Below are 144,179 nucleotides of genomic sequence, written 5' to 3'. Positions count from 1 at the left end.
GTGGAATTTATACCAGTCGAGTCCTAGTGTTTTATCTAGCGGATGTTGCATGTACAGTGGTGTTGTGTAGTATCAGTCTCCAAGTGAGAGATTGTTTGGTGTGGAGCCTGATCAGTCTCCAAGTGGGAGATTATTGAAATGTGGTGACTGATCAGCAAAGTAATGTACACTCAACATGTATCCTTGTTGGGGTATTTTTTTTTATGAAAACCGACATTGTAATAAAACTCTAAAAAGGTCGACTTTGTTTTTGCCCTAAAAATGCATGTTATAAGCGGCTGGGATGTTTAAGGCATTGTAAGGTTGATGTACTATTTTTGTTGGATAATAAGAAAGATTGGACGACTGTGTATGGTGGACATAACCCATTCTGGGTGAACCACATTAAATCTCTGTGTTATCTGTGTCTTGTTTTATTCCTTTATCTTTTGTATTTAAATCTGCATATAATTGTTAGTTCATATTTGCTTCAGATCTGCTTGAAACCCTAACACTGATAAGTGTTGACATCAATGACAAAACCAATCCAACACATTCATAATACCAACAATCTCCCCCTTTGGCATTGATGGCAACACAAGATGAAAAAACCATCTAAGTGCCAAAGTAGAAATGCCAAAAACCAAAAACCAATAATCTCCCGAAGAGATCAATTACCAAAAATCAAAATACAGAATATCTCTCACCCAATGAGTAATCTCTCTTGAAAAGATAATGTGTTTTTCCATAGATATCTCTCCCCTTTGACATAAAATTCCAAAGCAATACAAATACCAGATAGAACCGGTTCATAGAACTAATTAAAAATACCAACTTAACCAACTACTCCCCCTGAGAAGTAGCTCTCCTCCATCAAAGCCAGAAAAAAAGGTTTCTCCATTAATTTCTGTCGGTCTGATGCCAATCTCAAATTATCCAAGTCTCTACTGGTGAGGGTACTACCCCAAGCTTCTCTTTGAGATATTCAAAGGCTTCTTTAGGCAAAGGCTTTGTAAAGATATCTGCAATATGCTCTTTAGTATTCACATAAACCAATTTCACTTCCTTTTCTTCAAGATTCTCTTTCAGAAAATTGTATTTGATAGAAACATGTTTAGTTTTAGAGTGAAACAACGGATTGTTTGATATATCAATTGCTGCTGAATTATCATAATAAATGATTATAAGCTCTTTGCATTTTACCTTTATGTCCTTCAATATTTTCTTAATCCATAATACTTGAGTACAATTAGTTGGTGTTGCAACATATTCTGATTCTGCTGTTGATAATGATGTACAACTCTGTTTCTTGCTCAACCATGAAATCAATCTGCTACCAAGAAAGAATGCTCTGTTAGTGGTTCTATTTCTATCATCTACATCTCCTACAAAATTTGCATCGATGTATGCACATAAATCAAAATTTTCATCTTTAGGATACCATAAGCCAAGATTTGTTGTGCCTTGTAGATACTGAAAAATCCTTTTTAGTACTGATTCTTGATTTTCTTTAGGATTACTCTGAAATATTGAAACAATACATACTACATTCATATTATTAGGTCTTATTTGTGTCAAATATAGTAAACCTCCAATCATAGATTTATATCTTGTTAGATTAACAGGGGCTGAATCATCCTTCAATGATAGTTTATTAGTTGTAGTCATAAGAGTACTTACTATTAGGATTTCCATAGATACTGAGAGGGGGGCGTGAATTAGTATCTGATTAGTTGTAAGATTTTCTAAACTTAAAACATGTAGAGCATATTAATACTATGTACCGATAAATAGAAAGTGATGCAATAAATAGAGACAAAAGCAACCACATGAAAAACACACCATAACACAATATTTAACGAGGAAACCCAGTGTGGGAAAAACCTTGGTGGGATTTGTAACCCATAATATTCACTTACTGGCCAATAAGAGAATATTACTGCTACAAGAGGGGCCTGCACATGCAGGAAGGCCAAGTGCCTAGAGTTCGCTGCTCAATTACAAAATGGGAAGTCTCACTGACTTACAAAATGGATTATATAAATCCACTATCTTGTACTGCTTCAAAATAGCATCTATAATGTTAGATCCGGTACCACTTTCTTCTCTTCTTCTTACATAAACCCTTAACCTATAATTCGCATAATAGGTCTGCCTTATTTCGCCTAATTACATTCCTCTTTCTATTACAAAATGTTCTACAATGATCTCTCTTATATAAGAGTCATTCTACAACTTGCCAAGTCGGCTTACAATGATTTTACAATAATAAACAAAATATATTAACAACAAAATTCCTGTCGGCTTCTATGTCGGTATGCTTCCTTTCACTGTCGGTGCCGGTGATCTTTGTGCCAGTGTAGAATCTAACTTTGCTCGTGCGGGTGGATTGCCTTGCCGGTGTCATAGGATTGTAAGGTTGCCATCAATGACAAAACCTTCAATCACCTACAATGTCTCATTGGAGTGTGCATTTGCCAACAATCTCCCCCTTTGGCATTGATGGCAACACTCATGAGAAAAATTTAGAAGTGTATCCAAGAATTGAAGTCCAGTAATGGTTACCAAAAATGTGTGCTCCCCCTGAGCAGATGATCCCTAAGTTATTAGATTTTTCTCATACCACTACTCCCCCTTTGGCATCAATGACAAAGGTTGTCAAAGTGTCAATAGAGTGTAGTTTCCTATCTCAGCCTTGTAACCAAATGGTTACAACTTGAAAAAGTTTTGCCAGAACCAAATTCAAGTTCTCAATGAACTTTTTACTATCTTTTATTGCGGCCTCTGTCCTCTGTACTGTACTGGTGAGGTGTTGCATTTGCTCTGCTGGTGTTTTCTTTCCTTGTACTAATGCATCAGATATTTCTTTCCTTAAACATGCGAGGTAGTCCAACTTTGGACTTAATCTCCATTTCAGATCCTTAGCCTTACTTTTTATTTTCTCCTTTTCTCTTTCTAGCTTTAGTAACTCTTCCTCAAGACCTGTTATCTTTTGCTCAACAATTGATAATGAATCAGATGAACTAATAAAATTGTTAGCTAGCTTATTAATTTTCTCCTATATCTTTCTCATTTTCTTGTCTATGTCAACTGTCAAAAAGTTTGTCTTACAAGTGTCTCTATACAAAGTTTTGAACTCCTTAAGTGTGCTACACAGTTTTGGTAGAAGTGTGTCAAGCTGCCTTGTACACTTCTTTATTTGTTCCTCAAAGAATTTCTGTTTTTCTTTTTCTAACATCTCTTTGAATTCTTCCTCCTTTATTTGTTCAACTGTCACTGTGTTGTCAGTAATATACTTAGACAAAGTGTCAAGTTGACTCAAATAATCCTTATTATCTACATTGCATTTTGGAGCTATCATTTTCAAAATTGGAATTGTGTCATCTATAGCTTTATATGCCTATGAACTACAATCTATTATTTTCTTTAAAGAATCTAAAAGAACTTCAGTTACATTTGTTGATTTAAATCCTGCAGTTGAAGAGTCAACACTCTGAATTTCGCCAATGGGAGCAATATCCTTGCTTGTAGTGACCTTTGGTAGGCTAGTCTCTGTTTCCATTTCTTTAAACAAGGGTTTGTCTTGCTCGGTAGTTTCCGGTGGCACTGATCCTATTTCTCTACTTGATGTTTTGTTTGATGTTCTGCTTGTTGTTTTGTTTTCCCATCTACCGATTTACCTTCAGTGTTATCTATGTTATCAGTTACTGGTGGCTCACTAGCCTTATCTATCTTTCTAGTTGTGTCCTTATCTACCACAATGTTGACCTTCTGAGTATCAACATTTACTGTATATAGTACCTCAAAATTAGGATTTGTATCCTCCTATGATATATCCATACTCTTATCAGCCGGTTGATCTTCAGTTGTTGTTACTGGTGGAGTAACCAGAGGTGGTGGGGATAAGTTATCTCTTATTTTGATGCTTGGAGGTCCACCAACCTTTCCTTTTCCCTTATCCTTGTCTTTCTAATATACCTTAATTGGTTTAGGGTTTCTATACTCTTCTTGTTTTTCCTTCTCAACAAGGAATATATCCCATGCATTTTCAGTTTCTTCTGTAACCTCATTTACTCTTCCAACCATTAGTGCAATATGTCGGTGTGCAGTAGAGAATACTGATCGGTTAACCTCTGCATTTAGATCATCTATTTCTTTTGGAGAGTTAACTAGGTAGACAACAAGTAATTTTTCAATTTTTATTTTCTTGTCAAGCTCTACAACAGATTGTCTTCTTGCTTCCAATCTCTTGAATATTTCATTTGGTATTTCATCTACAATTTGCATGAAAAATTTCTTGTAGATATCCAAGTGTAAGATAACACTATTTTCAACCTTTTCTTTATCATCAACTGATAGTGAGTCATATAGTTTGTTGATGTTTTTCAGTTGTCCTTCCTCTGTTATTTCATCTAGCAGTTTGTCAATCAGAGCAATATTTTGTTGAGTCCTTTTCTTTGGTGTCAACTTTTTCTTCTTAGGAGTAGACTTCTTGACCGGGGGCCTCACTGCCTGTTGTTTTTGTCTAGTTCTTCTAGGCAAAGGTGTGGATACCGGTGAAGGTTGTCTTTTCCTCACAACTCTTTTAAATGCAGCTGGCATGTCACTCTCTGAAGAAGTTGCTACCAGTGAAAGGTGAGTTTCTGGTTGTTGTGCCTGTAACTCATCTTCAGTGATACCAGTTTGTTTTAGTACATGTTCTTTGATAGCCTTAGCTTGCCTTGAACCTCTCCTCACTGTTGCCTCTACTTTCTTCACTCTCTTCTTGGATTGAATTTGATTCTCAATGGTTTTAGCATTATCGAATACCTCTTCCTTAGGTTCATTGGGTGCTTCTAGAAGGGCTTTTGCATATGTTTCAATGATGTGATCATCTGTCTCATAACCCATTTCAGTAACCCAAATTGTTCTTGGGATAACTGCTTCCATCTAGATCTCATCCTTCTTAATCACAAAGCATATGTCATCTTTATATTTATCTACAATTGTTTGTGATAATCTTACTCTAGAATTCTAGCCTTTAATGCTTGAAAGTATTCATTAATATTCTCTTCTCTGTTTTCACCCATGTTGTTCAATAAGTCAGATAGTTGTTTGCCTACTAGTATGTCAAAATCCAAGGTTCTTATTACCTATACTAGGCACCTGTTTGGTTATATGTAGCATTCAGCATACAAGTAAGTTACCAAATCTGAATGTCCCTTTCTTATCTTTCTTGATCTTTCCTAGATTTTCAATAAGTTCATCCTTTAACCATTCACATACATCAATTTTCACATTATCTTTAACCTTATCATGAGCACTTTTTATGCATAAGATGGAAACTGAGTTAAGTCTATTTGCATGTGTTGTTTTATAACCCAAAATCATGCTAATGAATCTCACATTTATGTCAGTTACATCATTCACCCTTAAAGACCTTTTGTCGGATGTTGCATCGGTTAGGTTCATTACCAGGTCATTTGAGACCTTCTTTGTCTTGTCTGGTCTATTACCGGTGGAAGGTAACCCTGTTACAGCTTTCATAGCTTCCTTGGTAATTTTATGAATTGAATCTAGCAAGAAAAATTCACCATGAACCCTGCTTAATACTATCCTTATCACTTCCTTGGGGAATTCTGGAATGCAAAGAATTTTAGTGAATCCTAGGGTTTCAATAATTTTGTGTTCATGTTTCACATTACCGGAATCATCACATATGATAGTCTTGTACATGTTCTTGATTTATTCATCACTTAGTTCTTCTATATGGCAATGGATGTAGATTCTAGGGTCTTCTACAAAAACAACTCCTTTGGGGATTTGGGAAAATGCACCAATATTATCATCCTTTTTAGCTATCTCGAGAACTAACTAAAAAATAGGCCTAGGGTGCTTGATTGCTTCCACTACAGTAGGGTTTGCTATGAATTCAGGTATAGAAGAGGATGCCATGATAAATACCTTTTTCTGCCTTTGGAAAGATTGATTGTTTAAATGCTTTGCCTCTTTGCTCGAAATGCCTTAGCTCTGGAAATTTCACGCTCTTCGAATGTTTGAATTCTTGGTGAAGTAAAATGGAGCCAAAAACATTAATTTATAATGTCAATTTTGCCAACTACCACATTTAATGCTTGCCGGTTAAGTACTTACTTAACATATCTACTGGTATAGAATTAATTTCAACTTCTTACCATCAACCGAGGGAATAATAGCATATTTCACATTGATTGCCAAATCCTCAAAAGAATTTTCTTCAACTAGATGAAGAGACTCCTACCGGTGGAGTGCTACTCTGTTCTGTCGGTGGAGTGTTGCTTGGTTCTACCGGTGGAGGAGTATTCCCAACATCATTTAGATCTGATTTCCTAATCCATTGTTTTGATAATTCTTGCTTAACTTCTTCAACCTTTTCTTTTCCTTTCAAACTAGGACCTTTGTTGTCTACCGGTGAGGACTTGCTCCTACAAAATTTAGCAATATGCCCAATTTTGTTACATGCATAACAAGTCACATTATTTCTCTGAATAGCCTTTCCATAGCCTATGCCGGTTTGTGTTCTACATTGATTAGATAAGAGTCCAAATCTTCCACAAACATAACATCTCACATTCATTCTGCAATTCTCAGAGTTATGACCAACTTTGTTGCATTTAGAACATTGACTGGTGGGTGTACTAGTATTCTGATAATTTCTAGATCTACATTGATTTTCTCTATGACCATACTTGTTATAGTTAAAGCATTTTCCTTTGAATTTATAAGTAGTAGGTTGTCTTACCGGTTTGTTATGATCCTATGTGTTTGTAGTACCAGAGCTTTCACCAGTTTCAAAGCCAAGACCATTAGAGTCACCATTAGGTTTCTGATTCTTCAACAAGTCACGAAGTTCCTCTGAGCTTTTCTTGAATTTTTCTTTATGTTGATTTGCAGTAGCTAGTTCTCCTTCCAAGATACCTTTTTGTCCCATGTGTTCATTTGAGTCATTCTATGCATGCATCGGATCTGTCTTCAACATATAATTTTTATAACTAAGTCTTGTGTTTTCATTTGCAACATCATTTAGTCTTCTAGTCAAGTCTTCTTCATTCTTCTTTCTATCTTCAATTTCTTTACAAAATCTCATAGTCATATCCTGCATCTCATTCTTTGTTGTCATGTTTTCTTGTTTCAGCTTATTCATCAGATCACTAAGAGTTTCCTTTTCATCATTCTCATTTTGCATCTTTTCACAAAGTTCTCTTCTCTTGTTTCTTGAAATAGTAAGATTTTATTGAAGTGCTTGAATGATATCCTGAGTAGCCTTTAGATCATCTTCAAGTTTGATATTTTTCAATTTTTTTGCATCATAGTCTGAGAGAGCTCCTTCAAGTTGCTTCATCAAGTTTTCCATCTCTACCGGTGTCAAGATCTTCCTCAAGCTGTTAGGCTTCTGAAAATAGAGGACCAAGCTCTGATACCAATTGTTAAGATTCCATAGATACTGAGAGGGGGGGGTGAATCAGTATCTAACTGGTCGTAAGATTTTCTAAACTTAAAACATGTAGAGCATATTAATACTGTGTATTAGTAAACAAAAAGTAATGCAATAAATAGAGACAAAAGAAACCACATAAAAAACACACCATAACACAATATTTTAACGAGGAAACCCAGTGTGGGAAAAACCTCGATGGGATTTGTGACCCACAATATTCACTTACTGGCCAATAAGAGAATATTACTGCTACAAGAGGGGCCTACACATGCAGGAAGGCCAAGTGCCTAGAGCTCACTACTCAATTACAAAATGGGAAGTCTCACTGACTTACAAAATGGATTATATAAATCCAGTGTCTTGTACTGCTTCAAAATAGCATCTATAATGCTAGGTCTAGTACCAATTTTTGCTCTGCTTCTTACATAAACCCTTAACCTATAATTCGCATAAAAGGTCTGCCTTATTTCTGATAGTTCTGATACTTAATGTTAAGTACAGATGCCAAGCTAATAAGATGAGAGGGGGGGTGAATCATACAAACTTAATCTTCCATAAAGACAATAGATTCAACCTCGATAATATATACTTCAGTAATATAACCAAAACTGCTAAACATGCAAACTAAAAAGCATATAAACATCATAACACTCATAACACTAGATTTAATGTGGAAACTGAAATAGGGAAAAACCACTGTGGGATTTCAGACCCACTAAGAAATATACTCTTCTAGAGTATGCTCGGTTAAAAGCAAATCCTATTAAAGATTACAAACACATTGCTAGATGTGACCCGATTAAGGGATTTCCCTCAGATTTATTAGGATCTTCACCTTGTTAGAAGTGACCTTGTTAAAGGATTTCAAACACTCAATCAAAATGTCACCTTGCTAGAAGGTTTTACAAATAAGACTGTTAAGTCCACTCGGTTAAGAGATTTTCTGTCACTTTACAAAATAACAGTAATAAAAATCTATCTGCAACTTCACATCTAAAATGCTAAAGTAGATTCTTATTTGCTCAATACAATAGGACTAATCTTGTCCATCTACTAGGCTCTATACTCTGTTATTCAAACAGGTCTTCAAGCTTCTGTGCTTGGTAATCACTGTGTAGCATCCCTGTGCATACACTTGCCTGCATACATTGTTTATCAATAGTTCCTTATTTATAAACAATTCGCTAACTGCTTAATCTCCTTGATCACATTTCCCATGATCAATCATAGCCATTAGATCTTCAAACTTTGACTAGGTTCAATGTATCCTTCGATCTGAAAATGTTTTACCCTACCTTGGAACTTGCATACATTTCTTGGAACTTGTGCTAGGGTATTGCGGTTCAATCTGAGTTGTAGATCTTCTTGCCAATTTTCCTTTGCCATAGATTCTTTAACAAACTTCATTCATGGCATACCAATCATTTTATCATAGCTAGCTCATCATCTTCCTTCATTAAATAATACTTTTATTCATTCAATGCATTCTATTACTACTCGGTTGCAACTCGGTAAATACTAAACTTCACTCGGTAGACATACCGCCTTCATTAACCGATAGCGATAACCTTAGGGTTTACTGACTAGGTTCCTTAGGGTTACCGACTAGGTTCTTTGCTCGGTAACATAGTATAGTATTAACCTTACTATCAATAACATATGTATGATATCAAAACAATCTAAACATCATGATCTCATCATTGTCTAACTCGGTAATAGTTGCCCATTGAATAACTTATTTCTCCCCTTATTCATCACACTCTTTCTATCTTTTACCGACATCCTTATACTCATCAAATCATACTTCTTAAGATATGGCAACATCATACTAAATTAGAAAATCAATTTCTTGACATCAATGACAAAATAATAATATTAAGACAATAAACATCCTTAATCAGTTATATCCATAATCATCAACAACCTTCTCAATATCCTTATTGAAATGCCAACAATCTATCGTTGTCTGTTATAATGCCAACAATCTCCCCCTTTGGCATTGATGGCAAAACCAATTGATTTGACCTTATTGATTTGGATTGCTATGAGATTCTGAAATGCTATCCCCCTCTCATCAGAATTCTCCCCCATACATTAGTCTTCTCCTCTTTTCTTCAGTCTTCTCCCCCTTTGACAACAATGCCAAAAAGTAAAGAACTAAAACATAATTTATTCCTATATGAAGTGATTTTCTGATGTTGTGTGTCAACTTAGTCTCGGTCTGAGCATTTATGTCTTCAATTCTTGTTCCCTATATTTGTTTCCTGCACACCTTAAGAAAACATCCTAAAGTGTGTAAATCAGCATCAACTCCTAAAAGATATTCTGTAGAGTCATCGAATTGATCCTTTCACCGAACTCGGTCAGTGAGTAGAAGATAGGGGTAGGACCCCTAACTTACTTCTGAGATACTCAAAAGTGTCCCTTGGCAATGGCTTGGTGAAGATATCTATTATTTGTTCCTTTGTGCTAACATATTCCAACACCACTTTCTTCTCTTGAGCTTCTTCTCTAAGATAATGATATTTGATAGAGATGTGCTTTGTCTTAGAGTGCATAACAGGATTCTTTGAAATGTTAATGGCACTACTATTTTCATAGAATATAGCTAGTGGCTTGGTAACTTTCTCATTTATACCTTCCAATAGTTGTTTGATCCATCCTATGTTGGTACAATTCAATGCTGCAGCAACGTATGCAGCTTCTGCTATTGACTATGAAACACATCCTTGTTTCTTGCTAAGCCAACTCAGTAGTCTTTCTCCTAAAAAGAAAGCTCCTCCACTTGTGCCTTTCCTATCATCAATGTTGCCTACCCAATCAGCATCAATATAAACTTTTAAATCAAAATCATTTCCTTTCTGATATACTAAGCCATAATCCTCAGTTCCTTTCAAGTATCTAAAAATTCTCTTGATTGTTGTCATGTGTGTTTCTTTAGGATCTGCAGAGAATCTTGCAACTATACCTACTGCATGTGCTATGTCTGGCCTGTTGTGAACAACATGTTACAACTTTCCAATCATGGATCGGTAAAGTGTCTCATCAACAGATGCAGATCCATCATTCTTTGATAGTTTACAGTTGGTAGTCATAGGAGTACTTACTGGTTTTGAATCCTCCATTCCAAATTTATTCAAGATTTCCTTTATGTACTTGGATTGAGTAATGAAAATCTCATCTTTCATTTGTAGTATCTGTAAACCTATAAAATACTTTATCTCATCGATTAATGACATCTCAAATTCTTTGTTCATTCCATTTCCAAAGTTCTTACATAGAGAGTCATTTCCACAAAAGATAATATCATCAACAAATATGGCTGAGATCAGTATTCCATTTTCATCATTCTTCATGTACATATTATTGTTTTCACTTGTCCTTATAAAACCAATCTTGACTAAATAAGAGTGCAATCTTTCATACCATGCTCTAGGTGCTTGCTTCAAACCATATAAAGCTTTGTTCAATTTACATACCTAATCTTTATTCTTGTCTTCAACAAATCCTTCAGGTTGTTCAATAAAAACTTCTTCTTCTAATATACCATTCAGAAATGCAGATTTGACATCCATTTGATATACCTTGAAATTCTTGTAAGCAGCATATGCCAACAATGTTCTTACTCCTTCAAGTCTTGCCATAGGTGCAAAAGTCTCACCATAATCAATTCCTTCTTCTTGGGCATAACCTTTGCAAACTAGTCTTGCTTTATTTCGAATGACCTCACCTTCTTCATTCAGCTTGTTTCTGAAAATCCACTTTGTACCAATTACATTTTTGTCCTTCGGTCTTGGGACTAGTGTCCATGTGTCATTCTTCTTGATTTGATCAATCTCTTCTATCATAGCATTTATCCAATCTTCACTGTTAAATGCCTCTTTCACTATTCTTGGTTCAAATTCAGATATTAGACATGTGTTCTATCTTAGTTTGTTCCTTGTCATCACTTGATCATCCTTATCTCCTATAATCTAACTTGATGCATGATGTCTTCTGACATACTTGGCTAATACAGGCTCGGTAGGCTCTGTACGATCTTCTTCATCACTCGGTAACTAAATATTTTCTTCATTTCCTTCTATAGTTTTCTCGGTAGGACTTGTTGGTTGAACATAGACAAATTCATCATAATCTTCTAGTTCTTTGGAATTTCCTTCATCATTTCTTTTTGCAAATTCATCAATTTTCACATTTGCACTTTCTACTATTTTGTTAGATGATTTGATCAGACATTTAAATGCTTTACTTCTAGACGAATAACCAATAAATGTTCCTTCTTCACTTTTCTGATCAAACTTACCATTTCTATCATCTTTGTGTACATAGCATCTACTTCCAAAGATTTTAAAATAACTTACATTAGCTTTCTTGTCATACCAGATTTCATATGGTGTCTTCAAAGTTCCTTTCTTCAGTTGTACTCGGTTCAGGGTGTAAACTGCTATGCTTATTGCTTCTCTCCAAAATATTTGTGGCACTTTCTTTTCAATCATCAGGGTTCTGGCACAATCCACAATAGATCTGTTTCTTCTCTCAGCAATTCCATTTTTTTGTGGAGTTCTCTATTTAGAGACTTGTCTTTTTATACCATGATCATTGCAGAATAAGTTGAACTCATCAAATGTGAACTCTCCTCCTCTATCTGATCTAAGACATTTCAGTTGTCTTCCTGTTTCATTTTCAACTCTTTCCTTGTACCATTTAAACATTTGAAAAGCTTCTGATTTTTCTTTTAAAAACATTACTGACATCATCCTTGAGTAATCATCCACAAATAATATGAAATATTTATCACCATAATAACTTTGAACTTTCATAGGACCACAAAGATTAGTGTGCACAAGATCTAAAATTTCCTTGGAGGTGTAGGACTTACTTGTAAAGCTTGATCTTGTCATTTTACCCATCTAGCATCCTCGACACATAGCATTCTTAGGTTTTTCAAGACTCGGTAGACCTCTTACTCGACGCTTCTTGCTTATTTTGATCAGATTATAAAAATTTACATGACAAAACCTTTTATGCCATAACCAGGTATCATCTATCTTTGCATACAGACATTTATTCTGAGTTGAGTCAAGGTGAAATGTGTTACCTTTTGTTTGTGTCCCAGTAGCAGCTAACTTTCCATTCTTGTCATGAACTTTGACAATTCCTTTCTGAAATTCTATTTGGTATCCTGTATTGTTTAGCTGTGCTAAACTTAACAAATTGTATTTCAAACCTTCAACCCAATAAACATCATTACATCTTCCATTGTCAAGAAGTGTTATGGATCCTTTACCTTTTACTGGACATGGTACATCATTACCAAATCTTATAGCCTCCATCATAGTCTTCTAACATAACAAACTTGTGTTTATCACCTATCATGTGATGTGAGCATCCACTATCTATGAGCCAAGAATCATTAGTATTTATGTGAGATATTAGGGCTTTTTCTTCATACCTTTCTTCATCTGATCCATCTTTGATAGCCACATAAACTACTTCCTCTGTATCAGTTCCATCTGATTTATCATCATTGGATTCCTCATCGACTATTAAGCATGACTTTCTATCTCTTCTTCTGAAGTCTCGATGTCCTCTGTAATGATTATCTTTCTGTCTGTCATCTTAGTAATCTCTTTTTTCAGTAGAATCTTTGTCAGGACACTTATAAGCCATATTGCCTATCTTATCACAATTGAAACATTTCAAAGGTAGTTTTCCTTTATACTTACCTTTGCCTCTCGGTAACCTTCTGGCTAATAGTGCTTCAAACTCTTCTTGCTTTCTGATTTCCTCATACAACTTGTGTACTTCCTCCATGTTCTTGTGAAATCTTTCACTTGCTCCACTGTGATCCCCTTTAGTGTACTTACTCTTTCTATCATTGTAATCATCAGATTCACCAATATGAAAATAACTAAATGCAGATTCAACTTTATTTACCGATGACCCATTGTTATCAAAGTTACTTAACTCAAATGCATGTAGCTTACCAATAGTAGCATCTAAAGAAACTGGCATATTGGGTACAGACCTCAATTCATTGATTGCAGAGACTAAGATTGCATAAGCTGGTAGAAGGGTTCTAAACAACTTACTTGTTATATCCTTTTCTTTAATAGTTCCACCCGCTCCTTTGATTTGATTGACAATCTCCTTTAGTCTTGTACTATACTGGGTTATGTTCATTCATCCTCATAGATTCAAGTTGTCCTCTTAGACTATCCATTTTTTCTCTTTGAACATGTTCATCACCACCATACACAGATATGAGCTTGTCCCACATTGCCTTTGCATCATTGCAGCCTTCTAGATCATTAAACTCTGAATCGGTCAATGCAGATGTTATTTCAATCATTGCTTGAATATGTTCTTGCTTTGCCTTTATCTCTTCCATTGTCAATGGATAGGTGCTCGGTGTACTGAATTCATTCTCCAGATAATATACAACATATTATCCAACTCCAGATAGGTGTAGCTTCATCCTTTTCTACCATGTAGACAAACTTGACTTGTTCAGCTTCAGTGTATCCCTCTTATACATCTTTGGATCTTTGCCTCAAGTACCTTTAAACTTTTTCTTTCAGAGTCCAATGCTCTGATACCAATTGATAGTTTTGATACTTAATGTTAAGTACAGATGCCAAGCTAATAAGATGAGAGGGGGTGGGGGGGTGAATCATACAAACTTAATCTTCCATAAAGACAACAGATTCAACCTCGGTAACATATACTTCAATAATATAACCAAAACTGCTAAACATGCAAACTCAAAAGCATATAAACATCATAACACTCATAACACCAGATTTAACGTGGAAACCCAAATAGGGAAAAACCACTATGGGATTTCGGACCCACTAAGAAATATACTCTTCTAGAGTATGCTCAGTTAAAAGCAAATCCTGTTAAAGATTACAAACACATTGCTAGATGTGACCCAATTAAGGGATTTCCCTCAGATCTGTTAGGATCTTCACCTTGTTAGAAATGACCTCGTTAAAGGATTTCAAACACTCAATCAAAATGTCACCTTGCTAGAGGGTTTTACAAATAAGACTGTTAAGTCCACTCGGTTAAGAGATTTTCTGTCACTTTACAAAATAATAGTAATAAAAATCTATCTGCAACTTCACATCTAAAATGCTAAAGTAGATTCTTATTTGCTCAATACAATAGGACTAATCTTGTCCATCTACTAGGCTCTATACTCTATTATTCAAACAGGTCTTCAAGCTTTTGTGCTCGGTAATCACTATGTAGCATCCCTGTGCATACACTTGCCCGCAGACATTGTTTATCAGCAGTTCCTTATTTATAAACAATTCGCCAACCGCTTAATCTCCTTGATCACATTTCTCATGATCAATCATAGCCATCAGATCTTCAAACTTTGACCAGGTTTAATGTATCCTTCGATCTGAAAATGTTTTACCTTGCCTTGGAACTTGCATACATTTCTTGGAACTTGTGCTAGGGTATTGCGGTTCAATCTGAGCTATAGATCTTCCTGCCGATTTTCCTTTGCCATAGATTCTTTAACAAACTTCATTCATGGCATACCAATCATTTAATCATAGCCAGCTCATCAGCTTCCTTCATTAAATAATGCTTTTATTCATTCAATACATTCTATTACTACTTGGTTGCAACTCAGTAGATACTAAACTTCACTCAGTAGACATACCACCTTCATTAACCTATAGCGATAACCTTAAGGTTTACTGACTAGGTTCTTTGCTTGGTAACATAGTATAGTATTAACCTTACTATCAATAGCATATGTATGATATCAAAACAATCTAAACATCATGATCTCATCATTGCCTAACTCAGTAATAGTTGCCCATTGAATAACTTATTTCTCCCCTTATTCATCACATTCTTTCTGTGTCTTTTACCGGTATCCTTATACTCATCAAATCATACTTCTTAATATATGGCAACATCATACTGAATTAGAAAATCAATTTCTTGACATCAATGACAAAATAATAATATTAAGACAGTAAACATCCTTAATCAGTTATATCCATAATCATCAACAACCTTCTCAATATCCTTATTGAAATGCCAACAATCTCTCCTTATCTGTTATAATGCCAACAATTTCGCCCAATTACATTCCTCTTTCTATTACAAAATGTTCTACAATGATCTCTCTCATATAAGAGCCATTTTACCACTTGCCATGTCAACTTACAATGATTTTATAATAATAAACAAAATATATTAACAACAAAATTCATGTCGGCTTCTGTGCCGGTATGCTTCCTTTCACTGCCAGTGTTGGTGATCTGTGTGCCGGTGTAGAATCTAACTTTGCTGGTACTGGTGGATTTCCTTGCCGGTGTCATAGGATTGTAAGGTTGCCATCAATGACAAAACCTTCAATCGCCTACAATGTCTCATTGGAGTGTGCATTTGCCAACACTTACCGGTTTAGAGTTTTCCATACCAAATTTCTTTAGTAGTTCCTTCAAGTACTTAGATTGACATATGAATATACCTTTATTAGTCTGTGAAATCTGCAATCCTAAAAAGAATTTTATCTCCCAAATCATAAACATTTCAAATTCTTCCTGCATCTTATTAGAAAAGTCTTTACACAATCCATCTTCTCCTCCAAAAATGATATCATCAAAAATAACTTCAATAACCAAGATGTCATCATTAGTCACTTTGAGATATAAGTTGCTATTAGAATTACCTTTAGTGTAACCAAACTTCAAAATATATTTGTCTAATCTAGCATACCAAGCTCTAGGAGCTTGCTTCAATCCATATAAAGCTTTCCTTAACCTACAAACCATATCTTTGTCATTTGTCAAAGAAAATCCATTACGTTGTTCAATGTAAACTTCCTCTTCAAGATCACCATTCAAAAATGCACATTTAACATCCATTTGATATACTTTATAGTTCTTGTTTGCTGCAAATGCAAGAAATAGTCTGACTGCCTCAATTATAGCTATTGGTGCAAAAGTTTCATTGTAATCAATTCCCTCTTTCTGTGAATATCCCTTACACACTAATCTTTCTTAGTTTCTGATTACCTTACCATCTTTATTAGGTTTATTTCTGAATACCCATTTAGTTCCAATTATATTTTTGTTTTTAGGTCGGGGAACCAATGTCCATGTGTTATTCTTTTCAATTTGTTCTAATTCATCTTCCATAGCTTTAATCTAATGTTTATCTTCACATGCCTCAAAAATAGTTACTGGTTCAATTTGAGAAATTAAGCATACCTCTTCATTTGCCAGTCTTCCTCTAGTCATGACACCTTGATACTTATTTCCAATTATCTGACTTTCAGAGTGATTCAATCTTACATACCTGGGTGTATTCACTTGCCGCTATTCTTCAGTCACTATTGAATTCTCTGATGATGTTGGTGTGACTGGATCAGCATTCTGTACTGGTGCACTCAGAGTAGGTTCATTTATGATCATCTCAACTGTCGGTTTAGAGTCCATAGACCTTGAATCTCTTCTAAAGTGTTCATCAATCTTCACATTTGCACTCTCAATGATTTTATGTAATCTCTGATTAAAACATCTATATGCCTTGCTCTTAGATGAATAACCAAGAAATATTCCTTCATCACTTCTAGGATCAAATTTACCAATATAATAATCTCTCCTAATATAACATTTTCTTCCATATATTCTAAAATATTTAAGAGTAGGAGTATTACCAAACCATAGTTTATGAGGGGTCTTACTAGTTTCACCTTTGATGTGAATTTTTTTGAATGTTTAAACCGTTGTATTTACTGCTTCTCTCCAATACACATGAGGTAGGTTTTCTTCTGATATCATGCTTCTAGCTGCATCCAGAATAGTTATGTTCTTCCTTTCCACAACTCCATTCTGCTGGGGTGTCCAAGGTGCTGATAGCTGTCTTCTAATTCCATTCACTTCACAAAATGTATTACATTCCTTATATGTGAATTCACCTCCTTGATATGATCTTAAACATTTTATTTTCTTACCGGTTTCATTCTCTACCATTGCCTTGAATAGTTTAAATTTCCCAAAAGCTTTTGATTTCTCCCTGAGAAAAGTAACCCAACACATTCTAGAATAATCATCAATGATTAGCATAAAATATCTATCTCCTTGTAGACTTCTAGTTCTTGCCAGGCCACATAAATCAATATGGATTAAATTGAGAACATTATTGGATTTCTATGGAATACTCTTAAAAGTTGTTCTAACTTGCTTTTCATTTTGACATTCCTTACATACCGGATTGTGAGGTTTTACAATCTTAGGTAAATCCCTTACTACCTTAGTTGTACTGATCTTTACAATGCAATCAAAATTTACATGAAAAAGTCTCTTATGCCATAACCAGCTTTCATCAATATGTGCAATCAAGCATGTCTTGTCATTGTTATTTAAATGAAAGATATTACCTCTAGTCTGATTATCGGTTGCAATTTCCAAACCAATTCTATTCATGATTTTGCATTTACCATTCTTGAATTGTAACTAAAATCCCTTTTCAACTAATTGACCAACACTCAAAAGATTATGCTTCAAACCTTCAACATAATAAACATTGTCAGTATTGTGCTTACCATCAAAAGATATAGTGCCTTTTCCTCTGATCAAACATAATTTATCATCTCCAAATCTTACTAGACCTCCATTGTATTCTTGAAAAGTTAAGAATTTACTTTTATCACTAGTCATATGATGTGAACATCCAGAATCAATGATCCATTCATCCTTATCTTAAATTTTAGCTACCAAGGCCTACTCTACTGGTTGTACAGTAGGTGTCAGTTGATCTTCTGTTATTGCAACAAAAGCCCATCCATTGTCTATCGGTTCCTCATCAGAATCATCGGTAACTCCTTCATCAACATCGTAACATGATTTGTCTCTATTCTTCTTAAATCTGTATCTCTGATATTCAGGGTTAGGCTTATATGTTCTTTTAGCTTCTTCTCTTAATATTGCATGTCTATCAAGACACCTAGATGCCATATGACCAATTTTATTGCAGTTAAAACATTTAAATGGTGCTTTACCTTCATACTTACTTCCAACTGGACCTTTAGGCATTTTCCTTGCAAATAGTGCTTCAAGTTCTTCCAATTCTTCATTTTCCTTTCTGATGTCTTCAAGTTCTCTTGGATAAAGTGCTTTTCAATCAGATTTTTCAGATGATGATGATGATGTTGTAGATGATGATGCTTTGAAGGCTAAATATGTCTTAATTGTAGCAACAGGACCAAATTCCTCAAGCTCAAAAGCTGAAAGTTTTCCGCTCAAAAGCTGAAAGTTTTCCAACCAGAGTATATCTAGATACTGACGTATTAGGAATTGTTCTCAGTTCATTAATAATAGTTACTTTCATTTTGTATGCTGGTGGCAATGCTCTTAAAACTTTAGAAACAATCTCATCTTCACTTAAGGATCCTCCACAACATTGTATACCCAAAACAATTTCATTAACTCTTTCCATAAAAGCAAAAATTCTTTCATCTTCTTCCATTTTCAGATTTTCATACCTGACCCGAAAGCATTCCAATTTTGCAATTTTGATAGTGGTGTCACCTTCATTCAATGTATCCAATCTATCCCAAATAGATTTAGTAGTAGATCAGTCTGATAATCTTATGATTTGCTGATCAAACAATGCACTCAAAAGTGCTTCTCTTGCTTTGCAATCATTCTCTTGATCTTTAGCCAATGTAGGTGGATTAGGTTGACTTTGTGTAGGACCAAATAGCCATTCTTTGTAACATCCCATATGTCTCTTCCAATGCAGTTTAGATGAGTCTCCATTCTGATCTTCCGTATACCATAGTTAGTTCCATCAAGTTTCAGACTGTCCTTCCTGAAATATTTAGTTGCCATAGAATCTCCTCAAGCTATTAAACTTCTACAAAAAGAGAGCTTAGCTTTGATACCAATTGTTAGGACCTAGAGGAAACTGAGAGGGGGGGGGGCGGGGTGAATCAGTTGTCTATTAATTTTGACCAAATATAACTTAATCAAGCTTGGTGCATAATATCAGTAAATGAAACCTAATGCCAGTTGACAGCTTAACAGTTAATAACAATACTGGTGAAACTTAATGCATGAAATAGAAAGAGAAACAACATCCACAACACATAACATAGATATTTTTACATGGAAACCCAATAAGGGGAAAAACCACGGTGGGAAACCTTACCTACAATTAGATGATACTACTGCAGATAATATGTGTGTACAAATGGGGTATGCACATGCAGAAAGGCCAACTGCCTAGAGCTCACTGCTCAATCGCAAAATGAGACTTAAACTGACTACATTTGGATGATTAAATCCAATGATAATGTACTGCTCAAAGTAGCATCTCCAATGATGGATTCGGTACTGGTTAAGCTCTGATTGTCTTCTTCAAACCTTCCTTGAATCTTCAAATGATGTCTGTGTGAGTAGCTCTTCTTATATTTGCATATACCGAATATTGCAACCTTATAATACCTTATGTCATTCTTATCCCATGTCAATCTCACAATTGAGATATTACATATATACCAAGACATAAGACCAAATGTATAGGCCGGCTTATTAATAATATTACAATTAAATAAATTAGAAATGAATCAATATGCTATACATCATGTCGTCTCAATGCATTTACAATAATAACCAATCAATAAATCATCTCCATAACATGTCATGCTGATCTGGAATAGATAACACATGTTGGTCCATAACCTAGACCAATTTGCTGGTAACAAAAAATATTCCAACTTAATTAGAACAATAACTGAATCTCCAAAACAAGTGCTTCGATATAACCAAGTAATATCCATATGATAATATGTCATCCTTAGTGCCGGTGAACAATATAACCTGCTGGTGAACCAGATACCGGTGACTGTGCATAAGTCACTGAACATGCCAGTGAACATAACCAAAGATCTCCCAAAAGATATGTGCTGATAAGTGTTGACATCAATGACAAAAACAATGCAACACATCCATAATACCAACAAAAGATAATACAATAAATCTGTTACATAATCCTACAAACCAATGATAAACCAAGTCGGCCTAATACCGAAACAATATAAACCAAACAATAAATCCAACTGGTGATGCATTAGGAGCATCAACCAATATGTTACATAAACCGATCCATAACCTAACAGAATAACCATCAGACCTAAAATAGGTCACCATAAGCCAAATGAAACATCATGATCAACTGGAAGATGAACATGATAACCATCAACATATTGATAACCTTCTATAAGCCGCACCAACACCACTTATCAAATTAACCAAAAGATTTTCATCAAAGAGATGTTGGTAAAACCCTTACTAGAAACCAAAAGGCTTACTAGAACAAATGATAGCATCCAGATCATCAAATCCTGAACCAAGTAAATGTGATACACATCGAGAATACATGAATAAGCAATCCAAACCAATTCCAACAGCCAGACCAAAATCGGAGACAAATATCTAAATCAACATCAAAGATCAACCACTCTACTAGAAGCTAGTAGACAAAAAAATAGCTAGTGTTGACATCAATGACAAACATCAATGCAACATATAATAAATTCCTCCAAATTGCCAACAAAATTATCAAACCATGATAGGGGTGGATAGGTTTTATTATAAATAAAATTAAACTTTACTATGAATGGAAATTGATGACAAAATAGAATTCTGATAGATAGAAGAACTTGATTAACTATACATGGAACCTATAATAGGTATTCACCATCATACTCATAGAAGGCACAATCGAAGTGATTTTCACTAGAAGAAAAATTAGGTCTCTTTACTTTTGTTAATTTTACAATTTTGTTGTTATCACACACGACACTTTGACAATTTTTGTTGCAAATATGAGTTTTTTTGTCATTGATGATAACTTGGTCCAAGAGGTTGATCATTTATCTTCCAGAGTAATGTAGTATCAGAGGATTAGTTATGAGTTCATGTGGGTGTGTGGAGATTGATTGTGGTTGCTTTCGATGGTATATCTAGTTGTCTTATGAATTTTTTAAAACTTTGGAGGTGTACTCTAGGGCCTGTAGTTGAAGTTGGCTAAATGTGACTAGCTTGGAGAATAGTCTACCAGACTGGGTATAGCTTTATGGTCTAGATTGTGGCACATTTCTTCATAATTTATTTTCTTGTGGTTGTAATTGTTAGGTCCCAGAGACAACTGAGAGGGGGGGTGAATCAGTTGTCAACTGATTTCAAACCAAAAATAACTTAACCAGCTTAATGCTTAATACCGGTAAACCAGTTAAGTATGCCGGTAGATAGTGTTAATAGTTAATAGCTATACCGGTAAAGATTCATGCATAAAACATAAACACAAAGTCATCCACAACACATGACAACAATATTTGTACGTGGAAACCCTGTAATGATACTACTACAGATAGTAAGTGTACATAAATGGGGTCTACACATGCAGAAAGGCCAATAGCCTAGAGATCACTGTTCAATCACAAAATGGGAGTCACACTGACTACAGTTGGATGGTTAAATCCAATAAGAATGTATTGCACAAAATAGCATCTTCATATGCTCGATTTAGTACCGGTGTAATGCTGATATGCTTTCACAAAAACCTAGCTTCACCTTAAAATGATGTCTTCATGTATAGCTCTGCTTAATCTCGCATATACCTTCACACAATTCATTTTTGCATTCCACATTCGATCTTACAAATAAGATCTTACATTCATACCACAACCTAAGACCAATTTTAGTAGGTCGGCTCTACAAGATATTACAATAAATTTTTTTTACAAACAATATAATATCCGGTGTAATAACCGATTGAACATGTCGTGCTTAATGCATTTACAACAATAATTAATCATTTTCTTAACGTGCCATGCTGATCTGGAAAAGATAAACCTGTCGGTGTAAACCTTGGTAACCTTGGACCTATTTGCCTGTAAAAGAAAATATGCAAATATGAATATACCAATGAACAAAACTCTAGGACAAGATGTCCAAACAATGTCTTCGACATTACCAAGTGTCTTCCACATAATTCTGAGTGCTGGTGATCATTATATCCTAGCAGTGAACCATATACAAGTAACTGTGCAATAGTTACATGCTTTCTGGTGAATGTTGTTGGATCTCCAAAGTGCTAGTGTTTTAGTAGGTGTTGACATCAATGACAAAACTATACCAAAATACCAACAATCTCCCCCTTTGGCATTGATGGCAACATAAGATGGAAAAACCATCAAAGTGCCAAAACAGAAATGCCAAATACCAAAAACCAACAATCTCCAAAAAGATTATAACCAGAAATCAGAGAGTAATAATCTCTCCTAAACAACAATCTCTCCCCCTGGGAGCAACATGTGTTTCCCAAAGTTTCCATACCAATTTCTTCAAAAGATAATGTGTTTTTCCATAGATATCTCTCCCCCTTTGACATCAAATGTCAAAGTTACAATAATACCAAGTTCATATACAAAATACCAACTAGTCCCCCTGAGAAGTAGCTTCCTCATCAAAGACCGAAGTAAAAGTTTTGTCTTTTAATTATGTCGGTTGATGACAATCATCAACTGTCTAAGTCTCTACTGGTGGTGGTATGACTCCAAGCTGATCTCTAAGATATTCAAAAGTCTCTTTAGGAAAAGGTTTTGTGAAAATATATGCAAGTTGTTCTTTAGTGTTCACATAAACCAGTTTTATCTCCTTTTCTTCAACTTTTTCCCTTAGAAAATTCAGTTTGATAGAAACATGTTTTGTTTTAGAATGTAGTACTAGATTCTTAGATATATCAATTCCTACAGTGTTATCACAATAAATGGTAATAGGTTCATTGCATTTTACCTTTATGTCTTTCAACATTTGCTTAAGCCATAGTACCTATGCACATTTAGTTGCTACTGCAACATATTCTGATTCTGCTATTGATAAAGATGCACAACTCTATTTCTTTCTCAACCAAGAAACTAATCTCTTTTTGAGAAAGAATGCTCTACTGGTGGTTCTTTTTCTATCATCCACATCTCCTACCCAATTTGCATCTATGTATGCACATAATTCAAAGTTTTCATCTCTAGGATACCATAATCCAAGATTTATAGTGCCTTGTAAGTACCGAAAAATCATTTTTACTACTGCTTCATGATTTTCTCTAGGAATACTTTGAAATCTTGAAACAATACATACTGCATTCATAATATCAGGTCTAGTTTGTGTTAAATACAGTAAACCTCCTATCATAGATTTGTATCTAGTTGGATTAACTGGTGTAGATTCATCCCTTTCAGATAATTTCTCATTTGTAGTCATAGGTGTACTTACTGGTTTAGAGTTCTCCATCCCAAATTTCTTTAGTAACTCTTTTAAGTATTTGGATTGACTCAAGAATATACCTTTGTTAGTTTGTGAAAACTGCAATCCTAAAAAGAATTTTATTTCTCCAATCACAGAGATTTCAAATTCTTGCTGCATTTTAGTAGAAAATTCCTTACATAAACCATCTTCTCCTCCAAAGATTATATCATCAACAAATACTTCTATAATCAAGATGTCATCATTAGTTATTTTGTAATATAAGATACTGTCTGCAGTTCCTTTAGTAAAACCAATCTCTAAAAGATACTTATCCAATCTTGCATACCAAGCTCTTAGGGCTTGTTTCAGTCCATAAAAAGCTTTCCTTAACCTGCAAACCATATCATTGTCATATGTCAAAGAAAATCCATCAGGTTGTTCAATGTATACTTCCTCTTCAAGATCTCCATTCAAAAATGCACATTTAATATCCATTTGATAAACTTTGTAGTTCTTGTGTGCTGCAAAAGCCAAGAATAATCTGTCTGCCTCAATTCTAGCTACCGGTGCAAAGGTTTCATTGTAATCAACTCCTTCTTTCTAAGAATATCCCTTACATACTAGTCTTTCTTTATTTCTGACAACCTTACCATTTTCATTAAGTTTGTTTCTGAATGCCCATTTAGTTCCCATTACATTTTTATCTTTAGGCTGGGGATCTAATGTCCAAGTGTTATTTTTCTCAATTTGTTCTAATTCTTCTTCCATAGCTTTAATCTGAAATTTATCTTCACATGTCTCATTAACAGATGATGGTTCTATTTGAGAAATAGGACATACCTCTTCATTTTGCCAATCTTCCTCTTGTCATAACTCCTTTAAATTTATTTCCAATTATTTGAACTTCAGAATGATTCAATCTTACATTCTGGGGTGTCTTTGTTTGTTGTTGTTCTTCAATTATTGTGGAATCCGCAGATGGTACTAGGGGTAACTGGATCTTCATTTTGTACTGGTGGATCTGGTGTAGGTTCATTTGTCACAATTTCTACTACTGGTTCAAAGTCTATATACCTTGAAGTTCCTCTGAATTGTTCATCAATTTTTACATTTGTACTCTCAACAATTTTCTGCAATCTCTTGTTAAAACATCTATATGCTTTGCTCTTAGATGAATAACCAAGAAATATTCTTTCATCACTTCTATAATAAAATTTGCCAATATACTCATCTCTTCTAATATAACATTTACTTCCAAAAATTATGAAATATTTAAGAGTAGGAGTATTACCAAACCATAGTTCATGAGGGGTCTTACCGGTTTCATCTTTGATGTGAACTTTGTTGAATGTATAGACCGTTGTGCTGACTGCTTCTCTCCAATACGCATGTGGTAAATTTGCTTCTGATAACATACTTCTTGTTGCATCCAAGATAGTTCTATTTTTCCTTTCAACAACTCCATTCTGCTATGGTGTCTGAGGTGCTGATAGTTGTCTTCTGATTCCATTCACTTCACATAATGTATTAAAGTCCTTAGATGTGAAATCTCATCTTTGATATGATCTTAAACATTTGATTTTCTTACTGGTTTCATTTTCAACCATTGCTTTGAATAGTTTGAATTTTCCATGTGCTTCTAATTTTTCTCTAAGAAAAAAAAAACCCAACGCATTCTAGAATAGTCAACAATGATTAGCATGAAATATCTATCACCTTGTAAGCTTTTAGTTCTATCTGGACCACATAAATCAGTGTGAATCAAATCAAGAGCATTATTGGATTTTTCTTGAATACTTTTGAAACTAGCTCTAACTTGTTTTCCAAATTGACATTCCTTGCATATTTTGTTCTGAGGTTTGACAATTTTAGGTAGATCTCTAACTGCCTTTGAAGTATTGATCTTTACCGTGCAATCAAAGTTTACTGATATTTTTCAATTTTTCTGCATCATAGTCTGAGAGAGCTGCTTCAAGTTACTTCATTAAATTTTCCATCTTTACCGGTGTCAAGCTCTTCCTCAAGCTGTTAGGCTTCTAAAAATAGAGTACCAAGCTCTGATACCAATTGTCAGGTCTCGAGGACAACTAAGAGGGGGGGGTGAATCAGTTGTCAACTAATTTCAAACCAAAAACAACTTAACCAACTTAATACTTAATACCGGTAAACCAGTTAAGTATGTCGGTAGATAGTGTTAATAGTTAATAGCTATACCGATAAAGATTAATGCATAAAACATAAACACAAAGTCATCCACAACACATGACACCAATATTTGTACGTAGAAACCCTATAAGGGGAAAAACCACGGTGGCAAACCTTACCCACAATCAGGTGATACTACTGTAGATAGTAAGTGTACATAAATGGGGTTTGCGCATGCAGAAAGGCCAATAGCCTAGAGTTCACTGCTCAATCACAAAATGGAAGTCACACTGACTACAGTTGGATGGTTAAATCCAATAAGAATGTACTGTACAAAATAGCATCTTCATATGCTAGATTCAGTACCGGTGTAATGCTGATATGCTTTCACAAAAACCTAGCTTCACCTTCAAATGATGTCTTCGTATAGCTCTGCTTAATCTCATATATACCTTCACACAATTCTTTTTTGCATTCCACATTCGATCTTACAAATAATATCTTACATTTATACCATAACCTAAGACCAATTTTAGTAGGTCGGCTCTACAAGATATTACAATAAAAATATTTTACAAACAATATAATATCTGATGCAATAACCAATTGAACATGTCAGCTTAATGCATTTACAACAATAATTAATCATTTTCTTAGCATGCCATGCTGATCTGGAAAAGAGAAACCTGTCGGTGTAACCCTTGGTAACCTTGTACCTATTTGCCTGTAAAAGCAAATTTGCAAATATGAATATACCAATGAACAAAACTCTAGGACAAGATGTCCAAACGATGTCTTCAACATTACCAATTGTCTTCCATATAATTCCAAGTGCTTTTGATCATTATATCCTCGTGGTGAACCATATACCAATAACTGTGCAATAGTTACTTGCTTGCTCGTGAATGCTGCTGGATCTCCAAAGTGCTAGTGTTTTAGTAGGTGTTGACCTCAATGACAAAACTATACCAAAATACCAACAATCTCCCCCTTTGGCATTGATGGCAACACAAGATGGAAAAACCATCAAAGTGCCAAAACAGAAATGCCAAATACCAAAAACCAACAATCTCCAAAAAGATTATAACCAGAAATTAGAGAGTAATAATCTCTCCTAAACAACAATCTCTCCCCCTAGGAGCAACATATGTTTTCTAAAGTTTTGATACCAATTTATTCAAAAGATAATGTGTTTTTTCCATAGATATCTCTCCCCCTTTGACATCAAATGCCAAAGTTACAATAATACCAAGTTCATATACAAAATACCAACTACTCCCCCTGAGAAGTAGCTTCCTCATCAAAGACCACAGTAAAAGTTTTGTCTTTTAATTCTGTCGGTTGATGACAATCATCAACTGTCTAAGTCTCTACCGGTGGTGGTATGACTCCAAGCTGATCTCTGAGATATTCAAAAGTCTCTTTAGGCAATTTTTTTGTGAAAATATCTACATGTTGTTCTTTTGTGTTCACATAAACCATTTTTATCTCCTTTTCTTCAACTTTTTCCCTTAGAAAATTCAGTTTGATAGAAACATGTTTTGTTTTAGAATGTAGTACTGGATTCTTAGATATATCAATTCCTGCAGTGTTATCACAATATATGGTAATAGGTTCCTTGCATTTTACCTTTATGTCTTTCAACATTTGCTTAAGCCATAGTACTTGTGTACAGTTAGTTGCTGCTGCAACATACTCTGATTTTGCTATTGATAAAAATGTACAACTCTGTTTCTTAGTCAACCAAGAAACTAATCTCTTTCCAAGAAAGAATGCTCCGCCGGTGGTGCTTTTTCTATCAGCCACATTGCCTGCCCAATTTGCATCTGTGTATGCACATAATTCAAATTTTTCATCTCTAGGATACCATAATCCAAGATTTATAGTGCCTTGTAGGTACCAGAAAATCCCTTTTACTACTGATTCATAATTTTCTCTAGGAATACTTTGAAATCTTGAAACAATACATACTGCATTCATAATATCAGGTCTAGTTTGTGTTAAATACAGTAAACCTCCTATCATAGATTTGTATCTAGTTGGATTAACTGGTGTAGATTCATCCCTTTCAGATAATTTCTCATTTGTAGTCATAGGTGTACTTACTGGTTTAGAGTTCTCCATCCCAAATTTCTTTAGTAACTCTTTTAAGTATTTGGATTGACTCAAGAATATACCTTTGTTAGTTTGTGAAAACTGCAATCCTAAAAAGAATTTTATTTCTCCAATCACAGAGATTTCAAATTCTTGCTGCATTTTAGTAGAAAATTCCTTACATAAACCATCTTCTCCTCCAAAGATTATATCATCAACAAATACTTCTATAATCAAGATGTCATAATTAGTTATTTTGTAATATAAGATACTGTCTGCAGTTCCTTTAGTAAAACCAATCTCTAAAAGATACTTATCCAATCTTGCATACCAAGCTCTTAGGGCTTGTTTCAGTCCATACAAAGCTTTCCTTAACATGCAAACCATATCATTGTCATATGTCAAAGAAAATCCATCAGGTTGTTCAATGTATACTTCCTCTTCAAGATCTCCATTCAAAAATGCACATTTAATATCCATTTGATAAACTTTGTAGTTCTTGTGTGCTGGAAAAGCCAAGAATAATCTGTTTGCCTCAATTCTAGCTACTGGTGCAAAGGTTTCATTGTAATCAACTCCTTCTTTCTAAGAATATCCCTTACATACTAGTCTTTCTTTATTTCTGACAACCTTACCATTTTCATTAAGTTTGTTTCTGAATGCCCATTTGGTTCCAATTACATTTTTATCTTTAGGCTGGGGATCTAATGTCCAAGTGTTATTTTTCTCAATTTGTTCTAATTCTTCTTCAATAGCTTTAATCCAAAATTTATCTTCACATGCCTCATTAACAGATGATGGTTCTATTTGAGAAATAAGACATACCTCTTCATTTTGCCAATCTTCCTCTTGTCATAACTCCTTTAAATTTATTTCCAATTATCTGATCTTCAAAATGATTCAATCTTACATATTGGGGTGTCTTTGTTTGCTGTTGTTCTTCAATTATTGTGGAATACTCTGATGGTACCGGGGTAACTGGATCTTCATTTTGTACCAGTGGATTTCATTTAGGTTCATTTGTCACAATTTGTATTGCCGGTTTAGAGTCTATATACCTTGAAGTTTCTCTGAATTGTTCATTAATTTTTACATTTGTACTCTCAACAATTTTCTGCATTCTCTTGTTAAAACATCTATATGCTTTGCTCTTAGATGAATAACCAAGAAATATTCCTTCATCACTTCTAGGATCAAATTTTCCAATATACTCATCTCTTCTAATATAACATTTACTTCCAAAAATTTTGAAATATTTAAGAGTAGGAGTATTACCAAACCATAGTTCATGAGGGGTCTTACCGGTTTCACCTTTGATATGAACTTTGTTGAATGTATAGACTGTTGTGCTGACTACTTCTCTCCAATACACATGTGGTAAATTTGCTTCTGATAACATACTTCTTGCTCCATCCAAGATAGTTCTATTTTTCCTTTCAACAACTCCATTCTACTGTGGTGTCCGAGGTGCTGATAGTTGTCTTCTGATTCCATTCACTTCATAGAATGTATTAAAGTCCTTAGATGTGAAATCTCTTCCTTGATCTAATCTTAAACATTTGATTTTCTTACTGGTTTCATTTTCAACCATTGCTTTGAATAGATTGAACTTTGCATGTGCTTCTGATTTTTCTCTAAGAAAAGTAAGCCAACACCTTCTAGAATAGTCATCAATGATTAGCATGAAATATCTATCACCTTGTAAGCTTTTAGTTCTAGTTTGACCACATAAATCAATGTGAATCAAATCAAGAGCATTATTGGATTTTTCTGGAATACTTTTGAAACTAGCTCTAACTTGTTTTCCAAATTAACATTCTTTGCATATTTTGTTCTGAGGTTTGACAATTTTAGGTAGATCTCTAACTGCCTTAGAAGTACTGATCTTACCATGCAATCAAAGTTTACTGATATTTTTCAATTTTTCTGCATCATAGTTTGAGAGAGCAGCTTCAAGTTGTTTCATTAGATTTTCTATCTTTACCGGTGTCAAGATCTTCCTCAAGCTGTTAGGCTTCTGAAAATAGAGTACCAAGTTCTGATACCAATTGTTAGCTCCCAAAGACAACTTAGAGGTGGGGCTGAATTAGTTGTCAACTAATTTCAAACCAAAAACAACTTAACCAACTTAATGCTTAATACTGATAAACCAATTAAGTATGTCGATAGACAGTGTTAACAGTTAATAGCTATACCAGTAAAGATTAATGCATAAAACATAAACACAAAGTCATCCACAACACATGACACCAATATTTGTACGTGGAAACCCTGTAAGGGGAAAAACCATGGTGGGAAACCTTACCCACAATTAGGTGATACTACTGCAGATAGTAAGTGTACATAAATGGGGTTTGCACTTACAGAAAGGCCAACAGCCTAGAGCTCACTGCTCAATCATAAAATAGGAGTCACACTAACTACAGTTGGATGGTTAAATCCAATAAGAATGTACTACACAAAATAGCATCTTCATATGCTGGATTCAGTACCAGTGTAATGCTGATATGCTTTCACAAAAACCTAGCTTCACCTTCAAATGATGTCTTCGTGTATAGCTCTGCTTAATCTTGCATATACCTTCACACAATTCTTTTTCATATTCCACATTCGATCTTACAAATAAGATCTTACATTTATACCATAACCTAAGACCTATTTTAGTAGTTCGGCTCTACAAGATATTACAATAAAAACATTTTACAAACAATATAATATCCGATGCAATAACCAATTGAACATGTCGGCTTAATGCATTTACAACAATAATTAATCATTTTCTTAGCGTGCCATGCTGATCAAGAAAAGGTAAACCTGTCGGTGTAACCCTAGGTAACCTTGGACCTATTTGCCTGTAAAAGAAAATATACAAATATGAATATACCAAGGAACAAAACTCTAGGACAAGATGTCCAAATGATGTCTTCAACATTACCAAGTGTCTTCCACATAATTCCGAGTGTCGGTGATCATTATATCCTAGCGGTGAACCATATACCAGTAATTGTGCAATAGTTACTTGCTTGTCGGTGAATGCTGCTGGATCTCCAAAGTGCTAGTGTTTTAGTAGGTGTTGACATCAATGACAAAACTATATCAAAATACCAACAATCTCCCCCTTTGGCATTGATGGCAACACAAGATGGAAAAACCATAAAAGTGCCAAAACAGAAATGCCAAATACCAAAAAAAAACAATCTCCAAGAAGATTATAAGCAGAAATCAGAGAGTAATAATCTCTCTTAAACAACAATCTCTCCCCCTAGGAGCAACATGTGTTTTCCAGAGTTTCCATACCAATTTCTTCAAAAGATAATGTATTTTTCTATAGATATCTCTCCCCCTTTGACATAAAATGCCAGAGTAACAATAATACCAAGTTCATATACAAAATACCAACTACTTCCCCTGAGAAGTAGCTTCCTCATCAAGGACCAGAGTAAAAGTTGTCTTTTAATTCTGTCGGTTGATGACAATCATCAACTGTCTAAGTCTCTATTGGTGGTGGTATTAATCCAAGCTGATCTCTGAGATATTCAAAAGTCTCTTTAGGCAAAGGTTTTGTGAAAATATCTGCAAGTTGTTCGTTAGTGTTCACATAAACCATTTTTATCTCCTTTTCTTCAACTTTTTCCCTTAGAAAATTCAGTTTGATAGAAACATGTTTTGTTTTAGAATGTAGTACTAGATTCTTAGATATATCAATTGCTACAGTGTTATCACAATATATGGTAATAGATTCCTTGCATTTTACCTTTATGTCTTTCAACATTTTCTTAAGCCATAGTACCTGTGTACAATTAGTTGATGCTGTAACATATTTTGATTCTGTTGTTGAGAAAGATGTACAACTCTATTTCTTACTCAACCAATAAACTAATCTCTTTCCAAGAAAGAATGCTCCGCCGGTGGTGCTTTTTCTATCATCCACATCTCCTACCCAATTTGCATCTGTGTATGCACATAATTCAAATTTTTCATCTCTAGGATACCATAATCCAAGATTTATAGTGCCTTGTAAGTACCAAAAAATCCTTTTTACTGCTGATTCATGATTTTCTCTAGGATTACTTTGAAATCTTGAAACAATACATACTGCATTCATAATATCAGGTCTGGTTTGTCTTAAATACAGTAAACCTCCTATCATAGATTTGTATCTAGTTGGATTAATAGGTGTAGATTCATCCCTTTGAGATAATTTGTCATTTGTAGTCATAGGTGTGCTTACCAGTTTAGAGTTCTCCATCCCAAATTTCTTTAGTAACTCTTTTAAGTATTTGGATTGACTCAAGAATATACCTTTGTCAGTTATTGAAATCTGCAATCCTAAAAAGAATTTTATTTCTCCAATCATAGACATTTCAAATTCTTGCTCCATTTTAGTAGAAAATTCCTTACACAAACCATCTTCTCCTCCAAAGATTATATCATCAACAAATACTTCTATAATCAAGATGTCATCATTAGTTATTTTGTAATATAAAATACTGTCTGCATTTCCTTTAGTAAAACCAATCTTTAAAAGATACTTATCCAATCTTGCATACCAAGCTCTTGGGGCTTGTTTCAATCCATACAGAGCTTTCCTTAACCTCCAAACCATATCATTGTCATCTGTCAAAGAAAATCCATTAGGTTGTTCAATGTATACTTCCTCTTCAAGATCTCCAATCAAAAATGCACATTTAATATCCACTTGGTAAACTTTGTAGTTCTTGTGTGCTGCAAAAGCCAATAATAATCTGTTTGCCTCAATTCTAGCTACCATTGCAAAGGTTTCATTGTAATCAACTCCTTTTTTCTGAGAATATTCCTTACATACTAGGCTTGCTTTATTTCTGACAACCTTACCATTTTCATTAAGTTTGTTTCTAAATAGTCATTTGGTTCCAATTACATTTTTCTCTTTAGGCTGGGGAACTAATGTCCAAGTGTTATTTTACTCAATTTGTTCTAATTCTTCTTCCATAGCTTTAATCCAAAATTTATCTTCACATGCCTCATTAACAGATGATGGTTCTATTTGACAAATAAGACATGCCTCTTCATTTTCCAATCTTCCTCTTGTCATAACTCCTTTAAATTTATTTCTAATTATCTAATCTTTAGAATGATTCAATCTTACATACTGTGGTGTCTTTGTTTTCTATTGTTCTTCAATTATTGTGGAATCCTCAGATGGTACCGAGGTAACTGGATCTTCATTTTGTACTAGTGGATTTGGTATAGGTTCATTTGTCACAATTTGTATTGTCGGTTCAAAGTCTATATACCTTGAAGTTCCTCTGAATTGTTCATCAATTTTTACATTTGTACTCTCAACAATTTTCTGCAATCCCTTGTTAAAACATCTATATGCTTTTCTCTTAGATGAATAACCAAGCAATATTCCTTTATCACTTCTATGATCAAATTTTCCAATATACTCATCTCTTCTAATATAACATTTACCTCGAAAAATTCTAAAATATTTAAGAGTAGGAGTATTACCAAACCATAGTTCATGAGGGGTCTTACCGGTTTCACCTTTGATGTGAACTTTGTTGAATGTATAGACCACTGTGCTGACTGCTTCTCTCCAATACACATGTGGTAAATTTGCTTCTGATAACACACTTCTTGCTGCATCCTAGATAGTTATGTTTTTCATTTCAACAACTCCATTCTACTGTGGTGTCTGAGGTGCTGATAGTTGTCTTCTGATTCCATTCACTTCACAGAATGTATTAAAGTTCTTAGATGTGAAATCTCCTCCTTGATCTGATCTTAAACATTTGATTTTCTTACTGGTTTCATTTTCAACCATTGCTTTGAAGAGTTTGAACTTTCCATGTGCTTCTGATTTTTCTCTAAGAAAAGTAACCCAACACATTCTAGAATAGTCATCAATGATTAGCATGAAATATCTATCACCTTGTAAGCTTTTAGTTCTAGCTGGACCACATAAATTATTGTGAATCAAATTTTACTGATATTTTTTAATTTTTCTGCATCATAGTCTGAGAGAGTTGCTTCAGGTTGCTTCATCAGATTTTCCATCTTTACTAGTGTCAAGATCTTCCTCAAGCTATTAGGCTTCTAAAAATAGAGTACCAAGCTCTGATACCAATTGTTAGGTCCTGAAGACAAGTGAGGGGGGGGTGTGAATTAGTTCTCAACTAATTTCAAACCAAAAACAACTTAACCAACTTAATACTTAATACTGGTAAACCAGTTAAGTATGCCGGTAGACACTGTTAACAGTTAATAGCTATACCAGTAAAGATTAATGCATAAAACATAAACACAAAGTCATCCACAACACATGACACCATTATTTGTACGTGGAAACCTTGTAAGGGGAAAAACCATAGTGGGAAACCTTACCCACAATTAGTTGATACTACTGCAGATAGTAAGTGTACATAAATGGGGTCTGCACATGCAGAAAGGCCAACAACCTAGAGCTCACTGCTCAATCACAAAATGGGAGTCACACTAACTACAGTTGGATGGTTAAATCCAAAAAGAATGTACTGCACAAAATAGCATCTTCATATGCTAGATTCAGTACTGGTGTAATGCTGATATGCTTTCACAAAAACCTAGCTTCACCTTCAAATGATGTCTTCATGTATAGCTCTGCTTAGTCTCGCATATACCTTCACACAATTCTTTTTCACATTCCACATTCGATCTTACAAATAAGATCTTACATTTATACCGTAACCTAAGACCAATTTTAGTAGGTCAGCTCTACAAGATATTACAATAAAAACATTTTACATACAATATAATATCCGATGCAATAACTAATTGAACATGTCCGCTTAATGCATTTACAGCAATAATTAATCATTTCCTTTGCGTGTCATGCTGATCTAGAAAAGGTAAACCTGTAGGTGTAACCCTAGGTAACCTTGGGCTTATTTGCCGATAAAAGCAAATATGCAAATATGAATATACCAATGAACAAAAATCTAGGACAAGATGTCCAAATCATGTCTTCGACATTACCAAGTATCTTCCACAAAATTTTGAGTGTCGGTGATCATTATATCCTTCTGGTGAACCATATACCTATAACTGTGCAATAGTTACTTGCTTGCTGGTGAATGTTGTTGGATCTCTAAAGTGGCAGTGTTTTAGTAGGTGTTGACATCAATGAGGAAACTATACCAAAATACCATTAGTAATATGATGTTGATCAATGAAATTTTTTGATATATCTCAATTTGTATGTTCTCATTTGATCTAAAGTTTATTTTCTAATGGTCTACATATCAGCTTTTGCAGTGATAGTGTGACAATTTATAGGAATGCTTTGCATTCCTTAACCTTTGGTTGCTTTGGTGGTGTCACTCAATGATTTAACTCTATTGGTTTTAGGTGATTCTATGTTGTCCATCTGTAATATTTTTGGTGGTTTGTATCATGTTTTGATTAACTTTGGTTGGTGTGCTTTAACCTGTTATCCTTTGGTGCTGACCTATGCAGTTTTGGTCCATGTGGTAGCGTGCAGAGTCATACACATAGATCTAGGATGGATAGGAAGGTGTGTTGACATGGTGTGATACTTCACATATTTCATTTTTCCTTTCGTATTTCTTTAGAAATTATTTTTGAGCTGATTGTTCATATCCTATACATTACATCTAATTAGGCTAACATGATTGATGTTCTTTTGGTTGAGAATGGTATATAAAGATGAAATCTATTTGGAGTATTATACATGCATGAGAAAGATTTGAATTTGTGTATAGTGTATCTTGTAAGTGTAAAGATTCACAATTACAGTTAACCAATGATGAAGTCAATTTCAAATGCGCAACAATGGTGAATTGTAATTGTCATTTTAGAGGATGCGCTTTTAATAAATTCAACAATTATTAGTCTTTTTAATTAGATCTATTGTATCTTGCCCCAAAGAAGTGATCTTCAGTGTTTTACAAGTCCCTTGTATCTCACCCTAAGATTTTTCACCTTAGTATTGCAAGTCCAAGTCAGAAGTAGTGAGCTTACTTGGTCTTGAGCCTAAAAATTTGTAGCCTATTTTCATAGAGGGAGATAGTTCTCACTGTGGTTTTGCCCTGATTGGGGTTTGCACATTAAATATTGGTGTTAAAGTGTGTTTTCTCTATTTCTTTTCACTTCTTTAATTCTACACATATGATGATGGAATGAATGGTTAAAGTGAGTTAAGTTTAAAATATTTTGATTCACTACCTCTCTCAACATCTAGAAGTGCTCAAGATTTGGTATTAAAGAAAGGTTCCTAAAGAAATGGTCTAACAGCTAAGGTAGATCCTAGATTTGAACATAATGTTTGAATCTAAATATTTGGATGATATATAATCACATGATTGGGATATTGAAGTAGTTGTATATCTAGAAGGATAATTAAGGCTATCTCTATCTGAAAAGACCATTGATGATCTTGAAATAAAGATACATAACAAATTTAGATAGTGCACTAAGCTTGAAGAAATGGTTATGTTGAGGAAACAATTGAAAGAGGCAAAATAAAAAAATTATAAGAACATGAAGCTCAAAGGAAGCAATGATATGATTAATGAGATGTTGAGTTCTCAAAAACCATCTAAGGGAAAAGTTGGTCTTGGTTTTGACAAAGGAGAATGTTATAAAACTAGTTATAAGGATGAAAAAGAAAAGGAAAAGGCTAAGGATGAATCTAAGAAAACCAATGAAGATCAAAATGATTTCACTTAGGTTTGGAACAAGAACTTTAGGAAGCCTCCTCCTACTTAAACTAAGTAATCTTCATCTTTCAATTGTAAATGTTTTACATGCAATAAGTTTGGACATAGAGCTAGTTAATGTAGAAGTTAGATCAAATATCAATCTTTCAATGGATAATGTTATGCTTGCAATAATTTTGGACATAAGGCAAATGAATGTAGAAGTAGAATGATGTATGGATATGTGAATACAAAATATGGTAGAAATGTTCAATCTTTAAATGGATTTTATTATGAATGCAATAAATATGGGCACAAGGTTGTTGAGTACATATATAATTTCAAAAGGATTGTAAGTGGTTCGCAACAAGGTCCTACTTATTAAAAAATCAGGACACATTCCTAGGTTCTGCAAGCGAAAAAATGAGAAGTCATTTGCTCTGAAAAAGAAGATTTACACTAATGACATAAAGGAGAAGATGCAAAATACATGGGTGAATAAATATGATGAGAATGTATATGGAAAGATAATTCCTACTAGTGGTGTAGATGCTTCCTCGAAAAACTAGATAAAATGCTTATGTGAGGGGGAGAACTCATTTAAGACCTTAAGGACCCCCTTATTGTGTGGATGTTAGATTGGTTTCAACATGATAGATGTTATGAAGGTATTTATGGCATATTTCAAATGTTTTTAGTGATCCATAGAGGTATTTGTGATCACTATTATAATAGAGTATCATCTTTTAGTATGTTACAATCAAATGAATTTAAGGAAAAAAGACCAAGTTGGTGGAGTTAATGATATTATGATTTTGAATTCATTTGAGTACTATTATGTGCAAAAGACATTTTATAGTGAAAACCCTAATGATGGAGTGTTTCAAGTTATTCTACAAATTGGTGTTTTTTAGTTCATTTTATGTGACCAAGATGGCTATATTGATTGTTGTTGACATATCTTTAAAGCCACAACTACAATTAAAACCCTATCCTTTTGTGGTGACAAAGAAATATAAATAAGGAGCCTTGTTGAAGGTACCATTGGATGTTGTATACACGAAGGACACTAGAGCTTATAACCATGCACCCTTAACAAAGGTTATTCATGCAAAATTTAATGATTTGTGGAAGCAATAGGTAAAAGATGACTTGATGACATTCAAAAACCAATATAAGAACATTATAGAGATGTTATAATCATATGGAAAGAGTTTTGTAATTTTAGCTATGAGCATGCATGTCTAAGAATAATTTTGAGTAACATTCATGATGAAGTGATGTACTTGGACTAGCCACACAAGCTCATGAAGGATGCTATTGCGGCTTTAACTAGATTGTGCTCCTCTAACATTATCCCTGTGTTGAACATGGTGAAGAATGAGATGATCCCTCAGCTAACCAGTTTAGTGTCTAATAAAAGGGCTATGACTATGGAGGACATAATTGATTTGAGTGTTTGATATGTGACCAAGGGTGTGGTCTACAAGATATATTATGGTGCAGAAGAACCTCATGACTAAGACAATAAGAAAAATAAAGGCTAAAGGAAACACATGAGAATGTGACCTTTCAATCTATGTAATAGGGTAGTCTTGTTTGTTTGATGTTTGAAATAAACTCCACCTTGTTACCCAATGACATGGATTTGCAAAATTGATAAGACACCATGGGCATATGGGCCTAGGGGTATTTGGTTGGGTATTTTTCTAGGTGTTTATGTGTTGGAGATGTCTTAGGAAGGCTTAGGACATGTTGAAGCACCTCTAGGTAGGCGGATTTGACATATGTCAAAAGCTGCTCAAACTTGATAACTTTGTTGACAACTTTTAATGACAACTTTTGGTTGCAAATAGCAACTTCCTTCCAACGGTCACCTTAGTTCAAAAAGTGGTTGATAACCATTGAGAAAGGTATAAAATTTCATCCCCAATCATCATTGGGGGGAAAGAATGACTTTGTAAACTTTTGGCATCATTGAAGTAATATATTTCTGGGCATCATTGAAGTAATATATTTATGAGAATTTCCTGCAATTCTATTATTCTACATGGTGTACCGTACTATACGATCATTTTGGAATTAGAAAAATAGTGGGATGTGCTAGAGTGGCCAATCACCATTCAAATGCATCAATTCTGAGGTCCTAATTCACCAAGACAAGGAAGAAATTGGCAAATTTCTGGAAGTGTTCTAGATTTGACAGTTTTGTTTAGGGTTTTGCAAAGAAATGGCCTTCCCTTGCTGATCCTTCATTGGTGGTTCATGGATTTGGAGGGGATGCAAGTATGGCCAATTTATTTTAGGATTTTAAAGGCCTTTTGCAAATTAAGACCAGTTGGAGGTGAGGGTTTGATGCATTAAGGTGAGCAACTCCATGTGGCCACCGGCAAGTGTAAGCGAACAGGTCTCACATCAGGGGTTAAAGGTCTGATCATGACCTAAGACTTAGGAATTTGTTTACTTGTAATGGCTTAAGAGTTTTCCTTGAGATGTTTTGGTGAGTTAAGGTCCGTGTCTACACACTCTGTAAAATAGGCCTAATTGGGCTATACCGGTCTCCTAACCAAAGTAGGGTTTGGATTCTTGTGTTCCCTGCCAGTAAGAACCCTTAGGATATGTTTTCTAACTCCCAAAAGGGTATCCAAATCCAAGAATTTTTATTTTTTATTTTGGAGAAATAAAGAGTTAAGTGTGGAAAACCAGTTTAGCAGGGCTACTAGGTTTTGTAGGCCTTGTTGAAGTAGTTACCCAAATTGGTAGAGGGAACCTGAATTGAATTATTGAAGGTACTTAAAATCAAACCTTAAATAGCCATTGTTAAATTGGAGAAGGGACCAAACCATTTTTGACCATAGGGTCCTTATACCAGTCAATGAAAGAGACCTTGTACCGGTAGTCTTTTGTTTGGGAGAAAGGGATGTGGGACTTGTCAAACTGATATTCCTTAACCCCTGGGAGTGTTGTGTGATTTCTAGGGTCCTTTGTGTTTTCTTGGATTAAGGGAACCTATCCTATACCTATACTGGGACTCTACATAAGAAAGTTTGTGGAGAGGAGAACCATGGACCAGAAATAAAACCTTCCTATTTTCAATGGGAAGATGGATGCCAATGAAGTGATGGACTGGATAGAGTCCTTAAAAAACTTCTTTGAATGTGAAGAAATTTCTGACAACCAATATATGAAGATTGCCAAGTCAAAAATGCAGGGAGCAGCCCTGACATGGTGAAATTTTTTGTAAGGAAAAAGAATGAAAGAGGGAAGAGGAATGATCACCTCTTGGAAGAAGATGATTATAGAGATCAAGGGAGTATATGTATCAGAGGACTATGAAGTCTAATTACACAAGAGAAGGCATAATCTCAGACAAAAAGAGATGGATGTGTGTGTCTATACTGAAGAATTTCAGAAATTGAGTATCAAGTCTAAGAAGGTTGAAGATGAAAGTGAAAGAGTGGCAAGGTATCAAAATGGCCTAAGGTGGAACATACAAGAAGAGTTGAACCTCTTGTGCCCTAACATTGTTCATAGATGCTATCAATTAGAATTAAAGGTAGAGGAGAAGCTCAAAAGAAGACAAGAGCAGAGCAGTAGAGGAAGGGGTAAGAAACCAAGAGAAGGAGCAACTTCAAAAGAAGAGGATCAAATTTTTAATTTCAAGGAGAGAGTAGTCAAGACTCCTCAAGGAATGGTAGTAGAAACAAAGGAAACTTTAGAGGTAGAAGGCAAAATTTTAGAGGAAGATCATTAGGAAGAGGAGCAAGACCAATAAAATATTTTAACTACAACCAAGAGGGACACATTGCCAGCAGATGCCCAGAGAAGATGGGCTCTAGTTCCCAAGGAGAAAGGAGAGCCAATATAACCCAAGAATCATACCAAGGCAATAGTAAACATGATTCATATGGTTATCCAAAGACCGGAGAGGCACTAATGTTGAGAAGAACCCTCTTGAAGGTACCAAAACCTATGGAGCCACCTCAGAGGAAGACTATCTTCCGCACCACTTGCCAATCAGGAGGAAAGGTATGTAAAGTTCTAGTTGACTCAGGGTCTACTGAGAATTTTGTGTCAATAGAAATGGTAGAGAAGTTAAAATTGAGGAGGATACCCCATCCATACCCCTATAAGGTGTCTTGGCTCACAAAAGGGAAACAAACTCTTGTAGAAGAGCAGTCATGGGTAGAATTCCAGATAGGAGCATATAAAGATAAGATTTTGTTTGATGTTGTTAACATGGATGCTTGTCACCTCTTGTTTGGAAGAACATGGTAGTATGACCTCAAATCACACCATGATGGATTTAGGAATACCTATTCCATCACAAAGAATGACAAGATCATAGAGCTACTGCCCCTGACTGAAAACAATGAAGAGAAAAAAAAAATTGAGTCCAAAGTGATGATAATGGAGGGAAAACCATTCCTCAAGGAGATAAATATGGAAGAAGGAATATGCTTTGCATTGCTTCAAATACCAACCTCAAAGGGGAAGCCTTCTACAGATGATAGGTTGGAAGGAAAGGACAAGGATCTCAGTCTAGAAGTGAAGGAGATAATTGGCAGATACCAAGGAATAGTTGCAGATGGAGTACCAAGGAGTTTTCCACCAATGAGAGAGATCAGTCACTGTATTGACTTGATCCCAGGTGCCACATTACCTAACAAGTCTTCATACAAACTCATGCCACAACAAAATGAGGAGATGGCAAGGTAGATTCAGGAGTTGCTAGATTCTGACCTGATTGGAAAGAGCCTTAGCCCATGTGCAGTACTTGCAGTTTTGGCACCCAAAAAGGATGGGACATGGAAGATTTGTAATGACTCAAGAGCTCTCAACAAGATCACCATAAGGTATAGATTTCCAATGCCTAGGATAGAGGATTTTCTTGATTATTTGGGGGGTGCAAAATACTTTTCTAAAATTGATTTAAAGAGTGGATACCACCAAATTAGAATTAGGCTTGGTGATGAGTGGAAAAAAACCTTCAAAAAAAAAGGAGGGTTGTATGAATGGAAGGTTATGCCATTTGGTTTATCTAATGCCCCAAGTACATTCATGAGACTCATGAATGAAGTTTTGAAATAATTCACAGGGAAGTTTGTAATAGTGTATTTGGATGACATCCTAGTATTTAGAAGGACAAAGGAAGAACACTTGAGGCATCTAGACATGGTTTTGAAAAGGTTGAGTGAACAGGAATTGATGATCAATATGGAGAAGTGTTTGTTCATGCAGGAAGAGCTCATCTACCTAGGATTTGTGATCTCCAAAGGTTACTTGAAGATGGATCAAGATAAGGTAAATGCAATTCTTTCTTAGCCTACTCCTAAGACTATTGGTGAAGTTAGAAGTTTCCATGGATTAGCCACATTTTATAGAAAGTTCATAAGAGGTTTTGGTTAGATATGTGCTCCAATGTTGGAAACCATAAAAGGTGGTCAAAAGTGTAGGTTTTCTGGGACAAAGGATGCGGATGAGGCATTTGAAACTCTCAAGAAAAAGGTAGCTCAACAAACGATACTTGCTTTACCTGATTTTAACAAAGTGTTTCAGATTGAATGTGATGTTATTCATGTCGCCATAGGAGCAGTCATAAGCCAAGAAGGAAGACCTATAGCATTCTTTAGTGAAAAAATCAATGAGGCAAAGAGGAAATATTCTTCTTATGACCTAGAAATGTATGCACTAGTTCAGGTATTGAAAAAATGGAGACACTATTTGCTACCAAAGGAATTTGTGGACTATACTAACAACCAAGCCTCGAATTTCATTAATAGCCAAGAAAAGCTAAGCCATAGGAATATCAAGTGGGTAGAATCCCTACAAGCCTATACCTTTTCCATAAAACACAAGAAATAAGTAGCCAACAAAGTGGCTAATGCACTGAGTAGGAGAGTGCTAACCATATCTGAAATCCAATTAGAAAGCACTGGGATTGATGCAATGAAAGATATGTATGCTGCAAATGAGGACTTTGAGGGGATTTACAAGGCATGTACTAAACTTGGAAAAAGGTATCATGTGGAGTTTTTTGATTTTCTGTTCCAAGATGGACTTATTTTCAAAGGTGGGCAATTGTGCATACCAAAGTTCTCAATGAGGACTAATATCATCAAGGAAAAGAATAGTGGATCTATGGTAGGTCATTTTGGTTTGGACAAGACACTTGAATTGGTAAGAAGGCACTACTTTTGGCCCAAATTATAGGTTGATGTAAGAAAGTTTCTAGATACATGCACCATTTGCCAAAAGGCAAAAGAAAGAAGTACCAGTGTTGGTCTCTATCAACCCTTACCCATTCCCTCAAGACCTTGGGAAAATGTGTCAATGGACTTTGTAATGGGTTTACCTAGGACCCAAAAGGGGTTTGACAGTGTATTTGTGATAGTGGATAGGTTTAGTAAAATGACACATTTCTTGTCATGTAAGTCCACTAGTGATGCATCTTATATAGCAGATTTGTGTTTCAGAGAAGTAGCAAGGATTCATGGACTTCCATTGAACATAGTGTCTGATAGGGATTTCAAATTTGTTGCCCATTTTTGGAGAACTCTATGGAGGAAACTTGGCACCAATCTATCCTTCTCATTAGCCTATCATCCACAAATGAATGGGCAGACAAAAGTAGTAAATCGGTCATTAGAGAATTTGTTGAGATGTCTTACAAGGAAGCATGGTGAAAATTGGGATTCAAACTTACCTCAGGCTGAGCTTTTCTACAATAACACTGTAAACAAAAGCATAGGGAAGTCACCATTTCAAATTGTGTATGGGTTGCATCCAAGAGGGCTATTGGAGTTGAGAAAACTACCCCATACAGATCCCATAAGTACAAATGGTGCAAGGTTTGTTGAAGCCATAAAGGAAGTTCATGAGCAGGTCAAAATACAACTTCAAAAGTCATCAATAAAATACAAAGAACATGCAGATCAGAAAAGGAGAGAGGTATAGTTTCAAGTTGAAGATTTTGTTTTGGCAAATTTGAAGAAGGAAAGGTTACCGAAGGGCAAACACACTAATCTCGTGCAAAGGAAAGTAGGACCATGCAAAATCTTGAAGAAGTTTGGCACCAATGCTTATAAAATTCAATTACCATCAGACCTTTGCAAATCTCCTATTTTTAATGTTTGTGATCTAACTCCTTTTAAAGGTGACTCTAATGCAGGTAACTCACAGCAAGTCCTAGAAGAAGTAACATATATAGATTTTCCCAAACATGAGCCACCTAAACTTGGAAAAGTGTTGGACACCAAGATTGTAAAGAAGACGAGGAACAATGAGTACAAAAAATAATTGGTCAAATGGAAAGAAAAACCAGACTCTAAAGCCATTTGGTTGAATGAAGATCAGATCAAGAAGCATGGCACTACATTAAATGACCTCATCTCAAGTGGACTTGAGATTCATTCACCCCAGGAGTATGGTGCATAAGAACCTCATGAATAAGATAATAAGAGAATTAAAGGCTAAAGGACACACATGAGAATGCGACCTTTCAATCTATGTAATAGGGTAGTCTTGTTTGTTTGATGTTTGATTTGTTTGTAATAAACCCCACCTTGTTACCCAATGACATGGATTTGGCAAATTGATAAGCCACCATGGGCATATGATCCTAGGGGTATTTGGTTGAGTATTTTCATAAGTTTTTATGTGTTGGATATCTCTTAGGAAGGTTTAGGACATTTTGAATCACCTCTAGGTAGGCGGATTTAACATATGTCAAAAGTTGCTCAAACTTGACAACTTTGTTGACAACTTTTAATGACAACTTTTGGTTATAAATAGCAACTTCCTTCCAATGGTTACCTCAATTCAAAAGGTGGTTGATAAACATTGAGGAAGGTATAAAATGTTATCCCCAATAATCATTGGGGGGAGAGAATGACTTTGTAAACTTTTGGCATCATTGAAGTAATATATTTCTGAGAATTTCCTACAATTCCATTATTCTACACAATGTATTGTACTATACGATCATTTTGGAATTAGGAAACTAGTAGGATCTATTAGACTAGAAAATCACCTTTTAGATGCATCAAGTCTGAGGTCTTAATTCACCAAGACAAGGAATTAATCAACAAATTTCGGGAAGTGTTCTAGGTTTGACAGTTTTGTCTAGGATTTTGGAAAGAAATGGCTTTACCTTGCTGATCCTTCATTGGTGGTTCAGAGATTTGGAGGGGATGCAAGTATGGCCAATTTATTTTAGGATTTTAAAGGCCTTTTTCTGGTTAGGACCAGTTGGAGGTGAGGGTTTGATGCATTAAGGTGGGTAACTCCATGTGGCCACCGATAAGTGTAAGAAAACAGGTCTCACATCAGGGGTTAAAGGTTTGATCATGGCCTAAGAATTAGGAATTGGTGTAATTTCAATGGATTAAGAGTGTTCCTTGAGATTTTTTGGTGAGTTAAGGTCTGTGTCTACACACCCCTTTGTAAAATAGGCCTAATTGGGCTATACTGGTCTCCTAACCAAAGTAGGGTTTGGATTCTTGTATTCCCTATTGGTAAGAACCCTTAGGATATGTTTTGTAACTCCCAAAAGGGTATCCAAATCTAGGATTTTTTGTCTAGTATTTTGAAGAAATAAAGAGTTAAGTGTGGAAAATTGGTTTGGCAAGGCTACTAGGTTTTGTAGGCCTTGTTGCGGCAGTTACCCGAATCAGTAGAGGGAACCTGAATTCAATGATTGAAGGAGGTCTTCCTGACCTAGGGGGCTTCAAATAAAACCTTAAATAGACATTGTTGCATTGGAGAAGGGACCAAACCATTGTTGACCATAGGGTCCTTGTACCGATCAATGAAAGAGACCTTGTATCGATATTCTTTTGTTTGGGTGAAAGGGATGTGGGACTTGCCAAAATGATATTCCTTAACCCTTGGGAGTGTTGTGTGATTTATAAGGTCCTTGTTGTGTTCTTGGATTAGAGGAACCTATCCTATACCTATATCGGGACTCTGCATCATATTATTAGAACCGTGAGGGTTCTGCCTTTGTGGCAACAATCTATATTGCCTATCAGATGGTGGTTGAAGGAATTTTTTTTAATTTATGTGAGCTTTTGAGTTAAAAAGTATTAGATAATCTAGAGGGGACAAAATTTTTTTTTATGATCCATTCAGGTATGAGCTCTGATAATTTGTCTTGCATTTATGTTATGAATGAGATTTTGAGCATTAGGAGTATGGTATGAGATAAGTTTTTTTCTATTAGGGTTTAGATGAAGTATCACATTAGTGGTTTTAACAATGGAATATAGGCATACAACATCCTATATTGGGGGTGATTTAAGAATTTCCAAGGTAAGAAGTAAGAAAGGGAGAGGATTCATGCCTTTTTGGTCTGAAAATATAGAAATAAAATCACTTTTATGGTCAGTAAGGACCATTTCTAAATTGAATTTTTAGAGCCAAGGAATGCTTTGCTACTTGAGTTACCTTATGAAATGTTAGAGGAGTATGTGGAGAAGAACATTGAAACTTTATTGCAGTTGTTGGTGGATTCAAAAGTAGAGAGATTTGGGACAATATCTGAGATTTTGAACAAGATGATCCAAAAGAAGGTTGAGACTAGACATAAGATAATGGAGAACATATACAAGAAGATTAACCTTCTCACTATGACTAAAGCCTTTGGAAAGAAAGCATAGAGGATAACTAGGTCAATTTATACCTCCCTTGTTGTGAATATTGGTTCCTCCAAAATCCTGGTAAAAGAAGCTTCAAGTGAGAAGAAAGGTCAAAGACCTAAAAAAGGGAAAAAAGAAGAAAGAAAGGTATGGGGATTGAAGTGGAAGAAATAGATAGTAGCAGCAAGAATGAAGAGGTGGAAAAGGAGAAGTTTTTGATTAGAAAGAGGTCCACGGGGACAAAAATTGAGGAAGAGGATGTTGAAGAGGAAGAGGACATTGTGTCTCGAGTTAGAAGAAGATAACCAAAGTCTCTCTAGAAGTGACCCCTACAAACAAAAGGAAGTAAAGAAGAAAGAACTAGAGAATACAAAGGGTAAGAAAAAGAAGACAAGTTCCACTCTGGTTGATTTTGATTAAATCGCTTGATCTTGAAATTTTGATGAATTCTATTTGTCAACATGATTCCTTGGAGGTGTCTACAAAATTATAAGGATGGCCCTTCAACAAACAAAGAGAAGATAGAAAAGGCTATTATCTAGTATTTGATTACCTTTGAAAAGAATGTGAATGATGTTGTAGATAAGTTACTTGTAGAGTTGTTAGAAGCCTTAACAAGAAGAAGAAAGGATGCACCAATGAAAGAATCCAACATGAGGAAATGAGTTGTAGATATGGTGTGAAATCCTTTATGCAAGGAAGATAGAGCCAAGGTTGTGCAGGCTCGTAATACAAAGTTTAGGACAAAAGAAAGAGTGAATATCATAATGGGAGAATATCTAGATGGCTATCAGAGGATGGTCAAGTGGACTAAGAATGTTGTATTTGAGGCTGCAAAAGAGATAAAGAAGACTTTGTCTTCTCCTACAGAGAAGACAAACATAGAAACTAGTTTGAAAAAGAGTGCACTTGGTGTTGATGGCAGTGTAGTTTATTCCAAGAAGAAAACTAGTGAGGAATTAGGTGGTGATGGAGATCTATGAATTGGTGTAGATGATCACATGAAGATTGATAAAAAATTGTTACAAAAAATATTCCAAAGAAAGCACAATAAAAAGGAGAAGATTCCTTAGAAGAAACAAGAAGAGGAGAAGAATATGGAAGAAGAAAGAAGTACTATGTGTAGTGGAGAATCTTCTAGACCTTTTGGAGATTCCATTTCAGATTTTTTGATCCTATAGATAAAATTTGAACTTGTAATTACCACTGAGGTACTTTAGATACCTATGAATCAAGGGCAGATGGACCTTAACTGGTTGCCCCCTGCACATGTTACACTTGGGCATGATATATTTAACCACTCTACGTGCAAAAATTTCATCAATCATAGATGCAGAGTACAAAGTTGATCAATGATATGGTGAAGTTTTTACATGAGAAATTTTTGGAAGTTGTTTTGGATGAGACCCTGAGTGATGTAGAGTAGCTACAAATGCTACTTAATGGATTAAACGATCATGCCTCTAACTTGGAATCAATAATTTTGAAAGATGTTGGAAAAAAGGTAGAAGATAATATATTAAAGAAGTTAGTGAATAATATGCAGATGTACACACTCAGCTACAATAGGGCATAAGTATGTTTGAGAAGAGTAAACGATGTAGTGGCAACATATAGGTTTTGTCATTGGTAGCTTGAATCTACTAAAAACATTAAGGGACAGATGGATATTTTAGATATTAGATAATAGTTTGGAATTGACACAAGTGTTTCCCTCAATGAAAAAGGGTGAGATTGTTGCAAACATGAGCTTTTTTGTCATTGAATTCAAACTTGTTGTCATTGATGATAACTTGGTTTGGGAGGTTGATCAATTATGTTCCTGAGTAATGTAGTATCAAAGGACTAGTTATGAGTTCATGCAGATGTGTGGAGATTTATTGTAGTTTCTTTAGTTGGTATATCTAGTTGACTAAAGAATTTTTTGGAATTTTGGAATTGTATCATGTGGTCCACAATTGAAGTTAGCTAAATGTGATTATGTCGGTGAATACTTTGTCAGACTGAGTATAGTTTTATAGTCCGCATTGTGGTGCATTTCTTCATCATTGCTTGCACTTGTGGTATGATGGTAGTGGATGAAAATGCTTGATATATCCTAGTTTTATTTTTTTCTCATTTGATCTATAGTTGATTTTGTTATGTTTTGAGTATTAGCTTGTGCAGTGACAATGTGACAATGTGTAGGAATGAATTGCATTCCTCCACTTTTAGTTGTTTTGGTGGTGTAGCTCAATGATTTAGCTATGTTGGTGCTAATTTATGTTGTGCATCCATAAGATTTTTGATGGTCCACATCATGTTTTAAGTATGTTTGGTTGGTGTAATTTAATGATTCTATTATTTGGAGCTAGCCAATGTAGTTTTCATCAACGCAATAGTATGTAAAGTTGTAGGCATTGATCTAAAATGGAGAGGAAGGTATGGGAACATGGTGTGATAGTCCACACATTTCATTTTTCCTTCTACATTTCTTTGGAATTGCATTTGGTTTGACAATTTAAATCCTACATGTTACATCTAATTAGGCCAACCTAATTGATGTTTCTTTGGTTGCAAATGGCATATGAATATGAAATCTATTTGGAGGATTATATGTATATTGTGTGATTGAGATGCAAAGTTTTGGACGGTGAATTTTGTAAGTTTGAAGGTTTTTGAGTGTAGTTAAGTAGTGATGAAGTTAATTTGAAATGTGTTACAAAAACATTGAATTGTAATCAATATTTTAAAGGATGCACTTTTACTTAGCTCAACACTTATTACTCTTTGTAATCAGATCTATTGTATCTTGCCCTAAAGAAGTAATCTTTAGTATTTTGTGAGTCCCTTGTATCTTTCCATGGGGTTGCGTGCCTTACTCTTTGAACTCCAACTAAAGAGTAGTGAGCTTCCTTGGCCACGAACCTAAAACTTTGTAACCTATTTTCATATAGTGGGATAGTTCTTATAGTAGTTTTTCCCTAATTGGGTTTTCCACATAAAATATTGGTGTTCATGTGTGTTTGCGCGGGGGGGGGTGTGAATTAGTTGTCCAATAAATTCAACCAAAATTAACTTAATCAAAACTTAATGCTTAATTTCGGTAAACCAAACTTTATGTCGATAGACAATTTTATTAGTTAATTGTAGTACTGGTAAAGATTAATGCATGAAATAGAAAGACAATAACATCCACAAAACAACATAAATATTTGTGCGTGGAAACCCTATAAGGGGAAAAACCATGGTGGGAAACCTTACCCACAATAAAATGATACTACTACAAATAGTATGTGTATACAATATGGAGTCTGTACATGTAGAAAGGCCAGCTGCCTAGAGCTCACTGCTCAATCACAAAATGGGAGTCACACTGACTACAATTGGAAGGTTAAATCCAATGATAATGTACTGCATAAAATAGCATCTTCATATGTTGGATTCAGTACCAGTTTAGTTCTGATTGCCTTCTTCAAATACCTTCCTTCAATCTTCAAATGATGTCTGCGTGTATAGATCTGCGTATTTTTGCATATATCTTATTACAATCCTTTTCCTCATCGCATATCAATCTCATAAATGAGATCTTACATTTATATCATAACCTAAGACCAATTGAATAGGTCAGCTCACTAAAAGATATTACAATAAAATTAATTACAAATGAATCAATAAGAGATGCATCATGTTGGCTCAATGCATTTACAATAATAATAAATCATCTCCATAATGTGTCGTGCTGATCTAGAATAGATATGCTTGTTGGTGCATAACTTGGACCTATTTGCCGGTAACAACAAATATGCAAACCTGAATATACCAATAACCAAATTGCCAAAACCAAGTGATCAAATAATGTCTTTGACATAACCAGGTAGTGTCCAAGTCATTCCAAGTGCCGGTGAACAATATAACCTGCCAGTGAACCAAATATCAGTGACTGTGCATAAGTCACTGACTTGCCGGTGAACATAACCAAAGATCTCCAAGTGCTGATAAGGTTGACAAGTGTTGAGAAGTGCTGACATCAATGACAAAACCATATCAACATATCCAAAATACCAACAATCTCCCCCTTTGGCATTGATGGCAACACAAGATGGAAAAACCATCAAAGTGCCAAAACAGAAATGCCAAAAACCAAAAACCAACAATCTCCCAAAGAGATCATTAACTAGAAATCAAAGTACATAATTTCTCTCCCCTAGGAATGATTTCTCCCAAAATATATCTCTCCCCAAAATGTTTTTCCATAATATCTCTCCCCCTTTGACATCAAATTCCAAAGCAATACAAAACCAAATACAAAATACCAATTCATTACAAAATACCAACTACTCCCCCTGAGAAGTATCTCTCCTCATCAAAGCTGGAATAAAATATTTCTCTGTTAATTTTGTCAGTTGATGACAAGCATCAACTGTCTAAGTGTCTACCGGTGGGGGTAGAAGTCCAAGCTACTCTCTGAGATATTCAAAAGTCTCATTAGGCAAAGGCTTAGTAAAAATATCTGCAATCTTCTCTTTAGTATTCACATAAACCAATTTCACTTCTTTTGCTTCAACATTCTCTTTTAGAAAATTGAATTTGATAGAAACATGTTTAATTTTTGAATGAAATACTGGATTCTTTGATATATCAATTGCTGCCATATTATCATAGTAAATAGTTATAGGTTCCTTGCATTTTACCTTTATGTCCTTCAACATTTGTTTGGTCCATAATACCTGTGTACAATTGGTTGTTGCTGCAACATATTTTGATTCAGCTATTGATAGTGATGTACAGCTCTATTTCTAGCTCAACCATGAAATTAGTCTGCTACCAAGAAAAAATACTCCGTCGGTGGTGCTTTTTCTATCATCTACATCTCCTGCCCAATTAGCATCTGTGTATGCACATAAATCAAAATTTTCATCTCTAGGATCATAAGCCAAGATTTGTAGTGCCTTGTACGTATTGGAAAATCCTTTTCACTGTTGATTCATGATTTTCTTTAGTATTACTCTGAAATCTTGAAACAATACATAATGCATTCATAATATCAGGTCTTGTGTGTCAAATACAGTAAACCTCCTATCACAGACTTGTATCTAGTAGGATTAATAGGTGTTGATTCATCCTTCAAAGATAATTTATCAGCTATAGTCATAGGTGTGCTTATTGGTTTAGAGTTTTCCATGCCAAATTTCTTTAGTAATTCCTTCAAGTAATTAGATTCACATAGGAATATACCTTTATGAGTCTGTGAAATCTACAATCCTAAAAAGAATTTTATCTCTCCAATCATAGACATTTCAAATTCTTGCTGCATTTTGTTAGAAAAGTCTTTACGCAATCCATCTTCACCTCCAAAGATTATATCATCAACAAAAACTTCAATAACCAAGATGTCACCATTAGTCACTTTTTAGTATAGATTGTTGTTAGCATTACCTTTAGTGTATCCAAGCTTCAAAAGATATTTGTCCAATCTAGCATACCAAGCTCTAGGAGCTTGTTTTAGTCCATATAAAACTTTCCTTAACCCGCAAACCATGTCTTTGTTATCTGTCAAAGAAAATCCATGAGGTTACTATATATAAACATCTTCTTCAAGATCTCCATTCAAAAATGCACATTTAACATCCATTTGATATACATTATAGTTCTTGTGTGCTGCAAAAGCCAATAAAAGTCTTACTACCTCAATTCTAACTACTGGTGCAAAGGTTTCATTGTAATCAATTCCTTCTTTCTGTGAATATCCCTTACACACTAATCTTGCTTTGTTTCTGATTACCTTGCCATCTTCATTAAGTTTATTTCTGAAAACCCATTTAGTTCCAATTACAGTTTTGTCTTTAGGTCGGGGAACTAATGACCAAGTGTTATTCCTTTCAATTTGTTCCAATTCATCTTCCATAGCTTTAATCCAATACTTATCTTCACATGCCTCATTAATTGACATAGGTTCCATTTGAGAAATAAGACATACCTCTTCATTTTCTAATCTTCCTCTAGTCATAACTCCTTGAAATTTGTTTCCAATTATTTGATCTTCAGAGTGATTTAATCTTACATACCGGGGTGTTTTTACTTGATTTTGTTCTTCAGTAATAGTTGAATCCTTAGATGATGCCGGTGTAATTGGATTAACATTCTATATTGGTGTACTCATAGTAGGTTCATTTGTGATTATCTCTACTGCCAGTTCAGAGTCCATGTACCTTGAATTTCCTCTAAATTGTTCATCAATCTTCACATTTGCACTCTCAACAATTTTCTACAATCTCTTGTTAAAACATCTATATGCATTGCTCTTAGCTGAATAACCAAGAAATATTCCTTCATCACTTCTAGGATCAAATTTACCAATATACTCATCTCTTTGAATATAGCATTTACTTCCAAATATTCTGAAATATTTAAGAGTAGGAGTATTGCCAAACCATAGTTCATGAGGGGTCTTACCAGTTTCACCTTTGATGTGAACTCTATTGAATGTATAAACTGTTGTATTGATCGCTTCTCTCCAGTATATATGAGGTAGGTTTGCTTCTAATATCATACTTCTAGTTGCATCCAAGATAGTTCTATTTTTCCTTTCAACAACTCCATTCTGCTGGGGTGTTCAGGGTGCTGATAACTGTTTTCTGATCCCATTCACTTCACAGAATGTATTAAATTCCTTAGATGTAAATCCACCTCCTTGGTTTGATCTCAGAAATTTTATTTTCTTGCCAGTTTCATTCTCTACCATCACCTTGAATAGTTTGAATTTCCCAAATGCTTCAGATTTCTCCCTGAGAAAAGTAACCCAACACATTCTAGAACAGTCATCAATGATTAGCATAAAATATCTATCTCCTTGTATACTTCTAGTTCTTCCTGGACCACATAAATCAGTATGAATTAAATCAAGAACATTGTTAGACTTCTCTGGACTACTCTTGAAAGCTTCTCTCACTTGCTTTCCAAATTGACATTCCTTACATACTGATTTTCACAATGTAATCAAAATTTACATGACAAAGTCTCTTATGCCATAACCAACTTTCATCAATATGTGCAATCAAACATGCTTTCTCATTGTTGTTCAAATGAAAGATATTACCTCTAGTCTGATTACCAGTTGCAATTTCCAAACCAGTTCTGTTTAAGATTTTGCATTTACCATTCTTGAATTGTAACTAAAATCCTTTCTCAACTAATTGACCAACACTCAAAATATTGTGCTTCAAACCTTCTACATAGTAAACATTATCAGTATTGTGCTTACCATCAAAAGATATAGTTCCTTTTCCTTTGATCATACAAGCTTTATCATCTCCAAATCTCACTAGACCTCCATTGTAATCCTAAAAGGTTAAGAATTTACTCTTATCACTAGCCATGTGATGTGAACATCCTGAATCAATAATCCATTCATCCTTATCTTCAACTTTAGCTACCAGGGCTTGTTCTACCAGTTGAACAGTAGGTGTCGGTTGATCTTCTTTTATAGAAACAAAAGCCCATCCATTGTCTATCGTTTCCTCATCAGAATCATCAGTAACTCCTTCATCAATATAATAACAAGATTTGTCTCTATTCTTCTTGAATTTGTATATCTGATAATCAGGGTTAGGCTTATATGTTCTTTTATCTTCTTCTCTTAGTCTTTCATGTCTATCAGGACATCTAGAAGCCATATGACCAATCTTATTATAGTTAAAACATTTAAATGGTGCTTTACCTTCAAACTTACTTCCAATTGGACCTTTAGGCATTTTCCTTTGAAATAGTACTTCAAGCTCTTCGAGTTCTTCATTCTCCTTCCTGATTTCTTAAATTTCTCTTGCATAAAAGGCTTTCCAATCAGATTTCTCAGATGATGATGATGATGATGATGTTGTAGAAGATGATGATGCTTTGAAAGCTAGATCTGTCTTAATAGTAGCAACAACACCAAATTCTTGAAGTTCAAAAGGTGAAAGTTTTCCAACCAAGGTGTCTCTAGATACTGATACATTAGGCATTGTTCTCAATTTATTTATAGCTGTAACTTTCATTTTATATGTCGGTGGCAATGCTCTTAAAACTTTAGAAACAATCTCATCTTCACTTAAGGTTCCTCTGCAACATTGTATACCCAAAGCAATTTCATTTACTCTTTCCATAAAAGCGGAAATTCTTTCATGTTTTTCCATTTTCAGATTTTCATACCTGACCCGGAAGCATTCAAGTTTTGCAATTTCAACTGTGGAATATCCTGCATTCAGTGTCTCCAATTTATCCCAAATAGCTTTAGTAGTAGATCGGTCTAATAATCCCATGACTTTCTGATCTGATAATGCGCTCAAAAGTGCTTCTCTTGCTTTGCAATCATTTTCCTCATCTTTAGCCAAGTTAGGGGGATTAGGTTGACCTTGAGTAGGAGCAATATAACCGTTCTTTGTAACATCCCATATGTCATTTCCAATGCAATTCAAATCTGTCTCCATCCTAATCTTCCATATGCCATAGTTGGTTCCATCAAGTTTCGAACTATCCTTCCTAAAATAGTTAGAAGACATTGGATCTCTTCAAGTTGTTAAACTTCTGCAAAAAGAGGACTATGCTCTGATACCAATTGTTAGGTCCTAGAGACAACTGAGAGGGGGGGGGGGTGAATCAGTTGTCCAATAAATTCAACCAAAATTAACTTAACCAAAACTTAATGCTTAATGCCGGTAAACCAAAATTTATACCGGTAGACAGTTTTATCAGTTAATTGTAGTACCGGTAAAGATTAATGCATGAAACAGAAAGACAATAACATCCACAACATCTAACACAAATATTTTTATGTGGAACCCCTGTAAGGGGAAAAACCACAGTGAGAAGCCTTACCCACAATCAAATGATACTACTATAGATAGTATGTGTATACAATATGGAGTCTCCACATGCAGAAAGGCCAGCTGCCTAGAGCTCACTACTCAATCACAAAATGGGAGTCACACTGACAACAATTGGATGGTTAAATCCAATGATAATGTACTACATAAAATAGCATCTTCATATGCTGGATTCAGTACTGGTTTAGTTTTGATTGCCTTCTTCAAATACCTTCCTTCAATCTTGAAATGATGTTTGTGTGTATAGCTCTGCTTATTTTCACATATATCCTATTACAATCCTTTTCCTTATCACATATCAATATCATAAATGAGATCTTACATTTATACCATAACCTAAGACCAATTGAATAGGTTGTCTCACTAAAAGATATTACAATAAAATTAATTACAAATGAATCAATAAGCGATGCATCATGTCAGCTCAATGCATTTACAATAATAATAAATCATCTCCATAATGTGTTGTGCTGATCTGGAATAGACATGCTTTCTGATGCATAACCTAGACCTATTTGCCGGTAACAGCAAATATGCAAACCTTAATAGACCAATAACCAAATCGCCAAAACCAAGTGATCAAATAATGTCTTCGACATAACCAAGTAGTCTCCAAGTCATTCCAAGTGTCGGTGAACAATATAACCTACCAGTGAACCAAATACCGGTGACTATGCATAAGTCACTGACTTGTCGATGAACATAACTAGAGATCTCCAAGTGTTGATAAGGTTGACAAGTGTTGACAAGTGTTGACAAGTGTTGACATCAATGACAAAACCATATCAACATATCCAAAATACCAACACTCTAATGAATGATAAATGAATGGTTAAAGTGGGTTATCTAATTATGTTGATTTACCCCCTATCAACATCTAGAAGTGTTGAACAATAGTTTTAATCAAGATGACTACCCTAAGGTGCCACCAAATTATTTTTCACTAGAAGGAATTTTATTTTCTACTTTTTTTGTATATTGGAATATTTTTATATGATATTTTGAAGATTAGGTGTATAATCTATGAAGGTTAACATTATTGATCAACACATATAGTAGTTCACTCTCAGGTGTACCGAGTTGGTAAGAATGAGATCTATATGTTGATGTAATAATGAAGTGACACAACCAATTGGTTTTAAATTTTATTTCCTTCTCTATATCTTGTTGATTTTTAGGATTTTCTTCGACTAGATCACTAATCACAAACTTGAAAAACTTTGACTCTCTTATTCTAGCTATGAAAAATTTGATTTTGATATTCTTATAGATGTTTTAGTGTGTTATATTACCTCTCATCTAGCAGTTCTAAATTATGAATTATAGAAACTTTTAATTCTTAATCATCAATACAATATTGCAAGGATATCCTTAAGGATGGTAACTTGACTTCTATAGGTGGGATAGATTTAGCTCCAAAGACTAGGGAATATGGAGTAGCACCAATAGGTGTACAAATACTACATTGGTAGGACCATGTGGTGAGATTTAGTTGGATGTGTCAATCGCAACTAGCTTCATTGATAGTCTTTTTGAGGATTTTTAATATGGTTTTATTACATGCCTTAGCTTGACCGTTACTTTGGGACTAGTATAGATTGGAAAAGATATGTTAGACATGGAATTTGTCACAAAGTTCATGGAAGTCCTAATATTTGAAAGGATGGTTGTTATTTGAAATAATGGATAAGGGGACACATCTCCTAAAAAATTAATGTATAAATTCCTTCAAAATCACATCTCTATAAAAGATCATTTCTTAGGTTAGAAGATTCTAAAGCTTAAAACCTTTAATATTCTCATTATAACCAACAAATATATGTTTTTGAGATTTTAGATCTAATTTAGATCACTTATTTTAAGGCATGTGAATATAATGCTTACAACCAAATATCCTTAAATATATAACTAAAGAATTTATACCTATCCACACTTCATAAGTAGTTTTATCTAAAAGATCTAGATAAGAAGATTGATTAATCAAGTAACTAGTACTTACAAAATATATCCAAAACCACCAATATATTTGTGTACCACTTAATATACTTGTAGGTCTTTTCATTAAGGTTTGATTCATCGTTTCTACTATCCCATTTCTTTGGTAAGTATAAGGTGTTGTAAGGCAGGGAAATTTAGGGTTCACACATTAAGATCTATAAACTGGGAAATGACCTCACTTTCACATACATTACACTAAAATATAAGAGAATTCAATAGATTCAACCTCAATTCTATTAGGAAGAGGGTTTGAATACTACTTAAATTATGCTCCTTTTATTTGAGTTGAAGATGCAATTAACAATATGTAATTTGAATGTTATATCTAGGGTGGATGATGAAAATTTGACATAAAATAATAATAACAATAAGTTCTAGATGTAATGTTGAGCTGTAAAGTTGGACTTGAGGATAGGAAATAGATCAAAACCCGTGACCAAAAATCTGGGTAAAATTTTCAGGACCAAGAGGGGTGGAGCGACTTGGTCCTCAAGATGATAGATGCAACCATAGCATGTTGTTTTGGAATCACGATGTTGTCCAAAATATTCTTCAAAAGACAAGACTGTAGCACCTAGGACCAAGGGGGGTCGACAATCCTTGTAGTGCCCTTCCATGATTTATCCTTTATGATGGGCTATGTCAGATACTGGTGGACTCTTTATATGCCCCTAATACTCGTGCTTCTTGTTTGACTCTTTATGTTGATATACTCTTTGATATTTTAGTGGATTCATTATGATTACTATGATGATATTGATTCTATGTTCTAGATTAATTATGATGTTAAGGTTTAACTTTGGTTAACTAAAGTTTATTCATTATCTAGTAGATGGGGTTTATATTTATTAGTTATGATGGCTTGTCATGTGCTAATCCTTACTTAGTGATTATATTACATGTGGATGATGTTGATGCTATTTATTGTTACATCTTTTCTATGATGTCTTACTATTGTGGATGTGAAAGGGACTGTTGTTCACCAAAAGTGATGACCCAAGACACTTGCAAATCTATCTATGAGATAGCCGATCTCAATCAATGAAACACCTCAGGGCTTGGACAACATAACATAGGATCCTAATGATCCTCCTGCACTTCAGGTTCTGCTAGACCTAGGGGGGGACACCCTTTTGATGCACTGAATACAACAATCACAAACATAGGACTGCATCAACAATGAGGAGACAAACCATTCCACAAGCTCACCAAATTAGGAACACACTACAGATTGGCTAAATCTATATAAATCATAAATGAAAATAGAGCTTGGAATGAGAAGAACACACCCCTAAACATAAAGGGAAATAGATTTATCTTTTAAATTGTTTGATCTGAAAGACATCCCCAAACTTGTAAGATCAGTGCCTTATCCAAGGGCAACAGAGTCACACATCAAACTATAAATGAAACCTTATACTACAAATCCATCTTCATTATTAAATATTCATGCATTTAATGCCTTGCATAAATGCATTACTCAGCTCACTCACAGAAAATATCAAATCCAGACACTATATTCCATTATTCATGATTTATTACAGAATTTAAATTCTTCCTTGAAGAATCCCTACAAATAATCACAATTACCTCCTTGAGATAACAAATCTCATCCTCCTTAAGGATCTGATCTAAATATAATGAAAATACAAATCCAGAGACAACTTTTGTGTGAATTTGTGCATGCCTTACATACACAAGAACCTGCAGCTAAGAACACCTATAGCAAAGAATCGAACTCCATTACTGAAAGGATAACCCTTCTCTGTACAATCTGGAAGAATACTCAAAATTGTAAGCCATGAAAAAATGGAGCCATTCTCCAAATTTTTGGAACCCTTACAACTGAGAAGAATTCGGAATAAAAAGAGGAGGGAAGAAAATCAAATCTGCAACTGAATTGCCAAGTGTCTCCCCTCTAACTAAATTTTGTTCCCATGGAAACTACCTCCAAAATATCCCACATTTGTCAAAATTAACCTCATAATCAGATTCCTCACTCTGAGAGCTTTCCGGCGATATATAATACTTTATATTTTGGCCAAAATTTAGACCCTAGGCGAATTAATTCCCATTTGTGCTCAGTCATTTAAATATTTCGAATTTTAATATAGTCAGAACTATATCATTTATTCATTTTAATTTTGATTTTTGCCTCCATTTGTGCTCTGATGCCTTGCCACGTGGTGGCCTCTGATTGGTCGATGGGGTTGATCGGACGCCACCTGGGATGACATCTCATCACCGCCACGTCATCTGCTTTGTCACTGCCACTTGGCCGCCACATCATCGCCACTGGACTGCGACCTGTGCGCCAACTGTGTGCCACCTCATCGGGACCCGCCTACTAGACTGCCACCTATCACGACACGTGGATGGCTCTCGTTCACTTTCGCTATTTCACTGGTTTAACTCGCGTGCATCTTCCCTTCACGAAATAGCGCGCACCATCGATCCATCTCGAACTTGCTCACTCGTTAACCCGACCTTTCTCTGCAAAATTTTGCCTGTCTGCCTCGAGAAGCATGCCTGTGTGGGGTCCACCTAGTCACCATCTAGTCAACTCCTCCGTCACCTCGGGAAGAGTGCTCATGCGTGGGCCCGCCTTGGGCGCCCATAGACACCGTCCGTCAAAAGCCTTTAAGGCTTTGACATTATAGTATGGTGGATTCTTATATTTAAATACCAAAAAGTTACACTTCCCAGCCAATGTGGGATATTGCACTTATGCCTGGGACTGTGCATTTTGAAGCTTTTTCTTGAGTTTTAATGGTGTCTTCTGAGTGTCTTCATTTTCTTGAAACCCTTTGTTGCCTTATTTGAAACACCACAAGGGAAAAATATTGGTTTTGCCTCTGTGAATGCATTTGTTTCAAATTTTAATAGCATCCAAACATCACTTCTTACACCAGCCAATTTGCATTTTGTTTAAACTTTTAATGTTCTGCTGTTAAAACTACCATGCACAGCAGGAAGGAGATTGGCCAAAAAGCTACCAATGTGCATTTATTTATTTATTTGGCCTTTTCAAATGCCAAATTGGGGGGCTTTTAAATCCTTTCCTAGCCACTAACGCAGAGGGAGGACTTAGCCATGGGCTTGCCAATTTAAATGCTGCAGACTTTAAAACTCCATACAGGGCTGAACTTGTATTTTCTATTTGAATGTCATTGCCTACTACTAATTGCATTAAAGATTTAAAAAAAAATCTATTTGTTTTACCAATTACCATGACTGGGAACATTGGCACTAAACTTGTCAATTGCAAATCTTGAAGTTTTTAATATGTATGCTGAAGGAGGGGGTTTTATACTTGCCAAATGCATTTGTTTTAAAACTTTATGATGTCTCTTTCCATCCACACTCCACGAGCTTCTATTTCATTTTGCTTGGAGTTACATTACTTGGAAGTTTTAATGTTGTTGTTGCAATTGGCTGGAGTTTTATTTGCTGCAGTTTAAACTTCAGACTTTCACCATGCCACACAAGAGGAAGTTAATGCTCTAAATGTATTTGCTTGGAAGCCTTTCATGATGATCTTTTAATAGCCATGCGAGGAGGGGAAGTGCTGGTTTTACACCTACCATAATGCCATTTGCTCCTTGTTTCAATGTTTCAAACATCTACTCCAAAACCATTTCCTTCCATTGCATAAGTTTATAAAAGATTGGAATCTCTAATATGCCAATGTAGAACATTCAACTTTGAGTAAGCCATAGCATCAATCACTTTCTTGATTATCTCTAGGGGTTGAAATACTGTGAAATTAGAACATTCCGCCACAAAATTAATGCACAGGAGTGAGCTAGGTCGGGCCCCAAAGTGGGTCCGACTAAAAAAAAATTTCGTTTTCATGCAAATAACCCCTATAATGCTTCACGGACCTCAAACATACCTCTGGAAATGATCGGCACCATTTTCGGATCATAAAATTGCATTTTACATCCTTCAGGCAATTACGCCACAATTTTCGCATTTAATCGAGAAGACGTAATTTTCAAACCTGTCAAAACACCTTTCTGGAGCTCGCCATCTGACAGGTATGTACTTTGATATACAAGGATGACATCTACCAAACGGTTTCTCAAGACGAGTCCCGAGCGAAGAGATATTAATTTTTGAAAATGGCCAACTAGCTTTGTCGACACTGCGGACCTGATGAAGTCAATGTTTTGGCAACACATGATGCCTTTCTCAAAAATATCAAACGACCTCCGTAGGCTCTCAAATTTGGAACATAGGTACCTTTAAGTACATATTAAATCTTTGAATTCTCAGTTTGATCACCAGACTGACAGGATGCAAACGACACGCACACAAAAATGGCTACATTAATTGATATAACATTGGAAGTGCGGATAACTGAATTTTATGGCAAAATGAGCTCTTTTGAAAACCGATCAAACGGATTGGTAGAGCCTTGAAATTTGAAACGTAGCTCACCATTTATACCAACATTATCCCGGAACAAACATTCTGACATGACGCTCACTAGGACATTTTTACACTTGTGCAAACATCACAAACTACAAACGGATTGAACTTTGAAAACTGAGCAAACGGATTCATAAGGACTTGAAATTTTGCATGTTGACTCACATTTATGCATAAAATTCAATCCATTTTGAAATTATTCATGATAATAAACATGGAAAAATATATAAACACCCAAAGTAGGCTACTTAATAAAATTTGCACTTGTACCTAGAATGCACTTTCAGCTCACCCCTCGAAATGCGTACCTAGCAAACTTATCCAAATTGAATTCTGAAAGTTACACATCACTGAATAGGCCAAATGAAAGGTGTGGGACATGAATCTCGAGCCTTACCCTCTGAAAATCAACTGGCTCCATTTTACCCCCTTGCTAACTAGGCCATTCAAACTGACTTATTTTAATCATTCGGAAATGTCGGGCAAATTTTTGAAATGGGCCTATAAACTTGACTCAGTTTTAATCAGTCCCAACAGGGACGATGTCACACAACTCATATACAAGTGGGTTGTGATGTTGTGATTCTCTTTCACCTGCTTATATATCTTATGCTCACACACACACACACACACACACACACACACACACACACACACATATATATATATGTATACTATATATATATATGTATATATATATGTATACTATATATATACATATATATATATGTATATGTATATATATACATATACATATATATAGATATATATACATATATACATACATGAATATATACATACATACATATACATATATATCTGTATATATATAGATATATATGTACATACATATATCTATATATATAAATATATATATATATACATATACATACATACATACATATATGTATGTATGTATATATGTATATACATATCTATATATATGTATATATGTATAGATATGTATATGTATACATATATATATGTATGTATGTATATGTATATGTATATATATGTATATATATATACATATATGTATACATATACATACATATATATATACATATATGTATATATACATATATTATTGGAGTTGAGGAAAAATTAACTCTACAACTCCCAAAAATCACTTGCATGCAAACCTGTCACAGAAGGAGAGAAGCAAAAAAGTTATGGAGACCAGAATTCAGAGATCCAGAAAAGAGGAGTCATATTGATTGTGCAACAAGAATGCAATTCAATAATTATAGTTGTTATAAAAATACAAAGAGAGAATCCTTATAAAAGGATACTCGAAACCCTAAAGGAGAAAACCCTAAAGAATTATAAGATTCCTAAGTTTAGCTTAAGCATAGAGTATAACCGACTAATTATTAAATAAATAATTATTATCTAATAAAAGCTTACTCTAACATCCCCCCTTAAGATGAACTTAGGGAGTAGCTAAAAAATAACTAAGAACTAAAAAAGCATGTAAAAAATGCAGGGAAGCAACAATGGGTCCCGCCGACTAGGCCTGATGAGGTACCCAAATATAATAAAATCTCTTTGAAGTGGAGAAAAAAGGAGAAAACCCTATGGGAACAAAAATACTCTCTAAGAAGAGATGAAAGCTCAAGTGAAGGAGTAAGATGCCTCCAAACAAGGGTGTTATAGAAGATAGGAACAAGAAAGAAGACCATTAAGAACACCACCGAAGCATGAAATAGCTGCAAACACTATCGAAGAGTAATTTTTGATTTGAAGAACCTCCACTGAAATAGAACATGACTAGGTAGAGAAGATTGTAATCTACATGAGTGTCCTCAAATGACACTACTTGAATCAGATGGCAAACAAAGGCAAACAAATGAACTCAAAGATACAGATGGCATGAAAACATCAAATCTTGAAGAGCTGATCAATTGAACCAATGAAGCATTAAAACAATAGGACAAACCTCCCCATAATGGTGAAAACAGAGAGGGACAAGTAAGCTGAAAATAACGACCAACAAGAGCTGCATGACGAAGAACTAGGAACATCGAAGGTGCAGAGAAAGTACATAGTGTCATGGAAGGAACACTCACTTGACACACATCATGAGGCTAATGTCATGGAAGGAACACTCACTTGAAAAAGGTAGATGGGAAACAAAAGACAAACATCAACCCCCTATGGCACTTTATAAGTAGTGCATGTACAATAAGGCACAAGAAGTGCAAGATCCCAAGTATACAATGCATGGTAGCACTTTATCTCAGTGTGTTTGCATTGATAAAATTATATACTGATAAGAAGAGATAGAAGACTAGAAATAGAAAGAATATCCAATACGAGACATCCTACTCAAATAAAGAGGTCCCAGGACCTGAAACATCCAAGATATTCACCAGAGTGCTGAAAAGAAAAAACACAATAAAATATACCTTTAGCAGAATTTGGAAAGAAAACTCATATGAATGGAAAGAACATAGAACAATCTTTCCAATGATATAAAGTTTTTGAAAAATAGAGTTCGGATGCTCAAGTTATGTCTCTTGAAGTGCAAAAATGAACCTCTGGCTTTGACAGCAAAAAACACCATCAAAAAACAAAATCAAAAGTTCAAACCTCTGGATCTAGATAGAACTCAGAAAGCAATTTCCGACGATATAAGGTGTTTGAAAAAATGCCTCTGTATGACCAAGTTACGGCCAAAAGAAAAAAAACCCTCTTATAGGGCATAAAAAGGGTAAAAAAAAACAATTTTTTTTTTTTTTTGACGAAATTTTTTTGACGCATTTGCAGGTGTAGTCGTACATATTTTTGTGCCTCAAAAAATGTGCCAATAAAAAATCATGTCCCAAATATCCCCCAAAATCTCTCATGAAGAGAACATGGGCATGCAAATCTGGAGCTCTGATACCATATTTGAGTTGAGGAAAAGTCAACTCTATAGCTCCCAAAGATCACCTGCATACAAACGTGTCACAAAAGGAGAGAAACAAAAAATCTATGGAGGCCAGAATTCAGAGATCCAAAAAAGAGGAGTCATATTGATTGTGCAACAAGAATGCAATTCAATAATTATAGTTGTTATGAAAATACAAAGAGAGAATCCTTATAAAAGGATACTTGAAACCCTAAAGGAGAAAACACTGAAGAATTATAAGATTCCTAAGTTTAGCTTAAGCATAGAGTATAATAGACCAACACTAAGATGAAAACACTAAACATGAGTTTAAACCAAATGATACTCGGGATGCCCAGTTCAGTTCTATATCCCCTAGGAAGTTTGATGGAAATGGGATCGCAGGGGAGGCATTGGCAGTTGTCCCTTTCTGCAAGAATGATTTTACAATGGTAGATGGGCCTCATAATACTGTTGGTATCCCAAAGATGGGAGTTTCTTCCCCAAAGGAATGCGTGGTAGAGGGAAAGTCCTTTGAATTTTTTAATGATTCTGAATATGATCCTGGTCAAGATATGGGTGTCAATGAACTCGAAATTGTTGAGCCCAGAGCCATCCTCCAGACTGTGGCCAAAATGATAAACTCGGAACCCTCAAGGAAGAGGACTGGCAAGAAAACAAACAAACAGAAAAGGGAGGAATATGCTTTAGTCAAAGAGAAATCATCCATCAAATCATACCTCACTCGATCCAAGGGATCAACGGTCTCCCTTGGAGGTAAATGAAGATTCTCATATGGAATGTTAGGGGCTTAAATTCTCCTAACAGAAAACGCATGTTCAGGCGTCAACTGAGGCGATATTGTGCTCATTCAGGAATCAAAATTGTCTGGGGATGGATGCATCTATATGATGCAATCTTTAAAAGGGTGGAAGAGATCTTTTAGCGATGCCTGAGGATCCTCTAGTGGTTTGGGTATCTTGTGGCGAGATAACAAGGTGACAATTGTTGACATTATGTTTGCCTAGAATTGGATGTCTGGGGTGGTCAATGGCTTATCTTCGAACATATTTTTTTTTTGTTTTTAATGTTTATGGACCAGTGAAAACAGAAGAGAAAATATTACTGTGGGGTGAGTTATCAGGACTTTCCAAAAAATGGTGAAAAGTTCATGGTGGCGAGAGATTTTAATGCAATTCTATCAAACTCAGACAAATAGGGAGGCCTAACTTGGATCTATCAATTGCAATTAGATTTTAGAAGCTTTGTCAAGACAAATGTGCTATTAGAAGTTGAACCAGCTAATGGTGCTTTCACATGGAACAAGAGACATGGTGGATTCATAAACATTTATGAGCGTCTAGATCAATTTTTAATATATAATAGTTGGATTACCTCCTATCAAATACCTTCATCTTGAATCTGTCTAGTCCCTTTATCAGACCACTACCCGATGGAAATGACAATTGAGGAAGTGCAATTGCCCCAATGATCTTAGTTTCATTTTGAAAAAATGTGGCTTAGAAGTGAAGAAATCTTAGAGAAAATAAAGATGTGGTGGGAGGAATCGGATATATATTCAAGTACAAAAAGTTTCAAATTTTGCAAGAGATTAAGACAAATAAAGGAAAATTTGAAATCATGGAACAAAATGGGTTTTAAGAATGTTTTTCAAGAAAAGGAAAAGATTGAATTGGAATTGGAAGCTTTCAGTAATAAAGTCATTCAGAGTGGAATGACATTAATGGAATATGAAGAGGAGAGAAGCATGTTAGCCGAGTATGAAGAAATCCTGGCACGTGAAGAGTGTTATTGGCATTCTAAATCCAGGGAGACATAGCTCCTTGAAGGCGACAAGAACACAACTTTTTTTCACAACACGGAAAAAATTAAAAGATTATGGAACAAGATTAGTCAGATAAAAGCCACTGATGATTGCTAGACATTTGACCCAATTGAAATCCAAAATTTGGGGGTTGCTTACTTTGAGCATTTTTTTGGGGGTGTAGATGCTTTTGAGAGCATCAATTTGGAATGCCTTCAGCATATCCAACCTAAAATTTTGGAGGTTGATAATCAAATTCTATACGCTAAGATCACTAAATCGAAGGTCAAATGTTCTCTCTTTCAAATGAACCTGGATAAAGCTCTGGGGCCTGACAGGTTCACCGCCCTTTTCTATCAGAAATGTTGTCCATTTATGAAGGAGGACATCACAAAATTGGTTGAATAATCTAGGCATAAACGTACTATCCTGAAAGATCTTAATAGCACTAATATTTTCCTTATCCCAAAAGTTTCAGAATGTGCTACTTTCTCGAACTACAGATTGTTCTCACTTTGTAACACTATCTACAAAATAATTTCTAAAGTGATGGCAAACCGCTTAAAGAAAATTCTTTCTAGGTTTATTACACAGGAGCAATGTGGTTTTGTTCCTAAGAGGAACATCATGGATGGGATAATCATAACCCATGAGATACTTCATTCAATCAAAAAATTAGGTATGAAGAGTATGATGCTAAAATTAGATATTAGGAAGGCATACAACAAAGTTAGATGAAATTTTCTTTTGAAAGTGTTGAGAAAACTTGGTTTCTGTGAGGAGTGGCTCGATTTGGTATTTGTGTGTATCTCTATTGTGAGATACTTGGTATTGATCAATGATCAACCATATGGTTTCTTCGAAGGGGGAAATAGGCTACGAAAGGGGGATCCTATGTCCCCCTTTCTGTTTGTAATAATGGCGGATGCCCTTAGTCATTCAATCAAGGTTGTTGTGGCTGATGGTCGATGGTCTGGTGTTAAGGTGGTAAATGATCTCCCATCTTTCACCCACCAATTTTTTGTTGATGATACTCTATTTATGGGTAAGGCTATAGTGGAGGAGGCCATAGCTATCAAATGAGTTCTAGATGAATACTCAGGGGCATCTGGGTAGATCATAAATGAGAAGTCTAGAATCTATTTTTTTGACACAAGAAATGTCATTTAGAGAAGGATATTTGACATTCTAAATTTTCAAATTGAGCGTCTTTCAGCCACATATTTGGGCATTCCTCTTTTCTATGGTTCCATTAGGGATGGGATTTGGAGAGATAATGTGGATTACTGTGATAAGAAGACCTCATGTTGGAAAGGGCGATGGCTGACCTTGGTTGGGCGGATGATGATACTCAATTCTGTCTTATCTGCTATTTTGATATACACGTTGTCATGTGTTGAGGTTACTTCTAACATGGCAAAGAAGCTTTTTGCCCAGCAATGAAATTTTCTCTGGGAAGGAGTGAATGAAGCCCAGAGGATCCCATTGGTTTCTTGGAGTGAGGTTAAAAAGGAGAAAAAGAATGGTGGATTGGCCATTCATGACATCATGCTCCAAAATCGTGCCTTAGGAGCAAAGCTCATATGGAGAATGTTTAAAAATCCAGTGAACTATGGTGCCATCTCCTCCAGTACAAATATTTGGATTTAGATTCTCAATCAAGAATATTGATAATTTCAAATCCACCTAAGGGATCATCAATTTGGAACTTTATGTGCAAATGTAGGCCTCTAATTATGGACCATTTGTCTTGGAAGGTGGGTAATGGACGACATGCAAGTTTCTGGGATGATTCGTGGAATGGATATGAATCTCTTACTTCCATGGATGGATTAGAGGATGCTAAACATCTAGGGGAGCCGATCTATGGCTCATGTGTGTGGGATTACCTAACCCAAGAAGTGGACAGGTCTGGTATTAAATGGAAATGGAAGGAATTTGATTTTCTGAATGATGGCATGAAGTAGAGGCTCTTGGAGATCTTAAAAAATAGGGTGGTGCTGATTATAATGAGGATGATTCGATTGTATGATGCACTACAAAATTGGTAGAGTATTCAACAAAGCTGGGGTATACAGTCTCCAAAATAGATAGGGAAGAATGCATCTGGCCAGTCAACCTGGTTTGGAACAAAAACATTCTGCTAAAGGCAGGTGCCTTTGAGTGGTTAGTCATGAAAAGAAGGGTGCTCACTGGGAAAAGGTTGGAGAAACTTGATTTTTGTGGTCCATTTAGATTCCCTTTGTGCAAGGATGTGGTTGAATCTCTAGACCATCTATTCCTACAATGTGAGTTTGTAAACCATTGCTGGAAACATAGGCAAGTGAAGCTCAAATGGTCTGGTCCTCTCCCTAGCTCTGTCACAAAACTTTTTCAGTGCTGGACAAACTCTGGAAACAGATCACTGTGGAGTGGGCTTTAGTTCTCCATCCCTACCATGACTCTATGGCATCTGTAGAGGGAACAAAATGCTCATATTTTTAATAGACTGGAGTCAAAGATGGACATTGTATTGATGAAGCTGGAAATTGGTATAAGTGAATATCAAAATGTGGCTATTACTAATAAGAAATGTAAATTCCTCTTTGCATGGGACAAAATGATCCAAAATTTATGTCCACGCCTCATTAAATGAAAAGGAGATATCATCATACAAAGAATAGACCAATCGGCTGTAAAATGGTTAACGCCCTTAGCTAGTAGACTAAAGTTAAATTTTGATGGGGCTTCTTTCTCCAACCTTGGACGCTCTGGATGTGGATTTATCATAATAAATAGTGCTGACAATGCACTATGGATGACGGCCATTAGGATACAAGATGGAGCGAACAACAATGTTGAGTTTTGAGCTCTGTATGAAGGTCTCAGATGGTGCGGAAATATGGGCTTGAAGGATATAGATATTGAAAAAGACTCAAAGTTTGTGGTCGAGTCCATCATTTCGAACTATAATGGAAATTGGAAGTTTGATCCATGGATTAAATCTATCAAGGAGATTCTCTACAACCTGAATCACACCTTATCACATGTATACAGAGAAGCAAACCAAGCTGCTGATTTCTTATCCAAGGTGGTGCTTGACATTGTGGGCAGCCAGATTACTGAATCATCCACTGTTTGGAATGGTTTTGAGGCTATCTTAGAATGTGATAGAGCCATCTCTATTCGATTTGGGATAAATCGGGCGGGGTCTTTCACTTCCGGCATATACTTTGTTTTGTGAGTGTCATGAGATCTATGCATTAAACGCTTGTTATGAGTTGTACTTCTTTGGACATTAATAAAATGGGCACTACCCCTTGGTAGCAATTTACCAAATATATATACATATACACATACATACATACATACATATACATACATACATACATACATACATACATATATATATACATATACATACATACATACTTATACATACATATACATACATACATATTGTATGTATGTATGCATATGTATACATATATATACATATATACATACATGTATATATGTATGTATGTATATACACACATACATACATACATATATACATGTATGTATATATGTATGTATGTATGTGTGTATATACATACATACATACATACATACATACATACATACATGTATGTATATATGTGTGTGTGTATGCATATGTATATATATAGATGTATATATATATGTGTGTACAAACACACACATATATGTGTGTGTGTATATGTATGTATGTATGTATATGTATATGTATATGTATATGTATATGTATATGTATATGTACATGTATACATGTATGTGTGTGTGTGTATTGTGTAGATGTTTAGTGCTATGTAGGATGTAGGTACTAGGCGTCGACTTGACCTGGTCTCATGGGTTTGAGCGTGCCTTTAATCCTAATGACAATTGATTGGAGGTGACACTAAGGCCTTACCACATCTTAACCCTAGTCAGTAACCTATGTTAGTTCCAATGTTCTTGGTCTAGAGTCGTCTTTTTAAGTTTTGAGTGGTTTTATGTATGTTGTAATTTTTTTAATTTCACTGATGGTTTTAAATGTAATTTATAGTTGTGGTAAAGAATAAATAATTATAATATGTAACCCATGGTATGAATGATTAATTATGTTGAGATATATTAAATGAGTATCATATTATATTAATTATTATTTCATGGATTATGATATAGGGATTATTTTATTTAGCATTTGTTATTATTTGTGGGAATTATTTATTTATATTTTATATTTGTGGGTGAGGTTAATTAGTAATTGAATTTAAATGTCTATTTCATTTATTTGATTTGAATGATCTCTTGTTCGAATTGCGGGTTGCTAATTTGGTCCTCAATGCAAGAGGAAAGTCTTGTTTTACATTCGAGTGTGATTTGAAATGAATGGAGAATCTTTTTATTAATTTTTGGAGGTTGTTTTGTGGGTGTTTTTCTAAAAAATCTAGATTTTTTTGGGAGAAGGTTTCTTGGATCTGCACATGTTTTGGGGGGAGTGAATTTGATGAGGATTTGAAAGGAGAATTCGTCAAGATTTGTAAGGGGGTTTTGAGGAATTTTTTTTTAGGCTTGGATTTTATTTTGAATTTCATTTTTGAGGCTTTCGAATTCATGTTGAGTTATTGTTTGAGTGGAGTTGTTGTTCGTGTTGGGTTTTGCTCATTCTTCATCTTCATTGTCCATTTTGCTTCTTCTTTCAGGTTGGAAACTTATGAACATTTGATTTTATGAACTGAAATGAGTTTTGGCTTTGGAAATATTGCTTTCTCTCTATATTTTATTCCATGATTTTATTCTAGAGAGATAATGCATTTTATTTTGTTAGATTCATAGTTTATTGGAATATGTGTTTCCTATATTGCTTCCTGCGAGGCTGTTTTTGGAGTTTCTTTTACCTTCCCTTTGTAATTTTGATCATTTGAAATTGAAATAATGCATTTTATATATGTTCATATGATGTTTAAAATTTTCTAGAAATGATTTGGTTTCATGTTTTTATATTTTGTAAATTGGATGTTTTGGGTGCTTCCATTCTATCCTTTTAAGGGGTTGTTTTCGATGTTTATTGTCTTGAAATTTGACTATTGGTCTTAGGTTTTGTAGAATAATGTTTATAAGTAGGAAAATCACCCATATAAAATGAGTATGAGTTATATTTTGGCTTGTGTGCCATTTTGGAGTCTGTTGGTGAGCCCAAAGTTGACCCCAAGTTTCGGACCTAGTTCAGTTGCAAAAGCACAAGAATAGGATTTGAAGGCACATTTTATGCATCAAATGTGTAGAAAAAGACCTCATATGCACATAATAAAGTCTTATATACACAAGATTAGCTCCCATGTGTATATTTTCATGAAATAGATGCGCAGTTTCACAGTTTTTGGTTTCTGGGTTGGGTTTTGGACCCATTTGATTCTAGTCGACTTCCAAAGGCTTGTTAGAGGTTTTTTCTTGGTTGTTTCAGTGTTTTGGAGGAATTTTAGGTCTTATTTATATTTTCACTATTTATCATGATCTCTTATGCTTGGTAATTTAGTTGTTCAATTTGCATTGTCTTGGAAGTGTCTTCATTGGGGTACTCGATTGGAAAAGAATAAGAAGGCTTTAAGTTTGTAATTGATTAAGTTTTGATCTAGTTAATGTATGGATATTTGGATTTGGATTGTTGATCATAGGCCCTATCCCATTCTTGATGATTATGAATTAGTGGTTGTGCATATTTTGCCTATTTAGGAATTAGCCTCTTTGTTGATTAAGGTGAAATCCTATTTCAATTTATGTGATCTTTACTTATGAGATGAGGTTGTGATGAGTCATTATGTGTTCCATGGATTTTACGAGGTTGTTGCGATCCTCTTTGTTGTACCCATAGCTTATTGGTGTTTAGGTGAAAGTTAGGGGGGTGACTCTTGATGTAGTATAGGGGTTCAAAATATCAAAACACTCACCAAACACCAATTCCTAAATATCCAAAACATCCCAAGGTGGTTTTCTCTCACAATCCTTCTTTTCTTCTAGTAGCCCTCCAAAATGGATTTTTGGAACATAACTTTCTATACAGACAACTTCAGATAGAAATAAAGACATTTTTTAGTACCCATTTGGCCATATCTTAACATAACAGATTTTTGGCTAGGGTTACTTTAGAACACAAGGCTCAAATATTGATTGCTAATTCTGCTATAAGACCTAATTAGGGCAGCAAACCATGTATTTTGACCATAACTTTTGATGAAGAGTCAACCTAGAGGATCCAAGACCATTTTTAAATACCCATTTGGGTTTATACAACAGATATCAAAATAATGGTAGGTTGTTTTTTAACACAAATGCCTAAAATTGATTAGTAATCTACTTTAGGCTCATTCACCAAGGGTTTTTCCAGATGCTATCTCAATAAAGCGCCTCTAAAATACTCAAAGCTCAATGAAAATGGATGAGACTAGTCACAATGGAATTCTTACTCAATCCTCTATCTAACCATACCACTTTAAAATCATATAACATTCGTATAAATTCATACTATTCGCTGCAACATGACTATTACCCGAAAATCTAGAAGTTGCATTCATTAAAATGATCATACTTTTCATAATACTTAATGAAAAACTACCAAAACAATTGAATATAGAATGTGATTCATTCCTCTATCATATATAGTCAGTCTCAGATCATTAAATCCAAGGTAAAGTCTGTACAAAACTAAATAACAGTCAGATTGTCTCGAAAAATATTGTTCGAGCATGCAAACTTTGTATTTTCTTCATTCCATTTCTTTCCAAAACCTTCCCAACTTGGGATCCATATTTTCAAGGAATATTTATGCTATTAAAACCACATTTCAACTATCTAAACAACTTCCACATGACTTTTCAAATGATGACTTTTCATATTCCCCATTTTTGTTCTTTTACAACAAGACAATTTTGCAAGAATTAATAATTTTTTGACAAAAATGAACTCATAATTACCTAATAACCTATTGACTGACTCAAACATGTTAAATATGGTCTAAATGACCTTATGACATGACCCAAACACCATGTAAAGAAAATATTTACAAAATGGCCTCATGGAGGCATAAAGTCCACTAGGTGTTCCTGCACCAGCTCTCAAGTGGGTGTTGGGGCCCTAAAGTGGCTGCTAGGAAATCTCATTGAGAGTTAAATTAATCAAGTGATAATATTAAATAAAATAAAATAAGGGATGGAAAGAACACGCATTAGTAAGATAATTGTTAGTGCCCCACTCATGGCCTGGAATGCTCATTTAGACTTTGGATGAAATTGGGAAGGCTTGAATGGCAGATCGAACTTTCTTGCCTCCATGGAAGGATTGTTTAGTTCAACATGTATGGTCAAATGGACATTAGGGTCTATAGTTTGGAGAGGTTCAGGCCACTAGGGAAACTCATGTCGATGCCATGTGATGACACTATTCCCTAGTTGTAGCCTGGTACCCTATCCTATGTGGTGTTGTGGAAGCCTTTGGAGATCTTGTGTCATTTGGTGTTTCAATTCTCATGTATGTCTATTTCTTGTGAATATTTTGTATTCCCTTGGATGTTTATGTGTTTCCTAGGTTAAGTAATATGTGTAGGGCCTTATGCCATTCTTTGGAGCATGGGGGTGCACCTTTTTGGTTCCACATGGTCTGGTGGTTGATGCCTTCTTCCATTGGGAAATCTAGTGGTTTGTTCGTGAGCATGGTGGATGGTTCTTCTTCTCTTTAATTCTAGTATTTTGGTTCAAGATACAATTGTATTCTCAAATATATATAAGTTTCAACTATGTACTTTGTAATTGGATATCATTTATATGAGTAATGTATTATGACACTCTCATTTGAAAGATTGGTGTAAAACTACAATATAAATTATGCATAGGATGTAAGATGTAATGTAATGATTTTATCATATGTTTAATCAATGTGGTGTTGGTACCGACTATATTTTAGGAATGGGTAGGTCCATTATGATTGCAAGATTTAATAGCATAGGAATATTTGGTACATTGGTGTTTAAAATGAATGTAGGATATTAGAAGTGCTTAATATGTTATATTTATATTTCATGGAAATATTTCTATGTTTTAAATGAGTACTTTCTTATGCTATGTTTAATGATAAGTACTTATTTTAAGTAGAGAATGTTTCATGTATCTATATAGTTGTTTCATTATCAGTAATGACATTACGAAACCTTAGAGGACATAGGTTAGATGTTATGAGTTTATTTCCACTTGTGTATTAGTGTTTCATAATCATGTTAATTAAAATGCACAAATTTCCTTTAAGTGTAATGTGATGTTGTATCACTTTAAAAAAAAATTATCTCTAAGATGTCTAGTTAGGTTGTTAGTTGGATTTGTTCTCTAGGGTTTCTAGGCGGGCATTAAAATCCTGGTCCTCTTGGAGGGCTAAAGCATAATGTTGTGTCACACTTGAGGCCAACTGAATAAGTTTGATTGAAATAAGTTTGACCAAAATAGGATGAACCAAATCTATTTGGTGGTCGTGTGGCACCCAATAGTGCACATGTGGTGCCTAAATGACACAAATTTTTTGGCCGAACTAAGTTCAATCCAAAATATTTTGGCTAAACCTATTTCGATCAAACATGTCTGTGTCATTTGATGTGGCAGCCAAATCTCAATTTTCTCTGTATTTCTAAAACCTTCCACTTCTGCTATATTTTTCTTCAAGCAAATTTTTTTTTTTATAAAAATTGAAAAATACCCTTTTGCAGAGATAGAAGTCAATAATATGGACATATAATTTTTTTAATGTTTTGATTAATTTTAATGTCTTTTTATTTAAACATTGCAAGTAGGTTTTTAATGTTCAAGAAGAGGCTGATTTGAAATTAAAAAAAAAAAAATTAATGATATTAAAAAAATTTAAAAAATATTTTTTTCACTAGATGAGAGAATCTTCTCGAAAAGGGTATAATTTCTTTTTTGATAATGATAAATTTAATAGACAAAAGGTGACGTCGTATGAAAACTACCAAATTCAGCTACGTTGGACTTTAAAATGTTATTCTGGGAAAAATAGACATCAAAATTTAATTTTTCTTTTTTTAGTACTTCATATATGTGTCATCTATTTGAAAAATTAAAATCAGGAAAAAATAATTTTGTTTTCATTTTTTTTGGTGACACTCACTAGAACCCCTAATTTTCAACAATAAAAAAATTGTATTTGAATATATTAAAAAAATATCAATTTTTTTCAAAAAAAATTTAAAAATAACAGACATAAATTTCATTATTATTTCTACATTTCATCAGATTACATCATTTTGAAATTCAATTTAGAAATGTCACTTTTATGTGGTCGAAGTTAAATAGTTTTAGTTGTGTTGGCAACTTCCTTTATAAAAGTGTGACACAGGTTTGTGCTTTTACCTTGGAGCATATTGGTCCCTCTGGAGTTCCCTAGTCCTCGGGGGTCTCTAGAACTTTTGTGAAAGCCAATTCTATTTGTCCTTGTCTCCTTTGTCTGATTCCTCTTTTGTAGCTCCTAAATCTATCACTTGCACACAAAAAGAATGGGAATTGTGCTATGGATAGGGGTTTGCCTTAGGTCAAACCCCGCTTTTGGAATTAACCCTAATTGAAATAGAAATTGAACTTGAATAGAACTGGAAATATTTGCTTTTGAGGGTAAGGAAAGATCTGAAATTTAAATGCTTGAATATAGATGAGTATACCTTCAATAAGTGATGCAATGTTCTTAGGATAATTCCTCCATGTGTTGATTTAATAACATGATAAATCACATAAAATCCATCATGGACTAGTAGATAAAACATAAATAGAAGATGACTTGATGTAGTGTGTTGCTCCTTGAATAAAATTTGCTCTTAAAGAATAATAATTTCTCTTGAATTGGATGATAATGCTAGCATCAGATAAGATGATGATAATGAATTGAGAATGCCTTAAATAGGGATTTCATAACTAAAAATCACCTTTAGGATGACTTATATTTGGTGTATTTTCACATGGAGCTAATTTGGATAGGGTGGGACTGTCTTATTACCCTCCAAAATTTCAATGCAAAAAGCATAGGATCGAGGGGGTGTGGTCATCCTAATCCCAACAACTTTTTCTTGACTTTTTAGGAATACAAGATAATGAGGTTCTAATGCAAATTCCAACTCAATGGATAAAAACATTATGTATAGATATGTGTAATATGTTTTTGAAGTTGAAATTGGGGTATGATTAAGGATAGATCAGGATAATGAAAGATAAAGGGCACACCTAGATTTTAAGTGCCCAAATAATAGAGTGTTGATGTAATAAAGTGGAATAAGACATATAATATTTAATTAAATATTAATTAATTACAATATTAGTCTTATAATTCATAGAGAAATGGGAAATACTAAAATGAGTGCTAGGAGAGTGTGAAATTGGACACCCTAATTAAAGGTGTACAATTTACGATGCTACAGGTGTATTCTTTTATCAAAAAATATCTACATGCTTATAGAATTCATCAAATTCGCTAGAACAATATTCCCCACCATTTTTAAAACTTGACACTCTAATATTATTATCTTTTATTTTCAATTAAGGCTTTAAACTCATTAAACTTAACAAAAACTCTAGATTTAAAACACATAAAAATAAATCTAGGTGTATTTAGTGACATCATGAACATGAATGAAACATAATATCAAGATTAACCTATAGAACTAACATTCGCTAGACCAAATACTTCTAAATAAATAATTTATAATAATCTTATAGTTTTATTATGTACAACAAGAAATGAATATCTATTTTTTCTTTCCAAACATACAATACTCACAATCTATTTTCACGAATAAAATAATAAAAAAAATCAAGAACTAATTTTTTTTATCAATGAATTTTGGATTTTTAGCCAGGCCCAGACTAGGTGAGGACACAATCAAGAGACCTCATCCCTCACATGAACACACAATACTCCAAACCCATGAGTATGATAGCTTATCAAGAGAACAACCTTGAGCACACTAGCCAAGTGAGGGTATGGAGCATAGACATGAGTGCCTACCAAGTAACCTAACATGAATGTCAACAACATCAACATTGATGCTTAATCCCATGAGCCCATTGGATGAGTCAAGGATTGAGTCTATGATCACAATGGCTCAATAGGAGTTTGAACCTTGGTAGCCATGACAATAACAACACCACTTAACCATCACAACATGGGGTGTATCAATCATAAAATAAAATAAAAATTAATAATGATCTTTAGATATTTTTTTCCCATTGTTCTAACACTTTACTCTAGTCTTCCCTAGGTCTTATAATATCCATTAGAATTAGATCAATCCTTCTTCTTATCTCCTTTAGGCCCTCATTTTTTATTGGACCTTTCCCATACATGCATATCATCTTTCAAGCCTTTGTTAATGGACTTTATTCTCATTTCATCTAGAAGTATAGTAGCAATAAGATTTTCCATTTCTCTCTCTCTACAGTATGCTACAATAGTGGTGTTAATTGATTAATCAGAAAGATAAGAAACTAAATGCCAATGAAACATTAGATATAAAGACTAACTTGGTAAACTATTTAAAACAAGCCAATACTTCAAAATAGTCTCATTGTTCTCTATCTCATAGGATTCCTCAAGTCAATGGTTTCTCTCAGATCATTGAACAACTAACCTTTGGAATGACAACTCTAAGAATGAGTGACATGTGATGGAAATGATCTATATGCCATATGGAACTAAGATATATATGATGATTAACAAAGCTTGCTAATATGAGATATTATGCTATGATAATGAGACTAACTATGCTATGATATGGATATTAAGCTATACTAACATGAATATGCTATGCTAATAATATGAAATGCTCCTAAATGTTGAAGATTATGATTAAAAAAAGAGAGGCAAAGCTTAAGACTTGATGAAATAGACTATAATCTAGATGCATGAAACTTGGATGATGGATAATGAGAGAAATGAGGCCTATTTATAGAAGAAATGGGCAATTAGATGGTCAAGATTGGATAATCTTAACAAGGGCTAGGATTGAATGATCCTCAATCAATGTTTTCAATTTTTACCAATGAAATGGTGATAATTGTCAATAGGAGATGGCTTAAGAGGAGATAGAAGAGGCATTAAATGCCTAAGGAGACACGAGGGTCACCTTAGGAGGTTTTGGTTGGGGTTGAGTTAGTGGATAAAGCTTGTATCCCGAGGATAAACTCTTATGTAAGGGTTAAATGGATAACCATGGTCAAAGAAATGAATGCTTGAAGAAACCTATGGGTTAAAAGGATGGTTAAGTTAGAGGAAAGTCTCTAACCAATAGTTGAGTTTGAGTTAATCATTAATGGTTATGAAGACTTTAGAGGTTAACTTGTTGAAGACATAAAGCCTTTAATGGTTTATGAAGACTTTGGAGGCTTTTGAGAAGTGACCTTTTTCTTAAGGAATGTGCAAATAACTAGTAGGAGGATTAGGATAAAATAGAATAATTAGAAGAATCTAGAAGGGGATTTAGGCATGCAAGTGGATTTTGTAGGAGAATGCAAGTGAAAGGAATTTTAGGATTTAATTGAAATAAAATTAATTTATTTCAAAAAGGTGGGTTGCAAATTGCATTGGGTTGATTTAAATAAATATTGATTTATTAAAATGTAAAAGGGGTTCTAATTTAATTAAAAGGGAAAGGTGTGTTTAATTAAATAAATATGATTTATTTAATTAAAAGTTAGATTTGGCTAAATCAAATAAATTGAATAATTTATTTAATCAATAGAGGAAGGGGGTAAATTAATTAAAAACATTGATTTAATTAATAGAAGAATTGTTAGTCAATTAAATAAAAATTAAATATTTATTTAATTAGGTGATCAGATTTATACGTCTACATTTTGCCCCTCTTTGAAGTGATATGTGACCACATGTTGATTCAAAGAAAAATCACTTGTTGATGTTGATTAAAAAAATTGATTTGTCCCTAATAGTTTTTGATATGCCCTAGATGCTGATTTGATAGATGATAATGTGATAATGCCCCCTTGAGAGATGAATCAACGATTTTTCAATTTTTGCAAAAAATTTAACTATTTTTGAAATATTTTCTTTTTCTTTTTTTTGCAAAATTTTGTTGATGTTCAAATTGTTCAAAATGTTTAGATGGATTCATCTCCCAAAAAATTATTTTGGTTGTTGGATTAATTAAATTTGAAGAAGTGGAAAATACACTTTCACTTAATAACCCTCTTTTTTACCCCTTTTAAAAGGTAAAAAAGTGAAAAAGAAGACTCATTTGAAATCATTCATCCTCTTGTGATTGGTGAATGCGAATTTGGAGAAAATGTTGATTATGTACCACAACCACCAATTTGAGCATGCTAGGTGGTACCAGTGACTTGCCACGGATGGACCACTAGTAAGTGTTTGAAAACCATGCCTTCTGTGAGATTTTTGATAAATTTTCAAACGTTTTTCATGTTTGTGTCATGAATTTTGCTGATTTAGTGCATTAGGGTTAGGTTTTAGTGCATATGAAACAAATTTTAGTGCATACGATGTCTAGGGCATAAGATTAGCAAATCTGAAGAAAAGATCAACACATTTTCATGATGTTTTAGCGAATAGTTAGAATTTACCACATTTGATGGATAGGATAATGCATTTACTGGATATATTAGTGCATTGGATTGACAGTCTAGCGCATTAAACTGAAAACATAAGAATTTAAATGTGTTTCTTTGGTTTAGATATGGATTAACTTCGATATGGGTCATTTTTATTAATTGGTTTCGATATGGGTTGATTGATAAGTTGACTGACTGATTTTTGATATGGTTCAAGTTGATTTGATTGATTTCAATATTAGTCAAGTTGATTTGATTAGTTCTTGATATGGGTCTGTTGGATCTCGATATGTGTTGATTTATTTTGATTGTTGATTTTGTAATACCCTAAAAATGGTCACCTAAACCATGGGCCCCTAATCTTGACAACATCACCAAGGTCCTAACCAAAGGCAATTAAATCAACCTTGAGAAGCTAATTAATTAATTCTTCAATCATTAATGTTACATGGCAAGTTAATCACTATATATTAATTAAATATTTATTTAATTAATTAAATCATTCCAAGTAAATCATATTGATCAATTATCCTATTTATTTAATTAAATATCCTAGCATATTTAATTAATAAATAAATTTGCTATTTAGTCATAAAAAAGGAATTAATTTACAAAAAGAGATTAGTCACAAAAAAGAGGAATTAATAAAGAAAAAAGAGAATTAATTTATAAAAAGAGATTAATGACAAAAAGAGGAATTAATCTGCAAAAGAAAGAGTTAAATTGAAAACAAAAGAAAATAATTAAATTGAGAGAAGAAATCAAACTTAAGATATTTGTTTTTTCTAAAATTGAGATAACTTGAGAAATCAGAAAAGCAATTAAATTGAATTAATATTTTTTCCTAAAATTAAAACTCAAAGATTTTCTTGAGGAATGAGGTTCAATTACATTGAAAAGACTTTTTCTAAATAAAAATCTTGAGCTAATTTTATCTCATGTGCATGGAATCAACTAAATTTTATCTCAAGAGCATGGAATCAACTAATTTTATCACCAATGCAAACTCAAACTTATAATTTGAATGAATTCAATCAAGCTATAATTGGAATCTATCTCAAGATTAACTTAATCTAATCTCTCAATTATTTCAATTAACCTGGATTGTGCTTTTTCTTGAGGAATCTCAGCCACTCATTGTTAATCGATCTTGACCACTGGTCTCTCTTTTGAGTCTCTATAAATTTAGCCTTCATCTCTCACTCAAAAGGCCCTGGAGATTTATTGTTATTATGCAGTTTTTTCTCTGGAGGCATTGAAGATATTGTTCTTTAAGATTATTGCATCTTAGTTTAGGTTTTTGTATATTTAGTTTAATCATTATTGCTTTCATTCTTTTATCTTAATTATTCATTCATCTAGCTTATTATTCATCCATTTAGCTTAATATTCAATTATCTAGCTTAATCTTCCATCTCTAGCTTAATCTTTCATCCATTTAGCTTATTCTTGTGCTCATATAGATTAAATCCTTCATCTTGTTGTAGTCTAGTCACTGGTATTTCTTAGACAAATTTGAGAGCAAGTCTATACTCACATCTTTTAGAAGGAAATAGGTCGATTTGTTATGGTTTTCATATTCATGATTATATCTATCTAACTATGCATGCAATGACTTAATTGAAGTGTTGTGTCTTACAGCTTGTAGACTTCATTCCACTTTTCACACACACATTTTTGGTGCCCACCGTGGGGCAGAAGACTTCATCTTTCAGCCTTGCAAATTAACTTATTTCTATTTTTCATATTTATTTTTTTGGATTTTTTTCGTATAGTTACTACAAAAACTCGTACGAGTTTTCACAGAGGCCCAAATGATAAACTATAGGTATCATATGGTCTATCATGAATTATCATATGACTAGGTGAGAATACTCGTACAGTATTCTGGTTTCTCGTATCAGAAACAGACTGCATTGTTAAGGTTTTTCTTATTGAATTTTTATGGTACTAATGCTAACCTTGGCTTGTTTTCTGTCTGCCTGAGAGATTTTCTTACAACCTAACTAGTTTTTTTGTAGAACATTTGTCGAAGAACATGCTTGTCGCACAAAAACAATATGACTACTGATTTGTTGTTTTTGCAGGCTGTGTGAGGAGATTCAAGTGAACTTTGTGTATTCTTGAAATTCATTTTTTTAGGCACTTAAATTGCTATCTGGTTAATGAACAAATCTAACTTTTGTGTTTTAAGGAAAATCTAAGAGGTAGGAGAGTATGCTCTTGTCTGCATAGACAATCAAAAATATAGACCCTCGAAGATTTTTCTAAGTTTGAGATTTGTGTACCTTTAGCGGGTTTGTCACAGTGGGAAAAAATAATCACCCTATGAGAACAAATGACCCAAGTGAGTACAGCTGGACCAGGGCATTCCAACTCACTATAATAATAGGCCTTTGGTGATTAAAGTCTCAAAGGATGGGATTATTTGAGTTTTCTCTTTGAGATCTCTCATATCGAACATTTTTGTAGGGCCTCATGGTCTCAATCACGTTTACATGATTACATCTTGTTTTGGTACCTTGTCAGGCTATAGGCCTCAATCATGCTTGCATGACTTCATGGGGTAATTTTGAATGGAGTTCCTAACTAAGAACTATAAGATAGAGGCCTACTCGATTCACCTCCAAAAGGGGGATAATCTTTGTGCAAGAGAGATAGTAACTCTCCCAAGATACTTGCCATTTCATGCCCCCATTAGCATTTGGAGTCGGCTAATATGACGTTCAGAATCCATTGCGTGAGACTCCGTGGTCATACTCTAATTAGCTAGTGGGTGTGTACTTGAGTCTACAAGCAAAGGTTTTCTTCTCTAAGATAACTTTCATAGGGTTAGTGTGATGTGCTTGAAGTAATTATACATCTTGCATGTTTACTGTGTTTTTATCCCTGAAACTGAAGCTAAAATACTAAAACTAGAGAAAACAATCAACAACATCAAAAACTAAGTGATCAAAGCTTTGTCCTAATCAAAATCTGGTCTCTGTTAGTCCTCAAAACTCAATCCATGTCAAAAATAGTCTCAGTCAGTGATCAAAACTTTGTTTGTGTTAGAATCTCATCTCTTTCTAGTCCACTATGGTATGAGTCTACTAAATTATCATCTGGCTATATACCTATTATCATACGAGTCTTAATTGGTCCTGTCAGTTTATCATCTGGTCCTGTCATAATTATCATCCTGGTCTTCAAAATTGTCATTCTGGTCCTAAAGAATTATTGTCTGACCTTTAATAGACTGTAGTATGAGAAATCATTATCCTCATCAGATTATCATCTGGATAACACTAAACTTTCATGGGAGTATAGGCATCAACTCATATGAAAAATTGTCTGTGTCATATAGGAATTGCTAAATTATCATCTGGGTCTGAAAACTCTCTCGTACGAATTCCTGATTTTGTCAGTCTAGAAAATTTATTGGTTACACACTTTTCTAGAATTTTCATACTTTCCTAATCAGTCTACAATGAGCATAAATCTGGTCACCATAATTCTGAGCATAAACAATCTTGATAGTGTACCCCTGTCGGTGTGTTACATGATTTTGTCGATCATCTTCAGCTAGTTCAATCAACTACTTATCAAACTAAATCAAACTAAGTTACTTAGATCACGTCTTACATAGGATAGATCATTCCTCAAACTAGACTAAGTCTTATTCACTTCTCTCAAATCACTATGTCAAACGAACAACTAGCTTCAATTTGATCTTTACTTCTGCATCACATCTAGCTCTCAGTCCCGTCGGTTGTAAATGCCTGTTCGAACCAGAAGCTCTTCTAAAATTTTTGACAAAAGTAAGAAGCCCATGGATACCTTGGCCCAACAAATTCAAAATCTCAAGAAATAAATATATGACATTCAAGCTCAACAAAAAGATTTAATGACACCTCTTGAGATAAAATTTCATGATATCAAGAACACCAGACTTCAAGAAATGCTAAAACAGTTATATATGATGGAACAACAAGTAATTGAAAATCAAAAGCCAAATCTCATACAAGATCACAACACATCTTCACCAAGACAAAAAGACATCTATCCCCTAGATAGACAATTTACACCTTTGGGGCAATCTATTGAGTTAGCTTTGGAAGAGCTTCTTAAGCACATAATTATCATATTGCCTAAAAAGACCACATGGGGATGTGAGATTTTGAGTAATTACTGTGCATAACATAGGTATAATAAACATAAGACTTCAATGTGTATGGAATTAAAACATAAAATGCAAGACCTCCTTGATGATGGTGTTATTGAATTTGAAGGTCATAATAATTCACCTAAAGAGAAACCGGATGTCATTATCAAGCATGATCAAAATGATGAACTTGTGTCTAACAATGGCCCACATGTAGCCTCCATCTCTTCCATGATGTCTCCATCTCCTAAGGCTTATCAACAAAAATCCATACTTTATCCCTCAAATAATGAACCTAATGATGAATCTTCTCATGTTGATCCTCCAGGGCTATATCAAGGGCCATCCCATCCAATGGTTGAAAAAGATCCTATCTCCATATCATCCCATGATGATTCCCTTATACCTTTCAATTTCTTCCAAGATGATCCCTTTCCATCTCAAGAGAACAACATCCTTCCTAAGAAATCTCATGATGCCTCTTCCACCTTTTCAAATGATCCTATTCAAAATGAAGAGTCAAACACCCTTCCTACTCTATCCAATGGTCCTCTTCCATGTCAAGATCAAAGTATTCCTTCATCTTCTTGTCATAATCCTCCATGTTCGCCTCACAGATCTATCATGCATGCAAAGCCCTCTCATGATCTTACAAGTCAAAATATTTATAAACACAAAGGGTCATGGCCTCAGTGACATTCCTCAAGATGGTGGTATCCTTACTAAACCAAAATCCAAGTACATGCCTTCTCCTTCATCTCTTCCATCCATTTTAGGACCCTATATTCCTCCATCCCTTGTGTATGATCAACAAAGGCGTACATCTTTCTGTACCTTCCATCCATCTAGAAGGACACAAAGGTCCATTGAGAAAAAGAAATCAAAATAAAAAGTTATGTGGGTTCCTAAGGCACTTGTAGAAGCAATGCATTCTAATAAACTACAAATGCATGAAAAATCAAAAGCCATGTGGATCTCTAAGCATCTCCTTAAAGCACAACAGTCTAAAGAAAAATCCAAATCAACATCCAAGATTGTTGTTCCTCCATCCAAACCTTCCAAATCTATTCCTCCATCACCTCCTTCATCCATTTTGGATCTTTATGTCCCAAAATCCCTGGTTGTTCCTCCATCCAAATTTCAAAATCTAGGATCCACTTTTCCTCCATCACTCCACCATCCCTCAAGATGTGTGCCAATGGTGATCCCGCCAACATTTCCATTCACTCATGCACCAACTTTTCAATATCTGGTCCATTACCCAAAACCTCTTTTTCATCCTTCCATACCCCTTATGCAAACCTTTGCATAAGCCTTTACCCCAGTTTTATCAAAAAATACAAAAACTAAAGGAATCAACATTGGAGATGCTAGACATATACACTTAGTTGAGTCCTTCTTGGAAATAAATATTTATGCTGGACTGATGAACTCCCTACACAAAAATGTTTGACCTTATGAATAGCATGCACCTTAAACGATATTATATCTAAGGGCTAGGTTAGTTTAGCATTTTCTTTCTGCACTACATGTCATTTTCTTAAAAGAACTGCATTGCATATAGTTTCTTTTTCAAATGCATCACATTCGCAATTTTTTTGCATTGGCATATATCAGCATCAATAAAACAAGGCAACCATCCAATTTTATCATTTGTTTGCATTCAAGAGAAAAAAGGGTCATCTCCTTTCTTAGATATTCAGACATGAAGTCTTTGAGGTCCTAAGGTCATTTATTTTCAACATTACCCTTTGACGATGCTTTACTTATGGTTGGGTAGTGATTACACTCTTTGAGACTTGTCAACCCAAAATCTATCAATTCCTATATCTAAAACACATTAACAAAATCTCTAATTCATTCTAGACACCTAGTTGATCATATGACTAGTGAAAAATCTAAAATTCTACTTTAGCGCCACTGTAATTGTCACACCCAAGTAGGTTTCATTACTTACAAGTCAAGGCAAGAAAATTAAAAAAAGAAAAATTGGTATGCCAAATATTCATCTGAAGGCAAAAGAGAAATGATATATAACTAAAATATCACGCATACAAGTACGACAAAAAGATTGACTATGGGAACATGAAAGTAACTCCATTAGGGCTATGGACGCCTACTGGCAATGGAGCAATATTCAAGAAATTATAGTCTATAACCTCATCAGAGCTCTAAAAGCTTGTTGGCAGTAAGGCTCTATTCGAGATGCTTTTGAAGTTAGGATAATCCATGTAGCTAGTCATATAGGATGCTAAGGATCTTTAGTGAACACAAGAGAAGGAATTAACTCATTTTCACTCACATGGGCAAAAGAAAGTCAAAGTTTCAAGAATCAATGAGGAATTTTTCTGCATCTCCATTTGTAAATCCTAGTCACCAAGTGTGCTAATTTGGATGTTCCAGGGGACCTTAACGATCGATTTACCGCTTATCTATGAAATTTTTTGTACCTCCAATTCAATTGGTGTATTAAAAAGTTTTAAACAAACATAGTCATCCTTATTCGAATAGGAAATGCATCTTCATCATGCATATTGCATTAACATAGGTCATATCAAAAATTCATTGTCTCCACATGCATTTTACTGGTCATCATGTATAGGTATGTATACTAAGGGCATAAATGAGAAAATCATAAAATGTCCTGAACAAAATCCTAAAAATGAAAAAAAATTCACAAAATAAAAAACTAAAAAATCAAAGCAAGAAATCATAGACTGTCCATCAAACCAAATCAACAATAGACAAACTCGCAAAGTTTGCAACCAAACTTATCGCATGTCTTGTTAATCAATCTATCAAACTCTATCAAACATCAACATGTCTTATACAGGGAAGGGTACACTCGAAACCGAACAAATCGGTCTTATATGTGGTACTTAGTCTTTGAAACCAGACATTCCTATCAATGATCATCAAATCAAAACAATGACATAGATCAGTATGGCTACTAGATTTCATCCAGGTTAGTCTTATCTATTGTATAGAAGTGTTGCAGTCTTATCTCTTGTACTAAAGTGCTGCATTTTTTCTATATCTTTTAGTCGCTTTTGTGACATCCTAGTTCTTTTGGAACCCTCATGGCTTGAAACCAATCAATGTCATAGTCTTAAGGTAATCGACTGATCAATTTACATGTCCTAAGCAATATCAACCAAATCATCTTTTTTTTGGTAGTACCAGGTCATCCAATCTGAGTCAGTCACCTATCTCCAACCTACTGAAGAGTTTTATCACTGAGTAAACAAGCAAAACAAGACTACTCAAAACAATCACTAAATTGTTTGAGATATGAATGAAATTTTCTTTGTGTGTTGTCTTTTAAATTGGTTTTCGATTATTATTCCCTCTGAGTAACTCGAGAAGTCTATCTTGGCTAAGAGGAGCAAGGATTGGGTGCATAATACTTTTCTTTGTTTTCTTCTTTTAGGAACGATTCTGATTATCTGAAACATCTAATCAATTGGGTGTCTATGATAAGTGACTTCACATCAAGGTGAAATTGCCACACATACCTTGACTCTACTTATTTGTATCCTACAAGGAGGTTGAGTCATTTCTTTGTTTGTATTGATGGAATTTCTATAATGTGCAATCCATATGCATGCATAATTTGTCCAAGGATATGAACGATAAGAGGGTCATTGCAGAAAAGATAATTAATATTGCATATGAAAAGAAAGGAACTCTATTTTGCCTGTTGTGTTTGTAAAACGGTCAATGATGAAAATTAAGCATATCAAATCCAATGGCTAGGTTTAGGTTGCATTCATTCTAAATTTAATGCATTTCAAGTGATTTCAGCATTATAATAATGATCTCTTTATCTTTTGAATGAGAGTCAAAGCAATTGTCATTTCTCAGCTAAGTGGTCTCTTTTTCATTATCATTTCTCTGATCGAGTACTTGTATATTGAGATGTTATCTGCATACATGAGCATCTTATATACATCCATACATTTTATTATCTACTTATTTGCATTTATATTACTGCATGAAAAATAAACATTTGCATTACTAGTTACTCATTTTCATCATTTATTTTCATATGAAAAAGAAACAAAAAATAAAAATAAAGCAAAACCCCATCGATATCCATATCCATCTGCATTACATACATTATATAGAAAAGATATGCATAGATATAGAATAAAGCATATAGAAAGACATCTTATAATCAATCAACCCAAGTATGATGAAATCAAATTAGGAGCTCGTATATCTCGTCATAATCTCTCAGTCTAAGAGTAAAAATGATATCAACTATCAAATACAATGTATCATTGGAGAAAGAATCGTATAGGCTACAAAAATGAGGTATATAATAAAATCTAGGAGATATAACAAATCTAGATCTCTTCCTCTCCCTCATCATTGGGTGGAGGAGGTGGTGCCTACTGGCTGACGTCTTGTCTGGGTTCCCTTCCTCAGATTGAGCCATATACTAAGAATATGGAACAACCTATTGTGCTATTGGGACCACTACACTATAAGTTGCAACGTAATAAGCAGCACAACTCGTCTGATGCAAAACCTCTCATTGAAGAGTATCTCACTTTTCTCTCACCTCTGCAAGTTGTCGATCATGCTTAGCTCTGATCTCAATGATCTATCGGTCTCTCTCTGCCAGTTGCATCTGTGCCATTGTCAAATGTGACTGCAAACCTGTCAACCTCGACCTCAAAGACCATACTACATCTGGTACACCCTGCTCTCTCTCAACATCCCTCTCCACCTCCCTGCTCATCTCTCCACTACCTAACATGCCTAGGAGACTCTCTCTCCTCCTCACCTCCAGCCTCTATTGCCCTAGAACCACAAGCCTCAACCCCAACAACTCCTAAGGATCCACCCTCCCCTCTTTGTCATTGTTGACCTCCCATTGTTGCCCTACTACTTTCTAGCACCAAGATCACCTCTTGTCTACCTAGGTACATCCTCTCTTTGTCCTTGTACTTGGCCTCATCCTTGTACCTAACTTGGTACCTATGCTTGTGTTGGTGCATCCTCCTCAATCTCCTCTATAAGAGGCGCATGCTCTCCCAGATCTATAAACCAAGGAAAAGGATGTCTCTGAAACCAATCTCTATATTGGGGCAATGCCCCCACATCTGCTACATCCTCTAGATAATCCCATCTCTACGGTTGTAAACCTGCTAAATCCTACATTCTTAGCACATATAAGAGTCTCGGTGCCCATCCTCACCTCTCCTCCTCCCCATATCGAGCATATGCTGTGAACTTGTGGGATATACTATGTAGTCTCCCATACTATCTCATCACCCTAGATACTATAAACTGCTCAATAATAGACACCAATCTACTAATGAGAGGTCAATTCACAAACATATCCTTCCTTTGTTCTCTCCAGTCTTCCCACACCTCTAGATCCCTATACGGTCTCCACACTACAACAATCAAATCATCCAAGTGCCTCCTCCAATAATCAATCTTGCCTAGGTGGGGGGATTGTGTAACATAACCTAAATAACAACATACAATAGGCTAGTGTGCCTCCCGTGAATCATCTACAATAGATCTACATACCGAGATGTGCTCCCATGCCCATATCGGCAAAACTAACACACCTGCTGCCATGCTCTTCCCCTCCCGATACACAATCTCATGCATCTGATGATACATATGAGTGAGTAAGCATGATCCCTACTCTAATATCACTAGATGAGTCAATAACCTCTCAAGCATCCTGCCCCAACCACATAAAAACCCCTGTTGTCCTCTATCAGGAATCACAAAAAAACCAATCATACCAGCCAAAACGCAAGCTAGAGGGTATTGCGCACCATATCTTCTCATCAAATCATCCCATGTAATAGCATGATCAAGAATAATCTCATCATGGAATATCTGTCTCAAAGCCAAAATGCCTAGTGGTGGAGTAGCATCATAATCCACCTTATCTCCAGCAAAAGGAATCCGCAAAATCCTATATATATCCTTCGACATGATGGTCATCTTGTAAAGTGGAAAATCATGATCGAACCCTAGTTGCTCTCCCCTCTTCCAACTCCAAGGAGAGAGAAGGGAGATTCACTCTAGGGTTGATGGTTTTCACTTAGGGGAGAGACTTTACATTCAAAAGAGGGGTTGAAACCCACAAGAGCCAATCCCACGCAATGCAAGATTGGATGCTAAATGTGTTTCAAGGGTTAAGACAGCAAGGCTACCCTCTTTTGTAAAGAATGTTGATAGGAGAATTAGGCTAGGAATGCATAGAAAGTGACAAAGATTCACTTTATAAACTGAGATAAGGATATATGATGAAGCTGCGGACCTGGAATTAGTAGTAAAATGTCGATACGGCGCTGTCCTGCAAATTTGAGCAAAAGTTGTTGGGACGATGGCGCCCGGTGCCACGGTCCTCCGAGAAATCCGCGAAACGAAGGGGGATCTGTTCGTCTCTGCACAAGGATTCCAGATCTTCAATTTCAGCCGCATACCTGCAACCTACACACAGAAAAGCGAAGACGATTGGGGGGTTAGGGATTAGGGGTTTGCCTTTAGGTCAAACCCCGGTTTTGGAATTAACCAAGAAATGAGCAATGCTGTAAATGTAAATGTCTATAATGTAAAACAAGTACTAATACCTTGTTCTAAGGATGTTTGTATCCTTATGTGCGAAGGTTTAGATGTTGTTGTTTGTTGTATGTTGTATGTTGTATGTTGTATGTAGTATGTGATCTCCTCTTCAATGGTTGAATCCTTGTCTTGAATGCAACACTTAGCCTTGAATGGAGACTTGGAATGAATGCTTGAATGCTTGAGTATAGTTTCCACGCTTTTTCCATCATATCGAATGAAAGAGGAAAATGTAGTTTATATACTTGTCAATTAGGGTTGATAGATTGATTTTCCCGACCTTAGGCCGATCAGGAAAGTTTATTTTCCAAATTGCAAACAAAGAGACCCGAAGTCCAAAGGAGACCAGGCCCAAAATAGGACCCAGGGACCAGGGCGCTGGGCACCATGGTCCTGGGGGACCAGGGTGCTGGGCGTCCTGGTCCTGAAGGACCAGGGCGCTGGGCACTCTGGTCCCACCTCCCGGGACAGCAGGGTGCAAGGAGGTTCAGGCCAGGGTGCTTGAAAAATGCAGTTTTCAGTGTCGTAATCAAGTTTCGGGGTCTCCATTCAGGTTGCGTGTTGCATCGCCATCGTGAAGACCGAAATGCAGTCAAAATTGCAAGTGTCACAATTTTAGGATGCTACATTTAGCCCCCACTTTAGCGGGAGTATGTATGCTCATACTTTCGGTAAAGTACAAGGAACAATCATTGAAAGACTTTCACCACGTCAAGGAGGCAAGACACACCAAGCCCCCAGTGGACTAAGGATCTTACGACTTTGATTGACAAAGTAAAAGGGAAGATCATGAGGGAGAACCATGACTGTCAGTAGTAAGGTTCCCTCACTATGAGTCATGCAAGAAAGATATCAAAAATTTTCAAGGCAAGGTTAAATTTGCCAAGAAATTTTCAAGTATCTTGAAAAGATATGAACGGGATGTATGCCCCCCTATGTTAAAGCGATCGCACACGCCTCACCGGGGGTGATTGCTTTAAGGTAGTGATACATATAAGAAATGAGAAAGGAAAGGAGCACGTTATCACAAGGATTTAGCCCCCAAGTGTGAGATAAGCCCAAGGATAATAGACACAAAACACAAAGCACAAGGTGACTTTTCTTTTCTCGGGGTCAGTATGATGTATGATAATTCATGTATATCATATGTATGTATGCATAATTGTTCTTCATTCCCCAATCAAGGAAGGTCACCTAGAAGAAGGGAACACATGTGTCTTTTGAGTCAACATGAGAGAGATCGAGAGATCTCAATGCTTTGCATCGTCCTCAAGTAGACAACACTAAGGACAACAAATAGAAGAATGAGAGTAACATATAGAGGAAGTAACAAAAGAGAGGGGGAGAGAATCTGCTATGCTAATGAAACTAGTCTAGCACGTCATCTACCCCCCGATCTTGCTGATCAATGTTTCGAGAAGGTAGGGAACACGCTAGAGGAGGAACATCCAACACAGCAGATGGAGCTATCACAAGATCCAAACAAGGGCTATGTTCATGTTCCGAGCCACGTTGTTCTTGTCTAGGAGCTAGGATAAGTGCTTTAGAAAATTCATTAGATAAATGGTTATCAATATCAACAAGTTCATATTCACTATCAGAAGCAAGAGAAGTAACATTTTCATCATGCATAACATTTTCATCTATATCATCATCAAGATTTATAAAAATAGGATCTTTAACTCGCACAGGATCAAGACCATCATGCATCTTATGTTTAGGAGATTTTGGCGAAAATGGAATAATGCTTGTTGAAGGTGTTTTTGGAGATTGCAAAGTTTGAGAAGCAGCTGCTTGAGCTCTAAGATGATGCTTTCGTCGGCGTTCACGTGCAGAACGATTTCGTCTAGTCTTAGTAGGAAGTGGAGAAGATTGAGGAGGAGGAATGTTCTCATCCTTATCACTTGGGTGTTTAGGTTGTGGTCTCTTAGGCTCGATAATAGGAAAAGAAGAAGGTCTCTTCTCTCTATAAAAAGAAGGAGGAGGGACTGCTCCATACAAAGGAGGAATATTTGGTTTAGGAAGAAGACCAAGTCCATCATGACGAGGAGGTATAGGTCTACTTTTAGAAGGTTTATTAGGCATAGACATAGTCACATCCATAGGAATGGGTTGGGAATCTTCTTGAGGAAAGACATTAGTTTTATCTTTCAAAGGAAGAACTTCCTTCTCAAGAATGATAGGAATATCAAGTTTAGGTGTTCTAGGTTCACTTAGAGATAGGATCATATCTTTTTTCCACTTTTGATAAGATTTGAAAAGATGATCACTTCGCAGAGGAAGAGATTGGAATTGTTTAGGCCAAAAGTAATCAATAGGAACACTAGAAGTTCTTTCAGCTGGTTTAAAGAGACTATGATTGATAGTAACAACTTCACCATTATGGGGAAATTTCAAACACTTGTGAATAGGAGAAGCAATAGCTTTCATGGAAGATAGCCAAGGATAGCCAAGCTTCACACGAAATTGTTCGGAAGATGGAATAATAGCAAAGTTCACATCAAGGGATTTGTTATGGACCTCAATAGGTAAAGTAATAGAACCAATTGCAGGAGAAGAAAATGCATCAAATAGTTTCACAATCACATCTATTTTGTCATAAATCACTTGATTCAATTGCAAAGTAAAAATAAATTCTTCAGTAATGATATTAACCATGCACGAAGGATCAATAAGCACTCCACGGCAAGGTGTATTCTTGACTTTTGCAACTATGTATAAAGGACCATCAAGTGCCCTAATGGTTTCACTAGAATCAAATGTGATGGAAGGTTCTTTAGGGTTTTCTTGCTGCTCTACAAAGTTAATCACATTCAGAGTCATAGACACAAGACCATCAGATGAAAGAGAGGAATCATTAGTCTCAATCGCATTAGAGGTATGAGAAGGTAATGGATCAGTGAAAATCTGAAGATTTTGATTAGGAGGAGCTACAGATGTATTGCCTTTATCATTCACTCCAGAAACAGAAATAGTATTATTATCAATCAAATCTTGAATTTTACCCTTTAAAGAAAAACATTTTTCAGTATCATGCCCAGGCTGATGATGAAATTGACAAAAGGCTTTGTTATCAAAATAAGGTGAAGTAATCTTTGCAGGATCAATTTGCCTTATAGGAGGAAGAGTAAGCACATTTTGTTCCAATAACTTATTCATAATACTATGCAATGATTCATTCAAAGGAGTATACTTTCTTTCTTTCTTGAAAAATTTAGAAATAGGAGGCACACCTGATGCTGCATTCACATTGTTGTTGATGATGTTTTCATTGAATTTGATGGAATCTCTGTTCGGTTTAAACTTCCCAAATGGTTGTTGACTGCTATCACCCTTATCACTCAGAGCCATAGGATGTGATTGTTCCATTTGACTCACAGTCAGTTGATAATTGTGAAGAGTTGCACACAACTGTTGGAAAGAAGTAAACTCAGAAAATAGAAGTTTGTCTCGAATATCTTTTTGTAAATTAGAAATAAAGATTCTTTGAATATCATTGTCAGGCACTGGAAAAGAAATTTGAGCATACAAATGCTTATATCTACCAATGAAATCAGTCACTTTTTCTTTAACACCTTGTTTACAATGCATTAAATCAATCAAAGTAACTTTAGGACTTATATTGTTTTGAAATTGTTGAATGAAAGAATTTGCAAGTTGTTCGAAAGAAGTAATAGAATAAGAAGGCAACGAGCAATACCATTGTAGGGCTTTGTCTCTTAATGTTCTAGTAAACAGTTTTGCAAGCAACCTTTGGTCATAAGCAAAGTCAGTACATATTGTTTGAAAGGTCTTAACATGTGTTAGAGGATCTCCTTTACCATTATAAAGTTCCAAATGCGGGATTTCAACATGTTTAGGAGGAATAGCTCGAACAATGTCAAGAGAAAGTGGGCTCACAACATCAAATGTGGGCACACTAAACTTAGATTGATTCATAGAGGCAATTTGTTGCTGTAAAGAAGAGACAGTTTGTGCAAGATTGTTAATGGTCGCTTCAGTCGAAGAATTCATATTAGATGTGTTAGATTGAGATGGAGGTGTTATGTTATTGAAAGAAGGTAAAGAGTAAGGTGGTGGGACTCTATGATAATTAGTCATAGGAGATGATTGGACAGGAGGAACACTACAAGGAGGAATGGAATGGTTAAACAAATTGCCCCCTTGCATCATGTTCATTTGTGGAGATATAATAGGGACACTCATTGAAGGAATGAATGAAGAAGTTGGATTGAATGAAGGAAGAGGGTTAATTGAAGAAGAGGGATTGCCCCCAGGACTGGTGATCACAGGGGGAATGTCTTGTATAGAAGTAGTCATTATGTTTGATGTAAAGGTAGGTATGCTAGCAATAGAAGTCGTCAAAGGAATAGAATGATTGACTTGAGTAGGAGGTTGTGTATAACCCAAATTTTCAGCACAACTCTTCATAGGCATCACATTCGAATCCACAATGTGTGCAATACCACGCAAAATATCAATTCCATTCTTATCACTTTGAAGCATACATTTTAGACCCTCAATTAAAGGAAGAGCTTGACTATCGGGGTATTCTTGAGACATCCATTGTCGAAAATTGTCAAATTGGTTATCCAATTTTGAAAGTTGTTCTTCAGAAACCTCATGGAGAGCTTCTTCATCATTAGGAGGATTAGAGGAATTACCCATGTCCTCGTTAAAAAGGCTATTCAAATTAGGTTCCATCTCCTCGGTAATTACACCTCGGAAAGACTTAATTCTACAGCTTCGTCTAATGGGAATAGTGTAAGTAGGGCTTATTGTTGTAAAACTCATGCACTAGAAAGAGAGAGAAGATTTTGAATTTAGAGGTAGCAATTTTCAGTAAAATCAGCCAATCTTCTGGATTTAAGTTGTTAAATGCAATCACGACAGTCTCTCGAAATTTTGAAAAAAATGTCCGGGACCGTGGCGCTCGGAGTGCAACACGGTCCTTGCAACTTTTTTCGAAATTTGCAGGGATGAAAGGTATGATGATTTTAAAGCTAATCTGAAAAAATTGAGTGATTTTACGATCTATAGGTAGGCCAAATTAAAGTTGCAATCTCAAAATTGAACCCTACCAAGATTGTCGAAAAATGCAAAATTTGAATTTTGAAAAAGAGAGGGAAACTGAAATTTTGAATTTTATGATTTTAGAGGGAATGTCAAAAGCAATGCAAGTTTTAAAATTTAAGAATTGACTCAATTTCACGCAAAATTCAATTTTGAAAGTGGAAATTAAAGTTGTTGTAATTAAGCATTTAATTTCAAAAGTCACAAATTGTAAGAATTTGAATAAAGCACTGAAATTTCGAATGAATGCAAACACACTTTTCAGATTTAGGACAGTAAGAACACAATTTTGACACAAAATTTCAGTTTCAATGATTTTTGAATGTTTAAAAGCCTTAATCCAAGCAATCACAAGACCAAATTGTATTGTAATTTTGAAGGTGTTAAAATTGATAAAATCAGCCAAAATTCTGGATTTTAGCAGGAAAATACAGTAAGATCTCGCTCCCGAAATTTCGGAAAAAAATGTCGAGGACTATGGCGCTCGGAGTGCACACGGTCCTCGCAACTTTTTTCCAAATTTTCAGGGATGAAAGATATTGTGATTTTATTGTGGAATCCAAAGTTACAGCTGATTTGGAGATGTTTTGATCAGTGAAATTGTCGGACAAAGGTTGAATCAAGAGGGTTTCAAAAATTAGGGTTTTGACACTTAACCACTTAATTTTCAAAATCAAAGCACAAATATGAATTGATAATTTGTAATAGAAGGGCAGATCTGAAACAAGCATTAACAATTAAATATTTCACAAGTTTAATTACTAAAAAGAAATTTTAGGGTTTTTATGCAATCACCTCTAAAATTTTGCAAAAGATCAAACATGGGAATGTAATCAATTTTTTCAGATCTAAGCATGAAAAATCAGAAAGGATGTTCACGTCGGGTTCACCAAAATGTAAAGCGGAAAATCGCGATCGAACCCTAGTTGCTCTCCCCTCTTCCAACTCCAAGGAGAGAGAAGGGAGATTCACTCTAGGGTTGATAGTTTTCACTTAGGGGAGAGACTTTACATTCAAAAGAGGGGTTGAAACCCACAAGATCCAATCCCACACAATGCAAGATTGGATGCTAAATGTGTTTCAAGGGTTAAGACAGCAAGGCTAGCCTCTTTTGTAAAGAATGTTGATAGGAGAATTAGGCTAGGAATGCATAGAAAGTGACAAAGATTCGCTTTATAAACTGAGATAGGGATATAGGATGAAGCTGCGGACCTGGAATTAGCAGTAAAATGTCGATACGGCGCTGTCCTGCAAATTTGAGCAAAAGTTGTCGGGACGATGGCGCCTGGCACCACGGTCCTCCGAGAAATCCGCAAAATGAAGGGGGATCTGTTCGTCTCTGCACAAGGATTCCAGATCTTCAATTTCAGCCACGTACCTGCAACCTACACACAGAAAAGAGAAGACGATTGGGGGGTTAGGGATTAGGGGTTTGCCTTTAGGTCAAACCCCGGTTTTGGAATTAACCAAGAAATGAGCAATGCTGTAAATGTAAATGTCTGTAATGTAAAACAAGTACTAATACCTTGTTCTAAGGATGTTTGTATCCTTATGTGCGAAGGTTTAGATGTTGTTGTTTGTTGTATGTTGTATGTTGTATGTAGTATGTGATCTCCTCTTCAATGGTTGAATCCTTGTCTTGAATGCAACACTTAGCCTTGAATGGAGACTTGGAATGAATGCTTGAATGCTTGAGTATAGTTTCCACGCTTTTTCCATCATATCGAATGAAAGAGGAAAATGTAGTTTATATACTTGTCAATTAGGGCTGATAGACTGATTTTCTCGACCTTAGGCCGACCAGGAAAGTTTATTTTCCAAATTGCAAACAAAGAGACTCGAAGTCCAAAGGAGACCGGGCCCAAAATAGGACCCAGGGACCAGGGCGCTGGGTGCCATGGTCCTGGGGGACCAGGGCGCTGGGTGCCCTGGTCCTGAAGGACCAGGGCACTGGGCACTCTGGTCCCACCTCCTGGGACAGCAGGGTGCAAGGAGGTTCAGGCCAGAGTGCTTGAAAAATGCAGTTTTCAGTGTCGTAATCAGGTTTCGGGGTCTCCATTCAGGTTGCGTGTTGCGTCGCCATCGTGAAGACCGAAATGCAGTCGAAATTGCAAGTGTCACAATTTTAGGACGCTACACATCTCTCCAACTGATAAATGAAACGTGTTATGCTCAGAATGAAAGCGCTCAACTAAAGCAGTCAACATACTGTGATTCACATGGATATTAGGCATCTGTAATAGGTATCCAAATCCACACATACCAATATTGATGAATACTAAGAGGGGGGGGGGGTGAGTTAGTATGCCAAAAATCTTTGTACTTAAACACTTTGCTAGACTAATAGTAAACCGATAAAATAGTTTGGTAGACAAACCGGTTAGCACACATGCAAACCAAATAGAAAATAATGCATTCACCCACAACAGCACAAACACCATAACATAAGAGATTTTAACATGGAAACCCAAATGGGAAAAACCACGGTGAGATGGAACTCACAAGTAACTATCTGCAGAATAGGGACCAGACCGGATAAGGTCATACAATGTTCTTTACTAGAACAGATCATGTTAGGAATCTCAATCTCTGTTAGGAGATAAGTCTGATTAAAGACTACCTTGCTAGAGGATTTTAGATCCACAGATGTGAACCATCTTGTTAGAGGATTTACAAAAGGATTTTTGGGCCTACCCGATTAAGGGCTTCAGACTTGTCGAAGATGTGAGAAATCAAAAAGTGAGTGATCTAGCTAATAGCACATATTGCTTGGTTAGATCCTTGACAGCTCATTCCTAATGCATTCCAGCATTACTTCAGTCTTCTACACATTCATACTCTCTCTAACTCATCAACCACCTTAAACCCTAGCAACAACATCAACAACCTAAAACCCTAGACATGATGTCCTTATAAAGGAATCTGATTTCATGTCGGTCTAATAGGATTACAATACAATTTCCTAGGTTCAATGCATCTAGACATATTTTGTAACATGACACAAAAAGCACCATTGAATTGTCGGCATCGTCAAACAATCAGTGGATGGTAACTCATCACAAAATTCCGGTTGGTAACTCATCACAGCATATTACCGATTCATACAAAATACTGGTTTAAGCAAAATACTGGTTGCCGGTTTGACAAAATGAAGACTAGGAAATATGTGTTATGCCACTTTGATCCTTCATACCACTTGAGATCCTCAAACCGCTTGGGGTCAACATACTGCTTTAGATCGGTAATCACTTTCTGCAAAACACCAATAGTCTAAGGACTATAATGCATCATACCAGTTGGAACAAGTACTGGTTGAGCTTTAACTTATACATACAAAAGTGATCTCAATGCAAGTGTGTGTCAATCAATGAAAATCACAATATAATCATCAAAAATGCCAACAATCTCCCCCTTTGGCATTGATGGCAACACTTAGGAAATTTTGACATCTAAGTGTTTTACAACAAAAATATGCCAGAATCAAAATTACTCCCCCTAAGCATATACACTATCCCTTTTGCAGAAAATACAATGTATACTACTTCTTAACATAAATAACATGAAAGTATACATCAAAACATTCAAAATTTATACTTCTCCCCCTTTGCCAACAATGACAACAAAATATTACAGACTAACCCATGTTTCATTAGTATTAAAAGACTAAGAGTTTATGACAGTGAGGAATAAAACTTGTCAAAAACTGATTTAAGGTCCTGCAAAAATTGTTTAATAGATAAGGACCAGGACTCAAGTAGGGAGATAGCCACTTCCTTCTCTATCTACATCTAGGAGACCTGTTCTTCCATGGCATCTATTGTACTCATCTCCTGAGTCACTGTTAAAGCATCCAGATTGAAATAACATTTTTGAAGGATCTGCAGGCATGGGAGTAGAACCAGTTGGAGTTCCTACAAATCTCGAGTCTAGTTGCTTATTTCCAACTCTATTTTGGCAGTCTGGATATGAAATCAGTGAATGGTTTGCCCATAAGCTGTAAAAGAGTCATACGACAACTTGAAGGTACTCATATATAACTGCAAGTTAGTTTGTACCTTTTTCTTCTATACAAGCACATCATCATAGAAGAGATGGGGTTGGCAAATCTTACTTAGTAGTAGATTCCCCTCATCCAGAGCATTCCTTATATCTTTTTGTGTTTTTTGCAGTTCGGACCGGAGCTCATTAAGCTTCTTCACCAGGGCAATGTTGAGAGCCTTTTGATGCTCTTTCTTGGCATTTGCCTCTGCTACCTCTTCTAGGCTCTGCACCTAATCATCCACTACTATGCATAGGAGCTTTAATTGTGCCAATGGTGAGTCAGTACTAGGGAGGTTTGTGTCGGGTAACAAACCGGTAAGAGTGTCCACCGCAGCTTGGATCACATCTTCCTCCTTCTTCCTCCTTAACACCTCAAGGCATTCTTGAGCAACCTTAATGCTTTGTAGCAGCTCCATTTTGCTTGTAGATTGGAGGTCAATAGGACTGGTGAGGTCAACCGGTTTGGCTTGACTATCGGTTACCTTTGGAGTCTCCATCTGCGTGCTCTTTGTCACTTCTACTTCCTTGTCCTCCTCTACCTTCTTCTTCTCCACTTCTTTTCTCTTTTCCTCTTCCTTGTCCTCCTCTGCCTTCTTCTTCTCTACTTCCTTTCTCTTCTCTTCTTGCTTTCTCTTCTCCTCTTCCTTTTCTTCCTCTTCCTTCTTCTTTTCTGCTTCCTTTCTCTTCTCCTCTTAATTTCTCTTCTCCTCTTCCTTTCTTTTCTTCTCATCCTCTTTTCTCTTTTCTTCCTGTTTCCATTTCTCCTCATCTTCTTCCTTTTTCTTCTTTTCTTCCTTATCCTCTTCTTCTTTCTTCTTCTTTGCATCTTCTTGTTTCTTTTTCTCTTCATCTTCTTCTCTTCTCTTCTTCTCATCCTCTTTTCTCTTTTCCTCCTATTTCTGTTTCTCCTCATCTTCTTCCTTTTTCATCTTCTCTGCCTGTTTCTTTGTTACCTCTTCTTGTTTGTCCTCTACTTGCTTTTCAACCTGTTCAGCCTACTTCTCTTGTCCTGTTGCTTCAGATGGTGTGTCCTACGCAACATCTTTTACATCCAGAGTATCAACATTAATAGTGTCTGTAGGTTCAACAACCGGGTTTCCTTCGGTATCAAACACTTCATCGGTATCTTAAGAGCTTCTAGAGAAAGAGTATGTGTATTCTTGAGCACTTCTTGACCCTTTCCTTCTAGTAATAGGAGTTTTCTTCTCATGAAGAAGAGGCCTTTGTATTTATTCATAACTTCAAACAGTTATGAATTTGATACATCAGGAAAATGTTGAGCAAAAACTTTCTCTCTCATTTCCTATTCCTTTTCTATGGCAATGTGCCATTTATTGTCTAAGGAATTATACAAAGAATCTAGTGTCTCAGATCTAATTTCTAAAGGCGACCGGTCATTAACACATAAGTACCTAATGATTTCTTGTTCAACTGCTTCTTTTTCATCATCATTGAAATCATCAAAACAATCAATCAAATCATTCAGCACTTTTCTACTAATATTTTTGATAGTTCTTTGACAATGTGTCAAAGGTTTGTAGGAAGAAATGTCAATATTTATCGATGTCGATGATGCCGGTTCATTCTTTGTCTTTTTCTTTGCTTGTCTTGTCTTCTTGGGTTTTTCCTCAGACACAGTTTCTTTTGAGTCCGGTGAGTTATTCCTTGTCTTCCTCTTCCTCTGGAAGACTTTAGTAGGTGCCACTTCCGGTTTCTTCTTTGCAGGTGATCACTTGGTCACTTTTGGACTGGCTACAATACCAGTGTCGATGCCGAAGGCACTACCTTTCCTTTCTTTTCAGGAGGTTCTAAAACCGGTGCAACCCTTTCTAGATAGGTGTTGGTTCTCTTTGCCTTAGGATCAAGAGGTGAGGCAATTAGGGTAGAAGCATACTCGTCCAGCATATCATACATCACCTCATAGCCCATAGGCTCTACTTCTTCATGTCTGGGCTCAACGGCCTCCATTATGCATTCATCCACATTGATGATAAAGCAGATATCCTCTTCATATTTCTTGACAATGTTACTGGATATCCTCATCCTCAGACTCATCTTGCTTCTCAACCCATCAAATTACTTGTTCAGAACTTCAGGGTAGCCGATTCCAACTGCTTGCAGGCTTTCTTTGATCTGCTTTGTAACCGGTTGGTCTGTAGACCACTGAATATCTCCACTTCAAGGAAGTAACCTTGGAAGTAGAAAAATAGTCCTACTACTAGTTGTCTAAACTTGAATTTTAATTCATTATCCTATTTCATTGACTTAAGATTCAATAGGAGTTGCCTTTGCATACCGGTGCAAAGGTCAAATGATGCATCTTCCTTGATCATCCGGTAAGCGGCATTTACCGTTGCAACAGATACAGAGTTAATTCTACTGGTCGAGAACATCTGATATCCAATCACCATGCACACATATTTTATGAGGTCATCCTTGACATGAACAGCTTGTGGTGTGATATCATGTGTTCTCTCTAGGTACATCTTGTCACCATGAACTCTACTCAGAATGATTCTAATGTGATCATCTGTGAAATCCTCTAGGAAGTAAACTGCATTGTGAATTTTCTTCTTCTCCAAAATGCTATACTTTGGTTTGATCTTTTTATCTTTCCCACATAATAGACCTAGCTACGAGTGGATTGCTAGAGACCCTAGGTCTTCAATTTTATAGTCTATATAATCAAATATTCCTTCCTCCACTATTACTCCAACAGGAACTTGTGACATGGCATTGTATTTGGACTTGCGTTGAATGAAGCTTACTAAATCAACAGATGCACTAGAGCTAGTATGAGATGCGGAAGCCATGATAAAAATAGAAAACTCGAGAAATACATTTCAAAAATTGAGAATTTAGGGCTTTCAGATTCTACTTCGCCTCACACTTCATCGGTTGTAGAATCACCGCTTTGCATTCTTCTCTTGACCATTTGTAATTTGCTTCTGAATTTCCTTCAAGGTTTCTAAATTTCATTGAATCACAACACAAATCACTTTTTTGTCGCTCTGCACTTGAAAACCTTCTTCGCTCAAAAAATGATAGTGAGAAATGATTTGAAAATTCCTTTTAAGCATATTCCTCACCAATCGTAATTAATGCTCCACCATTAGGGCATAAACCCTAATTTGCCTTTTACCATTTTCAGTCTTCCATGAATGACAGGTATCGCATATCGGTTAAGTTCTTTTACTGGTGGAAACCGGCGGTTCGAAACATTTCACCGTTTGCTCCCACTAAGCTTTTTTGATGCTTAGTTTGTCGATTCTGTTATTTCCACACTAGGTGTAGAAACCGGTTCTTCTTGTAACATCATTGGTTTCTTCTTCTAGGTTTTGTTCATATCTGCTTGAACAGTGTCAATATCAATCTTTCTTTCCGAAGTGATCGGTATGTCATCCGATATGTTCTTTCTTGATCTACAGAATCTGGCAATGTGACTCAGTTTGTTGCAATGATAGCAGACCATTCCAAGTGCTCTCCAGGGTCCATTATTCATGTTGTCTTTCTTCCTCCTACATGTTGTAGCAATGTGACCATGATCATGATAGATCAAATAGTTTTCTCTCCATTCGGTTGCCGCTTGATAGCCACCACTTCTTGACTGATAGTTGTGATTCAGGTTTACAGAAGGTTCGGGACCAACTCCTTGAGTCCTTTGAGGATATCTTCTAGTGTTGTTCATAACAGACCTGCATTCAGATGCTCTATGCCCAAACTTGTTGCATGCATAACAGTTACCATTGAATTTATAGGATCTAGGCTTATCATTTAGAAAATAAGAAAAATTATTGTAAGCCTTACTCCTACACACATTGGCAGTATGTCCTTCTTTAAGACAGTTAAAGCAAACGGGTTTAAACTTTTGCTTACCTTTATCCTTTGATGTCGGTTGTTTCTTTGATGCTCTAGCATTTGTACCAGAGGTCTCACCTTCCTCATGACCAGAATAACCAAGCCCATCAGTATTCTTGATAGGTTTGGCAGATTTAAGCTTTTTCTCTAGCTTGACAGTACTCTTGTTGAACTTAGCAAGTATTTCCTTTGACTCAAAGAGCTCTTTGGAAATAGCCACATTTGTTTCCATCAGGTTTCATTTTCAGAGATGACAATGTTTAGTTCTCCTTGCATGTCTTCCTTTTCCACTTTGCTTGCATGGAGTTGAGTAGTTAGGGCACTGATCTCTTGCTTCAGCTTGGAGTTTTCATGATCTTTGTCTTTGACTAGATCTTCAGCTTTCCTCCAGTTCTCAAGCTCTTGACACATTCAAATAGTTATTCCTTCCAATTCTTTTCTCAGGTTGGAATTGGATTCATTCAACTTTTCTACTTCTTGAATCAGGGCTTCCATGTCCACTTCATCAGAAGAACTATTTTTAGATAGCTCCATCATCTTTTCAGCATGTTCTCTCCTCTTTGCTTGAGATGCCTTATATTTGACCATAAGATCATCATAGGCTTGCTCAGACTGAGTGAGCTGATGAGTAAGTTCCCTCAATGTGTATTCCCCCATATCTCTTTCCAAGTGGTTAAACTTATAGAAAGGTTGGCTCTGATACCAATTGATGAATACTAAGAGGGGGGGTGAATTAGTATGCCAAAAATCTTTATACTTAAACACTTTGCTAGACTAACGGTAAACCAGTAAAACAATTTGGTAGACAAACCGGTTAGCACACATGCAAACCAAACAGCAAATAATACATTCACCCACAGAAGCACAAACACCATAACACAAGAGATTTTGATGTGGAAACCCAAATGGGAAAAACCACGGTGAGATGGGACTCATAAGTAACTATCTGTAGAATAGGAACCAGACTGGTTAAGGTCAGACCAGTTAAGGTCATACAATGTTCTTTACCAGAACAGATCCTGTTAGGAATCTCAATCTTTGTTAGGAGATAAGTTTGATTAAAGACTACCTTGCTAGAGGATTTTAGATCCACAGATGTGAACCACCTTGTTAGAGGATTTACAAAAGGCTTTTTGGGCCTACCTGGTTAAGGGCTTCAGACTTGTCGAAGATGTGAGTAATCAACAAGTGAGTGATCTAGCTAATAGCACAGATTGCTTGGTTAGATCCTTGATAGCTTATTCCTAATGCATTCCAGCATTACTTTAGTCTTCTACACATTCATACTCTCTCTAACTCATCAACCACCTTAAACCCTAGCAACAACATCAACAACCTAAAACCCTAGACATGATGTCCTTATAAAGGAATCTAATTTCTTGTCAGTCCAATAGGATTACAATACAATTTCCTAGGTTCAATGCATCTAGACATATTTTGTAACATGACACAAAAAGCATCATTGAAGTGTCGGCACCATCAAACAATCGGTGGAAGGTAACTCATCACAAAATGTCGGTTGGTAACTCATAACAGAGTATTACCGATTCATACAAAATACTGGTTTAAGCAAAATATCGGTTGTCGGTTTGACAAAATGAAGACTGGGAAATATGTGTTTTGCCGCTTTGATCCTTCGTACCGCTTGAGATCCTTGAACCGCTTGGGGTCAACATACCGCTTCATATCAGTAATCACTTTCTGCAAAACACCAATAGTCTAAGGACTATAATGCATCATATTGGTTGGAACAAGTACCGGTTGAGCTTTAACTTATACATACAAAAGTGATCTCAATGCAAGTGTATGTCCATCAATGACAATCACAACATAATCATAAAAAATGCCAACAAATATGACCTCTCTTTGCATCTAAAAAATCATGCACTAGCCTCATCGTCAGCAAAAATGTACACCAAAACTGAATATCTAGAAACTGAATCTACAAAATCAAACATACAAATCGTCAGTACATGACCCAATTTGTGCTAAGAATGTGATAAACATGCTAAAGAATCCAAATATACAATATTCAAAATCAAAAAATGCTCTTTGAACCTTAAAAACTACATGTTGTTTTTTATACAAGTTTCCACAGACAAGTAGAAACTCGTATGAGCAAAAATTACAAGCCGAATGATTAAAAAGTCTCATACAACAAACAGTATCTTGTCACACGACTAAATGGTCTTTTAAGAACACTCTCGTACAATACTAGGGTAGACATCAGGCAAAAAACCTTATATGTCCATACGACAAAATACAAAAGGACAGAAACTTGTACGACAAACAGTAACGACCCGCATGATAAAATGACTTACCATGACTTTAAACAGAATTAAAATGTTCAACAAAAATTCAAAAATTAAGAAATGCAAAGGCTAAAGATCGATCACTTATTGTTGGGGCATAGTTCCACGGTCGATTATGTCATCTCTGTCGCTCAAATCAATGGTCTTGAATCAGAATGGCCATTTTTCTTCACAGAAGGTTTTTCAAATTTTAAACTTTGAGAGGTGAAAAAAGAATTAACAATGACACATTGAACCCCGTATATAGCCCAAACTCTAATTTTTCAACTTTCTCTAATGGACGTAAGTACCCTAAGCTATATCGACTATCCTGAGTCCATTTTAGAGATTGAAATAAAAATCTAACATCATTTTCTAGTCGAAATTCACAATGTTGACCACTTAGGACTTTCATCCTCAAGTCAATTTTCGAATCATGTTGTGCTCAATTCATTTCTAATCTTAAAATTAATTCTTCAACATCAATCTTTGTGCTCAAATAATTATCATCGCTAAAAATTGCCTAAAATCATTTTACCCTTGCTATCTTTTGATTTCACTCTCGAGGGGGCATACTCATTACACCTTTTCAGTGATCATTATCATCAAAAGTCGAGAAATTTTTCAAATCCTCATCTAAAGTTGAGCAAAAATCTTTTCAGTCAAAGAAAATCAACTAAACCTTGTTACTAGGGGCATCTTAACTAAATCACATCATATCAAGTTGAGATTCTTCGATGTCAAATAAAGAAATCTCTAGGGGTATAACAATTTTGTCCTTATCTGAATCAATATTCAAATCGGTGTTCAGTTTCATCACATTAAATCAAGCTAGACATTTTTCTCTTGCTAATTGATTCTTATTCAATCAAGTTTGGAATTGGTCCTTTCGCTTTGCTCAGTTGATTCTTATTCAATCAAGTTCAGAATTGGTTTTATCTCTTGCTCAGTTGATTCTAGTTCAATCAAGTTCGGAATTTTTTTTATCTCTCGCTCAGTCGATTCTTGATCAATCAAGTTCGGAATCAGTTGCATCTCTCGCTCAATCTAGTTCAACCAATTTCTAGATCGATGCTCGTTTCTTGATCCATCAAGTTCAAGAATGATATCTTTCTCTTTGTCGGTCCTAGTTTAATCAAGTTTAGGATTGGTATCGCTTTAATCAATCTGTTTAGTTTCATTACTTCAAATCAAGTTGAACATCTCATTCTTCATTGGTTTGTGATCCATCAAGTTCATAACTTATATCTATTTGACATCAACTTCTTTTAACCAATGTGCTTCTTGCATATTAATTCAAAGAGGGGCAAATGTAATACCCTAAAAATGGTCACCTAAACCATGGGTCCCTAATCTTGATAACATCACCAAGGTCCTAACCAAAGGCAATTAAATGAACCTTGAGTGCCTAATTAATTAATTAATTCTTCAATCATTAATGTTACATGGCAAGTTAATCACTCTATATTAATTAAATTTTTATTTAATTAATTAAATCATTCCAAGTAAATAATTTTGATTAGTTATCCTATTTATTTAATTAAATATCCTAGCATATTTAATTAATAAATAAATTTATCATTTAATCATAAAAAAAGGAATTAATTTACAAAAAGATATTAATCACAAAAAAGAGGAATTAATAAACAAAAAAGAGAATTAATTTACAAAAAGAGATTTATCACAAAAAGAGGTTTATCACAAAAAGAGGTTTATCACAAAAAGAGGAATTAATCTCCACAAGAAAGAGTTAAATTGAAAACAAAAGAAAATAATAAAATTGAGAGAAGAAATCAAACTTAAGATATTTCTTTTTCTAAAATTGAGATAACTTGAGAAATCAGAAAAATAATTAAATTGAATTAATCATTTTTTCTAAAATTAAAACTCAAAGCTTTTCTTGAGGAAAGAGGTTCAGTTACATTGAAAAGGCTTTTTCTAAATAAAAATCTTGAGCTAATTTTATCTCATGTGCATGGAATCAACTAAATTTTATCTCATGTGCATGGAATCAACTAAATTTTATCTCAAGCGCATGGAATCAACTAATTTTATCACCAATGCAAACTCAAACTTATATTCTGAATGCACTCAATCAAGCTATAATTAGAATGAATCTCAAGATTAGCTTAATCTGATCTCTCAATTATTTCAATTAACCTGGATTGTCATTTTTCTTGAGGAATCTCAGCCGCTCATTGTTAATCGATATTGACCGTTGTTCTCTCTTTTGAGTCTCTATAAAATCACCCTTCATCTCTCATTCAAAAGGCCTTGGAGATTTATTGTTATTGTGTAGTTTTTTCTGTGGAGTCATTGAAGATATTGTGCTTTAATATTATTGTATCTTAGTTTTGTTGGCCATTTGGAGGAATTGATTATGTATTTCACTGATGTTTTGTCATTGATGTCAACACTACTTGTTTGGATTCTTTATCAACACCCTTCTAGTCTTGGTAGGTTGAGTGGTTTCTGGTTGGTTTGGATCTGACATAATCCAGTAGGCTCCAGTATGGTTTGGTTATAGAATTGTCTTATTTGTGATACTAATGTTCATATTCAGTAAGTTGGTTTTGGCCTAGTGATCAGATGCTTTCCTATATGTTGGTAAGCTTGGTTTGTTGTTCCGGTGAGGGTTTCACCAATAGAGCTTTGTTGAAGATCTTTGGTGATATGCATAAGTCATGTTGGTGCAGCATCTGGTGGAGTTCCAAGAGATGGAGATCATTGCTTTAGTGTGTGGACCTATATTAGGTCCCGGTTTATCTAGGTTATGGACCAACTTAATGTAACATGTGGATTGGACTTCTTGATACATTTTCAGGATGTCTTATGAGTTGGATATTATTTGTTTGGGCTAAGGTTGACATGTTTTGTAATTATATAATTGGTTTATTATCAGGTGGCCGACCTGATTATTTATGGTCAAGTGTTTGTATATATAGATGTAAGATCTCATTTTAGATCATATATGTGGGTTATGGGTTTATGAGATTGTATGTGCGAATAATGTAATAATCATTCAGGTAGAGGATTTGGTCGATCATTGGAGATTGAGTTGGGTTTATGTAAGAGGATTTAGTTCTTCGGTATTGAGCTTAACTGGAAATGTACCTAGGCATAGGAGATGCTATCATTGCAGTTCATTCATTCTTCCAAATTGTTGTTTGGATTTTTATGTAGTCAGTGAAGCTCCTTTTGTGATGAGTAGTGTGCTCTAGGCTGTTGGACTTCTAGCAAGTGCAAGCCCCTCAATTGTAATCACATACTTAGTGTAGAAGTACTATTTGACTATGGGTAGGCTTCTTGCCGTGGTTTTTCCCTTTACCAGGTTTTCCACGTATAAATATTGGTGTCATGTGGATGGTATTTATTCTGTGATTATTGTTTATGCTTAATTGGTTTAACTGATATTCTGGTATTTGGCTTATGAATTTTGGTAGTAATGTTTTGGGTTTCGGTATTAAACTTTTTATCGCTAAATGTTCTAGTAATCTATGACAACTGATTCACCCCCACCTCTCAGTTGTCTTCCAGTTATTTGAACTGTCTAACAATTAGTATAAGAGATTTGGTCCTCTCTGGAGAAAGATTAAGTGCTCGAGGAAGATCCTATGGTGACTAACAGTTCAAGTTCGTCCAGTTCATCTGGAGCTATCTTTTGGAGAGATATCCCTAAGCTTGATGGAACAAATTACACAGTATGGAAGATTTAGATGGAGACTCATCTGAGATGTCTTGACAAGGAGATTTGGGAGATCACATAGAATGGTGTTACACATCATAATCTGACATCTGGCAATCCTCCTCCAGAAAACCTGGATAAGGAGCTTGAGAATGATTGTCGAGAAAGAGAAGCCCTCTTGTGTGCACTTTCTGATCAACAAATAATGGGATTGACTGACAAATCATCTAGAAGGGCTATATGGAATAAGTTGGAGAGTCTTAATGAAGGTGATCCTACAATGAAGATTGCTAAAGTTGATGGTTATCGGGTGAGATATGAAAACCTAAAGATGGAAGAAGATGAAAGGATTACTGCAATCATGGAAAGGGTAAATGAGATTGTTATGAGAGTTCAATGTTGTGGTGGAACTCTGAGTGAAGATGGAATTATTTCTAATGTTTTGGGAGCCCTACCACCATCTTACAAGATGAAGGCTACTGCTATTAATGAGTTGAGAACAATGGCTAATATATCTCTGAACAGAGATACCTTGGTTGGGAAATTATCTTCTTTTGAGCTTGAAGAATTTGGACCTTCTAGAGCTGTGAAGTTAGAACTTTCTTTTCATGCATCTACATCATCAACCGAAAAGAAAGATTGGAAAGATTTGCATGCAAAATAATTGGATGATATGAAGAGAGAAGATGAAGAATTTGAGCAACTTGAAGCCCTATTTTCTAGAAGAGTACCTAAGGGACCGATAGGAAGTAAGTATGAAGGAAAAGAACCTTTGAAATGTTTTGCATGTAATAAGATTGGTAATTTTGTATCTAGATGTCCTGAAAGGAATTCAAGATTTGAAGAAAAAGTTAGAATATTTTTTAAGCCTAACCCTGGATATCAGAATAAGTATAAGTATAGGAAAAACAAAGAAAAATCATGCTACATAGTGGATGAGGAAGGCATTACTTATTTTGATGATGAATCAATAGAAGACTCTTCTAGTGGTTCCGACAATGGGAAGGAATGGATGTTCCTAGCTATCAAGGAAGATGTTCAGACACTGGAAGAGAATGCACCTGAAGAGAAGGCACTTGCTGCTAAAATTGAAGACAAGGATGAATGGGTAATTGACAGTGGTTGTTCACATCATATGACTAGAGATAAAGGGAAGTTTCTATCTTTGCAAGAATTTGATGGTGGTCTGGTTAGATTTGGAGATGACAAAGCATGTATGATCAAAGGAAAAGGAACTATCTAATTGGATGGTAAGAACAATACTAACAATGTTTATTATGTTGAAGGTTCGAGGCATAATATTTTGAGTGTAGGAAAATTGGTGGATAAGGGATTTCAATTACAGTTCAAGGATCGGAAATGCAAAATCATTAACAAATCTAGTTTGGAGATTGCAACCGATACATAGACCAAAGGTAATATATTTCATTTAAATTCTAGTGAGAAGACATGTTTGGTTGCACAAATTGATGAGAGTTGTCTATGGCATAAAAGGTTGTGTCATGTGAATTTTTATTGCATTGTGAAGATTAGTTCAACTAAGGCAGTTAGAGATATACCTAAGATTGTGAAGCCCTATAATCCAGTATGTAAAGAATGTCAAATGGATAAACAAGTTAGAACCTCTTTTAGGAGTATACAAGATAAATCTAATAATGTTCTTGATCTTATTCATACAGATTTGTGTGGCCCTGCTAGAGTTAAAAGTTTTCAAGGTGATAGATATTTCATGATAGTCATTGATTATTATTCTAGAATGATGTGGGTTACTTTTTTAAGGGAAAAATCTGAAGCATTTGAAAATTTTAAAATCTTTAAGGATAAAGTGGAAACTGAGACATAATTGAAGATTAAATGTTTGAGGTCAAATCATGGTGGAGAATTCACATTCGGTGAATTTAACAACTATTGTGAGAAGAATGGGATAAGGAGACAGTTGTCTGCACCCCAAACACCTCAACAAAATGGAGTTGTGGAAAGAAAAAACAAAACTATCTTGGATGCAACTAGAACTATGATGATGGAAGCTAGTATACCACATATCTACTGGAGAGAAGTAGTGAGCACAATAGTTTATACATTCAACATAGTACATATCAAAGGAGAAACTGCTAAGACACCTTATGAATTATGGTTTGGCAATACACCTACAGTTAAGTATTTTAGAAGCTTTGGTAGTAAATGTTATATTAGGAGAGATGATATCATTGGAAAATTTGATCCTAGATGTGATGAAGGCATATTTCTTGGTTATTCTAATGAAAGAAAGGCATATAGATGTTATAACAATATATTATAGAGGAAGGTAATTTGTCTAATGTGAGAAAATGGTATACTTCTTCAAATGATACTGACATAAACACTATTGAAGAAAGCATTGTTCTTCATTTAAACATTTATAAGAAAGTTTTGATTGAATTTATTGATGAGCTACCAAATCATCTCTATATGAGACTAGAAGCTAAAAGGCTACCAGTGATGGAATTAGATAAGAAATTGAAAGTTGAAGCACTCTTGTCTGTTCACTCAGTTAACTCCAAAGAAGAAATAGATGAACTTATTTCTAAGGCAAACCGATCAGTATTTGCTAGTGGACACCAGCAAGTAAGCCTGATGGCTAGAAGAGTGAAGGAAATTGTAAATGAAACAACAAATAATTGGGATATATTCTTTGTGGAGAAAGAAAACAAGAGGAAATGAACAGACCTAAGAAGACATTTAAGGTTTATCAAAAGGACAAGGGTAAAGGAAAAATTGGTTGTGTTCCAAAAATTAAGATTACTAACAATCTTCCACTACCACCTTTGGATACAACACCGGTACACTTAGAAGATCCACCGGTTATTGACACTGAAGGAATAAGACATGATGATACTAATCCTAAGTTGGAGATACTTTTTACAATGAATGTGGATACTTGAGGCAAACATTGTTGTGGATAAGGATAATTCAGAAGTTAAGTCAGACAATGTTGACAATAGCAACATAGCAGAGAAACTGACACAAACTATTGAAATAGAGACATCAACCCAAACAGAGTAACTGACATAGACTGAAAAACATATTGAAGATAAAGGTACTAGCATAGGACCATCGAAGACAGAGGTACTGGAAGCTGAACTTTCAGAGAAACAAACTAAGCCAGAGGTGCACACAGAGATAGAGAAACCGACAATCACATAAACATTGACATGGTCTGAGAAACCTTTAAAGGTTGAGATGCAAACACAAACTGATCCACCAAAAGAAAATGCAAGCAAAATGGACACATCTGATGGAAGCAAAGAGGTAATAAAAATGATTGGTCAGACATCTGACACATCTACAGGTGAATTCAGACCTACCAATGTTACAGAGGTACTTTTGGATTCAATTAAGAAGATAATAGATTGCAATGCACTGGCCTACAAGGCAATTGATATATCTAAGAATCCGGTATCTCACTCTAAAACTAAACATGTTTCTATCAAATATAATTTTTTGAAAGAGAATGTTGAAGCAAAAGAAATGAGATTGGTTTATGTGAATACTAAAGAGTAGATTGCAGATATCTTTACTAAGCCTTTGCCTAAGGAAACTTTTGAATATCTCAGAGAGCAGCTTGGGGTTAGACCCTCACCGGTAGAGATTTAGACATTTTATGATTGGCATCAAACCAATAGAATTAACAGAGAAACTTTTTTTTGGCTTTGATGGAGGAGAGCTACTTCTAAGGGGGGAAGTTGGTTTTAACAATTGGTTATTGTAATTGGTTGTATCTGGTATTTGTATTTCTTTGGCATTTGATGCCAAAGGGGGAGAGATATCTATAGAAAAACATACATTATAACATACATTATCCTTTGGGGAGATATTATTCATTGGGGGAGAGATACATACTCTCTTCATTTGTATTTTGATTTCTGGTATTGATCTATTTTGGAGATTGTTGGTTTTGGGTTTTTGGCATTCTGTTTTGGCACTTAGATATTTTTCCATCTTATGTTGCCATCAATTCCAAAGGGGGAGATTATTGGTATTATGGATGTGTTGCATTAGTTTTATCATTGATGTCAAAACTTATCAACACTTATCTTTCTGGAGATCATTGGTTATGTTCATCGGCAAGTTCAGTGACTTATGCATAGTCACCGGTATTTGGTTCACCAACAAGTTATATTGTTCACTAACACTAAGGATGACTGGTTATCATCTGGAGATCACTTGGTTATGTTGAAGACATGGTTTTGACACTTGGTTTTGGTATTTTGGTTATTGGTCTAATCAGGTTGACATATTTGTTGTTACCGGCAAATTGGTCTAGGTTATGGATCGATATGCATTATCTATTCCAGATCAGCACGACACGTTATGAAGATGATTTAATCAATTGGATATTGTTGTAATTATATTGAGCCAACATGATGCATCACATCTTTAATTATTTGTAATTGATTTATTTGTAATATTCTTTACTATCCAACCTACACATTTGGTCTTAGGTTCTGGTATATATGTAAGATCTCATTTGTGAGATGATGTAAGGAAGTGTGGTATTGTAACATGGTATGTGCAAATATTGAAGATCATATGAGCAGACCATAGAGAAGGTTCAAGGAAGGTTTAAAGGTGATTATCAGAGCTTAACCAATACCGAATCCAGCATTAGAGATGCTACTTTGAGTAGTACATTATCATTGGATTTAATCATCCAATTGTAGTCATTGTGACTTCTATTTTGTGATTGAGCAGTGAGCTCTAGGCGGTTGGCCTTTCTGCATGTCCAGACCCCATTTTTATAGACATAGCATCTGCAGTAGTATCATCTAATTATGGATAAGGTTTCCCACCATGGTTTTTCCCCTTACAAGGTTTCCACGTACAAATCTCTGTGTTATGTGTTGTGGATGTTGTTTCTCTTTCTGTTATATGCATTAAGTTTCACTGGTATTTTTATTAACTATTAGTTTGTCAACCGACATTAATTTTGGTATACCGGTATTAAGTATCAAGTTTGATTAAGTTATATTTGGGTTAAAATTAATAGACGACTGATTCACCCCCCCTCTCAGTTGCCTCTGGTTCCTAACACTAATGTCAAAGTGGATGAGCTGAATAGAGATCAAATTAGTTTATGAGAAGGAACTAGTAGTGGAAATGATTATATCTGAACTGGTAGTACCTTTACCAGAACATAGTTTTGAACCAATTACTCCGACAGTATCAGAAAATTCTATAGTAACTGAAGAATCGGGAAGAGGAACAGAGAGTCAAAAGACTCCTAGGTATGTGAGATTGAATCCATTAGAAGATTACATCATTGGGGATAAGAATAATGGAGTAATGATAAGAATAAGACTGACAACTAATGAGGTAATTTTAATTTTTCAAGTTGAACCAGTATCAGTAATTGAGGCATGTAAAGATGAATATTGGTTGAAATCTACGGAAGAAGAATTAGACCAGATTGAGAAAAACAACACATGGACTTTGGTTCCCTGACCTAAAAATAAGAATGTTATTGGAACTAAATGGGTTTGTAGGAATAAATTGAATGAGGATGGTCAAGTTGTAAGGAATAAGGCTAGATTGGTTTGTAAAGGATATTCTCAAAAGGAAGGAATTGGTTATGGAGAGACTTTTGTACCTGTAGCTAGGATTGAAGCTATAAGATTTGTTGGCAATTGGCACTCATTAGAATCATATGTTTTCATTGATGGAAAAAAGATTCTATTGAAGGCATATACTGGCATATATCAGCATTTGGAGGCATACACTAACGGATACCGACGTTGAGTATTCAGGGTCATCACCAACACTAGCACCGACATCCAACATTTGAATGAAGCTGATATCAGTCTGGATCCAAAAGGTTTTATTGTAAAATCATTTTGTAATTGTATTGGGCTAACATTGAATATCTTTTGTATTGTAAGCTGACATAAGACATATTGTTTGTAAGGGTATATAAGTCAGTCTATTAGGTCATTTTGATATAGGACAAGTATATGGCATGGTAGAAGAACTATGTGATGTGAAGGATATGTATGTAGATCATTTGTATGTGAATGTAATATCATGCTATGATCAGTAGATAGTTTGTAAATCATTCTTGGAGGAAGAGGAGATATAGATAGAAGGTTCGGGGTTTATGAACCATTACAAAACAAAGCTTTAACCGAAACTCATTTTGAAATTGCAGATGTATTTTGTGAGTTCACCAATACTATTTTATTTTAGTAGAAGCTTATAGTTAGTGAGACTCTTTTGTGTTGAGCACTGTGCTCTAGGCAATGTGTCTTCTTGCATGTGCAAGCCCCCATGCTATTTAATATCTTTCATATGGCCAGTGAATTTATATTGTGGGTCACAAATCCCATCATGGTTTTTCCTCTTTGAGGTTTTCCACATATAAATTCAGTGTGTTATGGTGTTCATTCATGTGGCTGGTTTATTTACTTCATGTTATATGTTTCTTCATTTACTGGTGTATATGTGTATGTTATAAAAGGTAAAAAACTTGTGTTAGCGGCAGAACACTGATTCACCCCCTCTCTCAGTGTTCTTGGGTTCATTGTATTCCAACAATTGGTATCAGAGCTTGGTACCTCAGATGAAGTTTAACAGCTTGAGGAAGATCCCGAAACTAAAATCATTGAATATGGCTATGGAGAAGCAACTTGAGATGGCACTTGAGGATTATGATGCTGAAAGGATGGAGAACTTGAAATTGCATGATGAATTTAATTCTACTAATGAATTTATTATTATTTTGCAAGAAAGGTTATCATCTACTCAAGCTAAGAGAAAGGAACTTTTGCAAAACCAGGATGATGAAGAGAAAAATGCACTTAAGGAACAATGTCAGAAGCTGAGCCAAGCAAACATGCTCATGAAGAATGAAATCCAAGACCTGGCTATGAGGTTATCAAAAGATATTAAGGACAGAAATAAAAAGGAAGAAAATCTTGTTATATCTTTGAAGAACAAATTTGATGAATGTGGCAGATTGACTCAAGAGAATAATCTGTTGAGAACTGATTTGGTACACTCCCCAAATAATGAACAAGAGCTTGAAAGACAAATAACAACTCTAAGAGATGATCTGACTACTGCAAGTGAGTATAAAGAAAAATTCAGGATTAGTGTTGCACAATTGGATGATTTATTGGAAAGATAAATGCAGAGTGAAGATTCTAGAGGACTTGGATTTGTACAAGGTGAAAGCTCTGGTACTTCAAATGAAGATTAGACAACTAGTATGCAGAACTCTTTAGACCAGAGGAAACTGGTAAGGCAATCTAATGCTTACAAATTAAATGGTAGATGTTTTGTTTGTAATAAATTTGGGCATATGGCTAGACAATGTAGAAATAGAGCAAATCAAAACTACAATTAAGTTCTCAGTCAATGCACAAATTGCAAGAAATATGGTCATAAGTCAGAAGATTGTAGAAAGAATGTTAAATGTCATGCATGTGGAAAGTTTGGTCATTTGGCTAATCAATGTAGGTCAAGGAATGATAACGGATATGTCAAAGCAATTCAAAAGATCAATGTTACATGTTATGCATGCAACAAAATAGGTCATATTGCTAAGTACCGTAGAAGCAAGTCTACACCGGTTAGCAATGATAAAGAAAATGAGAAAGGAAAGTAGAAGGTAGATGAAATACAAAAACATCACACCAAGAGATGGGTTAGAAAATCTAAAGAACCAAGTGGAGATGAAACTACACTAGTAATGACACCTGTAACTCCACCAGTAGACCAGAATATCCCTGCATTGACAAGAAATTCAATTGGTAACTAAGGCATATGCCTTAGGGGTTGAAAAATTCATTTAAAATCTTGCATATTCCCCGAAAAGAGATCTAGAAGAGATTTGGAGAGTGATATTAATCATTTATGGAAGTTTATCCGACATAAAAATGTGAAACCAACATCTAGTAGGGCACATCGCTAAGAATTTATGATAGTGATGAATTAGGGTTTACTCATTGATAAAAAGGGAAGATGGACTCATTTTCACTTACCCATCACTCAAGAAAACTAGAGCAAAGCAAAGGCAAATCATAGGAGATCGAAAGCAAGTAAAGGCATTCCAAATAATTTCCCACAGTCATCTAAGAAGTAATAAAAGACCTTCAACCGACAACTATTATCCAAGTATTTCTTTGAAATGGCATCCAGATCATCATATTCTCCTACTTTCATTGAGACTATTATTGAGGTCAAGGATAGGCTTAGGCCTATTTTCAAGGAAGTTCCCCAAATTACTATGAAGGAAGATTCTACTGGCACATTTTGGAGGGTTCTTGATGGTGTGGTTTATGTAGAAGATGTCAGGGCCTATATTCACTGCACCTTGGAGGATTTAGGAACTGAAGAAATCAAGGGGATGTATCAATCTATGATACTAGGCAGCTCTGGTACAATCAAACCAGAATATCAAATCATTGAGGATCTAGGGTTAACCAAAATCCTATATATTCTAGAATTCAAGGATGAAGTGATCAAATATGTTTTGAGTAGGGTCCATAATGAATTCATCTGGCTAGACCGGCCCCACATGATTACCAAAGAAGATATTCAAGCGGCCACCAGATTACCTAAAGTTGGGCAGGAACCAAGAAAGAAGATCTCCACCATTGTGGTTGAGAAGCTCACCGACGCAACCCATGATGGAAGATCTATGAGGGTCAACACCATCAAAAGACACTGATATGAAATTTTCCAACATGATCATTGGCTACAAGGTAACCCAATCAAGTTTATTGAACTCTGTTGCATGTTCCCGCATCCATGCTGTATATCAGATGTTAAAGAATAATGAGAAGTATGATTTGTGTGAATGGTTGAGAAGTGAGTTAATGATTAATCTTGGCGAGATCACAGGGGTTAAGTAAGGAACATTCAGGTTTGGCAATCTTATTGTCTGGTTGATGTTATACTTCATGAATGAGCTATTGGGTTTGGGAAAGAACTGTTGGGCTCATGACATACCAGTATGTATGCAGACCAAAGAAGAAATCACTAGTCTTGGTAGTAATAGGGATGAGAAGATATGGGGATACTTCAAAACTTTTCAGGAAAACATGAGACTGAGGGAGATAATTTCCAAGCATATTGTGGAGATATACTCCACTAATTTTTTTTCATGGTCAAAAATAGATGAGACACTGATGAAAGCAGTGGAACCTAGAACTATATGGGTCACTAAATTATGTTATGAAGTAAATGATAGTATTTTGGAGCTATATGCTAAAATGTTGATTGATGCTCCTTTGGATGATAAGGCTAAACACTTTGGCACTATATAGGAGAAGGCTCTTGAGGTTAAGAGTAGTTTCAAAAGGAAAAGAAGAGAAAAGGAGATAGACAAAATGTCTACATTCGTTTAGGATGTAATGCACACGATTGATACAAAACTAGGTTCTAGATCTAAACTGGTAGATCAACCGGCAGCAGCAACTGCTCCTGAGGTGAAGAGGCTCGAGAATTTCATTTCTTTTATCACTTATGACTCTAATCCAGAGGACAATCAACCTCTTGCATTCAGAAGGGTACAAAGGAAGAAAGCTGACAAGCCTCTAGTAGAGGAGAAGAAGGTGGAACCAAGGAGGAAGCTAGTTAGAAAGGTAACAACTGCACCCACACTTCTGGAAAAGAAGAGTCAACCTGCTCCATCCGCTCTTGCAACCCCTTGAAAGAAGAAAAAGAGTGCTATAGATGAAGCAATTGAATCTAGTAATGTTACCATCATCTCCCCAATGACTTATGCAAAATTGATTGATGAGATAACTAAAGATGGAATGTTGAAGAATGTGTCAAATTTCTATGAAGATTAAGAAGATAATGAGAAAAATGAAATAGAAGAAGAAATCTTGTTATATTTAGACATATATAAGAAGGTTTTGGTAGAGATTTTGAAGGAAATTCCCTTATCATTGTACAATAAGTTAGATGCAAGGAGATTAGATGCAATTAGGAGGGATAGAGAAATCAAAGAAGTTAAACTTTTGAATATGTGTGGCTCTATAAATAATGAGTGAATGAAAAGATGTATAGGTGTTGCTAATAGAATAGTCTTTTGCAGCAAAACCCGACAAATAGGCCTAATGATGGGTAGAATCAATGAGATGGTAAATGAGACCAGAGATGGTTGGACCAAATTCTTCCAAAAGAATCATGATTTTCTCACCTCTCAAGAAGAATTTTCTAAGGCAACTACTCCCACCATTCCAGACAAATCTAAAGTGAAAGGAATTTTGGGAAGTTCAGTTCAAATTTTGAGTGAACCGAAAGTTAAACCCAAAACTGATGAGAGTGTAAAGACTAAACCAATAGAGACTACATTTGTATAGTCTAGGAAAGGTAATATAGATAATGTATAGGTTATAGATAATATTGTGGATAATACTCCACCAACAGTAACTGATACTACACCAAGTGCCAAACCCACCGGTACATTAGACAAGGAGAAAAGTGATTCACCGGTAGATGATAAGAAAGAAAAGGAAAAGGAGACTGAACCGGCAATTGATTCCCCTACAAAACTTTTGGCAATTGATACTTCTCAAGTTGAGAAGAAATCAATTACAGAGATGAGTCCCACAGAGCTAATGATAATGGCTACTCAAACTCTAATGAAGGAGGGATCTGTAGACAAAGGAATAATAGATCAATCAATAATTTTTTTTGAATAGATTGATTCCTGATTGTATGATTGAAAATGAAGCAAGCCCTTCTGGAAAGCTTAAGGCATTAATAGAGCATATATCTAAAAACTTTCAATCATTGCATTAGATTTCAGACAAGAAAGCACTTGAAAGATTTACTCTCACCAAGAAAGCAACTTTTGACTAGATTATTGAGACAGAGAAGAGGAAGGTTGAAGAGAAACTCATACTAATTGAAAATTATTTGAAACAAAGTAACTAACATCTACAAGGTCTGTTGTAATATACAAATTCTTACAACTAATGTAGATCAAAGGTTAAAGGAATTACATGAAAAGATAGCTAATATTACTAATTCTTTTGATGGAGTAACTTCACTCACAACTTCCATTGATGGAAAATTTTTGACTTTGGAGAATCATTTATTTGATTTTGAAAAAGAAAGAGACAAGATCATTCGAAGAGCAAGGAGTCTTAGAGGTTTGGCGAGTCCAAGATTCGATTCACTTGGTGTATATAAGAGAGAATGTATGGATATGCTTGCGAAGCCCACACCGATAGAAGTCACTAAAAAAGAAACACTAGCACATTTACTGAGTAGACTTGTATCCATATATGAAACATTCAAAACCGGCTGGGATACCTATGTATAGTTGCTAAAGAAAGATTAGCCAAAAATTTTGAGATCTGTCAAGCTTCGATAAATTAATCTGTAATTATTCTTTCAATTATTTCATCAGTCTTTGGAATTGATGCCAAAGAGGGAGTATATGCATGTGAAAAATATGTATGTAATCCTAATGGGAGGATAGGAAGTGTATATTACTGATAGGGTCAATCAGCTCAGGGGGGGCATGATTCATTTTTCAGTTGAACCGGCAGGGAATTTGTTTTTCACATGATTGTTTCCATCAATGCCAAAGGGGGAGATTGTTGGCAATTGACACTCATTGGAATCATATGTTTTCATTTATGGGAACAAGATTCTATTGAAGGCATATACCGGCATATATTGGCATTTGGAGGCATACATCGACAGATACCAATATTGAGTATTCAGGGTCGTCACCAGCACCGACACCAGCATCCAACATCTCAGTGAAGATGACATTAGTCTGGATCCGAAAGGTTTTATTGTAAAATCATTTTGTAGTTATTGTATTGGGCCGACATTGAATATATTTTGTATTGTAAGATGACATAAGTCATATTATTTGTAAGGGTATATAAGTCAGTCTGTTAGGTCATTTTGATATAGGACAAGTATATGAAATGATAGTAGAACTGTGTGATGTGAAGGATATGTATGTAGATCATTTGTATGTGAATGTAATATCATTATATGATTAGTAGATAGTTTGTAAAGAATTCTTGGAGGAAGAGGAGATATCGGTAGAAGGTTCAGGGTTTATGAATCGATACAAAATAGAGCTTTAACCGAAACTCTTTTTGGCATTGCAGATCCATTTTGTGAGTTCACCAATACTGTTTTATTTCAGCAGAAGCTTGTAGTCAGTGAGACTCTTTTGTATTGAGTAGTGTGTTCTAGGCAGTGTGCCTTCCTGCATGTGCAAGCCCCCATGCTATGTAATATCTTTCATATGGCTATTGAATTGATATTGTGGGTCACAAATCCCAGCGTGGTTTTTCCTCTTTGAGGTTTTCCATGTACAAATTCATTGTGTTATGGTGTTCATTCATGTGGCTAGTTTATTTACATCATGTTATATATTTCTTCATTTACCGGTTTATATGTGTATGTTATAAAAGCTTAAAATCTTGTGTTATCGACAAAACACTGATTCAACCCCCCGTGGGTTCATTGTATTCCAACAATATTTATATACATTTATATGTTTATATAAATATATATACATATTCATGCACTAATATATCTATTCAGATTTAAATAATCTGAACTGTTTAACTAGAATAGAAAATGTTACAAATATAATTGTACATATTTAAATAATCTATCTTTTTAATCAGAATATTAAGTGTATGAAAATTATGGTTTAAATGTATATGAAATCCCCTTTTTTTTGTCTTAGATGCAGCACATATTTTATTTAATTTTTTTCTTACACTAGCATATTAGATTGATGCAACTTAGTAGATATTTAGAAGATAAAACATACATGTATATACATACTTAAATCTGCACCATTATTTTCTTTTACACTAACTTAGAGCATGTATGACAAATAAACAGAATATCTTCCTTTTATTATTGATATTTTTTTTTCTACTTAAATAAGAATGCAGGGATTAAAATATACCTCTAACTATGCATTATCAGAATATAGAGTTTAACAGAAATAATCTTTTTAACAGTTGCAACTATATATATATATATTTTTACATGTTTATTTGAACAATAAAGTAGCAAGATGAAAGCTTAAAAGGAGTTTTAATCTAACACTTGTAAAGTATCTTTTTTTTCTTTCTTTCTACACTTTTTTTTTTAAAAAACTATAGACCAAAATAACTTTTCCTATTTATTTATAACTACATTTCTAACTCTTATTTTTGCAGAATGATAAAAATAACAAAATGAAACAACTTAAATATCATCTATTTTTCTTTTCCATTTCCAATATGTATATCTTCTTTAAATAAAACAGAAACAGATTTCTTCCATCTCTTTTCAAGCAATGACAAATATAATGAAATACTCAAAAGCCTTTCTTTTCTCTTTATTTCTTTGAATGAACTAATCAAATAAAAATACATTTGTATCTTCATTATTTCCCTTACATGAAATAGAGAGGTTACAAACCCAAGCCCCTTTATTTCCACCAAATGAGGGCTTGATAAAATAGGATCTTGCAAGTAGATTCCACTCCATTCTTTAATCCAAGCAAACCTACAATAACATATGTAGGTTGTGACCATGGAGGCTCACCTCCCAACCTAGGCTTACAAGAAGCCACCCTCGAGCTAGGGGAACCAAGGCTAGACGGGAAACAAACATTCAAACACATACAAGCAAGAAAACTTCACAACATTCACACTCCCAACCCAAGGATAAATAATGTCACTTGTGTGACTTTTCAAGTGGGGTGAAGGTGGACTAAGTACCGCGAGGAGAATTCTGCAAGTAGAGAACATAATGCCATAACAAGGCTACAAATAAACACATCCACAAGTTCCAAACTTATCCCTATAATCCCTTATGTCCCCCAAGGCATACAAGCCAACAAAACTCTCCTTATGACCCCAATTGCATAAAAAAATCACAACACAACAAGGGTCACAAAAATCCCTTGAGAATCACTCTCTCCCAAAGAGAGCCTCTCACTCATAAGCTATCAAACAAACCTTCACCCCAAGGCCACTCTACCCTCCCAAGGGTGAGTTTGACCTTGAAAAACTTCCAAAACAATAATATAAAAACTCAACCAAAAACACATAAGGAAGAACTCAACATCTTCCTACACATATAAAAAAAAAAACAATGGAAAGACAATACAACAACAATACTTTCAAAACAACATACATGAGCTAGAAAACAACCAACCTTAAACCTGCCAAAAGGGTGAAATGAAGTTGTAGGAGAGCTGCCCAAATCCACAACCTTTTTCTCTCAAGACTTAGCCAAATTCCTCCAAAAAAACTTACAAAAATTGCTCAAGAATCTGTCTCCAAAATGGAGAGTGGGTGATCAAACTTCTCCCTCCCAAACTATTCCCTATGAAGACACTCCTTACTCTTTCCAACCCACTTGGGAAGGGTGAAGGATGTTCATTGGTTGGTCTTCCCAATACCTTACAGACTCTCTAGCCAAGACACCTCAAAAAGGGTAGAAGGAATGGGGAAGAGCAATGCCACTCATGAAGAGGGTTATCTAACCTAGGAAGGCTCTTCTAAAGATAAAATTCGGCCAACTTGGGAAACTCAATTTTTGGGGAGGCTAAACAGGCCTAGGGAGTGGACACATGGCTAAATTTGGCCTTCATCCATAGGTACATCATATGGCCCACTAAAAATGCCCCTAACTTGACCCTAGGAGTTAGTTTAACCCCCTAGAAGTCCACCCAAAGTTTACCTACGGGTCAACCCTGAGTTGACCTTTTTAATGGCTCCGTATCCAAGGTTTACTTGGGACCATTTTAGGATAATTGAAAATATATGCATTGGTAAAATAAATTTCCTCAAAGGAGACATGTCAATGCCAACTCATCCTACAACACATGCGTCAAGTGACACTACAAAAAGAATTACACATCACTAATTTACACATGGTAAATGTCCCCTTTTTTTGGAATTTATAAATTAAACAATTTTCCAAATTAAACACACATCCAAGCATAACATTTATAAATTAAAACACATTTACAAAAGGGATGTTGTCTCTCCAAATAGACAACCCCTGGCTTCACAATCGCACATAGGCCTAGGCTTGATTCTCCGAATAGTTTCCATGGTCACATGGAATAATTTTCCTGCACATCTCACTTGCACATTAGTAATTCAAAAAATCACATATAATATTATCAAAAAGAATTCAATTCAGACATCGCATAAAATTTCAATTATAAAAATCAAGTATCCAATTATCTGATAACATCCACATACAACAGTCTACTAAATGGCATCATCATCATAAAAATGGAATTAAATCATTTATAGAGCATGCATCCATAATTTCAAGCATCAAAATAAAGTACCACAAATCAAAGTAAATGACATAATCATATCAATGTTATCGAAACACTAGATCATATAAAATCTATGTCCATAATGCATCACAATATGCACCGCAAGTTAAAATAATACCATAGGCTGGTTTAATTACTTTTCCGACTAATCTACTCATCTATATTAGACCATCCTATTGAATTATAATATTTAATAATATGGTCAACCATGGTCAACTAAGTTAACTAGAGCTTGATCAGGGTGGGGCTCTACAAAAGCCAAGTTTATCTAACCCACTATAAAATAAATGTGATTTTGATGAAAATCAAAATCAACGATAGCATTGGGAATAGCTCTCCTTTGTACCTTCAGGTATATAAAATCTTGGTTCTCAAGGCTGGGAGACCTCTTAATTGAGTTTATACCCCAACACACTGAATGGATGCCCTTACTAGTTCCTTGTTAGTTAGAAGCCACCCTTTTTAGCCTTGGTGCGGTAATTTCAGTGCAAGGGGATAGAAGGTTTTCCCCCCAAGACACTCACTATTTGCCTCCTTGGAGGAGAGGCATAAATCCTTGGCTTTGCATAGGCTACTTCTAGCCTTCTAGGGAGAGGGTGATTGGGTCATCCTTCCAGTTCTTGAGGCCCCTATCTACCACCTCTCGACAATGGCAAAAGTGGACATACCCATTTAGGGTGTTTACACTTGTGTGATGAAGATTCCTGGTTGTGGGTTGAGTTATCACATTGTTACCAATTCCTTAGGATAAATCTACATGAAGTGTCTTCTTTGTGAAAAACCCGTGGAAATTTGGGCTTTTTGTGAGACTTTGGAACATACACTTGATGTTTAGATTTTAGGGACAAACAAGACAACTATTTGAAATTCTATCTTCTGTATTTTCAAATAATAAATCAGACACATATCATTCATTGATAATAAGAAAAATCTAAACTCAAACATCAAATTGTCAAAATTACATAGTTCATAGCAGGTTAGCTCTCTCAGTTCAAACAATAGCGCTCTCGGTCCATAGAGTAGAGCTATCAGTTCAAATAGTAGTGCTCTCGTGCCATAGAGTAGAGTTTTCAGTTCACAGAGTAGAGTTCTCAGTCTAAATAATAGCATTTCTGGTTCAAACATGAGAGTTCTCATTTGAAACATTAGAGTTATTGGTCCAAACAATAGAGCTTCTAGTTCAAACATTAGAGTTCTCGGTCCAAACAATATCATTTTTGGTTCAAACATTAGAGTTCTCAATCCAAACTGTAGAGTTTCCGGTTCAAATTTTATCTCTTTCTATCTAAACATCAACTCTTTCAGTCTGAACTTTAGCTCTCTTAGTGTGAATATCATCTTTCTCATGTGTCAACATTAACTCTTCATGTTTTAACTGATTAGCTCTAAACATCAGTTCTCTGAGTCTTCATATTAAATCTTTGAGTCAAGACAACCAGTTTCTGAGTCTAAATGTCACTATTTCAATTTTTAGAGTTCCTAATTTGTAGAATATCTCTTTCAGTCTATGCAACAACGTTCTTGGTCAAAAAAATAGTGTTTCCAGCCTAGGAAGTAGCACTATCTCTCTGAGAAACAACATTTTCAGTCTAGGAAGTAGCACTCTCTATCTGAGAAATAGCTCTCTTAGTCTATGAAATAGCTCTTCCTATTTGAGAAATAGTGTTTCTGGTCAGAACAGTAGCTCTCTCAGTTTAGGAGGTAATTTGGTTAGTCTTAGAAACATTTCAGTAGCTAGCTCTCTCAGGGTAAATAGTAGCATTTCTGGTATAAACATTATCTCTTTCGATCTAAGAAACAACTCTCCTCGTCTGAGAAGTGGCATTTATGGTATAAATAGTAACTCTTTTGGTCTAAGAAATATCTCTCTTGGTCTGAGAAGTAGCTTTCTTAGTTAAAATAGTAGGTCTTTTGGGTTGAAAAATAGCTCTCTCGGTCAACAAAATAGCTCTTTTAGTCTAAGAAACAACTCTCTCAGTCAGCAGAATAGCTCTTTTAGTCTGAGTAATAGCTCTTTTGGTCATCAGAGTATCTCTTCTAGTTTGAGAAATAGCTCTTTAGGTCTGAGAAGCATCTCTTTCAGTTGATAACATAGCATCATATTTTAGAACATCTATTTGTCAAATACTCCAAAAAATGCCTTTGGTTAAGTCAAATTTAAGACTAAACACACTAGGTCTCACAAGTATTCATCTCAAACAAGTTTAAGATCCAAAACTCTCAAGTGACTAATCAAACATCTTTGATAATCTAATCTTACAGACATAGTTTCTTATCAGGATCTATCATCCTTCATCAAGAAACTATAATGTTAGATCAGATTGAGCTAGTTCTCTAAATAGGATACATCTTTCCTATTTGACTTGTCATAGCAAAAATTTGTACTCCAAAACCAAGATTAAAAACTTGTAAATTTTCAAATGTTTGATGAACATTTCATATCGACTAAAAAAGTAGAAACTTAGTCACAAGAAAATCTTAAAAAGGAGAAAATTCTCTACATAAATTGCAAAATCTTGTTGAAACATCGTGTATTTTTACATCAGTATTGAAATTATTTGCGTGGTAGAGGAAACAAATTTGATGAAGAACCATTGAGAGCATATTCTATGCAACAAAGATTTGCGTTATCACAAAGTCTAAATCAAGGTGGTCGCATTAATTTGTCTTATTTACCTCAAGAATTGATCACTTATTGAGGAACATTTTGGAAGAGTAAACCTTTTTGAAACTATAAAATCACTTGTATGCCATTTTTCATGAGAAATCAGAAGAGACTAAAACAACAGAAACAAGGGAAAACATTTACAATGGATGAAGAGAATCCTTTCTATCACCAATTTGAATCCACCAATACTCACAACAATGATGTCGATTATGAAATAACAAAAGAAACAATCAGAGGAGCACAACAAGATCCAAAATTCTGTAGATTATTGTAAATAATCATTGGAGTAGATAAGGAAAGATATTTTCTCATGTTAGCCCATCAAGGGGCCAAGCTACCAAGTAATTTTGATATCACCAATATAAAACAAATTGGAGAGACAAGTGACACTCACAATGAACAAACTCAAAGTGATACTCGCAATGAACGAACTCAAAGTGATTCTCGCAATGAATGAACTCAAAGTGACACTCATAATGAATTAACTAAAAGTGATACTCGCAATGAATGAACTCAAAGTGATACTCAATGAACAAACTCAAAATGAGACTCATAACAAACAAATTCATAATAACCATCGCAACGAAAGAATTCAAAATAACCAGATAGTGAAGGAAGGAATAATATTGATAATCCCCTTTTAGCTCTTACTCAATTGATTCAAGTACTCCAAACACAAATGCAAGACTTGCAAGGGGGAACCACAAGAAGATATTCGCTACAAGAGATATGTCCTTATCCATTCAACAGAAATATAAATATGATACCATTTCCTCCTAATTGCAAAATCCCTAAGTATGACAAATACAATGGTAAGATTGATCCTCGAGATCATGTTAGGGAATTTTGCACAATGAGTATGGATTTCACAGACGAGGACACCTATTTGATGAGATTATTCCCGAAGAGTTTAAGTGGCCAAGCAATGGAGTGGTTTTCCATGTTACCACCTGGTATAAGAACATTTTCAGAATTGGTGGATAAAATTTGTTTCCCAATATTCATATAACATTCAACATGAGATTACTATGCTTGACCTATGTAATACAAAAAAAAAGAATGGGGAACATTTTATGACATTCTTACAAAGGTGGAGAAGTTTGTTTGCATGATATTCTCATCCTATTCCTGACAATGAAAAGATGGAAATTTTTATTGATAACTTGAATGACAAAATAAGTTATGCACTTAAGATGCAATTCCCTCCAAGCTTTAACAAAATGGTTGAGAATGGAATCAAAATCGAAGAAGCCTTGGTTAAGAAAGGAGTATTAAAACTTCATAGATAAGGGAATAATTCTTCCAACAATACTCACAATAATGCTGATAAAATTTAATTCTGGAATAGAAATAGAAACATTGTGAATGATGGGATAGTGGATGCTAATAGAGTGAAACCCAAGAAGCCCATATTCAACTTGTCAAGTCATACCTCGACAACCAATCAAGATAATAATAAACCAAGGTTACCTTGCACCAACTTTCACAAGAAATTTACACCTATTGGTGAACCACTTGAATCAACATTAAAAACACTTCTTGTAAAAAAATTAATTACATTACCAGAAGTGAGGGATTTTGAACCAAAGGTGAAACCTGCTTGGTGGAATGAAAATCATTTTTGCAAATATCATCAGAGTAAAGGACATCATACTAATGATGTCAATGATTAAAGAATGTCATTCAAGACTTGATAGATAACGAGGTAATAACGGTAGATGGGCACATAATAAATGAATCACACACTACATTTAAAACTCCACTACCAAACTATGAGAAAGGAAAGACATTGACAACTAGAGATAGCAAGGGCAAGGAGAAAGTGAATTATTCTCACACTTATGATAATGTGATCAATGTCATTGTAGTCAAAGAAAGATCTCAACCAGAAATTGCACACACTATTACATGTAGTAAAGCTAAGGTCACTTTACCGGGACCCACAACCAACACACCCTCTACTCCTAGGAAATATAATATAGTGGATCAATTACAGAAGACCCCTATGTAAATCTCAATATTGGGACATCTAAAAATATCACACACACACATATAGAGATCCTAGAAAAGGCTCTAGTAGATACCACGGTCCCAAAGACTTGGGTATTGATTAATTTAAAACCATGGTGGGATATCTTATTGCACCTCATTTCTTATCCTTTATAGAAGGTGATGACATTTCCCTACAACATCTGCACAATTCTCCTTTGCATATCAAAGTCTTAATTCACAAAACTTGTGTCAAACACATCTTAATAGATGGACGAGCTGGCCTAAATATTAGTTCATTAAGTCTTGTCCATGCATCAGGCTATTCTGAAGATGCAGTTGATCCTCATAAAAAGATAACAACCAAAGCCTATGATGAAGAAGATTGTTCCTCCAAAGGGGTTGTAGTGTTGCCAATCAGAGTTGGGCCTGTGCAAAAGGATATAGTATGTGAAGTCCTGGACATTAATTTTTCTTATAACATACTCCTAGGGAGACCATGGATCCATGATATGCAATTCAACTTACCACCAGTGCCTCAAGTTTCCATATGATGGACAAGAGATCAACATTCCAACAAATTCAAACCTATTTCAATATTGTAATAACTTGAAGCCAATTCAGGAGATCATTATTCTGCATAATAGAGAAGCAACCTCTTCTAATACACCACCTAAGGAAAAGGCATTTGCTTCAATCTTATCGAGCTTTGAGGAAAATATGCAATTGAAAGAAAAAGGCCTAGGAGAATATTCACTACTAGACCTACTAGTCTCTCTAAGATCATATGGAAAACCGTCAAGTTCAAAACAACAACCTATCTCAAAACCAAGTAAAGTCCTAGATGGATCATTTGTCAAAGCTGATACCTTATTTGAAGAGATAGATGACAAGGATGTTTTGCAATGGTCATAAAAAGATGAGCCAAAATCCCAACCAGAAGTCAATAACGTTAGTATCCTAGTAGAAAAATATGGAAAGGGATATGATATCATGAGAAAGATGGGATATAGTGGTAGTGGTCCTGTAGGAAAAAGAAAATAAGGTATTTCAGAACCAATACAACCTCCTTCACAACTTCCTAAGGATAAATTAGGATTAGGTAATGGGAAAAATACTATAGATCCACAACAAGAATCCTCATCTCACAGTCACCAAGAGAAAGAATATGAAAGTCAACAATAATAACTGGTCATTCAAAGAGAAGAAGAAGCTGCATGAAAACAACAAGAGGAAGCGACTCACAGGCAACAGGAAGAAGCTAAAGAACTTGGTAAAAAGAAAGAAGAAGCTACTAATAACCTTTATGAGAAAATTTTCCAATTATAAACTTCTAGCAAAATAGACTCCAATGAGTGGGAATGGGACTCTTACCAATCTGAAGATTCTTCTGAAGAGTCATATTATACAAAATATGTATATGTCGATATATTCCACATGTATGTAGGGAAAATGGTAGGGTATAGAACACTTGAATAGGAACTAGAATATATTGATGTTGAATCCAATGACAATGATCAAGATCTACTTGTTGAAGGTAATTCTGAGGAAAATAAAATATTAGACTTAGAAATAGTCATTAAAGACTTAGATATATCTATCATGACCCTTAATGCTTTTGACATGCAACAATCTGATGATATCTTGCCATTAGTGTATCTTGAACTTATTGATTGGGACAATGAAGGAGTCATTGAGATAGAAACCTTCCCTGATGATCATGCCATTGCCTTATACCTCAATGCAGTCAAACCTATAATAACTTCCACTAGTGAATCCTGTATTGCATCTTCTATTCAAGGGGGTGCCAAATCTCTCAATCGCAAAAGTGAGAAGAAAAAAATAAAAATCAGATCTAATGTTGATCAAAACCAATTATTAGCAATATTAGATCAATAAAAAGTAAAAAGAAAGGATGTATCCGATGGTGAAAACCTCCTTGAGGCACCAGATGATGGGAGATTTGACACCTTACTTGAGTATTTCCAGGAAAGATCTTCAATGCTAATTGAACCAACTGAAGTAGTCAACATTGGAACACCAGAGTAGCCAAAGATTCTTCATCTAGCAACATCATTATCAGAACAAGAGAAACATGACAATATGGCATTCTTCAAAGAAAGACAAGTCAATTTTGCATGGTCATACATAGATATGCCACTATTAGATCTGGATCTCATCATGCATCACTTGAATGTTTATCTTGGAGTAAAACTAGTAAAGCAAAAACTAAGAAAGATGCATCCTCATATGGATATATTGGTCAAAGCAAAATTGAAGAAATTGCTAGACGTGGGATTTATCAGACCATTAGTATATCCAGAATAGGTATCCAATATAGTTCCTATTTCTAAGCCAGACAAAAGTATCAGGTTATGCATAGATTTCAGAGATCTCAATAAAACGTGTCCTAAAGATGATTTTCCTTTACCAAATATAGATCATTGTGGATTTGATAGCTGGACACAAAATTTTCTCTTTTATGGATGGTTTCTCAAGCTACGATTAAATCAAAATAGCACCAGAAGATCAAGAGAAGACAACCTTTGCATGCCCATGGGGTACTTTCTATTGGAATGTAATGCCTTTTGGACTGAAGAATGCAAGATCTACCTATCAAAGAGAAATGACAACAATTTTTCATGATATGATGCATACCTTCATGGAAGATTATGTTGATGATCTATTGGCTAAATCACATACTAGAGAAGAACATCTGGAAATCTTTGCAAATATATTTGACCACTTGGAGAAATACAAACTAAGGTTGAATCCAAAAAAATGTGTATTTGGTGTGACCTTTGGCAAACTTCTGGGATATATTATTTCAGCACAAGGCATTGAAGTAGATCCAAACAAAGTTAAAGAAATCATGGAAATGGAATTACCCAAAAACATCAGTCAGCTAAGATCACTTCAAAGACAAATTTAGTCCATTAGAAGATTCATATCCCAACTAGCTGATAGATGTCATCCTTTCATGCATTTGTTGTGCAAAAATGTTCCATTTAAATGGGATGACACATGTGAAGAAGCCTTTCATGCAATAAAGGAATATCTAATGAACCCACCAATCCTAATGTCATCGATTTAAGGCAAGTCGTTACTACTTTATATATCAACCATTGATGTATCATTAGGAGCTCTATTAGCACAATTGGATCATGAAGGGAAAGAATGAGCTATTTACTATATCAGTAGGACCCTAGTTGGATATGAGCTCAACTACTCATCTAATGAGAAGGCATTTTTCAAAGTAGTGTTCGCATCCCAAAAATTGAGACACTATATGCTAATTCATTCAGTAAAGTTGATAGCCAAAATTGATCCATTAAAATATCTTCTTAGCAAGTCAACCTTAACAAGTAGATTGGAAAAATGGGTAATGATCCTGACCAAGTTCGACATTGAATATATTGATAGAAAAACTATAAAAAGGACAAGTGATCGCTAAACAATTAGCAGAGGCACCACTCCAGGATGATCATCCAATACATGTTGAATTTCTAGATGTTGACATTCTAACAGTCACTAAGAAAGCATGGTAGTTGTATTTTGATGGTTCTTACACACATCATGGATCGGGGGTTGTCTTGATATTTATCACACCTCAAGGTCTTACCATCCCAAAAGCATACAAACTGAATTTCCCTTGCACCAATAATATGGCAAAATATGAGGCATTAGTAATAGGAATTAAGATGGCTTTAGAATGGAATATTACACATTTGCAAGTCTTTGGAGATCCTCAGTTGGTCATCAATCAAGTCAATGATGATTATAAAACCAAATATGAAAAGCTAATGCCTTACAAAAAGATGGTGGATGACTTTAGAAAGTACTTTGTAGATATTTATTTTGAGAAGATCCCAAGGAATGACAACAAAGAAGCTAATGCCATGGCTTCAATTGCCTCTATGCTTCAAACACAAGAAAATCAAGATCGTTATGAAATCCTAGTGGAAGAACTGTTTCACCCTTCTTATGGTTGTCCTGATTCCCAGATCATATGTCACCTAATAGGACTTGATTCCTCTTGTTATGGCCAAATTTATACCTACTTGAAAGATGGTACCCTTCCTCTTGACCTATCAAAGAATCAAAAATGAAATTTCATTCAACAATCTACTCTCTACACCCTTGTCGCAGATACTTTATATAGACAAGGTCTAGATGGTACTCTCCTCAGATGTCTTGAGCAAGAAGAATCTGAGAAGGCTTTAACTGAATTTCATAATGGTATTTGTGGCACTCATTTGAGTGGTCTTACTCTTTTGAAGAAACTCATATGATTGGGTTACTATTGGCCTACTATGGAGAGACTCTTTTCAATTCACCAAAAAGTGGAAACAATGTCAAATCTATGGCGATCTCATACACGCACCAGCACATGATCTTCATACCCTAACAACCTCATGGCCATTTTGTCAATGGGGCATAGATCTAGTAGGGAAAATTCATCCACCTTCCTCAAAAGGTCACAAGTTCATACTCACAGCCATTGAGTATTTCATGAAGTGGATTGAAGCAATGTCACTCACTAATGTCATCTGAAAGAAGATAGATGCATTCATCTTAAATTATATCATATGTCACTATGGTATTCCTATGATTATTATCATCGATAATGGTCGGTCATTCAAAAATCAAGATGTAAGAAAGCTCTATGAAAAGTTCCAAATCTAGCATAGGTTTTCCACACCATATTAACCATAGGGAAATAGTCAAGCAAAAGCATCAAACAAAACAATCTTGAAAATTTTGAAGAAGACAGTTAATGTTGCTAGCAAAGACTGGCATGTTCATTTCAACCCTTCTCTATGGGTATATCACACCAGTATCTGCACCTTGATAGGTACCACACCATATTCTCTTGTTTATGGGTCTGAAGCAATATTACCAGTGGAGTTTGAAATACCATATATTCGTGTGTCACTAAAAGGTCCCATTCCAGATGAGGAACAACGAGTGTCTAGGTTACAAGAGCTTGAATTACTGCAAGAGCGCAGGAAAAATGCTGCTAATCATTTGAGAGTCTACCAACAAAGGATGTCTCAAAACTACAATCATAAGGTCAAACCTAGGATGTTTCAAGTTGGTTATCTTGTGCTTAAGGAGAATCCACACAATTAGCAAGACCGTGAAAAGAAAGGGAAGTTTGAGCCAAATTGGTTAGGTCCTTTTGTTGTCACAACTGCATATGGATTTGGCACTTATCATTTATCAACACCAGAAGAAGATCAGCTCGAGGAACCCATCAATAGCCTTCATCTAAAAAAAAATTTATACCTAAAAGAAAAAAATCAAAAAAAATCAAAAAAGCAGAGAAAATCCAAAAAAATCAAAAAAGTAGAAAATCCAAAAAAAATAGAAAAGCAAAAAATCCAAAAAAAATAGAAAAAGCAAAAAATCCAAAAATAATCAAAAAAACAAAAAATAAAAAAAATAAAAAAAGAGAAAAAAGAGAAAAATACAAAAAAAATCAAATATGAGAAAAAGTGCAATAAAAACAAATGGTGAAAACCTAGAAACAAATGCCATTTGTCAGCCAACTTCTCCATCTATTTGGTCACTTGTCTTGCATCCATCCACCACCATTGTACATATCCATAATAAAGCCTTTTGTATCTAATCAGGCCTCATCTGTAAATCCCACCATGGTTTGGAACATTTTATATACCGGTGTGTTTCTGAATTGGGGGCAAAATATTGAACTTAGTCGCTAATAATCTATTTTGAGCTTAAATGCATTAGACAAGAATTAGTTAGGCAACATTAGTCATAAGCAAAAATTGATAAATTCAACATTTGAACATGAGTATCAAAATCCAACTTACCATCAAAACCAAACACCAAACCAATGGATGATACTCTGAATCATATCTAAAACACTTTAGTTTGAATGTTCAACTGTTGTATTTTGAATTTTGTTATCATGCCTCCTGAGTGACTCAAGGATGTCTTGCACTAGAGAAACAAGGACAGAGCATGATCTTTTCTTTGTCTGTTTCCTGTTAGTTAATCATTATTAATATGCAAATTTATCACAGGACATGATCTCTCAAATATAACTGATGATATTTCAAGTTTGCATAGGAGGATGATTAACTTTTGTTTGTTTGCATGAAAGAAACACTCAGGTCATCTTGGTCCATTATACCTTGATGCTTGTGTTAACTTGTAATATCAAAATCCAAGTAAATAGTGCTTAGGTCATCATGGTTTAATTATACAATCAATGTTTGCACTCGCTTACCATATTTTAAAGGCTCAATGATGATAAAAAGCATGTTCAAAGTGACTAGTCTGAAGATAACATGGCATTACTTGCATATTTGCATATTTAGATTAAATTGCGTGCTGCATTCAAGATTCATATGGGGTCAAATCTCATTTTCTAGAGGCTAAGGTCAAGTGGTGTTTTCTATCTTATCAAGTGATTGAGTACATTGGAAATAAAAAATAATAAATACGTCATGTATCATACATTCATTAGATCATACATGTCTTTGCATTGTATTTCATCAGCATACATTTATTTAATTCGTACAATTCATATTGCACATCATTATAGCATTTCATTTCATCAAAAATCATAAAAATAACAAAAAGAAAGCATATTATATAGTTAGCATCTCATACCATCCCATATGCATCACATAGTACATAAAACCGTTCATAAAGAATCATTGCATAAATAATTATTACACCATAGAATCATAGCATCATTTTATATTCATCGCATATAGCACCATTGCATCATAACATCATTCATTTTAAAAATCCTAAACATCTCAAATAGGATTTCTCATGCATTGCATCCAATCATCAATAAATCAAATAATCAAAGACATACATCATGTAAATATTACATCGTCATGGTACATAAATATTCATTGCATAATCATAGCTCGACATGAGTAGATCCATCATATACATTTCATATCATAAAATGCATGCATCCATCATATAGAAAGTAAATGCATAACCATGTAAATAAATGCATCCATCACATCATACACAAGTAGGCCAATCAGGTAAGCCGCATCTCATATAATAAAAAATAATCAAGGTCCAATGTACAATGATATCGCAAAATATCTGAGATACATCACAAAAATGAATTGCAGGAATAATCAGTATCTCATCAAAGTGTATACAATACAATCAAAATGTGTGAATATATCTCATTATATCAAGAGGGGCGATGCACTGAACTCTCGCTATATCACCTCTCTACTATAGTTGTCAAAAAACCCCAGTTAATTTTATATTGGGGCATATCAATCAATGAGGACAGTCCACATCTATCAATCAAATCAAGCTTCGCCTATGTCATGTGCAGAATCAACTGCTAGGCCTTTGAGATTCTCTCTCAAGATGGAAGAACATTTGTTCTCCTGTAATCACATCAAATCAATGTATAGGTTTTTGATTATCAATCTATCTTTCAATCAATAAATCAACCTAATCAACTCATGTGAGATTCGATCAATCTTGTTGAGCTTTCATCATCGACTCTCATTCATCATGAGGTCATTTTTATCTATCCTATCGACCTATTATTATCACAATAATCGAAATTGATCATCAATCTAATCAAACAGGAGAATCCAAATCAATTTTTTATCAATCTGGCATAAAAACACCAATCTATCTCATCAATTCAATAAAAATTGGACAAGCTGGGGAAATGATAAAAAAATTTCTTTATCGAGAGATTAATCAAAAAATTTAAATTTTTTGAAATTCATGAAAAAATATTTAAAATTTAAAACTTTCCGATTTATCTCCCGAGGGAGAATCCTCGCATCTATCATTCATCTACCAGTCAATGTCTTGGGCATCTTATCAAATCAAATCAGTAGCAGTGAGCAATTTTTCTTTGAATTGACATGTTATCACACATCATTTCAAAGAGGGGCAAAATGTATACACTAAAAAGTGGTCTGGAAAATCAAATTAATTAAATACAAAAATATTTCATTAATGACCTTTATTCTTTTACTATATAAATAAATCAAATAATTTATTTATATAGCTCATTTTCTTAATTCGTCCCACCAAAATCAATTTCTTCTATTTCCTAATTAAATAAATGAATTTAGCTAATTTGTTTACTTAATTATTATCTCCCCATTAAATTTAAATTTAAATTCAAATTTAAGAACATGTGTCCTAACTCCTAACCACTCCCTAACCTAACCTTCTTCTAAACAACCCCTAGTATAACCATGGGTTAACTAATCCTATCCTCTCCAATCTCCTATCCTAACCATTTGTGGAGTGTCCACCCTCTCTTGGAGACACATGGCACTTATGCCACATGTCTCTCATCTCCATGCCACTTGTCTCCTTAGGAATGACAAGTGTCAATTTCCTCAACCTCCTTCCAACATCTTCAATCTTGACTGTTGATTTATCCAGACTGAATCTACACCGTTTATTCTTTTCACCTCACCTCTGCTCATAAAAATCCTATAAATACCCCCTCTTTTGGCTATGAGAGGAACCTTAGTATCATTATATTAGCATTCGGTCAACATTCTATCTGCATTTTTTAGTAATCATAGCATTAGAATATCATAGTATCAGTGTAATAATGGCTTTCATAATAGCTTCATCATAATGTAGATTTGCATAGAAATAGATTATCTTTTTGCATCTTAGCTTGCATATCAATTCCCATTTATTGGGTTGTCACCTTGTCAAATATCATGCATCTGAGAGCCATCAAATGAACCGACAAAGTCCTCAAGACAAGGGAGCGATGAGACGATATTGGGGAGTGTTTTAATTTTTTTTGTTTTGTTTCCTCAATTTAATTTTTCATTGAGTATGTGTGATTTAAATTCTTTTAATGGATTAATCACAATAATTTTGCACACACGTACCTTGACTGTGAGGCATGGCCTGAAGATGTACGAGAGATGCCATATGTTTTTTCCTTGAGGTACTTGATTGGTTGGATGCCTTTTATCATTGAGAGGTATTTACACACCCATGTTTATAGGTAATATGACAAACAGGGGGTACCACTAGGATCTTGTTTGTATGCATGTCATCAACGGGATGTGCCAGAGTGGGGACCCACCATATCCAGTGATGCAGCCTGTACAAAGTATCTAAGTTTGGGTGCCCAAACCTGGGACTATGAAGTGGGGGTGATTGATGCAAGCATGATAGCTATGTATTCACCATACTAGATAGCCCACATAATGCCATGGTTGTCTAATCCTGCCAAGCCATTACCAACTTTTGATGATGAGGACAAGGACAGGCCAAAGGAGGCTACAGGTACATAGATGATGCTGATGGGGATGATGATGATAGGAGGAGGGTGGTGACGATGGTAGATCAGGTGGAGGAGGGTTCATCAAGGCTAGACATGATATAGAGAGTAGGGTAGTATAGCGGAGGAGATCAGGGATGCCCCCTCCACATGTCATAGGGATGAAGACAACAGATACTTCTTCCCATGCAAATCCTATTGTCCACAAGATAGCTACAAAGATAGGTACAGATCGGTGTGCCACCCCATCAACAGGATGCTTATATTAGGGAATTACAGGCCTCAATTTAGTAGTTATAGACATAGGTTGCAAAACAATAGAGAGATTGCAATGCAGTAGAGACAAATCATGCAGCTACAGACTAAGAGGGATATTTCCATAGAGCCGCAAGGATGAGCAAAGGCATTGGCTAATAGATTAGAAAGAGTAGTAGTAGGAGCCCCTCTTAGAGATACCTTGAGAGAGATTCAATACTTGGCCAAGGAGGTCAAGTATTACAAGTGTTTATATGAGGATCATCCCTTGAGATCATAGAGCACAAAGTTATGCAGTTGTGGGCTCTATGAGGTCTAGGTGGAGACTCCCAGACTGAGAGTAGGGGTATGATAGGACCACTATGGTGGGATCCACCTAGTGGAGTTTTTGGGGCAGAAGTATTTGGTGGTGGTATAGGTGTAGTGAGACCATCAGCATCTAGAGGTAGTCATGCCTGATTTTATGTATCTTGATGTTGTAGAGACATTTGTGATGTGTATCATTATTTTTGATGTATCTAATATATAGAAATTATCACTTGTATACTTGACATTGATTTTGGATATTTATATGAGATGTAGCAATGATTTTTTCTTAAATTCACATGTGGTACTTGTATATGATTTATGTGATGATGCATATGTATGGATGTCATGATTTATGTTTATGAATGCATATGATGATTTTTTATGATGATGAATAATTTTAAGATGCGTTATATGATTTTAATGGTGATGATTTTTGTTTATAAATGTGCATGCTTATATGTGATGAGAATAATTTTCGTAAATGATTTATTTATGATGTGATGTAGGATGATGTTGATGTTTATGTATAGATGGATGCACACTAGTATTTTGGAAATGCAATCAAAATGATATAATAATGATGTAAATAATGATACTAATTAATACAATAATGTAACTAAATGAAATGAGGATAATGATTAATCAATGATAATGTGAACAATTGTGATTTATGATGATGCAATTAAATATGAATGTGACTAAATTATATGTAATAAAATGCAATTGATATGTATGCAATCTATTGCAACCATGCAAACTAATTTATGCAATGTTGTCATTGGTCAATTATTTGTGCCCCTTTTTTAATCATCATTGAGCCTTACAAATGTTGGAAGTTAGTACAAACAACAATGGTATAATTAAACCATCATGACCTTGGTAGAACTTACATGGGTTTTGATATTGCAATATGAAACAAGCATCGAGGTATAATTGAACCAATATGAACTAAGTTTTAGATGTCATAGGTTTTATTATTATTAGTTTTTAAATAATAATAAATAAATGAAAACTTAGAAAAAAACAAAACTGGGGAGGCCACTGCGGGGCCCACCTCCCATCATGGGATAGGCCCACAACTCCCCCCCCCCCCCCCCCCCCGCGGCCACCGCGGCACCGCTCACTGCGGCCACCGCGGGCGCCGCTCACTGTGGTCACCGCAGGTGTAGGGGGAACCCTGCGGAATCTCCCGTGGGGAGGAGGTAAGGGGAGGCGGCACAACGTGAGCTTCGGCTCCTTCGCTTGCCAAACACTAACCCCCCCCCCTCCCTCCCCTAAAATTTTGATTTGCAATTTTTTTTTTTTCCTTTATTTGATTTTAAAAATCAAAACAATAACCCTATGAAAAAATAAAATAGTAATAAACTAAACCCAACCCCCAAATTTCTTTAACATACAGACTGAATTAAATCCCCAAATGACCATGAATAGCAATATTGGAAATTTTTTCCAGCATGACAATGGTTTTTCTAGAACACATATTTTTTTGAATAACTAATGCAAATAAGAAAATTTTGAGCATAATGAAGATCATTTCCCAAACAATGATTCAAACAATCAGCCAAACTTTACTAATTTTCACTATGGATCTTAATCTTGAGGGCATTCAAAGGAGGGTTTAAACAAAAATGCATGAAGAACATCCAAACCCATTTTATTTTGAAGAGACGAACCCAATATCACATGAACCACAAAGATGCATTCGAATCATACCTCATTTCACATTCCTAGCAAGACTTTGAAGAAGAGCCCAACCTGCAACTCAAGAAAAATCTCCATTTTTTCCAAAATCCCCAATTTCTCCATCCAAAAATAATTTTCCCCCAAAAATTCAACAACCCCAAAATATTTTTCCAACCTAGGTTAAAAGAATGAAATTTTGACCTAATTTTCTAATTTCGAATTTAAGCACTTTTTAAATAAAAAATGAAAATAATCACTCTTTTCAATTATTCAAATAATCTAACTTGCTTTTCTAATTAAAAATTAAAAAGCTTCTCTCTCATTTAATTATTAACTAAGCTAACATTTATTTTTCACAATATTGACGGGGATAAAATATTTTAATTAAATTAATTCCCAAAATCACTCTTTCACACTAAATCAAAATATATATGAATAAAACTTACTTTTCTAATCAAAATTGATTTTCTTAAATAAGTAAAATTAATCTTTCTTTTCCAAAATGCAAAAGAGATTATCTTATTTCTATTTCAAATAACTTTAAATCTTTCCTTTTTAAAACGCATAAACTAATTAAATTCGTTATTTTAAATTAACCATTAAATTAAACTCACGACAAACATAAATAAAGCAATCTTTTTTAATTAATGATTATTCACATAAAAGAAACTTATTTATTTTAACTCCTCAATTACTAATGCGTAAATGAACACATTAAATTAAATTAAAAACTTAAACTTGCTACAAACATAAATATAGCGATCCTTTTTAATTAATGATTAATCACCTAGAAGAAACCTATTTATTTTGATTTCTCAATTACTAATGCGTAAATGAACACATTAAATCAAATTAAATACTTAGGATAAAGTACTCCATTTTACCACATGCAAGGCACACAAACCAAGAAAGCCAACCAATCACATGACATGCAAACCCATACGAAAAGGAAATTGATGGACCACACACGACGCTCACTTGATCATGGCTAAGGAAAGATGAGGGTTTTCCAACCACCTAATATAAATCCTAAGGATGAAAAAGGTATACTCAACCCTATGAATCCCGATGGAGATGTTCCTCGCACCTAGGCGGTATTGTACCTGCAATCTCCTACAACCATGAGTCACGCAAGCATACATATATATACATATTCAATGAAGGCATTAGCTCGAGATTTATAACAAGAATTAGGGAAACAATTAAACTTACACAAGAATCGATGTGAAAGCATAATAACAAGTATGCACAATATTCATATTATCTAATCTACAACATTACATAACGGTAATTTAACCATTCAAGAATGCCACATAGGAAAAGTCAACCAAAGTCAAACCGATGGTACAAGGCTAACTAGGGTAGGGTACTACATTTCTCCCCTCCTAGACTTCGACTTACTCCTGGAAGTCGTAAGGCTAGATGGAAATCATGCACACGTATTAGCCCTGAAACTCATTTAACAATTATAAGTTTGCACATATGAACCTTTCCATAAATAAATGAAACATTATTGCTAAAACCTCTAAGAATGTCCATATCCATAGGCAAGATACCTCTAAAGCCATACACTTCTTAAAATATTCTAGGAATTATCCACAATCATAACAGAGAAACAAGAATTTTCTTCCTTTCATTACACCAATCAAAGCATTAAAAGAGGTAAACCACAATTACCATACTCATTCAACCAAGCAGGACAAGAAAACATGCCATCATGATCAATTTCCTTTACCATTACATCTTTTACAAAACTTTATTGCATAGACCTAGCTTCAAATATAAATTCCTATAACCAAGTTATCTTTCAATAAATAAGAGCAACGTAAATAACTCAATTTGTTTACACTTTTGAGGCATAAAAGAACCTTTCCAATGACTATGTCTCATAACATAGTGACAAGTTAATGCCATTTAATCCATGATTTCACATAATAACCATCCACATAACTGGAATTGCACAACACAAAAGGCCACATGTGAGCATGTCTAATGCTCAGTCAAAGATAACATGCATGATCAACATCTCTATGTCTGATCTCAGAACAAATAACCTGATCATAAATATCCAACAACTCACTCAAGGGCTTGATGGTGCTAGGGTACATCATAGCGGTGTTACCTTCCATACAAGACCCTCGTGAACATCCCTTGTTGCGTAAGGTGTTTAGCTTCCAAGAGATAGTCACCACACAGGTAGGTAGTGGATCCTAGCTGTCTTATAGCCTCACATACCCCCATCCTCATGGTTCCCTATGTCCACTTCCTCGTATACACTCAACCAAGACCATCTCCTATGTTCTTGGAGAGGAATTCACATTCCAACACAAGACTAGCATACAAAAACAACAAGGAGAAACCGGTTTATCCACCCAAGTACAGAATAATAAAGATAATAATCATCAATTCCAATAGTAAGGCAAGAAAATAATTCCGAAATTGCAACATCAAATCAAGTAAAAACAAGATTGCAAGATCGTGGCTAAACCTTCAAGGTCAAAATAGAATAAATTGCTGGCCCACAAGGAAATAAATAAATAATAAAAAAAATCATAAGTGCACATTACATCACTATGTGACTAGCAGCTAGCCACCAACGAGGAAGGAAGGAACAATCATCTAGCTATCATAGTAGCTCATCATTTGGTGTGGCCTAGTCACACATCCGCATGGCATGGCAGTGTGCACCTTGACATCACCCTGCATCACGTCGTCACGCGGCATGGCTCTACCCTAAACCTATTGGTAGGCCGCAAGCCAATGTCTACTACATCCCGCATCGTGTCTCAGCACGACATGGCAATACTCCAAGCGGAAAGGGCATGCAATGGATGTATCCTGCATGGCAGTGTACGTCGCGGATAAGGGCACGCATAGGTCACACCCTGCATAGCAACGTACCTCTCAGGATACTCATTGTAAGCCAGAGGTATACATGGCTAAGGTCTACCCACAAGTCTACCAACACTAGTCAATTGATAGCTCATGTGAAAAATAACATGCCTCTCATGAAGACAAGGCAAAATATGCTCCAATAAAATCCATCATTATTCTCAAGAATTGTCATCAATTATGCTCAAATAAAGGATAGGAATACGTTGGCACACA

Source organism: Cryptomeria japonica, chromosome 2, assembly GCF_030272615.1.
Source record: "Cryptomeria japonica chromosome 2, Sugi_1.0, whole genome shotgun sequence".
Taxonomy (NCBI): domain Eukaryota; kingdom Viridiplantae; phylum Streptophyta; class Pinopsida; order Cupressales; family Cupressaceae; genus Cryptomeria; species Cryptomeria japonica.
This window is presented reverse-complemented; position numbering follows the sequence as displayed.